The sequence below is a fragment of the Antechinus flavipes genome, chromosome 3, assembly GCF_016432865.1.
Source record: "Antechinus flavipes isolate AdamAnt ecotype Samford, QLD, Australia chromosome 3, AdamAnt_v2, whole genome shotgun sequence".
NCBI lineage: Eukaryota > Metazoa > Chordata > Mammalia > Dasyuromorphia > Dasyuridae > Antechinus > Antechinus flavipes.
This window is the reverse complement of record NC_067400.1, coordinates 325,577,479-325,721,657: the sequence shown is the minus strand read 5'-3', so window position 1 is coordinate 325,721,657 and position 144,179 is coordinate 325,577,479. Positions and strand designations below refer to the sequence as shown.

At 36.7% G+C, this 144,179-nt stretch overlaps 1 protein-coding gene across 1 annotated transcript; it reads left to right on the top strand.

The window, feature by feature from the left end:
• The first annotated feature begins 37,901 nt into the window (after positions 1-37,901).
• On the top strand, positions 37,902-133,231 carry KY (kyphoscoliosis peptidase). Its single transcript, XM_051985591.1, has 11 exons — positions 37,902-38,236; positions 43,959-44,021; positions 51,718-51,780; positions 71,697-71,771; positions 74,240-74,302; positions 83,822-83,904; positions 84,758-84,866; positions 88,606-88,723; positions 114,217-114,405; positions 119,189-119,379; positions 132,203-133,231. The coding sequence occupies exons 1-11, from the start codon at positions 38,113-38,115 to the stop codon at positions 133,093-133,095; spliced, it is 1,971 nt and encodes a 656-aa protein (XP_051841551.1). The 5' UTR covers positions 37,902-38,112; the 3' UTR covers positions 133,096-133,231.
• Positions 133,232-144,179: the final 10,948 nt, after the last annotated feature.

The window sequence follows — 144,179 nt, the reverse complement described above, 5'->3', positions numbered from 1 at the left end:
ACACAGGACACAATCAATCCTTCAAATGTACCTCCCCAGAAGCTCTGCCCAGAAACTGAACACCTTGGGAATGCATCCAGCTTGTGTGGGCAGAAGCTGTCCCACCCTCACCTTAGCTGCACTAACTAGGCTGATTTGATTTTCCATCTTGCCAGAGAACAGGCAGTCCTGTAGTCAGGGTGATATGGTGTCAGCTGTGGATTGGGTAGGGTGGCACTTTGGAGGTTAACTGCATGTACATTAATGAGCCTGACAGTGCCATGCAAATTACTCTGTGCCTAAGGCTTAGAGGAAATCCGGCAGTGAGCCTAAAAGAAATTGAGTCAGATTTGTCTCTTTCCTGTTTCCTTGGTTAGATTTTCAAGGGATTCTAACAAAGAAAGATCTCCTGGACTAGAAAAGACATGCTGAGAATGGAAATAATTATTAGACTATGAGAAAGACCAAGATCATAATACCTGATGTGCGCCTGTATTCCTGCATTCACATATGTTACCATACTTATGCATTGCAATATCCCTTAGAGTTTGAGAACATACAAGTTATATATTTTTTGGTAAGTATCCACAGCTTTTTTCCCCTCCCCTTAAGAAATGCACCCATTCGTGGATCGTCCTGAGGCAGCTGGATGACACAGTGAATAGCACTTTGAGTTTGGTGTATGGAAGATCTTAGTTCAAATTCCATTTCCAACACTAGAAATATATCATATTTTTTAAAGTGAGGAAGTCCACAAAGGAGGTCATAAGGACTCAGATTTTGTCAATTATCCCTGATATTTGGTTTACAAAATGCATTACTCCCACCCTCCCATTTCATACCCTCAACAACTCTGTGAGGTAGGTGCTACTGTTATTCCTATTTTACAGATGAGAAAACTGAGACTTAAAAAAGTCAGGTCATACAACTAGTATCTAAAGCAGGGGTTCAACCTTGGTTCTTTCTAATTCCAAGTGAGGGTTATTATTATTCATTATTCTCAAAGACAACCAATGATATTACAAGGGTAATATCTTAATTTGTACATAAATGCCAAGAATGGAAATAATTATTAGACTATGAGAAAGACTAAACAAATTACCATAATAATCATTGTGCCTATATTCCTTCATTCTCATGTGTTTTCTTATTCACCCACTGCAACATCCCTTAAAGACTGAGAAGAGAAGTTATACATTGTGAGGCTCATCAGCCTCACTATCTCTTTTAGTGTCATGGAAGTGGAGGTAAACTCCCTACACTTAAGGCAGACTTGCCTTCATTCAGTTCAGGCAGTTGCCACATTGGTGGCAGAGGAGGAACCTGTTTCTAACTCTGTCCTTCAGACCCCCAGAAGGATGACTAAGGTCAAATTGCCTTTCAGGCTGAGCATAGGCTAAATGAGGGACTAATTGTTCAAGGGATAAAACCCCCGTGTATGTACACACATGTATATGATACAAAACTGAGAGATTTGCCCTGAGCTGCCCCCATTTAATATCTAGGTAAAGATTTGAAGCATAATCTAATGTGAAAAGAGCACAAGATTTTAGGCACAACTGTGTGATCTTGAATAGATTTCCTTCTTTGGACTTTCATGTCCTTATCTTGAAAGTAAAGTGAAAGAAGGAAAGGGAGAAGAAATTCTAATTTCTGAGGTCTCTCTCAGCATCATAGTCTATGACTGAGGCAGTGCAGTAGAATATGCCCTTTGAGTTCAAAGTCAAAGAACCCAAGGTAAAATTTTAGCCCTGATTTTCTATGTGACCTCTCTCATCACTTAACTTTCCTGGTTCACTTTTCTCATCTGTAAGCTAACAAGGGTGAACTAAATGCCCTCTGAGATCCAAATCACAGAAAACTGTGATTCTCTAGTGTTTTTTTTTCCATCAGAGATCAGAACCTTGGTCATTTGACTCCAAGTATAACTTTCCCCACAGGAAACTGAGACTTGTTTGTTTTCATTTGCTATCAACAGAAAAAATCCTGAGATGGAAACTGCCACCTTCCTGCTTCTGGAGACCATCTTAGGTAGTGTGGTATCCAAGCCCCAAATACCATACCCACAAATTGGTTTCATGCAGAAAAGGAGCTGCTTTGGGGGGAGGGTAAATAGGACACACACTATCCCACCCAGCAATTGAAATGTGCTCTACTTACTAGTTTCTGTGTCCAGGTTTGTGTGTGTGAGTAACCATCTTGACCTCAATCTTTCTCCATGAATTATGGACAGTGAATATGAAGCATGTGGAAAAAAATGCCAATGTACTTCTCCTCTGCATTAATTTGGTCCTGGCAAGCTTAATCAGGACCCTTGCTTATTAACTGTTCTCCTGCTGATTTGTATAGATCTCTAACTGCAAATGTATGAATATAAATATCAATCTTTTCTATTAGAGACTTTTACCCTAGAGACAAAGAAACACCCAAATGAATTGGATGCAATACTATATCAGAATCATGGCTAGGTGTTATAAAATACTATGGGATTCAAGGCAGCTGGTTCATCCCCCTGCCTTAAGGCAGAACTGCATAAATATCATCCTGGACAAATGTGTGTCTAAAGACCTCTAAGAAAGAGGATTCTATAATCTCTGCCAAGAACCTTTCCCCACCATTAAACAACCCTGATTTCACATGCATTTGTATTTACAAAGAAGCTATTATTTAAAGATTTCACAATGTGTTAAGGCTTTTGCCTTATTATCTAATTAAAGGAATTCAGGCATTGTCTGAGGAAGACAGCTTGCACCAAGAGACCTGAATCTCCAAGAAACAGGTCTGGGATGTTGATAGCCTATATCCTTGAGAACAGAAAACATCTCTCATCTTACTCCTTTTAAAACAAATAAAAAGTGATACAGTTTCTTTTTAATAAAGCTTGCCAAAAGCATCACTGGTTCTTTCTCTACCAAGAACACTGAGCACATCACTTATCTTGTGGTTTAGTTGTTTCATCAACTGGAAAGTGTGGAAAATAATACTTCTATCTGCCACCCAGGGTTCTCATGATCACATAATTTCTGAGTTGGAAGGGACTTCAGCAGGCATTAAGTCCTACCTATATCCCCTACAATATACCTGATCAGCAAACCAGCTTCCACTTGAGTAGATAAACTAATGCCTGAATGAATGTATGAATGAAAAAGCAATTATGAAGCATTTATCACATGCTACCATTGGGTTACAAGATACAAATTTATAAAACAAGATGGTACCTAACCTCCAAGAGTTTATATTGTAATGAGTTAAGACAACACTTAATAGGGAATGGATCATTAGTCCAGAGAGGAATATTAGAAGTCACAGGAATGGTTAGTGGAGTCAAAGGGAAATCAGTTGATAAATTTTCTCCAGGAATGTTAATGATGGGATGATGAGTGCTTCTAGAATCAAGGGTAGAAAAAGAAGATCTCTGGCAAGGGGGAATGGCAATCTCCTCAGTCAGTCTTGTTCATCTATGGACAACTCCGATTGCAACTACCATCACCACCATTTTTTTTTTCTTTACATAAAGCCTAAACTTGCTTTCTTGCCAAGTCCATCCAATGCTCCTAGATCAGAGTAATCCTTCTTCCTGGAGCAAGTCTAATTCTACTTCCTATGACAATCTTTCAAGTTCCTGAAATGAGTTACCTTAGCCCCTCTTCCACCTTCTCCTGTCTTGTATCTGAAGCCCCTTATAGAGAGTATTGTGAGGTTCAAATGAAATAAAGATCTAAAGCACTTTGCAAACCTTAAACATATAGAAATGCTAGTTATTATGATTCTCAACCTAGAGTCATCAGGTCTCAACTTGGGGACGACTTGAGCCTTCTATTGCACTACTGCTGAGTGTAAGCAATGTTTATGGAGCAATACATGGGTGTGCTGACAAATGTTTAACAACCAGTCTCCCCAGAAAGAAAAATATATATACACATCTTTTAAATTTAATCTGTATTATTAATACTTTATTAAGTCTAGACAATCGTCAAAATAGTCAAAAGCATTGAATGCCAATTTCTAAACTATAAATGCTCATATCAACAATTTAACAGTGGTCTGTCTCATAAACTATTAGATCTGGCTCTAGCACAATCTTGCCTCTCCTCATCCTGGTCACCTCCATGAGACACCCTCCTTGTCCTTCCTAAAACATGGTGCTCAGAATTGAATAAAATGAAATCATTCTTAACAATGTGCTTTGCAAGGTGTTTATTATTCTTCAGTCATTTCAATCGTGTCCAACTCCTCATGATCCCATGTGGGGTTTTCTCAGCAAAGATACTGAAGTGCTTTGCCATTTGTTTCTTCAGCTTTATTTTACAGATGAGGAAACTGAAGTAAACAGGATTAAGTGACTTGCCCAGGGTAACACAGTTAGTGTTTGAGGCTAGATTTGAACTCAGTTTTTCCTGACTCCAGGTTGTAGAACCCATGACAACTCTGTCCAGCTGCCAACCACCTAGTTGCCCAGAATTCATCATACTGTGCTTCTTTTAAAAAATTATTTAAGCCATACATTTTTTTGAAGGCCTAGTTAAGAAGATAGGAAATTGTCCATTCTGCTTCCCTATTCAACTTTCCAGTTAGCCTTCTCTTGCAAAAATGAGCATACAACTATTAGATTCATATGAAACATGAATTTTAAATCAGTCTAATCTAATCTCTCCCTCTTTCTCTTCCTCCCCATATCATTTTCTTCCTCTCTCCCCCTCCATCAGTTACTTCATCTTCATCTTTCCTTACCTTATTAGCCTTCTGGCTCTTATCTTCCTGGGTGTAGGGGAAGCAATTACATATTTTGGCTTTAAAAGTCCTCTCAGCTTTGCTGTAGTGGAGTAAACAGATTTCGATTATCTCAAGAAGATTTAATAAAAATGAAATAAATGAGAGTATTTTTTAAGCCAACAACAATGACCTTACAACAAGATTTGTTATAGACAAACTCTGCAGTAAATAATTTGTTGACAATATTCATTAGTATAGAGAATTGTGGAATGACAAAGTTGGAAAGGACTTTCTTTTACTTGACTGATGAGGAAAGTGAGCCCCCGAATCAGAATTTTATTTAACTCAGGCCTCATGGACAGTTAGTATTGAGCCCAAACCATAGAGTCCAAGTCTCCTAAGACCCCAGTGTCCTTTCCACTATGCCACAGTGAATAATAATAGCTCTTCCCTTAAAATCAATCAGCTGTTTGTTAGATGCCTACTTCATATTTAATATTGTATTAGATGCTATGTGTTAGATACAAAGTCATAATTTCTACTTTTAAGTTGATTACAGTTCAGTTAAAAAGGAAAGACTCAAACAATGGATGGTGTAGAACTAAATATAATTGCAAGAAGAATTCATAAGCTTTAGAAATGGATAAGTCCTTGGAAGTCATCTTAAATATCCTTCTCATTTGACATTTGAAGAAACTGAAGCTAAAAGAAATTAAGTGACTTGCCTAAAGACATACAGGAAACAGATTAGAGCTGGAATCCAAACTCAAGTCCTCTGATGATAAATCCTTTATACTTTCCATTATAGCACATTGTCTTTCCAGAAGAGAAAGGCATCATGGAGGCTCAGAGTAAAGTCAGGCTTATTAATTTCATATTTACCCTGCATATAGTTCATATGTACTTGCCATCTCTACCCATCCACCAGTAAAATTTTAACTTAGGGGGAGCAAGGATTGTTTTATTCCTTGTACTTAAATTCTCTGACCCTAGCACAGTGCTTAGCATATAGAGGGTACTTAATAAAATGATTGAGTGAGATGTTATCTGAATCACGGATGAAGTAGATTGCTGTAAAGCAATAGTTTCCATTTAGTGACCAGCAAAATCCTTGGCAATGGTCCAAGATTTACACACTAAAAGTATATTAATGGTGCCTTAAGTGATAAATAATTGCAGAATGATTTGAATAGCACATTGAATTACCTTGAGAGGTCATAACATATTTTTTTCAAAAATCATTTGTGAAATAAAAAATGTGGAGAACCAGTGACATAGTGAATGAGTATAAGACTAGGAAGTGGGAAACCTGAGTTTAAGGAAGTAACTCTATCTCACTGTCTTCTTAGTTGCAAGTCACTTCATTTTCTCCAATCTTCACTCTTCTATACTATGAGAGATTAGAGAAGCTGATCCCAAATATCTCTTTTTGGTTCTAACATATAATGGTTTTTTATACTACAAATTTCAATAGCTGGAAAAGATATGGTCCTATGAAGGATCATACATGATATGGGCAGCACAAACCAAGACAAGGAAACTCAACTCAGAATGGGAAATGTACATAGGACACAAAGGTCCTTAGGTTGGGGTATACACATGTATAAGGGCAGTGGGCATCCATGAATAGAGTAAAGGAGCAATATGAGTAAGACATGAAGATCACAGTAATACGTGAGTATGGTGCTCTGCAGAAATTCACAAAAATTAAAATAAGCAAATGTGTATGTCCTCAAGACTTTGAATAGATGCCAAAGCAAAGTTTGAACCAACCCAACCCTAAGCTTCAAGAGTCAGGGATTTAAGTAAAGGATGACCATGGATCTGTAATGAAACTAAAGTTTAAAGATGAGCCAGACTATGAAGTCCCCAGAAGTCCTAGGTGGGGAAACCTGAACCATCACTATTTGCCATCATTATTATTAGAGAAATGCCATCCAAATTAACCTTAATCCATAGTGTTGGAGGTCAGGATCAGGAAAACATTTGAAGGACTCATCCCAAATTGCTGAGGAGTTTTGGAAGGAGGAATTTTAAGTTATCTACCCTCAAAGTACATAAATCAGGGTAGATTCCCATAAATACCAAAACAGTTCTGATCCAAGGGAACACTGCATTATTTTATGTTGGAGTAAGTGACAACCACGGCAACCCAGTGTGTGGGAGAGACTTGCACAGGGATGAATCCTCAACAAAGGACCATGATGTCTGTGGGCCATAGGGAAGATATCATTGAAAAGATTTTGCACATACTTCTGTGGATTCTTTGTGAGGATTAAAAGGGAATATGGTATAGGAAAAAGCATTCTTCAAGAACTGGGTCATTGAAATTATTGCTTTGGGTAAGCTACCTAAAACAGCATGTCCCCAATCAATCAATCCACAAGTATTTATTAAATACTTAGTTTATATGAAGAATTATGCTAAGCCTGGGGCCCAAAAACAGAAAGATCCTCAAATAAACCAGTTACTTGGAGATTGGTTACTAAATTCTTTACTTCTGGGCTGTACTTATTAAACAAGATTTTAAAAGACTGGAAAGATTAAGGAAGAAACTATGGGAAGAGCCATGAAAACATAAAAGAGAAGAGCTATTTTATTCTATCTGCAGGGGAATCCAGAGACCTTGTGAAGAGTAGCCCTATAGAGGCCAGAGCAAGGAAGAAGTACAGTTCCCAGGAGTGTGCTGATGTGAGACAGAAAAGAGCCCAATTTGAGAGTAGAGTTACTTTGTGGTCTGTGAACCCTATTCTGATATCAAACATCAGGGGAATAGATGCAAATTAAAAAAAAAAAAAAGAAGGAAAGAAAAATCAAATTCTATCTGTAAAGGATTTTGACCTCTTTATCCATAACTACTTAAGTAGTCTGAAGGTATAGATAAAGAATTCAAAGCATTTTGAAGACAGAACCTGATTTTTCTGTTTGTGATCTCAAGTGAAAAACAACATCTATGAGACTTAGAAAATAACCCAATGTAAAATGACTGGACCAAAAATACATAATAAAACATTATCAAAAATTGACTGGACAGGATGCCATCACTACTGTAGGTTTAAAAGAACTGAAGAAATCTGACAACAGAATGCACAGTTTTTCATTTTGGACATTTACATTTTACTCAACTAAATAAACTTTTAAGCCCCAGGAACCATTTCTGAGTCCATCAGGTACTTATGAACTTAAGAAAAGATTGGGACATACAAGATCTTCTCTAGTGAAGGTTCTTAACCTTTTTTTTTTCTTTTTTTCAAGCCATAGGCCTCTTTGGCAATCTGGCAAAGTCTATGGAACCCTCTTCAGAGTAATGTTTTTAAAACAGAATATACATAATTACAAAAGAAATCAGTTATGTTGAAATTTATATATTAAATATATGTTAAATATTTTAATATATATTGAGCTTCACAAATCTCAGGTTAAGAATCCTTGATCAACAAAATCAGAGTACCTGAGGTCAAGAATAGATCTCTAGAGGTCATCTGATGCCTCCCCCTGGCTCTAGGCAGGACCATCTCAAACTAATCTCTCCCTGAATGAGGATTTCATTTTGTAAAGAAAATTATACAAGCTTCCAAAATAACCCTTCTAATCTTTATTATGCATTATATCAGGCAGTTTTTCCTTCAGGCTAACCAAAATCAATCATTACCTTTTAATTTGGATTCATTGGAAATTGAAACCAAATGGTCACTAACTCTCTAGTGACCAGAGATCATTATTAAGCACACGTTCCCCCTCCCCCAAGTTTCATTGCTTAGGATGAAATTATATATTTAAGCTACTCTGGAAATATTTTTTGGTATCCTCAAAACAGAAGGATCGAGGAATATGCTGGGGCACTTCAATATAACTGTAATAAACACTTGGGAATCTAGGAGATGTAATATCTCCATGGGTTTTAATGTGCCACTGGATATCTCTCCTGGCTTTGCTTGAGATATTTTGGAAATGGTGGTGAGAGACAAATTGATTTTCATCATCTCTATCCACAGTGAAAGTCAGAGAATGCCACAGAGTACATTGTCTGCAAAATTAAACTACCTGAAATGAAACAAAATAGAATTCCCCACATACACAAACCAGTAAGTGCAAAGCAAGGGGGATTTAATGAGCTATTGATAGAAAAAGACAGAATACCAAATAAGATGGTGTTGACAGAAATACTATGGGAAAGGGGAGAAACTTGACAAGCCATGAGCCAACACACTGGAAAAGGGTAGAGGAAAGCAAATGTATTTAACAGAGAGAGTCAGAGGGGGTTACAGTCCCTACTGAGAAGAGACACGAGATATTTTCTGCATAATTATTCCTTACCCAAATATACATTGTCATTAGGAATTTGGGGAAGTTACCTTTAAGACCATTAATAAAGAAGGCTTCCTACTTGAACCCAATTTTCTCACTCCCTTCCTCTCCTACCACCTTTTTCTCCTACTTCCCATGATCTTGGACAAAAATGCTCAATGAGAATTATAATTGAGGAGTGGGAGTTATTAATGGTATCTCTGTGCATGCTTCTTCTAATGAATAGAATGTAAACTCCTAGAGAGCAAAGGCTATTTAATTTTTATCTTTGTATTCCTAACAAATAGTGCTGTGCCTGACACATAGAAGGCAATTAAAAATATTGATTGATTGGCTGATTGCCTCTCAATAGACCTACCTGCTTCCATTCTCTCCCATCTCTTGGAATGAAATGTCTTTGAGGGCAGGGACAATTTCTTTTTGATCTTTATATCCACAGTGCCTAGCATGGTGTCTTATGTGGGCAAGACCCTGGGCTTACACAGTGTCTTATTGTGCTGGCACAATAAAAGGTGCTTAATTAATTCTTGTTAAAACCTCCCCCCAAGTAAAATGTAATTCCCTTGAGAATGAAGCTATTTTATTTTCATTTTTGTATCCTCAGGATTGAGCATAGTACATAGCACAAAGTATGCACTTAATATTAACATTTCTCGATTTTAGATTAGTTAAATGGACTTTCTCTGGAAGAGGCAGATCTAATTAGTTTCTTGTTCTATCTGGATAAATTATATGTTACAGGGAATTTCTGGAACTGATTCAAACCAATGGAATACTATTTCTTCCCACATAGAATACCATAGCCATGCTTGACATTTAGCAAATAGAAAAGATCTGAGTTTGGGGTTATTGTTTTTTCTTGGCTAAGACAAAAAAATGCCTCTCCTTCTGAAGAGCCAGTAATTCCTCCCTAAGCTATTTCAAAGTAGTAAGACTCAATTGATTAGATCTAGGAACAGGAAGTATCGTGGGAGATCTAGTTTTTAGCCACTTAGTAAAATTTACCATCATGCCATTTGGTTTCATTACTTCTTATTCAAAGAGAGAGGAGAAAAAAATGTATCTAGTAAGTCAGAGAAACCTTTATGATTCAGTACACCAGAATGTAGCTGAGTTTACTGCTGTCATAAAACTGCAGGCCAAAATTCAAGATCCTAAAAAAATATCTTATCATATAGATTATCAATAATCAGGAAATTTAGAAAAATATTTGGTAATTGGGGTGTGAAATGATGCATCCTGAGGGCAAGCAAGAAGATAATTGAGAGAAATTCAAGGCAAGAGGGGTTAATGGAAGGGGGGTAGGTGGGTGAGAGAAAGAGAGAGAGGTAGGGAAGAGAAAAGTCAGGGTTAATTTTTAAATATTTTGAAGTGTAAATTTTGAAAAAAGTATACAATGTATACATATGTAACATAAGACAATTTGCTGATGATAAAAATTCTAACCCCTCAATTTTTTTGGTCAGCCTTCTGTTCGCAAAAGGAGAAAGATTAAGAATATCTCCCCTAGGTGTTATTTTTGTAGAAAGATTCTGAGACCTCATATATTTAAAAATAAATAAATAACAATACCCCATAAATTTGGTAATATGTGACCACCAGCAGGGGGCAGCAATGCATGCTGGGATGCTGAGTTCCCCCAATATCAAGGACCTCCCACCCATCCCACCCCCATTTAGAGGTGTTATCTTAGGATGGGAAAAGAAAATGCAAGCAAGAATCAGTGAGATACAAAGTTGGTTATATTTAATTTTTTTTTAATGCTCCCCTTTTTTTCTCAAATATTCTAGTAGATATCAGGGTCAGAGCAAACTAGACTGAACACTCTTACATTGCATTTTTCAAGGACTCATCAACTCTGTTTGATTAGGCTCTCCAATCCATCAGACAGAGCAAAGAAGAAACTTTTGAACTCTATCAAATGTCAAAAAAACACCATCCATTCACCAACTACTAAATGGTAATTTATTCAATCAAGTTTAGCAACCTCCTGCCCCAAAAAAGTATATAAACAGTTCTTTGGTGTCCCCCAGGTGCAAAGCACTGTCCATGTCCTAAAAGACATACAAGGAAAAGCCTAAGAGAGTCCCTTCTCTCAAGAAACTTATTGCCTAATATTCATAGCCTAAGTATTCTCATCCTTTATATGATTTATATAATTTAGATTAACTTTTTAAAAGCATAGCTCCTATGCTTGGCATAGCTTGGCTATTCAAATGGAAAGTGTTACATTAATCCAAAGCATTATGAATGTTGCATCTTATTTTTTAAGCTATAAACAGATAATTATGTTACACAAGCAACCATGACAACTAAGTTTATGGGAATCAATTTAGTGTTATCACTAAATAAAACTTACAAAAAAGTTAGTCTGTCACTTACTTGAAGTGATTTTCATAAACATCATCAAATTTCATGGCAATTAGGAACAAATGTAAGTGATTCACTTACTGTTGGTAATTAGTATTACTTTAACATAAACAAACCAAGGTACCTGGAATCCAAGGGAGGAAAGGGAGAAAAATTTGGGAAGACCAAGAAGTTGCTCTGAGACTTCACTGAATATTCTTAGATGGCAGAACTGATTTTCCTTTCCTTCTTCTACCCTCATTAAGAAGAAAAAGCAGATGCTAGAGACACAGGACATTATGGAATTTAGAATTGCAAGGAACCATAAATATTATCTGATCCACAGTTTTATTTTATAGATGAAGAAACTGAGACCTACAGAGTAGAAGACACTTCAGTGTTATAGAACTAGTAAGCAGCAGAGCCACAATTTGAACTCAAATTCTTTGGCTCCTAATACAAAATAGTTCATAGGAGAGGGAGGAGATAAGTTCTAGATTCCTAACTCTGGCAAGGAAACAAACCATGAATACATTTTACTCCTCCCCCTCCCCAAGGCTAAGATTAACCTAGGAGGAGTTTGATTTAAATCAGAACTTGATATTCCTAACATTTCACTGATATATATAAACTGAAGGAATTCAAGATTTGACGAAGAGGAGCTTCATCAAATCAGGTAATTTGGAGTTTAGGTACTTGAAGGAGAGAAGAACTATGCAAATATGTTGAGGTGAGTGTGTGGGTGTGTGTGGGTGTGTATGGCTGTGTTGGGAGAAGTGGTGTCAGTTTACCAGTTTTATAAAAACAGTGTGAAAGCATCTTATGGCATAGGGTATATTAGAATAGAAATGATGTTTCATCAGAGAGGTAAAGGTGGCAACTAATACCTAATGAAGATTATTTAGCATCTTAAGATATATGTTTGAAGTACTAAACTTCAGTCAGACTGAATGTATTCCTATAAAGCCATGAACCTCCAGTTCAACACATTCTACAAAACAGGGATAGGAACAAAATACACACACACACACACACACACACACACACACACACACACACTTTTTAATCAGAGAAAGTATCTGAGAAGAGCACAGAGATCATCCAGAAATTGCAGTCAGAGTAGGTACAGTAGAGCAGGGATTCCCAGTAACAAACTATCCTGCAGATCAGAAAAATATCTATATTCTGTCCTGAGGGCTGATGAACTTTCCATAGCCAGAATAGCAATTCTAGATAGCTTCTCTAGAGAAAAGAGAGCTAAGGGTGGAAAGAACAAGATACAGGGATATGGAAAAGGAAGAAGCAGCTTCTTAAATTCATAGGCATTGAAAAATAAAGTCTTTTTACTAGCAAGTGTTTTGCAGGCAAATAAACCCTTTGAAATTTCTGCTTGAGAATCTGTGGTCAACCAATCAAGAAAATTCTGATTGTAGTTGTTTCAAGAGGGGCCCAAGGGCTTCTGCTGCCTCTTAAAACTGATCATCTCAAGCCTACAAACTCTCCTCCCTAGTCTTCAAAAGTTAAAAGAATTAAAAGATCCTTTTCTCTCTATACAATACAATAAACATTTATGAGCATCTACTACATATTTATAAACAGCTACTACATGCCTCACTTTATAAAGAGCTCAGATTTCCCCTAAAAGTCTTCATTTCTCACCAGCTTTGAGCATGATGAAGTTTGAATTGAAACCTAGTATAACTGGTGAGAAATGAAAACTTGGAAGGGAAATCTGAGCTTTGAGCATGATGAAGGTTGAATTGAAACCTAGTATAACTGGTGAGAAATGAAGACTTGGGAGGGAAATCTGAGCCCTTTATAAAGGAAGGCTCTAAAGGGAGTTCTACCCTCCAATCAAAAGGGCAAATGTAGTAACTGAAAGCAGTGATGAGGTGTGAGCACCAAAGTTGAAGAAATCTCCCTGAGTTTCCTTATGATGAGCTTATGGGGGAAAAGAAGGAGAGAGACAGAGAAATAGAGGCAGAAGGTGAGAGAGACAGAGAGACAGAGACAGAGACAGTCACAGGGACAGAGACAGAGAGACAATGAAAGAGTCATGAGAAACAGACAGATAGACAAGGGGGAGACATAGACAAAAAGACAAGACAGAGAGAAAGGGGAGGGGGCATGATGATGGTGAAGTTTAAACCAAATAGAACAGCTGATGGGGGAAATGACAATATCTTCTGGCAAAAGAAGCTTCACTAGATAGATTGCAGATCTCACAGGAAATAAAATGCCTCAGGATTTCTGAACCTGACTTATGTCTTATCAACCACACTCTATCCTTTCTTAATCATTATCATCTCACTAGCATTCTTTTTAAACTTAACCCAAGATATCCTGTTAGAAATGAGTCTTTATCAGCACTTCTAATCTAAACTGATTCACATTTATTAAAACTTGGCCACTGATCATAATTACTAAACTTTCATATCTGAATGTCTGCTAGTCCAAGCTTAGCCCTACTCTTCTGATTGATAAATGACATTGTTTGTTTACATTTTCCCAGAAAAGCATTTCAGTTCATATCCCCTCAAACAAGCATTTACATAGTAAGCCTCTTTTCTCTCTTTGTGTAATGAAAATTTTGTTGTTTCTAAAAGGATTTTAAGGCACTTTTATTTTTTTTTTATTTAATGATTACTTTATAATGACAACATTATTCCTTGCACTCGTTTCTTTTCTGATTTTTTCCCCCTCCCTCCCTCCACCCCCTCCCCTAGATGGCAAGCAGTCCTTTATATGTTGGATATGTTGCAGTATATCCTAAATACAATATATGTTTGCAGAACCGAACAGTTCTCTTGTTGCATAGGGAGAATTGGATTCAGAAGGTATAAATAACCCGGGAAGAAAAACTAAAATGCAGATGGTTCACATTCGTTTCCCAGTGTTCGTTCTTTGGGTGTAGCTGCTTTTGTCCGTCATTTATCAATTGAAACTTAGTTAGGTCTCTTTGTCAAAGAAATCCACTTCCATCAAAATATGTCCTCATACAATATCGTTGTCGAAGTGTATAATGATCTCCTGGTTCTGCTCATTTCACTTAGCATCAGTTCATGTAAGTCTCACCAAGCCTCTCTGTATTCATCCTGCTGGTCATTTCTTACAGAACAATAATATTCCATAACATTCATATACCATAATTTACCCAGCCATTCTCCAATTGATGGGCATCCATTCAGTTTCCAATTTCTAGCCACTACAAATAGGGCTGCTACAAACATTTTGGCACATACAGGTCCCTTTCCCTTCTTTAGTATTTCTTTGGGATATAAGCCCAATAGAAACACTGCTGGATCAAAGGGTATGCACAATTTGATAATTTTTTGGGCATAATTCCAGATTGCTCTCCAGAATGGTTGGATTCATTCACAACTCCACCAGCAATGCATTAGTGTCCCAGTTTTCCCGCATCCCCTCCAACATTCATCATTATTTTTTCCTGTCATCTTAGCCAATCTGACAGGTGTGTAGTGGTATCTCAGAGTTGTCTTAATTTGCATTTCTCTGATCAATAATGATTTGGAATACTCTTTCATATGAGTGGTAATAGTTTCAATTTCATCCTCTGAAAATTGTCTGTTCATATCCTTTGACCATTTATCAATTGGAGAATGGCTTGATTTCTTATAAATTTGAGTCAGTTCTCTATATATTTTAGAAATGAGGCCTTTATCAGAACCTTTAACTGTGAAGATGTTTTCCCAGTTTGTTGCTTCCCTTCTAATCTTGTTTGCATTAGTTTTGTTTGTACAAAGGCTTTTTAATTTGATGTAATCAAAATTTTCTATTTTGTGATCAGTAATGGTCTCTAGTTCATCTTTGGTCACAAATTTCTTTCTCCTCCACAAGTCTGAGAGATAAACTATTCTATGTTCCTCTAATTTATTTATAATCTCGTTCTTTATGCCTAGGTCATGGACCCATTTTGATCTTATCTTGGTATATGGTGTTAGGTGTGGGTCCATGCCTAATTTCTGCCATACTAATTTCCAATTATCCCAGCAGTTTTTATCAAATAATGAATTCTTTTCCCAGAAGTTAGGGGCTTTGGGTTTGTCAAACACTAGATTGCTATAGTTGACTATTCTGTCTTGTGAACCTAACCTTTTCCACTGATCCACTAATCTATTTCTTAGCCAATACCAAATGGTTTTGGTGACTGCTGCTTTATAATATAATTTTAGATCAGGTACAGCTAGGCCACCTTCATTTGATTTTTTTTTCATTAATTCCCTTGAGATTCTCGACTTTTTATTGTTTCATATGAACTTTGTTGTTATTTTTTCTAGTTCATTAAAATATTTTCTTGGAAGTCTGATTGGTATAGCACTAAATAAATAGATTAGTTTAGGGAGTATTGTCATCTTTATTATGTTCGCTCGGCCGATCCAAGAGCACTTAATATTTTTCCAATTATTTAAGTCTGACTTTATTTGTGTGGAGACTTTTTTATAATTTGCTCATATAATTCCTGACTTTCCTTTGGTAGATAGATTCCCAAATATTTTATGGTATCAACAGTAATTCTGAATGGAATTTCTCTTTGTATCTCTTGCTGTTGAGTTTTGTTGGAGATATATAAAAATGCTGAGGATTTATGGGGATTTATTTTGTAGCCAGCTACTTTGCTAAAATTATGAATTATTTCTAATAGCTTTTTAGTAGAATCTCTGGGGTTCTCTAGGTATACCATCATATCATCTGCAAAGAGTGATAGTTTGGTTTCTTCATTGCCTACTCTAATTCCTTTAATATCTTTCTCGACTCTTATTGCCGAGGCTAGTGTTTCTAATACGATATTAAATAATAATGATGATAGAGGGCAACCTTGCTTCACTCCAGATTTAAGGCACTTTAAACAGCAGTTGGAACCCCTGAATCATGCAAGACTGAGAAAAACTTGTTCCCTTGTTTCAGTCAGGTCTGACTCTTCATGTCTCCATTTAGGATTTTATTGACAAAGATATTGGAATAATTTATCATTTTCTTCTCCAGTTCAATTTGTAGATAAGGAAACTGAGGCAATCAAGATTATGTCATTTGCCCAGAGATACAAATAGATTTGAACTCAAAAAGATGAGTCTTCTAACTCCAGAGCTGGTACTCTATCAATTGTACTGACACAGGTGACCTCTGTAAAAAAAAAAAAAAAATGTATCCCCTTTAATCTGTGAAATAAACATTGAAACTGTGTCCTCTTTGATCTGCAAAGAAAGACAGTTTGGGGGTCTCCCAGGTTCCAAAGAGTCTGGAAGAAGGCACATCCTCCAGACAGAGATAAGTAGTGTCATTCAAGGGCAAATCACCCCCCCACACACATTGATCTTTTGGGTAGCTGCAACCTCATTCAGGAAAACTCTAAAACTTTCAAAGTGATTTTCATTCAATTGGGAGATTCTGGTCTGATAATTAGTTCAAACTGCCTCCAGATTTGCTCATAAAATAAGTTTTTGGCGACCCATTCTTTGCAAATTTCTTCATTAAGAAATCTGCCCGCTAAGGGAAAGCCTCTTAGTGAAAAATAAAACTTCCCCATTTTTGTCACAAACTTTGGCGTTCCAGAATTCTTTCTCTTTTGAACCTGCATCTCTGAGCAGAGGGGACCTCTTTCTCTCTCATATTCCTACACATCATCAGTACAACCCAGCTGTCCCTAGTCCTTATAGATTTTAGTCCTTTTTTTGTATCATAGATCTTTTTGGCACTCTGATAAAACCAATGGACCCTGTCACCAGATAATGTTTGGTTGACTACATTCATAGTTTAAGAAAATGCTAAATCTCATTTGGAAGTTAATGAAAAGAAAGGTGATTTTTTTTTCCCATACAAGTGCGTGAATTGCCTGAAATGAACCCATGGACTTCTTGGCTCTCTGTGAATCCAAGATTAAGAACTCCTGGAATAGATGCTCTCTGAGCTCCTTTACAGCTTTGAATTCATCTCATGCAATCATGTACCTGAGGGGTACATAGTAAAGGTATTACTAAATTTAACAGATGAGAAAATGGAGACTTAACAATAGAAGGACCAGGTGGGTTAATTGACTTTGAAATAAAACTTATTTTGCTCTGGAATTAAAATTTGTATTCTATTATCTTCATTATCTTTGCCTTGTGGATTACAGAAATGTATTGCATTAATTGATTCAGTTTGGACCTTTTAGGTATTCTTAAATTCCTACCCTTCTTTCAAGTGGCAGAATTGTTCCATTAGCTAACAAACATTCATTAAGAAGGTACTATGTGCCTGGTACTTTGCTAATAGCTGAAGATACAAAAAGAAAAAAGAAAAAAAAAAAGTTCCTGCCCTCAAGGAACTTATAGCCTAATGGGGGAGAGAAGATTCAAACAGTTTTGTACAAACAAAATATGATATAGGATAAATTGGAAATAATCAAAAGAAAGGCATTAGAATTAAGAATTAAGAATTTCCTATACAGAGTGTTACTTTAGCTGGGACTTGAAGAAAGCCAGGGAAGCTAGAAAACAGATATAAATAAATAAATAAGTTTTCAAGATTGGGAGGTAGCCAGTAAAAGTGTCCAAAATCTAAATATGGAGTATCTTTTTTCAGAAACAGTAAAAGACTAATGTCATTGGAAAGGGTCAAAAACAGGTTCTAGACTCAGATGTTCTGACTCCAAATTCTCTTTTGACTTTACCATATCTTTACTGTTATCCCTATGTCTTTCTATCTCTAGTGATGATGTTTCTGAGAAATGCATTGTTGGACAATAATCTCTTTATCAATAGATGTATTACTGTTAAATGTGTAAGTCTGACCAACTATTCAACCTGAAATAGTACTCATCTCTCATCCTGCTTTCTCATCCATACTGGGAATGGAAAGCATCACTTCTCAGATGAAAGCAAATAACTTTTCTTAAGAAATCTCTTTCTAACTTGTTTCAAGCCTTCTTGGGAACAGAGAAAGGTTTGTTTTATTCTTTAAAGTTTATTCCAGTTCCTCCTGAGCTAGAGTAAACAAATATGTTGTTTATGTTAAAGGACTTAATTAAGCAGACTAAGTGACACTGTCATCCAGCGTTTTCAATTGAGCTTTTGGTTCTACAACCCACCCATGAGTAATTGAGAATTGGCTGAATCTTTCTATTTATTTTGCTATAAAATGGTACTTGCTGAATTTGAGTTAGTTTCCAAATGACTAGAATAATGGCTCAACCTTTCAGATAGCATGCTAAAGAACCAAAATAATTTTAGTCGTAATGATGACTATTATCTTCTTTTTTAAAAGTAATTTTTTGACATTTTTTGCTTTTACATCACCACATTTCCTAAGAAATTCCTTACTATTCCCCCTCCAGAGAGCTATCTTGCATAGTCACTAATGCAGGTAAGATACTACTTTAAGTGACCATTAAATATTATTTAAATATAAGCTAATACTATTATTGAGCATATTGTCTTTGACATCTTAGATGCCCAACAGATATGTGCTGGTTTATTGGATCTGGTCATACATAGGTATGTTAAATCATGCTAAAAAGAACAGGTTGATAAATATACTTTAAAAGGTCAGGAAAAAATTAGTCTCTGGTTCTAGTTGGAATATTTAGAACTGGTAGCCAGCTCTATCACTCTACATATTAAAGAAAATAAGAATTTTAGTGACATTCAAGAATTTAGTGACATTTAGTGACAAACTAACCTGTTTTTGTTATATCAAAGAATCTCTCTATCAATTTAGAGGGGAATAAACTAAACAAAATATGGTATATGAATGAAATTGAATATCATTGAGCTATAAGAAAAAAAGAACAAAAGAAATAAATTTAGAGAACAGGAAAAGTTACAATATGTAGTGCCAAGTGAAGTGAGAAGAACCAGGAAAATCATTTATACATGCAATATGTGTTTTTGTACATATATATAATACATGTCATATGTAAATAAATGTAATTTCCATTAAAATGTATGAATATACATAACATATGCATATATGTGTATTTATGTACATATATTGCTGAATTTCAATATCCATTGATATAGGATTCTTTCCTCAATGGAGAGAATCCCATACTTAATGGAGATCAGCACCTTCTGTAGGTGAGACAGAGTGAAAAAACTGAGAAAGAAAAGATTGGTTTCTTCAGTCTCTTTGGTCTGTCCATTTTCTTTGAATGTTTCTGGTTTTCAGATTCAAAAGAGAGTATATTCAATGTTATACTCTCTCTCCAAGTCATGAAGGGAGAAAAAGACTCTGAAAAAAAAAATGACATAGGAGGAACTATAATTGCCATCTCCTATTCTCAGTTTGCTTCACTAGAAACTTTGGGGAATTTCACTTCTGCATGATATCTGGGACTCTATTGATTGAACTGAGTTACCTCATTTCTGCTAGGTTGTTGTTCAATCATTCCAATCATTTCTGACTCTTCAGGATCCTATTTAAATGTTTTTTTGGCCAATATATTAGAGTGGTTTGCCATTTCTTTTTCTAGTTCATTTTATAGATAAGAAAACTAAAAAAAGAAAGTGAAGTGACTTTTCCAAGGTTGTATAAATTAGTAAGTGGTCAGATTTGAACTTGGAAAGATGAATGAGTCTTCCTGACTTCAGGCCCACATGAGTCTTCCTGACTTCAGGCCCAACGTTCTATCACCTCATTGCCCCCAGGGGAGAATGCCTGTATTTTGTATAATCTAGTGAATATGTGCTTTCTGTGACTTCTCTTTGGATTCCATTAAAATAAATGGTTCATTTTGGGGTTTTGGATTTTTTTTTTTTCGCTATTTGGTATTATGGGAGCAACATGCTAGTGGCTTCTGGGTGTTATGGGAGCACCTACTAGTGGCTGATAAGAGATCAAATTCTGATCAGCAGAATAGACCCCTTCAAGTGAGAAGATGATAACAATACAAGAAGACTAAGAAGCAGTTGCATTCTCTGACTTTTCTCCTCTTCCCTCTTGCCTCCAATTTATTTCATTCCCAATTCACAAGCAACATCTGTGTCAGTAAAGGCTTATTTGCAATTCCTTCAGGGGTGTTATGATTCACAGCTGTGGGGGCATTTGCAGAACCTACCTACCCCTTCACACTTAGGCGTGGTCCTTAACAATTTGTAGTATGTTTATTATGGAGCTAGTACTTGTTGGGAAGCTAGTCAAGCTTTGGATATTGAAACTCTCTTTCTCTGATATAGAACAATTATCAGGAATTTAATTTGAACTTTAAAACTATACCCCCTATACAAATACTTTTTAAAGGCTACAGATAGATATAATTTTGATCCTCTAGTCCCAACTTTATGTTTACCTTTCTGGCAGGAATTAAAATCTCCCCTAAAAAAGTGGCAGGGAGGGGAAGGAAGGGCAGAGATGCTAGAGATATGTCTATTCTACCCTTCCTGAAAGCCACACTGAGACAGACTCACTACATAAAGAAAAACACCTTTGAAAGACTTAAGAACTCTGATGAATTTAGTGATCAACCATGACTCCAGAAGATGGATGACAAAGCATACTACCTACCTCCTGACAGAAAGATGATGGAATGAATGAGACATACATTTTCAGACATGAACAAAATAGAAATTTGTTTTACTTGACTCTACACATTAGTTAGAATAGTTTTGTTTTTCTTTTCAATGCCAAAGTGGAGGAAGAGGATGAGCAAAACTGGTGAGCAGAAAGGTATGAGGAAGATGCTAAGTAGCAATAAGATTGCCCCCCCAAAAAAAGAAAAAAAAGAAAAGGAAAGAGGACCATTGCAGTATATTTTTAATGATCAGAAAAAGAAGAGAAGGAAGTCCAAAATGAAACTCAAAAAAGCAGAACTTTTTTGAAAGTTATATGCTGAATTTGTTCTCTACATGAAAAATAGGTAATAGAGATTTAGATAATAGAAATGTAGGTGATAAAGATTCACTATTTCATGTACAATGCTCTTTTTTGGTTTACTTTGTGTACAAAAATGCTAGTTTTATTTTGTGCTTAATTTTAAAATGAAATTAAATACCATTTTAAGATAATAATAATATCTGACATTATTATTTGCAAAGCATAGATTGTCTCATTTAGTCTTCATCAAAACCCTGTGAAATTTGTTCTTATTATATCTATTTTTCAGTAAAGAAAACTGAGGCTGAAAGAGGTCAAAGTCTTGTCTATGGTTACAAAGTTAATAAGTGCCCAAGACTTCCTAACTCCAAAGTCTAAAATCTAGTACAATATCTACTATATACTATCTCTTTAAAAAAAAGATCACACAGGGTAGTAAATATGCAGCATTCAAACCCTGGTCCTTTGATTTCAAAGTCAGTGTTCTTTTCACTATATTACATTGTTATGGATTAAACCTTGTGAAGGACAACCCAGTATTAGATACTTCAAGTCCTCATAGGAAAAGATCTCAAAAATTACTTAAAACACACACACACACACACACACACACACACACACACACACACACAACTCTAGTACCAAACTTGGTCCCTAGGATTAATATAGCTAGTTCTAAGCCTCCAAGTTCCCCCTTCCTGCTAGCTACATCTTTCCATTTCAACCTTTTCCATACTCTGATTCAAACTACTAGTATGGTGTCAACAGTCCTCTGGAGCCTAATTCCTGGAAGCTGCTCTATGGAGGCTTCAGTTCTCAGTAATTTTCCCTGTTCAACAGGTGTTGAATGACCCTGTATCAACTCTAGATTTCTATTACTTTTTTTAAATGAAGAATATCTATAATATTAAACATTGCCTGGGGATCATTTCTTTCAGCCTTTCATCACTAATCAAGCCAAACTTCAAAGCACATGTTTTGATTATCTCTATATAATTACCTTAACTTCCCTGGTGAAGAGTGTTGCCAATGATCTGCGGTCTGTAATGGAGGGTGTAATAGAAGAACTGATAAGATTTCATTATGCCTTTCATAATGCAACTGAGTCCTATTAATTATATTGCTGCCCAATATGAGAGTTAGAATGCATCATTTGTGCAGCTGATTATGCCTCAGACCTCCTTTTATTCCATTCTATTGCTGCAACATAAATGGTAGACTGACCACAGATAGAGTGGGGGGGAAAACCACCAGCTACACACATTCTACTAACTGCTTTCAGGTGGAAACACTTAGGCAGTCCTCCCTCTCCATATTTTGCTGATGCACTGATTTCTGACTTCTGACTGCCTTCAATTACTCAATCTGAGGGCCATTTTCAGTCATCTTAATCCCAATCTGGCCACTGGATCCAGATGGCTCTGGAGGGGAAACTGAGGCAGGAGACCTTGCATAGGTTACCTCCTTTAAATCTAATTCATCTGCATGTCATGGAATCACCCTGATGTCATGGTCCTCTTTGAGAATGAAGGACAAACCACCACAATAACAACAATTCATCCTACTTTCCAAAGATATCTGCAGCATGGCACTATGCAAAGAGCATTTGTTTGAGATTCAGAGGATTGGGGTTTAAATCTTGCCTCTGACACTTACAATGTGACCTATGTGACCCTGAATATGTCTCTTAGATTCCCTAGAGCCTAAGTTTTTTAATCTGTAAAATGAGAGGGTTGGATTCAGAGGTTCTTAACCTTGAGTCCATGAGTTTATTTGTAAAAATATTTTGCTGACTATATTTCAGTGTAATTGGTTTCCTTTGTAATTTTATGGATTTTATTTTATGAATTTTAAAAATGTTCTGAGAAGAAATCCATACACTTCACCAGACTGCCAGAGGGGTTCAGGATGCACAAAAATGTTAAGAATCCTTGGACTAAATGGTCTTGAAGGTCTTTCCTGGCTTTAGATGTATGCTCCTCTAAAAAGGCAATAAACAGCCCAAAGGCAGAATGGATTTTGCCTTAGAATCATAGAATATTAAAACTGGAAAGGGCCTCAGAGGTTATTTAGTCCAACCTTACCATTTTACAGATGAGGAAACTGAGGCCCAAACAAGTGGTTTGTGCATGGTCATGAAGAAGTAGTTGAGGCAGAATTAAAACTAATTAAATTTTTATCCAAGGCTCTTTCTCCTAAATTACTCTGACTTCCCAATGAAAAATGCTGCCTGCTTTTGAATGAATAAAGCATTTATTAAACCCTTGTTATATGTAAAATAAGGGCACCTAAGTGGCTCAGTAGATAGAGCATCAGATCTAGAGTTGAGAAGACCTGAGGTCAAATAGGACATCAGACACTTACTAACTGTGTGATATTAAGTTAACTTCACCCTATTTGCCTCAGTTTTCTCATCTGCAAAATAGGCTGGAGAAAGAAATAGCAAACTCCTCCAATATCTTTGCTAAGAAAGCCCCAAATGGAATTACAAAGAATTATGAACAAACAATAAAAATGTATAAAGAACCATGATAATAGCTGAAGAAACAGACAGAAAAATAAAATAGTTCCTTCTTTCAAGTAGCTCATCTTCTAATGGGAAAGAGGAGGGAAGACATAGGTGGAAGACTTTGACTGCATATCCACTGGAAAGGTCCCATGCTCTCTTAGAATACAGTAGCAAAGCAGGTATATAATAATACATCTTCTTGAAAAGAGATCCACTTTTAGTCTCTGTCTTTGGATTTTCAGTGTCAATAACCAGGGACTACTGAAGTCTGGAAGGAAGATCATATCAAAACCAATTGAGTTAATCATGACTCTTTCAGATTTATATCTTTATTTTGTTGTTGTCATGCTGCTATTTGGAGTTTTCTTGACAAAGACATGGGAGTAGTTTGCCATTTCCTTCTCCAACTCATTTATAGATAAGATAAACAAAATTATGTGACTTGTCTAGGATTACATAGCTAGTAAGTGTCTGAAGCAGATTTGAACTCGAGGATGATTTTTTTCTGACTTTAGGCCCAGCACTCTCTCCACTATAAAATCATTTAGCTACCCTCTATCTCTCTATAGACTTCATGAATAGTATCTTTTTATGGATTTCATGAAAAGTACTTTGTTTTTCACTTTTTAAATAAATTTATATAATATTATGAATTAGAGTTATCTGTATATATATCACATCTCATCCCCACTTCCATCCTGACATTCTTTCACTAGGTTTTAGTTCCATTAGAGCAGGAGCTTTCTCTGAGTTTATTTTTGTCCTTTCCCTGGTATCTTGCACAGTGCAATGTAGACAGCAGCTAATTAATAAATGTTTGTTCATGTTAATGTCTGACATTAAGACCACAGCTGCACAGCTCTGGAGATGGAAGTGGTCTTAAAAACTCTATCATGTCCTCCCACCCTTTTTGTAGAAGAAGAAACTGAAGGTCAAAGAGATAATGTTCGAAGTCCCATAGAGAGATGAGAATGGAGATCTCAGATTTCAAAATGCATTCTCTGATCCCAAATCCAATCTCTTTCCACTATGGCTATGCTTAGGGTTGTAATCCTCAGTAAGCTGCTTAACTTTTCTGGCTCTCAGTTTTCTCATCTATAAAAATGGGATAATAATATATATTAGGACTTTGTGAAGATAGCACTCCGAAAAATTTTTAAATATTACATAAATGCAAATTATTATTATTTGAATAAAATGTATTGATCAGGTTCAATGTTAAGTTAAATAGTGTTAGAGATGTATATTCCCTTTCCTTTACATGAAAATTTAGAGATTATATTCCCATTCTTTTACATAAGAGATCTGTTTCATTTGACTTTACTCAGATTACTCTGTGGTGAGGAGAGCACAGTCAGGCTACTGAGGTCTCTGGGAAACTGTCTCTTTATTTCTCTCCTTATTTATTCATTTATTTTTGCAGGTGGCTGGCTCACAGTAAGTTCTCCCACCTTCTCCTCAGGCAAAATGACATCTATGGGAGATTTCCCAGGCATAGGTACAAACAGAGATGAACAGAAGCATGACTTGTTAACACTGGAAGGGACCTTGCAGATCACCTGGGCTAACACTCTCATTTAACAGAAGAGCATGGTGATGATGGGGGAGGTGGCCCAACAGGCAGCAACTCAGGCAGTATAAAAGGCTCCAACTGGGTTTGTCACTGAGCTTTAGAAGCATGGCAATAAACAAGCCCCCTAATATGGAGGAGCCTGCTGGGGAGTTAAATACTGACTGCCAAGAGCTGCACACCTGTGAGGGAACCTTCTAACACAGGTTGAAGGGAAGTAAGAGGACAGTCCCTGAAGCTCTCACAGCCTTTCTACATAGAGAAGAGCATCAGGGGAAGTACTCTAGAATCAAAGTTAATGCTATAGTTAGATAATTACTAAGCCATGAATAGATAATAGAGGGAAGATTTGGGCAACAATATACAAAGTTTGACTTTTTTAAAAGATTCTGCTTTTCTCATCTGTTGGAATATAGAATAATTGAGTTTTATATGGCATTTTGGGGATGACTAGGTAACACTGTGGATAGAGTGTTGAGCCTGGAATTAAGAGGCCTTGAGTTCAAATTTGGTCTCAGACTTATTCTGGATATATTATCCTGGGCAAGTCAGAAAATGGCAAACCACTCCAGTATCTTTGCCAAGAAAATCCAGAATGAAGTCATGAGGAGTTAGATTAAACAACAACAACAAATATATCACTTTAAATTTTATAAAGGGTTTTGCATGGATTGCTTCATTTGAACCTCACACCAACCCTATCAGAAATGATTGCCTCTCTTTTGCAGGTGAAAAAAATGGAGGTCCAAATAAACTTCCTGTTGGTTACATCACATAGCTATTTAATGTCAAATGCAGGATCTGAATTTTTTTTCTTCCTGGTGACAATTCTAGCACTCTACCCAGTATGCAATATTGACTAGAAGACCCAAAAATGAATAACCAGAAATAGGAAATAAATATCTCCTTCAAAAATGTAGCCACATGGGAAATACTATGAGATTTCTAGTGATGTGAATGTGGTATAATAGAATTCACCTTGGCCCAAGAATTAGAAGAACCTAGATTCTAGTCCAGGCTTAGTCACTAACTAGCTATGTGACATGGTAAATGTATGAATTGCTCTGAATCTTGGTTTCATGTAATTATTGTTTTGTAAATTCCTTCCAGTTCTAAGTTTCCATGTTTTTATATCAAGAAGTTTCTTCATTCTTTCATCTATATTTCACTGAGGATGAACTTTCTTCCCCAAAGCAGATTTCACTACGTCTTATAGGAAGGTAGATAGCTCAGTAAATAGCATACTGACCCTGGAATCAAGAAAATCTGAATTCAAATCCACCCTCAAACACCTAATAATTGTATGACACTGGGCAAGTCACTTAGTTTCTATTGCCTCAACTGTCAGGAGATCATAATGTATCTACCTCCCTACATGAGGATAAGATAAGATAATATTTGTAAAGTGCTCAGTACAATATCTGGTACACAGCAGGTACTTAATAAATGTTTTCTTTCTTCCTTTCATCTAGTTTAAATGACTTTAGAGAGGTTAAATGACTTACCCAGCTATAAAATGGATTAGGGAAGGATAAAAAAAGGGAAGTAAAAATTTTAACATTCTGCACTTTTTGATGAGGTAGTTGGGGTTAAGTTACTTGCCCAGAGTCATACACATAGAAAGTATTAAGTGCCTAAGGCCAGATTTATACAGGTTCTCCTGACTTCTGGGCTAGTTGTCTATAAATGCAACATCAAGCTGCTGCTATATCCTGCACTTTCTAAGATTGTCACAAATGGATAAAGGTTCAATTCAAAACATGACCATGTACAAGGGGCACATAGACTATCTGATCTGGGAGAAACTTGACTAGTCCTTGATTTAATAATCTCATTATACATGTGGGGAAAAGTGAGACCTCCCCCCAAAAGGCAGTGTCCCCCCAAAATGGCCAGAGTCACCTAGCCATTTAGATGCTGACCAATGACTCACAGTAAGATCTTCTATCTTCAAGACCTGGGCTTGTTCCATTACACCATATTGTCAGTGTAAAGATGGTGAAGGGCCTGGTCATTAAACAGAGCACAAAGTCCAACAAGCAGATTATGCAAAAGTTGGGGGGTGTATAATATGGAGCCAGAGATAATTCCTGAGAAGCCATGTTGTTCTGACAGGAGCATGTAGCTGTCTGGGGTCCTTGATCTGGAGGATCTCATTAGTTATTGCAGATATGGTCACCCTTGTCTTCTTACATTTTCTGTTTTACATTTTTTTCTTTCTGTTACTTTCTTATACTTTACTCCTTTCTATGAGCTATATGATCCACTATACTGACCTACTTCTTGTTTCTCAGTAACATCTCTTTATTTCTGCCTTTGGGCTGGCTGTTCCCCAGAGCTAAAATGATCTCTCCTTATCCCTACTTTTTAGAATCCCTGGCATCCTTCAAAACCCAATTCTATCTTTTACAGGAAGTTTTTTCTTGTCCTCCCATTTGTCAGCATCTTCCCATGAAAGATTACTTTCCATCCATTTTATATGAACCTTGTATGTAGAAAGTACTGCCCCCATTTTGTATGTGAACAGGTTGGATATTCACAGAAGTAGAAAAGGACATTTGTGTAAGAAAAAATGATGAAATCAATTTGTGAAGAAGCATAATTTCCCAATTAAACTATTGAGGAGAGACAAAGAGTTTAGAGGATCAGACAAATCTAGATGAAGAACTGATCCCTAGATGAATTATTGAAAAAAACTGGTTTGAAGGCAATGTGAACAATGAGATAACAGGGGCTGCAGAGAATTAAGCTTCATTACTTCATTTGCATTTGATTGTTTTTTTTTAAAGAGATTTAAGGATTGTAATTGACAAAATTATTAATTAAATATTTCTTTGGTGTATATGTGAAAATTATGCTGAAATACCCAGAGCTCTGTCCTGGGCTCTCTTTTCCTTATATGCTATCTCACCTGGTGATCTCATCAACTCTCATGAGTTCAAATATCATCACAATGCAAATGATTAACAGATTTTTATATCTAGCCATAATCTCTCCCTTGAGCTTCAGTCTGGCATCACCAACAGCCTATTAGTTGTTTTGTATAAGATGTCCTTTAGATATTTAAAATTCAACATAGTAGCCTACTTGCTCTTCCTCAAATACAACACTCCTCCTATCTCTTTGTTTTGTATTGGCTGCCCTTCATTCCTGTAATGCTCCTAGTCCTCTCCTCCCTCTCCCATATCCACTGATTTCCTTCAAGACTCATGTCAAACCCCACGTTTGGCAGGATACTTTTCCTGTTCTCCAGCTACAAAAGCTTTTCCCTCCAGCTACAAAAGCTTTTCCCTCTAAAATTGTCTATCTGTTCTCTGTATGTCCTTTGTATGTCCCTATTTATATACCTGTTGTCTCTATATGATATTGCAAGATCATTGAAGATGAGGACTGTTTTTGAGTCTTCTTTGTATTCCCAATGCTTGGCATATAACAAAAGTTTTTAAAAATACTTGTTGAATGATTAATCACCAATCAAAAACTAATTAATCATTAAGTAATTATATTTCAGTTGACAATAATCCTACTGTATCCTTATTCCCTTTTTCATTGTTACCCAGCCTTAAGATCCTGTGTGGCTGAAATTAAATGTCTCCCTTTGTGACATGAAATATATCTTTAATAAACAGTCTGAAAGGTAGCATGCCATAAGTGATAGCTTCCTGACCTTGGAATCAGGATGCCCTGAATTCAAGTCCTTTTTCACATACAAACTGTGTGATCTAGACAAAGCAATTACTATCTCAGTGCCTCTAGGAAACTCTCTAAAACTTTAAGTTATTGCTGAGTTGACAATATTCACAGTATAGATATATGCTATTTTACCACATAAATATATTTTCTGGATCCTCTTAAAAGACCAGGATGGCAAAGTACCAAGAGCACTGGACCTAGAATTGGGAGAAATCTAAGTTTTAATCCTGACTGACACTTCCGAATTGTGTGACCTTTGGTATGTCACATTATGGCTACAAACTTCAGTTTACCCATCTGAAATATGGAGGTAATATTTAGACCAACTACACAAAAACTAGCTCACAGGATTGTTCTGAGAAAAGCATTTTGCAAATATTAAAGTTCTATACAAATTTGAGCTATTATTATTGTTTTTGAAGCATTAATATTACCTGAATCTCTCTTTGTATATCTATTCAATTCACAGAGCATAATAATGTCTGTGCTGTCTCCAGGACAAGGCTGCCCTCAGGCTAACAAGCGGCTGCTACCAAACCACCTGGCTCAATGGAAAAAAAAAAAAAAAACTGGATTTGAAGTGAGAAGAGAATTTCTAACAAGTCACTTAAGCTCTTTAAACCCCAATTTTTTCTTCTGTAAAGTGAAAGAGACAATTTAGATTGCCTCTGAGGTCCCTTCCACCTGTAAATCCAAGTTGCATGGGAATCCAAGGCATGGGAAAGGGTAGGGAAGAGGAAGCCTACATTTATCAAGCAGCCCTAAGCTATGAAGGGTAACAGTTTCCAGAATGACTGTGTCCAGAGTGCAAATATTCATTAGAAAGACAGGAAATCCAGTTCCTATAAAATATGCTTGTCAACAGCACTGAGTTGTTTGCATTGAGGGGACTGAATGGAGAGAACAAGATGGAGAAAATGGAAATGGATTTGTGATCCCTGAAATGTGGATAGTGGGGACAAGTTGTTGAGACCAAACAGTGTCAGTAGCAGGTTTTTCTATTTGTTTTACTATTAGATTCAACATAAAGCCTGACTGAGCAAAAGTTGGAAAATTGCAACCCTGACTGAGAACCACAAATAGTATCCGGGGTAAAGCAGTGCAGGAAGAAACTATACAAGAAATGTATCAGCCAGAAAGCTGATGATTAGCTAGAGAGAAAGTTGACCTTTCATTAAGGTCAAGACAAGTTACTATCTATCCTGCAGAACATCAGGCTGCTGAGACTACTTATGCTTTCACTAACAGATCTATGAGTTTGGGGCAAAGCTTAACTATTGATCCTCTAGGAAGAAAGTAGCATGAAACTATGTATCCAGGAACCTGCCTGAGATTATTTTCTGTTACTTTACTATTCATTTCTAATCTGATGAAATGGTTTACTATTTCAATGCTGTTCCTTGTCTGAATAGGTTAGGCTAGTGAGCAACTATATATCTAGAGAGGAGTTATTTTCAGAATTTCCAATTTTCTGAGTAAGAACAAAAGAAACCATGAATAAATTACCATTCAAAAGTCATCACAATTAGAACCCAATTCCATGATGGTCCAGAGATGAAAAGAGCACGGGTTACAAAAACCTTATAATGTATTTTATACCATCGTTTTCCTCAACTCTCCTTTTTTCCACTTCCTAAAATCTCAATATACATCCGGCCACTAGACCTAAATAGCTGTGGAGGGGAAAGTGAGGCAGATGACCTTGTACAACCCTCCCTCACTTAAATCCAATTCACTTGCATATCATGGCATCATCTCCCTAATGTCATGGTCCTCTCTGAAAATGAAAAACAAACAACAATATATCAATATTTCTATCAAGTTCTCCTGTCACATTTGCCCTCTCCATTGATAATGGAGTCTATCTTTACACACACTCTTCCCGACTATAACCAGTATTTTTTGCACTAGAGCATGATTTGGAAATAGATGCACAAGACTTAGGACAGCGATAGGATGTTTTGATTGAGTGTCTATTTTGGAGTAGCCCTAGAGGATAACACTTGGTACAGGTGAAAATAAAGACACAAGAAAATGATAATCTGCCAGATTTCTCCTGATAATGACTGTGAGTTTTGTTTCCTCATTGTAGATATTTGCCTTAAATGATTATTTTTCAGTGAGGTAATCCAAAGAAACAGATCATGTCAAGAGACTCTCTTTCATCACTTTTTCTCAGTTTTCTCTCTCCCTCCCTCTCTTTCTCTCTGTTGGCTTCCATCTCCTAGGACTCTTCAGTTTGTCACTTTTTTCTTACTTTTTTATCTGCTTTATGTCATCCTCTCATTTCTCTAGGGTCAGTCTTTGGGAATTTGGTTCTCTTGTAAAAGATTGCCTAGGAGTGACTGTGCTGTACTTTTCACACTTTTAGGAATCTGTATGAGGAAGAAAAAGAAATAACAACAAAAAAAAAAAAAAAACCCAGTGAAAATTCATTGCTCTATTCCTCATCCAGAGTCCTCAACTCCCCATTGACTATGGAGGAGACCCTGACCTTCTGAGTCTGGCTCATCAAATCAGTTTATGCTTGTTTGGAATTGGGACAGAGCAGAACTGAAAACACACTTCTGGGGTTGTATTCATGCTGTACACATAGAACATAACAATAACTGTTCATGTTCCCATGCCAGAGCTGCCCCCAGGCTAAGACAAATTTGTTACAGAACTGTCTGGCACAATGAAAACAGCAATGAATTTGGATTCAGAATATCCAGATTTAAATCCCAATTCTGTTTCCTGTGAGACTTTTGACAATCCGTTTAAACCCACTGGACGAGCCTGTTCCCCATCTATAAAATATTGAAGAGTCAAACTAGAAGATTTGTGGGATTCTTTTCATCTCTAAATCTAAATCTGTAAGACTTCTCTGAAATCACAGCCTTCTATATTGCCCTAGCCTGAGACAATGGGAAAACTCAATGGACCTGAAGTCAGTAGATAAAAATTCAAATTCTACTTTGCCACTTCTGGCTCCTTAGATAAGCCATTATAAAATGAAGGGATTGGATTGGGGTAGCTTGGTGGTGTTGTAGATAGAGTTCTAAGTCTAGAGTCTGAAAGCTCTGAGTTTAAATATAGTTTCAGACACTTACTAAGTGTGACCTTGGGCAAATCACTTAACTCCAATTGCCTCAACTCTATAAAAAGGGGATCAATTAGAGAAGAAAATGGTAAATCACTACAGTATCTTTCCTAAGAAAACATCATGTAGGGGGCAGCTAGATGGTACAGTGGATAGCATGCAGTCCCTGAAGTCAAGAGTATCGGAGTTCAAAAGCAATCTAAGGCTAGTGCTACAGAATTTCCCAATTTTCTGACTAAGAACAAAAGAAACTATGGATAAATTACCATTCCAAAATCATCAAATTAGAACCCAAATCCATAATTGTCCAGAAATGGATAGAACAAGGTTTACAAAACTCTTATAATTTCTTCTGTGCTATTTCTTGTCTCAATCTCTTCCTAACATCTTCTCCCTTCCTAACATCTCAATCTGTATCTAATCACTGGACCCAAATGGTTCTGGAGGAAAAAATAAAGGAAAAGTCTCTGTCTCAGACACTTGACTCTGGCCAAGTCATTTAACCCTAATTGCTTCCAAAACCAGAAAAAATGACCCCATGTACAAAAATCATGGAATCAAGCAGAGTAGGACACAACTGAGTAACAACAAGGTTCCTTTCTCGCTCTGAATATATGATTCAAATTATCAGAGCATTTATCTCTGCTTATTCAGTGGTAAATCTATTTCTGAATTTATAGCATAGTAGAATGCTAGAAAATTTGAGTAAAAAGGGACATTTGAAGTCACCTAGTCTAACCTCCTTACCTTATGAATTAGAGTAATGAGAAGTAAAGTGACCCATTCAAGGACACATGGAAAGCTGGCAGTGTCAGAACTGAGAATAGACTCAATATCTCCAAATTCTGAGCCTAGAACTTCTCTCAAGCACCCAGTCTCATTCCTGAAAATCCTACACTAATCACTCCTTGGTATTGACATTTAAGAAGCTGTTAAAATTGTCTCTCTTCTCCTTGAGGCCTCAGCTCAAATGCCACCAACTCCAAGAAACTTTCCATGATCTTTTCCAGCTGTGATTCCCTACCTCTGAAATGTTAAGGGTTGTTAAGGGGCCCCCTGAACTTGTCTTTTTAGTTGCTGTATTTTCCAGAAACTCTAGATTCAGAGCATGCAGGAAGCCCTGAATTTGTCAAGGGTGAAGTCCCATTCCCAGCTGACATAATTTGTAGTTTGTATTAAAGCTGGATTCCCTTTGATCCTTGGGAGGCAAGGCAGATACCAGCCAGTCTGTCAGACTGGAGAAAATGCTTGCACAGGTGGGATCCTTTGTAGATAAAGGGACTTTCCTATCTTCTTAGTCTAGAAGATCTGAAGGGAAAAGAATGTGACTCCTTTTTCTCACCTTTACTGTACGAGTCCCGTACCATACCCTTTTTCTTCTCCTTTTGTTGTATTGTCATAAATATATAGGATTATGGACTCTTTGAGTTCCACATGTGTGTTCATTTCTGCTTTTCACATAAGTCTCCAGTTGTTGTGGTTTTCTACTGATAGAACTAACATAGCACTTTGAACATCTCTTGTCTTACTTTATTGTTGTTTTTTTTTAGGTCATCTTCTATCATCCAGAAAGTACAGAGTCGATTCAGGGGCTCATTCCTACATCGATTGACATAAGAATTTTGACTTGCTCCATGTCTAACCTTATGCTTATGTACTTGCTAGTCTTGCCCTTCACCTTATCCCAAAGAGTTTACAAGCTCAGAACTCCAGGGTTCAAATGATCCAGTAGCCTCAGTCTCCCTGGTAGAAGGGACTAGCTCTTATTATACTTTTACACTAGTTTGATATTTCAAAATTGAGTCTTGTAGGAAGAAAGGAATACTAAAAGCTAGAAGCAAGGAGATAGACCATTCTGGGCATGGGGAGCAACCAGTACAAAAGTGTAACAATGGGAAATTGAGTGCTATGTGAGAAGAACAGCAAGAAAGCCAGTCTTTATGGAACATAAGAGTAATAGGGGGAAGGGAAGTAATAACATGTAATAAAGCTAGAAATATAGAACAGAGGCATGTTGTAAGATTTAAATGCCAAAATGAAGCTTTTATATTTGATTCTGGAGATTTGATAGCTATTTGTATATGTATATGTCTACTGGTCTGAGATCCATGAGAGCAGCTAAGTGTGCTATGGGTAGAATTCTTTTTTTCTCATCCTTTTTCTTTTTCCAGTAGCATTTTATTTTTCCAAATACATGTAAAGATAGTTTTCAGCATTCAATTTTATAAGATTTTGTGTTTCAAATTTTTCTCCTTTCTTCCTTTATCTCCCCCTTTCCCAAGCCAGCAAGCAAACTGATATAGGTTAAATATGTGAAATCCCTTTAAACATATTTCCAATTTTTTCATGTTGTGCAAGAAAATATGGATAGAATTCTAAGCCTGAAGTCAGGAAAACCTGAGTTCAAATCCAGCCTCAGACTCTTACTAGCAGTGTGAACCTGGGCAAATCATTTAACCCTATTTGCCTCAGTTTCCTCATCTATAAAATGAGTTGGAGAATGAAATAGCAAACCATTTATCTTTGCTAAGAAAATCTCAAATGAGATCATGAAGAGTCAGACAAAACTGAAAATGACTGAACAATATAGTACCAAAAACAGCTTCTTGTACAAAGTAGCTATATTGGAAGATATGGGAAGTTCTAGAAAAGTTAGGGGGGAAATTACTATTCATATTTATACAACACTATAAGATTTACAAGACACTTTGTTTATATTCTCTCCTTTGATCTATAAGGTATGAAGTCCAAGTATTATTTCCATTTTATGGGTGATGAAACTCATCCTTAGGCCACATAAATTACTCAAGGACACAGGCTTAAATAAGAGATGAGATCTGAATCATGTTCTCCAATCAAAAGTTCATTCTACTACATCACACTTCTTCTAAACTTAATCTGTTTGATTATTTTTGATGTTACTAATGTAATTATTTGGGGGAGCCACCAACCACTCCCATATAAGATGGTAAACTTAATCGATAAATACTGTGTATTTTGATTTCTCTCCCAACTGGCTGTTCTCCATCTCTCCCCTTCTCCTCAGACCTTCTATTCCCTGAAACACAATGTTAAAATTAGACCAATTAATTACCCTACAATAACCTCTATGTGTTCAGATGGAAGAGTCAAATGGGAAGTTCATTGTTGTCTTGTGTTTTTTTTTAATTGACATAGCTACCCCAATCTTTAGTTACCACTACCCTGATCAGGCAGCAACCATCAATGTAGAGGCAAGACCCTCCACTAGCATAAAGATTATGACTCACTGAAAGTTCAGATAATGGTTAGCATTTTATAGCAATAAGTTTTTTTTTTAATAAAGGTATGTACATTGCTTTTTTTAGACATGATATTATTATATACTTAATAGACTACGTTATAGTGTAAATGTAACTTTTATATGCACTGGGAAACCAAAAAATCCATGTGACTCTCTTTACTAAGATATTTGTTCTATTGTGATGCTCTAGAACTGAATCTTCAATGTTTACAAGGTATGCTTGTAAATGAGCTCAATTCTCTGTTTTCCAAATCCCTAGCCCAATAAGTCAAGTCCATGACCTGAACTACAATGATGGAGGTGGAGCCTTAGGATAAGAACAGAAGTCCAAGTGACAGGTAGAATCCAAAGGTCTAAGTCAGTCTGACAGCAATGATCAAATATCTTTCGCTGACTTGTATCAAGTGTGGGTGGAGGGGAGGGAAAGAAAGAAGAGGAGTAGTTAGATATGTGTTAGATATTATTATTTCATTCTTCTCTGAATTTGATACCAATGAGACCTTACTGTGTGTGACCTGTTCTAAATTAGAGGATCATGAGACTCACATACATTGGCCCATTGAAGTGGCTGCTCTCCTTTGTAGGAAATATATCTTGAAATATTGGAAGCTTTTGCAAGAGTGTATGGATAGAGTTCAGATAGTAGTCCTGAGAAAGGTTCCTATCCTGTATAATCTTTTTATGTTTTATAAACTCTATCACATGAATGGATAAAATGACTACTTTTGCAATTCAATAAAAATATGGAGATATAAACTCATCTTTATTTATACATCTATAATTAGAATTAGGATTATTTGAAATGGAAGAAGCAGGATACCATAAAAAATAGAAAGCCTCAGAGCCAAGAAGACCTAGGTGGAAGCCCTATTTCTAACACATGATAATGTGTGATAAAGACCTAGGTTGAAGTCTTATTTCTAACACATGATAATAGTGATCTTGGGCATGTTACTGAACCTCAAATCTCAAGGCAACTCTCTAAAACTAAGTTGCAAGAAAAGTTGTTAATCTATATTACTAGGAGTTTTCTCTCTTGGGAGTTCTTTACACCATTTCGAACTTAGTTTCAATCCCTGTCCCTATTAGAGAGAGTATGGCACTCCCTTACTTTCCCAACTTTCTCCAGGCCTTCCAAAGAAAGCTGCCCAAGGCTTGCCCTGGACCCCATGTTGTCAAAGGTCAGTTTTAGAGGTTAACAATCCACAGGACATCCTGAAGCTATGAAAGGTGGAGAGGAATCTTCAGTTGCAAAATGAGGGTGAGCTGACAGGCCCGAAAGGAAACTAATGTCTCTTGAGGAGTTAGCTAGTTAGTTCTATTGACTGTGTGATCCAAAACAAGGACTTGGACCCTAGGTTGAGATGGCATACATCCTATGCATGACGAATAAGTTTTCTAAGCATCTAGAATCATAGAATAGAATTGCCAAGGCCTGTCACCCACAGGTGTTAACATTCCCCCAGAGACCACCAGCCAAGTGCCTTGCAGCTACCAGCTAGGTGACAGGATAGGAGCCCAAGATAAAATTAGAAAGGATTTCTCAGCTCAAGCCTTCTCCAAATCTCAGTGGCCAGCTAAATAGGGTCCCTCCTAATTGCTAAATCATACTGTTCCCTCTCTGTCTCTTGGCTAGCCTATTTGAAAGGCAAGAGAAAGTGAGAAAAGATGGGGAAGGGAATCAGTATGAGGAATGAAGGAAAGATCAGACTTTTAACTGAGAAAGAATTTTCAAGACTTTCACTCTGTATTACTGTGGGCTGCCAGTTAAACACTCAGGAGATCCTATTACCCAATCTGATTAGTGTGAGGATCAATTGCCTACAGAGATCTCTCTTCTCTCTCAGTCTCTCAATCTCTTACTCCTCCTTATTCCCTACCCCCTACAAACTATTTTATTTACCCTTCTTCTCCAGTAGATTAATGCATGTATGTAGATATGTATGCAAATACAGTCGGATCCTTTACTATGTGTGTGTATATGTATGTATGTATGTATGTATTGGGGTACATATACATGTATATATAGATATCCATATATATTTAGATCCATACATATGTATCCAAATATATATATATGTATGCATATATAATTCATTTCATATATATAGTATAGATACATGTATATTTGGATATATATGAGAGAGGCTGGCTATCTGAAGATGCAAAAGGGAAACACTATCCCATTTCTCACAGCTATTCAGATTCAAGCTCTCCTGTTCCTCATTTTTTGTCTTTTTCTTTAATTAAAAAGTTTTTGCCTAAATTGTAAATTTTCCACATGGGGAGCCAGAGGGAAGAAAACCCCCCTTTTCTCTGCAATAAGGAAACTCCGAAGCTTCCAAAGAGAACCCAGCCAAGCGTAAACTAGTTCTGAGAAAAGTATTAATACAGAAGGCAAGTGGTCAAAATGAAAAGGGCAGGAAGGCAAAGAGAACATGGGGAAAGAGAGAGGGAAAGAGGAGGGGGTGAGAGTAGAGGGAGAGGTCCTTGTGAAACCAGAACTGTTCTCTCCTTAGCGCTCTCCTTCCTCCACTGTGGGTAATGGATCCGCACCGGGATTTCCTTTCAAAGGTGACTTATAACCTCTTCATTAGGGTAGATCTCTCCTGGGCACTAATGGCGTGTTTGGCAGAGTCAGCGAAATGCTGTTTGTGTGTTCGTTTTGAGTGAGGGGGAGCTCTCAGCTCAAAGGGAAGAAAATAAACAGTGTCATTCGCCGCAAGACGCCGCATCGGGGACGACAGCCGGCCGCTGCTGCTGCAGCTGCGTGTGGGGCGGGCAGTGAGGGCCAATGCGCACAGCTAACAGGTGCCATGGAGTTGAAAAAAGAAAACTGTGAAATAACCATAGATATGCTCCTTATAGTTCACCCTGAGAAGAGACGGACTGTGCAGAGGGACAGACAGACGGATACTGCTTCTTCGCTGCAATGCCGAGGTAACAAACAAACAAGCAAGCATTGCTAGTCCCGGAGTCCGGAAAGGGGCGGGGAAGGTGCCCCTAAGATCGGTCTCTCTGGGGTGCCCTGTCCCAGTGTGGGTGCCCGATCCTGCAGGACGCGGAGCAATTGCACCGCTCGAAGAGCACAGGCGCTGGGAGACAGGACTCGGGCAGGAGTCCGAAACAGGGTCCGCTCCCTGTTCCCGGCCAGCAGTGAGGGGGAAGCCCCTTCGTAGACGCTCCCCACCACAGGATTCCCCGGCCTCCTAAAATCGTTACTTTATTTCCCACCCGTGTTTTGATAGATTTCTGCAAACCCAAGCGCCCCTGAGATAGCAAATCTCCATTTGCCAGATATAAGATCGGTCTTTCAACCAGACGCTGCTCCCCAGTGGGAAATCAGTGGGAAAGAACGTTATTCAGTGTCATGCTAAAAGCTGTTTGAACTTTGCCTACTCTCAAAGAAGCTAGCTAAGAAAGAAACCCCGGGGACCTTGAAGTGCTGCAACCACTGGAGGGTTTGAACCGAAGAGGGATTTGGAGAGATCTCTCCATTTTCCTGGCCCTGTCTCTGTTCATCACCTCTGTCAACAAGAACAATAATACAATCTCCCCGCTAAGTACTCTTATCAAGCTTGCAGATCAGTGGCAGGTTAGAGATGCTGATGTTAAAGGCAGTCTGGGTTTTCATTTGCCTGGTTCCCCAGCTCAGCAAAGTTCACAAGAACCCAGAAAGCAGCTTTGTGTAGTTCTGGGCCCAGTTTTCCACACTGGGCAGAAATTTAAATTTCAAGACTACAAGCTTGCTAAAGATTGACTTTGTGGCTGAAGGGAATGACCTTCCTGGGGTCTCAGTTTCCTTAAAGATGAAATTTCCTGAGGATATTTCTTTGGGGGGGGGGAGATAAAGAAATGAAAGTTGAGAAATTGATTTAATCTCTAGAAGGAGGGTGCTTACCATGTCATTATATTATGAGAGGAATAAAGTCAGAAAAAAAAAAAAAACAGAGAAGATTGAAGTTGGAGGAAACTCTGGGAATTACCTAATTAAATCCTTTTATTGTACAGATGAGGAAACTGAGTCCCAGAGAAGGAAGTGGCTAAGCCAAGGCTAGAGTTTAGGACTCCTGATTCCCAAATATAATGACCTAATTTGCTTTCAATCCTGATGGCTTTCTTAGGCAGGTGGCAAACAAAGACTTGGGACTACTTTCAAAACTATTCTATTTTTTTAAAGGTTAGAGATGTTTTCTTTGGTTTTGACAGGATGAATTATATAATATATTAACATATGTGGGTTTTTTACAAATATGTGTGCATTCATTAATGATGGTGAAGCTTCATATTCCAGCCCTTAAAATAGTGAATGTATGATATATTAAGAGTTTAATAATGCTTGTTATTTACTTGAAGATGTTGATTTTTTTTTTACTTGAAGAGTTAATTTTTAAGGATTTGAGAGCCATTAGTTATCAGTAAATAGTCTATTTCATTAACAAGAGAAGCTAAATATGCACTGCATTAATGATAAGTAGGCACACACCTTACTAAGCTTTCTTTCTTTGAAAACAAGGTCTAATGAAAGTTCTGTGAAATGCACTGTGTAACTTCTTTTTAGCTTCCTACACTAAAGCTGTTTATATTTTTTGCTGCTACTTTCTGCCTCTGGCTCCAATTCTATCCCCAGAGCTCTTGAACCCATTTAATTTCCACCTCCTACCTGCCTACCTGAAGTGGTGGTGCTGAAGATGTCTTTGTCCCTGTCAATTACAGCTGGAGAGGCTCTGAAAGCCTCCTGGGAGCTAACCTAGACACCGCACACAAGCAAGGAAAATAAATAGATTCAGGAGTTCTGGGAATACCGACAGGTGTCCTGGACTCAGAAGGGACATGGGGGCCAAAGGCAATTCTCTGAGATTCTCTAGGTGGGAGGGACAGCACTAAACTAGTGAGAGAGCTTGGAAGCTTTGGGTTAAAATAATTAGGCAATTAGCAGAGGTAATAGGATACTGATTAAGAAATTATACTTTGTCCATTCTGTCTCTCAATTCTGTTATTGAGATGTGCTATATAATCCCCTTATAACATAGGGTTCTCCAAAAAGCATTTCAGAATCTGAGAGGCTAGATCAAGATTTTGATGGGTTTTAGTGATTTTCTACCTACATTATCTTATTTATTCCCTGGTATCGTGCTATATATTTCTGCCTTGAGAGATTTGGTGCTACTGAAAGTGGGTGAAAGAAAGAATAAAGAAAAACCCCAAAATGATTATCAGAATCAGAAAAGAAGTAATAGTAGTTTAACTTTATAATAGACTGAATAGACAATTCATAAATCCACCTAGGTTTCTTCCAAATTATAATTCATGCACCTGAATATGACCTTGGAGAAATCCTAGTAGAGACTAAACACCCAAAATATTCTTTCTCCTTAAACTTCTTTTAGAATTAATTTTTTTTCTTCAAATGTTTTACTGGTGAATTCTAAAATCATCTTGTGACCTAAAAGAAGAATAGCAATTATTTTCCAATGAAATGCTTCCCTTGACTATATCAGAAATAAGTGGCTACTGGCATTTCAAACAAATACTCAGTTCGGGTGTGTATGTGGGGATGGGAGGGGAATTGGTCAGGCCCATCATTTAATTAAACAGGTGGATCAGCTTAGTCAAAATGATTGAGCAGTAGTTCTATCCAGGGAGCCCAATTCCTTCATGGAGACAAAACATTGAACAGCCCTAACATGTTAAAAGAAGGAATTATGTAGCCTAAATGAATATAGGAAGATCATAAAGAAACAAAAATTCTTCCTATCTACCTTTAGCTCTTTGGTAGAGATAGTGACACCAATGTTAGAAAATCCCTCCTTTGATGTGCATCCTCTTCCCAAGATCCAGAATAAGAAAGTAGACCCTCATTCTGACCTGCTAAGATATGAGTAGACTCTATAGCCATGAACATCAAATTGTTTTTTTCTATCCAAATGTCAGAGGATTGAGGGAAATTTGTTAATGATAGAACAGTTTTTTCCAAAGGGTTCAGGAAAAATATATCTGAGGTGGGTGAAGTTGAGAGAGCAGAAGATAGTGTAACAATGGAAGAGAATTTTTACTCAAGTAGCCCATTACTCTGAATCACAGAAATTTGGAAAGAGTGAAGCAGAAATTTGCTATGCATAATACTGGGTTATACCATTTGATTGCATCTCTGACTCTCAGGGATCTGGTATTAATGAAGGCAGAAATCATTTGTTTTCTTTCAAATACCAGATAAGAAGGGAGATCAGATCAGGCATCTGGGTTAGTAAATATCTGGTGAGTGAATCTGGCCCAATTTAAAGATATCTTGCATACAGGATAGAGCATGTTCTTGGAGGCTAGTGTGGTTAGGTGTCTGACTGAGGTAGTAGTCCTAGAGAGGGTGATATGGATGAAAGGCCTGAGGTTTTGATGAAAGTCTATCTAAAAGGCCTTCTCAAGTTAATTCCTGATCAGAGGCAATCAGGAAACACCTCAGAGAGCATCTAATTTAGAGATAGGGAGTTGAAGCTGCCACTTCCTCAATATAGGGAATGTCCAGAAGAAAAAGCTTCCAATTGCCTCCTCTGCAATTGTGGTCCATGATATTGAGAGCACTGAGAGGTTAATGACTGGCCAGTATATATAAGAGATAGGATATGAATTTAGGTCTTTGTTTTCAGGCCAGTTCTCTATCCACTCTGCTGGTTGTCATATATCTAAACCCTTATTTAATCTCCTAATTTGACAAAAGAGGAACACATATATACTCACATACATACACACACCAAATATATATATATATATACCCAGCTAGGTACTATAGTGGTTAGAGCGCTGGATCTGGAGTCAGGGAGACCTGAGTTCATTATGTGCTAGGACATTGGCCAGTTGTGTAATCTTGAGCAAGTCACTTAACTCCTGCCTTCTCAGTTTTCTCAACTATTAAATAGGGATAGTAATAGTATTTACCTCCCAGGATTATTGTGATGGTCAAGTGAGGTAATGCATGTAAAATACCTAGCACAGTGCATGACATATAGTAAGTATTTAATAAATAATTGTTTCTTTCCTTTTCTTCCCCTCCAATAAGGTCCATAAACTCATAAGACTTCAGATGACCCATCGAGGCCATCTCTCTCCCCTTTTTACAAGTGATCAAACTGAATTCTAATGAAGACAAGTGGCTTTGGCCAATGTTCATTTAATAAGCATCAGAAGTGAGAAGGCAGAGTCCTTTGTCCTGCAATTTGCCTAAAGGATTGGATCAGGAGATCTTTAGGGTCCTCCCCACCACAAAAAGAAAAGCCCCAAACTTAATAATCCTAAGATTCCTACCCTAATATTTTTTCTACCATAAGATATTTTCACTCAACCAAAATGTCTCCAAAAATAAAGGGAAGAAAGAACTGTTAGTTAAATTAAGGAATCTATCACAAAAGTGCTTCTTATTTGCAGTCTGGTCTATGCTTACTTCTTTAAGAAGTAATAAAATATCGATACGAACTAGCATGACAATAAAACATAGATAACAATGCATTTTAAAACTAAGTCAATATGCAAGGATCTCTATATTTAAAGTTCCCCCACTCTTTGGATTTAATTCAACTGCCCTAGATAAATCGTCAAGTAGAAAATTGCTGAAGGTACACAGTGGGAAAAGAAGTGTAGCAAGCATTTATTAAGTGCCTGCTAAATGCTATTCACAGTATTTGGTACTAGGGATACAAATATAAGCTACTAAAAGATAATAGCCCCTGCTCTCAAGGAGATAACATTCTAATGAGAAGTCAACACATAATAGGAAGCTGAAAAAGATAGAGGTTGGAGACATGTCAGCTACAAGGTATCTAGGTCTGGGAGAAACTCACCAGTGGGAAAAGGGGCCCAGTATGATGACTTTAGAGTCAGGAAACTTGAGTTTAAATCCCACCTCAGACACTTATTACCTGTGAAACTTTGGAAAAATTATTTAACCTCTATGGATCTCAGTTTTTCCATGTGTAAAATGTGTGAGTAGAAATAAGTGGCCTCTGAGGTTCTAACTCTAAATCTATGATCTTTAGGATTATTCTCCATTCCTGGAATATTTTTTCTCTCTCTCCTCTACTCTGACTACTGATCTCTCTGATTTCCATTAAGACCCAGCTAAAATCCTATCTTCTACAGGAAGCCTTTCTTAACCACTGTTATGTCTTATTTATTTTGCATACAGCTTATTTTGAATGTATTTGTTTGCATATTGTCTTACTCATTAGATTGCAAGTTCCTTGAACTCTTTTGCCTCTTTTTGTATCACCAGTGCTTTGCCCCATGTCTGGCACTTGATTGACAATTAATAAATATTTGGTGAATGAATGAAAGAAAAAATTCACGAACTAGCATGACAAAAAAATGCCAGAATTAAATAGCATACATATCTACTATGATAGGAGATGAGGAAAATATACAAATACTGTTACTGGACAAAAAAAAAAAAAAGGCAATGGAAAGGAATATAGCTGACAAATATAGCATATATGTTAGAGATCCCTGGTAGATTTTAAATCTTTTATAAACTTAGCTGTAATTGTAAACTTACTTGTATTTGTTATTCTTTAAAGTTAAGTTCACAATAAAGTTTTTATTCAAAGCTTTTAAAATGTCTTAACTAAATGTCTAACCACTCTGACATGTCTCATGCCAACTCATTGTTTCACAGGCTTCCAGGGAATCGGAAATGGAAACCGAAGAAGGCAGAAATTTGAAGGAAATGACCTTCGAGGTAAATGTCTGGGAAGAGGTCATGGGGGGTGATGGAATGTTAGAGCTGGAAGAAACCTGAGCAATAGATTAACTTAGTCTATTTTATATATAAGGAAACTGAAACTCCAATCTCATTCACCTCTTTTATTTTCTTACTTCCTTTTAAATCTCAGATAATTCAGCATTCCTGAAAAGGAATGACAACAACTAAAGTTGGATCAAGCTTGTAGACTGGTTCTGAAATACTTATTAGCCCCAAATGTTGTTCTATCTGTCATACAAGGTCATGGTGACATTATTCCTCTTGAAGCCTGGAGTGTCCAAAAACTGAACTAAATGATCTTGGAGGTCTTTTTCAGCTACTTGAAGCTAAAGAAATCAGGCTGAATATATTGGACTACCAGGAAGGATTTTTTGCTTTAAAATGGTCTCCTCTCTGAAACCTGATTACATTTAGATTTTAAACAAAATTACTAGCAGAGATAGGCCAAGAATTCTGTGATTCCATAATGATCTAGGAGCAAAGAATATGATAACATGTTAGTCTGGGAAAGACTCTGAAGCTTTCTGTTCTGTGATTTAATACATGTAATCATTCAATCCACATGCATCCCACTACTTCCTTCTCTTCCAGTCCAAAGATAAGCTCTCTGAGGATGGGATCTATAAGCCAATTCAAAGAGGCCAGATCCTGTGCTGCTTTGGTAACTGTTGCTAACAACCCATTTGTGTGTGTGTGTGTGTGTGTGTTATTTTTTTGAAGACTGGTTTTTTAAAGCCCCTTCAAACTCTAAGAATTTGTGTCTCTCCTAACCTTTCTAACCTTGCAAGAGAAATGATGGATTATAGGTACAGAATGAGGCACAGATTTTTAGATATAGGCTAGTGTGCTGCTTTTATTTTGCTTAGCTGTTTGCTACAAGGGAGGGTCCTTATTGAGATGGGAAAGGTGGTGAAAAAGTAAAAATCAATAGAGATTGGGGGAAAAAAAGAACATTAATAAAATATAAATTATGTTTTATTAGATAGCTAGGAGGCATCATGGTTAGAATATTAAGTGACTTGAAATCAAGATGACCTGAATTTAAATCCTGCCTCAGATACTTAATTAGTTGCATGATCCAGGGAAAGTCACTCTCTCCTGGCCTTGATTTTCTCATCTGTAAAAAATGGAGATATCAATAGACCCTAAGATATAGACAGATAGATAGACAGATATTTATACACACACATACATTCACATATATCCATATATACACTTCTAGGTATACTTACACATATATGTATATATACATTATATATTATAAACTTTAAAAGTTCATATAAATGTGAAGTATTATTGTATGATGACAATTATCATTATCCCAAGTCCTCTGTCCTTTCAGAGACCCACTTAATGCCACTAACAGAGGTTAAAAACTATTCAGCCAACACTCCCATTAAAACAGCTTTGAACCACAGAATCAAACTCTGAGAAATCAGGCTAATCTTAAAAGAAATTTGACTGTGAACTAGAAAAATCTGATTTAGGGGCTGGATAAAAGCTGGCCTCAAAGGTGCTTCTGTTTCTTTATGGGATTCATCAAGAAGAGAGTTATGGAAGGATGCTGAAAAGGACAGTGGGAAAAAGCATTGAAGAAAAGCCAGTAGGATGAAGAGAAACTCAGCTGCTTTGGGGTCACAGTCTGGGTTCAAGACCTTCCTCCTATATGTACTAGCTATGTGAGCTTTGGCAAGTCACCCATTGTCTCCTTGCTCCCAGCCAAATCTCTGAATCCAGAACAATTGAGGATTTACATTGGTGCTTTTTTTTTTTTTTTTTAACTTGGAGTTCTCTAAACTGATGAAATCAGAGGTCCTAATTCCTCTCTTATACTTCCCTGGCCTTCCCTTCTCCTCCTGTGCCTCCCTCTCCCCCCCCCCCCGCAATACCCAGAAAGAACCCTGAATTGGGAGCTGGAAAATGTAAGTTGAATCCTGCTTTGCCACTGCAGAATTGTATGATTTTGGGCAAGCAACTGTGTCCTTATGATCTTCGATTCGTAAAGAGAAGGGGCCGGATTAGATTTTATCTGAGGTTGCTTTGAGCTGCAGTGATCTCTGTATCTCCAAATCCCATGATATCTTTTAAACAAAGAATCAGGATTAGTAAATAGCAATAAATAGAGCACTAGCCCTGAAGTTAGGAGAACCAGAGTTCAAATCCTGCCTCAGACATTTAATATTCACTAACTGTGTGACCCTGGGCAAGTCAAGTCACTTAACTTCAATTGCCTCAGCAAAACCCTTCCCTGAAAATTTTAAAAAGAAAAATCAGGACTAGCCAATGGATACGGACCCGATTTTCCTCTCCCCAGTCCATAGTAACAGCAATTCTTCGGGTGAGCCAAAGGTCCTTGTTGATGCTAGTATAGCAGTTTCTCTGTTATCACTCACAGGATACCTTTTTCATACAGGTTCCAAAGTGCTGTTATGTGTGGAAAGATTTACTGTCTTCTACAACAGCATTCCTAAGTCTTTTCCATCTAACCAAAGCCCAAAACAAATATTCAGAAATAGTAAAAGCCAGTGCCAGCCCAGGGCCAGCCCTGATGGAACATTGTCCAACTTTAAAATTCCAATTCTATATTTATTGCCAAAAGATCCAGTGGAAAGAGTGCTGGATCTGGAGTCAGCTTCTTCATACCTGTGTGACCTTTGTAGTTACTTCTCTGGGCTCCGGTTTCCTTCTCTAGAAAATGAAAGACTTGGTCTCCATGACCTTTAGATTCCTTCCAACTCTAAATCTATGAGCCTGTGCCTGACTTCTCTCAGGTTAATCTAATGGCTTTCTAGCCAAGTCATGACTAGAAGCTAGGTGAAATCTGCTGACTTCTGCTTTTACTCCATGTATGTCCTGGGGAGACTCTGAGCTGGGAAAGCAGTAAGTTAGTCTCTTCAATAGTGTACTTATTTGGAAATATGGACTGTCTGTCATTCCTTTCCCTTTTCACTTATTTAACATTTATTTATTGAATACACAGCCCATCATTTCTAGAATGAATTTTATTTTTTTAAAGATCTTTCAGGTCTTGTGGTTCATTTTTATCCCCACAACAATCTTGAGAGATCCCCTTAGATAGATGAGAAAAACGAGGGACACAAAACTGAAGTAAGTTTTAGAAAGAAGTTCCCATCACTCCAGTATTTTATAATTCTTAACACTTTCTTTACACCAACCTTGTGAGGCATTTAATTCAAGCTTTATTCTTCCCATTTTATACACTAGAAAACTAAGATCCAGAATAATCATGACCTGCCATAATAACATGCTTGACAAACAGTCAATATGGGATTCTAATTCAGGTCTCTTGATTTCTTTAACCAGATCAATTTTGTGAAACCTCAAGTACAGTCTCTAGATCAGTATTCTCAAACTTTTTGGCATCAAGACTTCTTGACAGTTTTAAAATATTAAGGCTTCCAAACAGTTTTGTTTCTGTGGGTTATATATATTAATATTTATTGCATTGAAAATTAAAACTGATAAAATTTTAAATTATTTATTCTTTTAAAATAACTAATAAATCCATTACCTGTTGTCATAAATAACATCTTATGAAAAATAACTATTGTCCAAAGCAAAATAATATTGCAAGAAGAGGGAATTGTTTCACATATTTTTTTACAAAACTCTTTCATATCTGTCTTAATAAAAGACAATTTGGTTGTCATTTTTTCTGCTGTTTTATTTGAAGTTTTTGAAGAAAATCTGGCCTCACACATAAGTAAATGGAAAAGGGAGGAATATTTTAATGAGTGTCTTAATATTATTTTAAATTAAGTTTTTATTTATTAAATTAAACAAAAATTTAAATTTAACATTATTTTAAAATATTTTTATGAAAAAGAACTCTTTGAAATGGTTTTAGGAGTGCCTAAGGTTTACAGATCACATTTTGAGAACCATTACTCTAGAGTCAGACAATAGTTTGAGGTGTGTTAAGGTTTATCTAATAATAGGGTGCTTACTCCAGTGGCCAGAATTGGGGACAGAGGAAAATAAGCCAACTACATTAGATATAAGTTTTTAAGCTAGGATTTTTTTCCAAATTTTTGAATTGATATTTATGAATGGTATTAGCCTCTATTTTCTATTCTTTACTTTATGCTCCTTACATTTCAGTTCTAGGACTGTATTTGTCTCATAAAAGGAATTTGGCAAAATCGGTCTTTTTTCCTAATTCTTTGGGAACAATTTGCATAATAAAGGTATTAATGGTTCTTTAAAAGTAATGGAATTCTCTTTTAATTCAAACTGAAGCAGGGTATTTTCCCTCTTGGTAGTTTCTTTCCAACCACTTCAATTTCTTTTTCTAAAATTGAATTATTTAACATCTTTATTTGGTGTTCTGTTCATACAGGTCTTTTATAATTTTGTAGATAATTCTTTGATTCCTTTAAAATTTTAGGTTTTACTGACATAGCATTGGATATAGGTTCTGGCCATTTAAAATATTTCCTCCTCTCGTTATGATTTCACTTTATAACCCATATAATTTCTAAAAGCAGAGCAAATATACCAAATTGTTGAGAAATCCAGCCTGGCAACACTGCCACCCAACCAGCTGTGCTCAGAATGGAGCAGTGCCCGCTTTCCTGGCTATGTGTTACCCTGTGTTTCTATTCGCTGTTTCCTAGTCCTTTGGTGAACTCTACCTAGCAGCACTGTACAGCTCTGTAGTTACATATGGAAATCAACTGTACAGTCATGTCTATAAATATCAATCGTCCACTGGTGCCAGCCAATCCTCCTCCTCGAGGATTCCCTTCCCTAGGATCTGGTTTCCTCATCCCCCCCACCCTTGAGGTGGGGTGAGAGGAGGAGGGGGAAACTGCCAGCTGTCCTATGCAGAAACTCAGCCTTCCTATCTTCAGGCATAAGTTGAAGGGCCAGAAATTCCCACTGAGCACAGGTTTTATTGAATTTCTGGGAGACTTAGGGACAATTGTCAGTCTTAAAGAGAGTTTGGGTAAGAGGCCAGGAGATCCATTAGAAGAAAGCTGCTGCATGCCCACAAGAGGCTGCTTTGAGGCCACTTCTCTGCTCTGGGCTTGGTTTTGGCCCTAAATGAAGAGAAATAATGAGATGCACTAGAAGATGCTAAATCTCTAAGTCCAAGGAATCAGCCTGGTGTAGTAAAAAGAGAAGTAGAAATAATCACAAAACATGCAAAAATGAATGTTACAAAAGGACAAGCTTGACACCAAAGAAGAGAGATGAATAGAAACTTCACCTCATTCCTTTGCAGAAGTGGAGAGGGATTGAAGGGAGGATTGTCCATAAATGGGAAATGTTTTGTGTATTGACAAATTTTTTCAACATATTAATTAATTTTGCAGATTTTTATTTCTCTTCTTACTCTTTTATTAATATTTTTAATATGGGGTAGCTGTTTGGAAGAGGGAAAGAGAAAGGATACAGGAGAAAAATGTGAGATAAAAAGAAAAAGATGTCAAAAATGTTTAAAGAAAATAAAGAGAAAGAAATTAGGAATTAAAGTACATTCAGAGGACTTTGAATACTAGCTCTGCTACTTACTATCTGGGTGACCTTGAGAAATGAAAAAAAAAAGTATTTATTAAGTGGTTAATATGCACCAAACACTGATAACTCAGAATAAAAATGCAAAACAAGACAATCTCTGCCCTCAAAGAGTTTACAGAGAAACAGACAGACAGACAGAAGAGAGATAGAGATAGAGAGAGACAGAGACAGAGAGACAGAAAGACAGAGACAGAGATAGAATACACAGTATTGTGGGCAAGGAAATATGGATTGGTCTGGGAAATGGGGATTTTACTGGGATGGTGAGAGGGTCACTTAATATTGACAAGCCATTCCCAGGGGCAATGTTAATGGTAATTTGATTATAGTTCTCACAGCTAAAAATGGAAAAAAAGGGATAGGGAGAAACACTGATGGGAGGAATCACTGCTGAGGGAGAAGTAGAAAGTGGCCAGGGTAAAGAAGCATGATCCCAGGAAATTCAGAATAGTTTGGTTCCTCCCTTAGTAGTGTAGCCTCTGGAGATAGTTTATAAGATACGACACTCTCTTTCTGCATCTTTGGGACTAGATTTCTATAAAGTGAGGAAGTTAGACTAATTAGTCCCTGGCATCTCTATATTCTTTGATTCTATGACAAAGGAAAAAGAAGAAAGGAAAAGCTTAGACCTCCTTTTGTGGTAGGGTCAGAAAGAGGAATTAGGGAACATACAGAAGTCACCCAAATCATTTCAGAGACAAAAATAAGTCAGAATTTAGGTAAAACAAAAGAAGGAAAAATTAAAAGTAGGCTCCTTACTACTATTGTCTACAGTTTGAATAGGACACTGGGAAAGTGGGTTTGTAAAAATCAAATCTATCTCCAAGAATATATTGTATATGAAGAAGCATCTTTGATGTGTGTGTTTTGGGGATGAGGAAAAGGAATGAACATTGACCTTGGAGTCAAAAGATTTGTGTGGGAATGTGAGTGACCCTGTTTAGCCCTCTGTGCCTCCATTTTCTCATCCATAAAATAGGTATGCTATTATTTGCACTACCCTATCTCATAAGTTTATTGTAAAATATATTTGTGTGTAAGTGAGTACTTATTATTATCCACCTGATCCCATCATTCCCTACTCTTTTAAAAAAGTTTTTCTTTACCTCACAAGGATTTAAGATTATAAGGATGATGCAGAAAAGTAATACAGAAAGGTAGATAGAGGGAGAAAGTAGGAGGAAAGGCTGATGGGTTCAGTCTCTTAGTGTCAGTGCCCCCTGCTGCCAGAACCCTAATTCCCCTCTTCCCCCAAATTCCTCACTCAGTTAACCAAAACAGAGCATGAGAGATTCCAAATCAAAGAATACTAGAAAGGGGAGGAACCATAGAAATTATTTAGTCCACTCTCAGAATTTTACAGATTTATTTTGGTTGGGATTCATTTCATGTTTGATTTGGGGAGATGCCCACTAAAACCCCTTCCAATTCTCACATTCAGTGATTCTGTAAATCTGGGACTCAGAGAAAGGCAATGGATTGCCCAAAGTCATTCATAGTAGCGTTCAGTGGCAGGATTAGGATGACTACTTTCCTTTTCTAGATTCCCTCCTTGGAGAGGGAAACCAAGGGGACCAGAATGGGACAGAATTGTTATCCAAAGCATAGACAGGTAAGTAGATAAAAATTGTAGCATCATATTTTACATAATCATATAAGTTCCCGCTAAGAGGTACTAAAACTTTTGGTTCCTTTGAAAGTTAGAAATTTGACATTTGAAAAAGACATTTTAATTTTTGAATGCAACAGAATCAAAGCTCAGATAATAATCATGGGACAGGGCTAAGGTGGGGCTGGGAGGATGATTTTCCAGGGCAGTGATTTACAAGGGACAAGAGCCTCGTTTGTGGTCACAAAGGCTACTTGACTCCGTGCCATTCCTTCTAAGCTTCGGATCAGCTCACTGGTAATGAAGGAAACTCAATCTGTTTCGGGACACTGATGAAAGGTCTCCCTGCTGAGTTGGACCCTGATGTGGGAGGGAGAAGGAAGGAGAGGGGGGAAATGTTGGCAGCCTTTGGATAACCTGCCTCTCCTAAAGGCACACATATCTTCTTGCTCTGCCTTGAGGGAAATTCCACCCCAATCCCAATGGTCACTGCAGTTTTTTTTTCTCTTACTTAAATAGGAAACGTGGCCCAGACACAGCACCATCAGCAGACACAAGTCATCACATCTTATGACAACCAAGGTATGTTATTAGAGGGTCCATGCTGGTTTTCTCTTAGCAGTATCCTGTATCCCCTGCTCAGGAGCTAGCAGACAACACGAGTTCCCTCTGCCTCAGAAGGGCCAGAGATCATTCATTTCAACAAAAAGTCTGGAGTGTGCAAAGACTATGTTAAGCCCTGCAGGGAGACAGAAAGACATAGTCTTTGCTCTCATGGAGTTTATAGCATACCAGGGGATAAAATATAGCCAGTCTTAAAGAATCAATGATCTTGTCAGGGAGGGGGATCCTTTGCCAGTGTAGATCACAAACCTTCTATTACTTAATAGTTGGTCCATGTGAAATAGTACAGATGAAAAATTCATCCACGTTGAAGCTAATCTGGTGATGAGACTCTGAAGTTACTGCAAGTAGGCTATTTCTTAAAAAAGAAGAAGATAGAGAGAAAGAAAGAGAGAGGAAGGAAGAAAGGAAGGAAGGAAGGAAGGAAGGAAGGAAGGAAGGAAGGACGGAAGGAAGAAAGGAAGGAAGGAAGGAAGGAAGAAAAAGAAAGGAAGAAGAGGAGGAGAAAGAGAAAAGGAGGAGGAGGAATTGTCAAGCAATGGACATATTAATAAATAAGAATGATAACATTTATACAATAATAACAATAATAATAGCATTTTATACAGTTTCACGTTTATGAAACATTTTACAAATATGAAATAAGTATAATAATAAAATCTCATTCTTGGGACTGTTGTGAGGATCAAACAAGATAATTTCTATATATATACACATACATATGCACATATAACTTTGCATACATATATACATATACATTTATATGCATATATATTTAAAGGTGTGCATATATATACCTATATAAAATATATATACAAATATGTATATATATATATAGAATATATGGATTTATACATATATACATATATTCCACACATATATAGATACACATATATACCTATGCATACACATATAGACACACACATATATCTATATACCTATACATATATATACACAAACATATATACCTATGCATATATATAGACACACACACACATATATATATACCTATATGCCTATACATATATATGCTCAATACATTTATACACACATACATATATACCTATGCATACACATATGGATACACATGTATACCTATACATATACACTACATAATTTATACACTTATTCATATATATCTATGAATACATATATACACACAAATATACATATACACACATATACCTATAACTGCCTGTCTCCCACACATACATATACACATACACACACAAATATATGTATACCTATACAAACATTTATAGACACACATATTTAAATGTACATATGCTTATATACATATAGAGATACATACATACACCCAAACCCATCCATGCATACATGTGTGCGCACACATATGTCTGTGTACCCTTGCATGCACATGTGTGTGCAGACTGTGTGTGTGTGCACGCTCAGAGCCACATACCTAGGACACATATAAGGATTTGAACTTGAGTTTTCCTTACTCAGATACAGCATGCTGAGGTGTGCCATCTAGTGGTACCTAAAAGGCATGTTCTAAATGACACAAAGATTATAGGTTCCATTTTAATAGACAGTAAATGATTTGGTATTATGATTTTATAATTTAGAATGAGGGAGGGAAAACACACCAGAGGTGTAAGTGGGCAACTATCTTTACTGTCTATACTTAATATCTGTATCACATATATCATAACGCCATGGACTTGGAAACATTTTCTTGGAGCACTTTCTGGTTTTTTGGCTGCATAAGTCACTTAATCTCTCTTGGACTCATTTCCTCATTGGTAAAAAGTAGAAGATTAGTCTAGATGACCTCAATTCATGTTACTGTGACTAGGGGATATAAGCAAAGGCTTCATGGAGAAGATGGCATTTAAATTGGGATTTAGATAATCAGAGGGAGGAAGAATACTCCAGGCATAGGAAATATGGAGACAGGAAAGTTCAGAGTTTGTTTAGAGATGGAGAGTAGTTTGGTTTGGCTACAGTATGTGATAGAATGTAGCACAAGATAAGGAAGGTTGGGGAAAAAATAGGATAGTGCTAGACTTTGGAGAGAATTAAATGCCACGCAAAAGATTTTAAACTTCATTCAGTAGATAACAGGTAACCTCTGTCTTTGTTCCCTATTTTTTCCATATTGAAATTTCAAATTAATATTTTTCCTCCCTCTTTCTATTGAGGTTTTTTTCCCATTATTTAAAACTCCAATTTTTGAGCAGAGAAGAAGCGTAGTTAAATGTATGGTCCTATGATGAGAATACTAGATTTGAAGTCAAAAACCTTAAATTCAAATCCTGTCTTCAATTTTAATTACCTTTGTAACCTGAAGTACATTACCAATCATCCCTCAATTTCTTGAAGTTTCTTGAAGAAACTCAATTGCTTCACCTTTCCATTCTAAATCTATGATCCAAGGTATGAGGAAGATTTCAGTATAGGGTTGATATGAAGTTGTGAAGGGTCACAAAAATGAGACAGAAGACTTATTGGAAGATTGTTGGAATAATTCAAGAAAATAATGAAACTCTTCTTTTTAGGTAATACCAGTGGAGGTAGAGAGAAAAAAAATAGTATTATGGATTAATACCAAATGGGATTAGTCTATTGTTCCTACATTCTCATTTCTCATCACCTTACCTTGTACTGGCTATTCCTTATGCCTGAAATACTCTGCTTATCTCTCCTCCCATCTCCATGCTTCCATCATTTAGCTTCTGTGGTGCTTCCTTCAAGACCCAGTTCAAATCTCACCTCCTACAAGAAACCTTTCCCAGTTCCCCTGGCTGTTAGTGCCCTCTTCTTTTTGAATCATTTGTCTTTATGAAAGCAAACTAGGCCATCTTTTGCCTCCATTGTTACCACCGAACAGGTGTTGCCTCAGACAAACAGAGATCTGGGGAAGACTTTAGTTTAAAAAGGCCAGGAGAGGGCCACCACCAATTTCCTGACCTATGTTTTGCTGATGACTCTGAAGAAGAGAATAAGGCTGGTGGCTTTGAACAGCTTTGACTTTGAACAGCTTTGCATCACTTAAGTCAAGTTCACTTGCAAATCAAGATACCACCATCCTGATGTCATTGATCCTCTTCAAGAATGAAGGATGAAACAACAACAAAAAACATTCTTTCTACTCCCATCTACTTCTTGTCTGCACCACATTTTTTTAAATGTTGCCTTTGACTAGAATATAAACTCATTGATGGCAGGGATGGTCTTTCCCCCATTCTTTGTATCCCAGAAATTAGAATGAATCATATTGTTGTTCAGTTGTTTTTCAGTCATGTGGTAAGCTCATTTGATGGGGTTTTATGGTCAAAGATATTGGAGTGATTTGCCATTTTCTTTTCTAGCTCATTTTACAGATGAGGAAATTGAGGCAAACAGAGTTAAGTGACTTTTTCAGGGTCATACAGCTAGTAAATGTCTAAGGTCAGATTTGAACTTGGGTTTTCCTAACTCCAGACCCAGTACTCTGTCCATTGCTCCCCCTAGTTGACTAACTGCTAAGGTAAATTATTAGATATGGGAAAAGTGTCAACCATAACATCCAAGTTTTCACTTAAAAAGCTACACTATTGAGAAAATAACTAAGGCAAGAGGAGAAGAAAAAGGAGCTCTCAGGGAAAGATAATAAGCTTGGGTGTGGCCATGCTGTATTAAATAGAAAAGAGTCTTGTAGAAAAACTGAGGGAGATGTGTATTTGGAGATTAAAACAAAAAGGTCAAGATTAGAGATACAGACTTGGGAGTCATTGGTTTAGAGGTGATAGTTGAAGTCATGAAAATGAGTGAGATGCCAAGGGAGAGAGTGTAGAGAGAAGAGACAAGAGGTCAGTGTCAAATTCTCCTTGAAAAACACACTTACCCTTGAAGTGTTAGAAAGAGTGTAAATAGCCAGGAAAGAAGACAGAAGCAATGTTGAAAGAAATAGAACAACTGTCATTACATGGTGTGTCTGAAGCCAAAGGAAGAGAGAATGTTCAGAAAGAAAGAGGGGGCAACCATATTGGGAGCTATGGAAAAACCAACAAGGATGAGAACTGAACATGTTAACTGCATATGGTCATTAGAAGGTCATAAAAGACTTCTGGGGGAATAAGTTTTAATGTAATGGTAGAAGAGGAAGTCAGTCTCCAAAAAGTTGAGAAAAGAATGAATAAGGTAAGCTCCATGGGAAATTCTGAGCATAGACAACTTTTTTAAGAAGTTTGGCAATAAAGGATATGACAAATTGGCCACCGGATCAAATGTAAGAGTTAGGAAACTTTTTACTTTATTTTGTTTAGGATTGGAGAGACTTGAATATGATGGAAAGAAAATGAGAAAGAGTTCATGAAAAATCAGAGGTTAAAACTACATGAGAAACAAAGAAATTTGTTGAAGAACAGGAGAAAGGAAATGACACTGTAGCAAAGACACTGTTTAGCCTTAGTAAGGAGTAAGGATACTCAGTCCTCTGTGACCAAAGAAAAGGAAGGGGAAAGTGGTTAATGAATCAGATTTGGGGGACTTTGTAGAAAGGATCTCACTCAAGTTGAAGGGAGATAGAAAGACACAGTCCCTGCTCTCATGAAGTTTATACTCTACTGGGGATCCATGACAAAGCTTTGACAGGCTTTGGTCAGGCTTTTTTGTTCCTTTATCTTCCATGCATTATTTATTTATTTTTATTTGCTTATTTGTTTACTTATTTACTTGCTATTTTGTTTATTTATCTTTTACATAAAATCTCTAGGCTGGAACAGCCAACTAGGAGTCACATTGCCTAGCCCTTTAACTTTAGGTAGGAGTGCTCTGGAGCAATTTTGTAATATATAGTGGATTTCTATTTCATTTTAAAGATCTAAACAACTTGTTCTCATAACCACTTTTTGTCAGAAAGTTCCTTTCTTATAAATAGCATGCAGTAGATCTGTAGTACGGTGGATGAAGTGCTAGGCTTGGAAGAAGACCTATGTTCAAAATATATCTCTGAAATTGCTGTGTGATTCTGAACAAGTCATTTTTAGTTGATCTGAATCTCAGTTTCTTCATAATGATAATGACAATAATCATTTAAACCTTTTGATCAACAAGCATTTATTAAGTTCCCAGTATGTGTTAGGGGCAGAGTAGGGGGCAGCTAGTTCAAATCTAGTCTCAGACACTCACTAGCTGTGTAACCCTAACCAAATCATTTACTCTGCCTCAATTTTTTCATCTGTATAATGAGCTGGAGAAAGAAGTGGCAGACCACTCCAGTATCTTTGCCAAGAAAAACCCCAAATGGGATCATGAAAAGTTAGACACAACTGAACAGAAATAACAACCTGTTTGCAAGAGTCAGTGGTGAAAAATTATCCTTGCTTATATTTTGAAAACAAAAAGCTTCAATTAAAAATTTTGAAATAAAATTTTAAAAGAAAGAAAGAAAAAAAATAACAACCTGTGCCAGGAACTGTTTTAGGTGTTAGAGCTACAAGTGTAAAGAATGAAATAATCTGTACTCATTAATCTCTACTTGCAAGGAATTTGCATTGTAAAATGGGAGGAGAGGAAGAAAAAACAGCACCTATAAATATGTGTGTTTAAATATAAAGATGGTAACTACAAATATATACAAAATAGTTAAATACTAATAAAAAACAAGCAAACTAATCCTGGATAAAGATGTTACAAAGAAAAAAAAAACAGAAAATTTAGGGAATAATTTAAAACAAAATAAAATTATGGAATAATTTAAAATAAATAAAATTTATGGAATAATTACTTAGGGAAAAAAGGAAATTATATATGTATGTGTTTATTTTTCCCAAGAATTATTCATTTCTAAAGCAAGGAAACCAATTCACTTGCCAAATTCAGTTGTTAGAGTATTAGGCCTGTTGTTAAGAAAACTTGCGTTTTAGTCATGTTTCAGATTCTTCCCAACTATGAAATCCTAAGGACAAAAGTCTTAGCCTCAGTTTCCCTCAGTCTCTTGCCCTATAAAATGGGGATAATAACCACACTTACTCACAGGATTATAGTGAAGATAGAATGAAATCACTGCTTTATAAACCTTAAAGGAACATATATATAAAATTTATTCTTTTTACATACCTCAGGATTATTGTGAAATACAGAAGGGGATAATGTATGTAAAGTAATTTATTTACCTAAGTGCTTCATAAACAATATCCTCATCATGTTCTAATTGTCCCTCCCCCCTTTCAAGATACAAAGGACCCTGAAAGAAGTTGCTATCTTGTGATTTTTTTCTTTTTCACTTACTGTTCCATCACTTTCTCATTTATAATTCTATTGACCAGACTTGGGATTTCATTAGTGTAAGGAAGTCACAGAAAGGAAGCTTCCTCTACAAATCCGGGTCGGCAACTGTTCTGCAACTTAGAGACTTAAATCTTATCATTAAATTTCTCATTCTCTTTCTGTTCTGTCCTCAATAGAAATGGAGTGTCTACTAAACCTCTGTGAGCCTCAAGAGAGTTAAGTCACTCTCTCCTCAGCCAGCCATATCTTCTCCAGTACAAGCAATCCTTCATGCATTCTGCCTGAGATGAAGGGCTTTGCAGCTTCAGCTGACGCTGAATTAAAACACACAAACATACAAACCCACAACAACCCAATCCTGTTTTCTATTCTGGTCTGCACTTAATAGTTCACAGCTTGCCAGAGCCCATTTTGGAAGCTTGTGGGTAAAAATGAGGTCTTTAACACCAGTCTCTTGTGTGCCTCTTTGACCCTTTCTCTAGAAAAACTAGACAGTCCTTTCAGAAAATAACAGGGTAGGGAATGGGGGTTTCACAATGAATCTTTTCAAAGCTGTAGCTGAAGAATAGGCTTAGGTTAAATTCATTTCATTTTACTTGTAGCCTATTCTTCTTTAAAGAATAATAACATTGATGGCTAAAAGCTTTCCCAGCACTTGATATGATTAGGCTGTTGGGCTCAACTAGATGACCCTCTAACCTTTATACTCAGAATTGATTTTCTAATACATTAAGGAGATTAGTCATCCAGGAGAGGCCTGGAAGATGCTACTGAAGTTGAAGGCTTCCGACAACCTTTGAAGGAATTCAGTGCCCCTCAGAAAAGTTCTGAAGATTAGATGAGACACTTCTTAATTAAGTTGCTCTCGTATATGAATCTGTCTTTCTTCTCCTCTGTAGTGAGAGCATTCAGCATCTCCTGCAGATCTGTATCCATCCCCAAAGTTGGATCACTGGACAGTGGGATGGGAAGCATGGTACTTCTCAAACCTAATTGCCTGATTCAAGAGCAAGGTTCCCAGTCCTCTCGCTCATGTCCACTTCTCATGGTATTTGAATTCTGTCTGGGACAAGACCATTGACAGTTCCATGCAGGGTGAAGTATTCAAGTGAAGGATTAGCAGTTAGAGAGTCTTTGCAGTTCTGTTCCCATCTCTCTTGTGGTATAACACCTGGAAACTCATGTGGATATTCTAAGTTTCTTCATTTGTGAAATAATTAAAGTGGCAACACACCTGAATAATAATAATAATATGATACCCCTGGCTTTCTGAGAAATAATTAGAAATGTATGGGAAAGATAAACTTGTTCAGACCACTGGAGTAATACACAGCCAGTGGCTTTCCCAATGTACCAAGTGGTAACCTCTTGACTTACCATTAAAAGCAGTATCTTTGGCAAAGATGAGAAGGTTACCTTATACCGCCTTCTCACCTCAGTTTCTGAACATTTGGATGTTAGAGGATTGCTAAATAAACATAAGGAAAAAGAAGGAAGAAGAGAGAAACATAGGAGAACCCATTATAGTGTTGGTGTCCAGGCATGAGAATAATAGGCACATTGCAAGATTTTCGGGTTATGAGAACAAGGAAGATCCCCAACAAAAGTCAGCAAAGTACAGGGTGAGAACCTAAAGGTAAAAGCTATAGAATAAATAGCAGATCACATCAGAAAACCCAAGGGAACCAAGACACACACATAAAAAGTTAGGAATTCTTAGCCTATGGTTAATGAAGAGAAGAAATAGCTAGGATTCTAGGCCTGGAGTCAGAAAGTTCAAATCCAGCCTCAGATATTATCTGTAAAATGGGGATAATATTAGCACTTACCTCCCAGGATTGATTTGAAGATCAAATAAGATAACATTTGTTAAGTCCTTAGCATCTAATAAATGATCTTTTCCTTCCTTCCTAGATGATCTCTAAGCCATCTTTCTGTTCTTATATGTATCTGACATTGATAAGTCAACAATCATAAGAATATGGTTCTAGAACTAGAAAGGATAGCAGAAGCTATTGACTCTAACCTCCTGATATTACATATGAGGAAACAGAGGTAGTCAGAAGTTATGAGACTTGTCCAGAGTGACAGAGCTAATAAATGTCTAAGGCTAAATATGAACTCAGATCTATCCCTTCTGCTAGATCCAGTGCTCTACCTACTACACTAGTTAGCTGCCTCAAGTGGTAAGTGTCAGAGCTGCCATTCTCACCCAGACCTCTGACTCTAAATTAAATGCTTCTCCCCCTAAACTACATTACTATATATGTGCCTTCTCTCATCATGAGAGCATCTTGAGTATTTCTTGAGTTTATTCTATATCTCCCATGAAAGCAAGCACAAATGTTTGCTAGTAGGTACCTCACACTTGCCTGATTGAGTGATAAATACAAAGAAACATGAAATTTGGGAAGTAAGCCTATAATCCTTCCATTGGCTATGATGGGTTCTGGTTTAAATTCAAGGATTTGGATTGAGATTAAAAGATGGATAAGATTAAACCAGAGGTGAATGGGAAAGGCACGATCAAAGGTGGAAATAAGAGTCCTTTCTAGTGTGTTTAAGAACCATAACATAATTATTTTGATTAAAGAATGGGATATACATAGAAGAGAATTAGGACATAGGGTTAATAGGATACATAAAGGCTAGAGTCCTGGGTTAAAGAGGCTAGATTTTATGCATAGTCATTGTTATTCAGTCTTTTTGACTCTTTATGACCCCATTTGGGGTTTTTGTGGCAGAGATACCAGAGTAGTTTATCATTTCTTTCTCCAGCTTATTTGACAGATTGAGGAAAATAAGGCAAAATGGATTAAATGACTTCCTCAGGGTTAGCTATGTAATGTTTGAAGCCAGATTTTAGCTCAGGAAGATGAGTTTTTCTGATTTCAGGTCTGGTCCTCTATGCCACCTAGCTGTTCATAGGCAGTGGAGAATTATTGAAAAATTTTGAGAAGAGGATTATTTTTAAAAGATTAATCAAGTAGCAGTCTGTAAAATGGATTGGAGCAGGTAAAAAGAATAGGAGATCACTCTCTTGTACAGGGTCAAGGACTCTTATAAACAACTTTTATCTGTAATTGATGTCCCAAAAGCACATTATTAAATAGTCATTTTCTTGTTTGGGCTCTCATCTTTCAACTGTCATTATGCTTCATTATATGAACATTAGTGAGAAACTTTCTCTAATATTCCTGCCTTTAAGTACAAAGTTTTCCTATCTCTAGTGCAGTCACTCTCAAAGTGATATCTAAAGATCCCATTCTTGATGGGACAACCCCAAGGTTAAAACTTTTTCTAAAATAATGCTGTTTTACTTTCATTCAATATCAATAAATATAATCCACAAAACAAAAGCTCTTGTGGAGCAGCCTACTATAATTTTTAAAAGTGTAAAGGGTTTTGTCTTGAGACTATGTTAAAAACTGCTGTTGTAGCTCATTATTGAAAAAAGTAGAAAGGTAGTTAACTCCATTTTACATAAGTGGAAAATGAAATATTTCCCCAAAATCCTAAAGTGAACACTGGAATGGTTCATCTTAAGTCTTTCTATTATTATAGAGCAGATCCCACTCTTTTATTTTGGGGATTTATTGGGATAGGAACCCCCCACTCAGTGTGCATAAGCTCATGCCCTGCAGTTTATATTCTTATAGGATCTCATGTGCTTTACCTCCCTTTCTGACTTGTATTTAAGTTCAGTAAGATAACGAATACAAAGGATGATCTTGCTGTCACAAAGTTAATATGTAACCATGGGTAAATTTGAACTCAGATTTCCTGATTCCAAAACCAGCTATCCCTCTGCCTCTCAGACTAATAAGTCCTATAGGGTCACATATCAGTCAGTCAAAAGCATATATTAAATATCTACTGTGTTCAAAACACTGTTCAAAGTACAGGGGATATAGAAACAAAAAGGGAAATAATTCCTTCCCTCAATGAACTCACACTCTCTCAATAGGAACAGTACATATATCTATCAGTATATATAAGATAAACATATACAGAATAAATGTAGTGTAATTGTGGGGAAAGATGTTAGCAATTGAGGGCAACAGAATAGGATTGGGGGTACTGGATCTAGATGTCCTTAACTGAAGTTTAATTGCCAGAGTTGCTGACCTGACAATGTATAGGTGGGTTTTATATAACATAGCTTTGCAGTATACCTGGCTACCATAGGAATATGTACCAGCTATGTTGCTACAGTTATCAATGCTAAAGGAGTATGGAAGAATGTAGTAAGTTCAAAAGCTCTGCCTTGTATGTTTTTGGTGGCTTGGCCCAGTATTGGACTGGGAGCCAGAATGGCTCGACTATAATCTTGCTCTGCCATTTATGAATGGCAGCTTGTTTCTTTCCACTCTGGATCTTAATTTCTGTATATGAGATCTTCATTTGATCTCATGTGTCTTACCTGCCTGATAAACTTGTCTTGAAATTCAGTAAGATATTTAGTAAGTAAGATAATGCAAGAATCCTTATATTTAACATTTAAAGTCCTTCACAATCTGCCTCCACCTAGTTTTCCAGACTGACAACTTCCCCTCAACTCACTATAAAACACTGGCCACCATTCCTGAACATTCCATCTCCTGCCCTTCATCCTTCCTGAAGCTGCCTCTGATGCCCGCCATGTGCTCCCTCTGCACTTCTACTTCTTGGAGCCCCTTATTCCTTTCAAAGCTCAGCCCAAAGAACATCTCCAACATGAGATTTTTATTGATTTCTCCCAGTGTTTTATTTCTCCCTTCCTCTTCCTTCTCTCTCCATTATGTTGTTTTTATTTTTAAATTTTGAATATATTTTTATTTACCTATCTTATGGATTCTGTTTCCCCTCAGTAGAATAAGTTCCATGGGGTCAGATTTTATTTTGTTTTCTTCTTTATATTTCCAGCACTTAATGTAGAGTCTTATAAATTGTGAAAAAAATTGGGCCATGACCTGCAAGACAGGAGATTTAAGTTTGAATTTTAATGTAAGCCCTGTCACTAACTGACTCTGTGACCTTAAACAAGTTACTTCCCTATTCTGGATATGCTTCTTCATACATTAAATATAAGGGAATAGTTTCAAAAAATCTTGGCAAAAGTAAATGCATAAAACTTGATAATAAAGACAAAGATAGGAATTAGCTTTCAGAATTGTATGTTGGTAACACTGATAGGAATAATGAAGTCAGAATGAAGGGCAGGTTTAGAGGAAAGGAGACAGGACTAGATACTTGTTAAGGTTCCACTTAGTTTTAGATGTTATGAAGAAATGATTCTGTGAAGAACTTGTAGGAAATCTAAACCAAGTAGGATTTGTCCATTCTAAGAGAAGCAGAAGATGGTTCCTATCTAGATTTTTTTATGTATCATTTGTTAAGAATTTGGAAAACAAATTGTTATGCAAGTCTAGGAGAAGAAAGGAAATCAGAAAGGCTTTGTGCAAGAGATAGCACTTGAGTTTGGTTCTAAGAAAAAGGTTGGAATAAGGCAAGGCAGAGAGGTTATTGGGCACAGAGAATATAACAATGTGAGGAAAAGTATGGAAGATGGATAATGCAGGATATGTTTGGGGAACAAGAGGTAATCTAATTTGTCTGGAGCTAAAAGTAAATTGAGGGCTTGAAAGGAGGCACCAAGTGACAGAATACTATGAGTGCACAACAGAAAAAGAAAAAAAAAAGAGCTTTACTTAGAAGGCAATAATCACTAAAGATTCTGAAAGAGAAGCAACTTGATATATGTATTAGAAAAGCAATCTGACAAAGGTATGAAGAATAGATTGGAAGAGAGAAGAAAATAAAGTTGAAAAGACCAATTAAGGGGCTTTTGCTTTGATGTGGACAAGAGGAATTAAGGATGTATCAAAATGGAGGCAGTAGAAATAGAGAGAAAAGAACAGATTTGATATATTTCAGTAAAATTAAATGCACATGACTTAGTAATTAAGTCAAAGATAGCAATTAGTTTCAAAATTGGGTGACCAAATGATGGTGACAATGACGGAAATTTTGAAGTTAGAATGAGGAGCAGGTTTGGGGAAATTTTACTAAATTCAAGATTGGGGGCTTAAGATGGGAGTGAATGAATGGCTATTGTTTATCCTTCTCAAAAAGGACCAATGATATTAAGGTGATCTCATGTCTTGCAAGTGAATTGGATTGAAGTGAGGGAAGGCTATGCAAGGTCATCTCACTTTTTCCTTCAGAGTCATCTGGGTTCAGTGGCAAGTTATATATCAGGACAACTGGAGATGGCACTGGATTCAGTGGGAGATTGTGGCCTTTTTAAGCTAAGGTCTTTAACAGGTCTAAGTTTGACTAAGGCAACAATCATTCAATTATTAAGGCTAGGAAAGAAAAAAATCACAAAGAAAGGGTCAAGATCAGAACCTTGGAGAGGACTCAGCTTAGAACATCTGGAGATGAACAGAAAAGGGAGTGAAGGAAATAGAGAAACAATCATTAAAGAAGCAGATGGGCAACCCAGAATGTGCAGGGTCTCATAAGGAGAGAGTATTTAGTAGAAGAAGGTGAAAGATCGTGTCTAATGCTATAAAGTGATCAAGAAAGAAAAAGACTAAAGAAAACATCAATTGAGTTTAATAATTTGGAGCTTGTTATTGACTTTTTAAGAGATCAGTTTCAGTAGAATTGGGGCATGAGGTGATGGAAATAAATTACCCGAGTTTTAGGCAAGAGTGAATTGCAAGGAATGTGGTTTACTATAGACAATTTGTTCAAGAAGCTGGACAGTAAATGTACAAAGAGAGATCATAACAACTGTATAAGGATAAAAAGGACCAAGAAAAACTGTTTGGGGGGACCTGGAGGACTTAGTTTTATTTGTGAAAGAAGTGGCACTATTACTATCTTTTATCATAAGTAAGTCTTTAATTTATCTGAGACTCAGTTTTCACATCTGCAATATCAGACCCCTAAGTTCTTTCTAGCTCTAAATAATCCTACAAATTCAATAGTGAAGAAGCAATTGAAGATATGTGAGCCTGAATGATTGCCAAACTCAATATGTTGGAGAAGGTGGGAGAGAATAGGGTCAAGGGTGCAAAGAAAGCTAATCTCTTCTCATACTAGCTCAGACAATGGGGAGAAATATAATCATTGGCTATGACAGAAGAACTTCTGCAAAGGCATGTGTGAGGTTGTGAGCATAATCTGGATCCAGCATTCCTACTGAGTTATATTCTTGATAACTGCCCTAATAATTTCCGTAATGGTAATGGCTCCCCAACCCAGTGCCACCAGAGGTAAAAGGGAAATCAACTTCATGGTTACTATTTAGACTGTCTAGTTCCAGTAACCCCTCACAGAGTTATATCCTTGGGGCAAAAGAATGTTTCTGAGGAATCATTCTCATACGCTTCAAATATGTCCATATCTTGGGTCTTGACTACATTAGCAATGTTCATGTAAATATGTAATAATAAAGGCATTGCATATATGCACCTTCCTTTTCTTAAAATTCAATTTGGGAATAATGTCTGCAACAAGGAAGCACAATTTGCAGCTTGATTAATTAGGGCCTGCTAAAATTTCTAATTACTTGTTTGTTTTAAATGAGGTGTTTTGTTCTCATTAAAATCATTAATGCTAGTGAGAGAATGATAATGTGTTTTTAATATGTATGTTTGAATTTGAACCCCTTCGTTTTATAAACAGGAACCTAGGCTTAATCAATATGTTCACACACTGACAACTGCATTTGTTGGATAAGAATGTACTTAAGTCATCAAACAGTGCTCACTTATTATGTCAAACCAAAACAGAAAGATCTGTTCCCAACTGTAGTTGAAAAATGTTAACATTAGCCAAGTGTCTGATTACATCATCAGCTGATTAAACAGAAAACTGCTTACTTACTGAACACATATAATCAGTGAATATGTCTGATGTCAGCATTAAACAGCCAGATAATGTTAATACCAACTAACCATCATTCAGACATTAGTCATACTATGGAAACTCAGTTGTCTTCCTTGCAAAAGATGCTGCTATTAATGTATTGCTACCCACATAATTGAAAGGCAATAGGGAGAAGAGGACTGGATTTTAAATCAGTTGAGATCTGGGTTCAAGGGTATGCTGGAGTTGGCTCAAACTGCCTCTCAAGAAGCAATAGTCAAAATTTTCAGAATTAACATTTAGAAATGTATTTTCCACATTAACTTTGGAAATGAACAAATGCTACAATTTAGGGCATGATATCTTGTTTTGTTAGTTGTCTAGATTTTAAAATGTGACAGAGAAAATGTTATGATTCAGATTAAACTTAAAAGTATGTAGCTTTTTAGAATGACTTATTAAACATTTATTAGCATATTATTAACTGGGCTCAAATCTTGACTCTATTCCTTACATTTTTTAATCTTGGGTAGGTTACATCTTTTCTTTTCAATGTAAATGAAAGATTTGAACTAAATGGCCTCCAAGATTCTTTTTCCCTCTAATGTCTGTGGTCTTTTTAGTATTCTCAAAGACAGAGCATTTACCTACAAGAGCTCCTACAAGGTCCAAGGCAATACACTATTCTTCTGCAAGCTTTACTTGGCAACCATGGGATAAAGGAGGTATAATTCTCTCTTGTGCAGTAGGTGGTCCCATTTGTTATCTTCACTTTTTGTAGCTATATGAGTCTTCTTTCTCATATAGAGAGCAAGCTATCTGCCATTTAGTAGGAAGCCAGGAGAGAAACCAATATGCAAGAAGTATGGGATAATATAGGTACAAATATCAAGGCAGAGATCAAGGCATATCTAATCAACAGTCAGAAATATAGGAAAGAAGGAAGAAATCAAGAGTCATGACAAGAGTGAACAAGCAGGAACCAAAGAACCAAGGAGGTGTTCAGGAAATTCAGAAAAAGGAGATAGGTTGCTACACAATGGACATGTATCTCTGCTCAATTCCTTCAAATATGACATTAAAAATAATATCAACAATTAACATTTGTGGAGCACTTACTATTTGCCAGGCACTATGTTAAGCACTTTACAATCATTACATTTGATTCTCACAACAATTCTAAGAGATAGATGCTATTGGTATCCTTATTTTATAGATGAGGAAACTGAGGCAAACAGAAATTAAATGACAGGTTAAGTGAATACACAGTTAGCTAGTGTCTGAGGCCAGATTTGAATTCAGGACTTCCTAATCCAGGTCCACTGCTCTAACTACTTTGCCACCTACCTAACAGATATTACAAATTAGAAATCAGTCTTGTGAAAAGTAGAAACTGTATTTACCTCACTATCCATTGCCAAAGAAATCCTTGGTCATTGAATTTCTGCCTATCTAAATTATTATAATAGCTTCCCAAAAAGTCTTTTCACCTCCATTCTCTTCTGCCTGTTCCAGCCTTCATCCATTTCTCAGACTAATCTTAGTCATGGCTCACACTACTCAAAGATCTTCAATGGCTCCCAGTTTTCTACTAAGATCAAACTCTTTTGCCTGAAATTTAGGTCTCTATAGCATCTTGTACCATTTGACTTTTTCAACATTATCTCACATTATTCTCCTTCATATGCTCTTTCCTCTGTCCAAAAAGAAGACTGCCCTTTTTCCTCAAAACGTGCCCTTAACTATCTCACTTTCTCATCTTTGTTCACTCTACCCCCAATGCCTAATGCTTTTTCTTTTCCTCTTCCCTTATTAAATTCCTACCCTCCATTTAAAACTCAGATCAAATGGCATTTCCTTCATAAAGCCTTCCTTGTTTCCCCTTGTTAGTAGCATTTTCAACCTCTTGAATCTTCCATGATACTTTCTTCTTCATTCATTTAATATAATTATAATTGGATTGTTGCATATTCTAAGTATCAATGTTTATGTTTTGGTTTCCTAAGATCAGATACTATGTCCTATTTCAATTTTTTACTTCTCACAGCACAGTGTTTTGCAAAGAACAGATAATTAATAAATATTTGTGGGAATCTAATTTTAAAAGCTTCTTTCAGTAGGGCAATTAAACCTACAAAAAGAGAAAGGCTGCAGGAGCAATATCCAATGGAATGAACTGTGGAGGCTCCCTTGGAACTGCAGAAAAACCAGACAAGCAAAGACAGACCCCCAAATGAGTTAAATCTCCTCAGGCTTGGGATATGACAGTGACAACATTTAGCCTTGAACATTAATTGTTAAGAGTGAGAAAGGTATCTGTGATTGCACTTCGATGTTTCTGTTTCTTGCTGAGTTCCTTAAATCGTATTCTAAATAACATTTTTTTAAAAATGTGGTTATTAGGGTAGTAATCATAATATTCAGATTTAAAGTGGAGTCCTATTTTAATTGAATTCTATAATTAAATCGGGAAACATGCTAAGTTCTTTTAGATATGCAGACTGAGGGAAAATCTTTCTGTTCAGATTCTGTGGTCACCATATCCCATGTCATATCTGCCTGGCTTTTAAAACTCTTTACAACCTGGTCCCTTTCTTGGTTTTATACACTTTACTCTCCTCCATGAACTCTCTAATCCAGAGATGCTGGCTTTTTTATTATTCCTAACACATAATACTTCACCCCCTATATCCATGCAATTTAATTGGCTATACCCATGATTATAATTCTCTTCCTCCTCATTTTCACCTCCTGGCTTCCTTCAAGACTGAGCACAAATCTCAGTCTTTTGCAAGAAGCCTTTTTGTGCCTCCCTCCATTTCCTCACTTCCCACCAATCCACCCAGTGTCTTTTATACCACATTGTTCTTGTATTTTGTCCTTCCTTTTCAAAGAGGACCACTGACGTCAGAAGGATGATGTCTTGACTTGCTCATAGAATTGGTTTTAGGTGAGATAAAACTGTGCAAAGTCCTTAGCCCCACTCTGTTCTTTTATACTGTATACATCTTGTATGTACATAGCTGTTTGCTTATTGTCTCTCCCATTAGAATATGAGCTCCTTAAAAAGAGGGACATATTGTTTTTTATTTCTTTTTGCAACCCCTGTGCTTAATACAGTATCTAGTATATAGTAAATACTTTATTTGACTACTATCATACCACCCACCCACTACTTAGTAGCTATTTATCTGAAATAAAGGAACATTGCACAAGAAGAAATAAACTATAAAGATAGCTTTGAAAAATAAAATCCATAAAATAAAGTTTAATTCATAATATGTTACAGTTTTAGTAAAGCTAGGAAAATGCAGGTTATCATTTCTTTGGACAACTCAGATTCTGAGATGGAATTGGAAACCTAAGGTCTAAAGGGTAACAAGACTAGAGACTGAGGAAGAGACTCTGCAGAATCATAAGGTGGCCATAGCAACACTCTCGGAGTACATGACTCCTGGGTGTATTGCAGTACAGTACAGAGGTTGAATCATTCATCCCTATTATCACTTCTGTGCTACAGAGAGAGGAGTCAAGATTGAAGTGATTAGGAACTCTTGGACTTCCACATAGGGTTAGTTTGAGAGAAATCTTGGGACTAGAACCAAGGATATTAAATTTACCAGTGCTACCTTGGTGCTTGGCGGTTCATCTTGTTAAGGGTTGACAACCAATATGACCCTTATTGACCTATGCAAAATAGAAAAGACAGGAGAGAGCAAACAAAACAATGTTCAAGTGCCATCTGGCTTAGGAGATCCCTTCTAGACTCTTAAGAGTCTATGAATGTGATCTTTATGGTTTGGTAAGAATTCATAGGAAAGGCACAAAAGAGAAATTGTTCCTGACTATATAACTAAGTTCTAATATCATTCCAAGTGTGGCCTTAGAGAGAGGAAATAATAATTTCTTTAAATAATGGGAATCTGATGTGCTAGAGAAAGCATTTAATCAGCAAGAGTCAGAATAGCATAATGGAAAGTAATGTGGCCTTAGAGTTAGGAAGACCCGAGTTCAGTTCTTCCTCAGAAACTTATCAGATATGTGACCTTAGGCATTTAATTCCTTAGTGCTACTAGGAAGTCTTTTAAGATTGTAGACTCAGAACATTTGCTGATTTGTATTGATAATGGAAGTTTCTTTCTTTCTTTTTTACTTAAGTGACTTGCCCAGGGTCACACAGCTAGGAAGTGTTAAGTGTAGAAGGTCAGATTTGAGCTCAGGTCCTCCTGATTTCAGGGCTGGTGCTCTATCCACTGTGCCACCAAGCTGCCCCGATAATGGAATTTTCTTAAATAGGATTTCTCTATAGCAGTGAAAACATAAAACCATGAAAATAAGGTAGATAGAGAGAAGGGAGGAGAGAGAGGGATAGAAAGGGGGAAGAACACAGAGAGAGACAGAGACATAGACAGAGAGAAAGACATACTTATATGCATGTAAATATATATATACACACACATGCATACTGTACACATTAATACCATTAATTACCTTGTTTTATGCACAAAGTGATTATTTCTTAGAATGGCAGTTGAGCACTTCTCTGATTTGCCAAATTTAGCCCAAAATTATTTTAACTACCTTTTTCATAAATCTAATCCTCACCAAAAAAAAAAAATAGAAATTTGATACTTTTGAGGACACAATGATGTGAGCAGCATCACTGGAACAAATGTTCTAGGATCTGATATTTGGAACTAGATGGACTTCTGAGGCTATCAATTCACCTTCATTATTTCAAAGGAAAGAAGGTAAAGATCTACAGAGTTATAAAGTGGCTTACTCTAAGCCAAACCCAGGGATGGGTAAAAAATAAAGCATGGATATGAACTCATATTCTTAATATCAACTGCAGTATTCTTTCTATTCTCCTATGCTTTGCTTCCCAAAGGATTCATGTGGAACCTAATTATCACTAATCTCTTATTTCCAGCTGTCTTACCCCTAGCACATTACTACTTTCAGTGCATGGTAAAGTTCTTTGTTCATATGAGGTTATTATTAAATATTTGTTGAATCAATGATTTCTCAAATACCTATTAAAAATATTATATTCCTTATTATTGGAATGTAAGCTCCTTAAAGGCAGGAACTATTTCATTTTCTTGTCTTTGTAGCCCTATAACACCAGGTATAGAGTTGGCACTTAATAAATGCTTTTTCATTGATACCTTATATTTGATAGATTCTATTCTCTAGTTCAAAGCTTCTTAAACTTTTTTTCCATTCGCAACCCCTTTTAGTCCAAAAAATTTTTATATGACCCTGGATATAGAGATATCATATAAATATATAAATCAATCATTTACTGGTGATAAATCATAAATAAATTTATGTTAATTAATTACTAATTGATTTAATGATTAATTTAAAACAATTTTGGTATATATAATTTTGCTATTAAAGACAAAAGCAAATTTGTACACTAGTGCGATGATATGTTTGTTTATTTTTACATAAAGAATTAAATCTTAGGGGCAACTATTTGGTATAGTGGATAGAGTACCACCTCTAAAGTCAGCAGGACTGGAGTTCGAATGTGACCTCAGACTTAACACTTCTTGCTGAGTGACCCTGGGCAAGTCACTTAACCCCAATTGCCTCAGGAAAAACAAAAGGAATTAAACCTTGGTGGAATATTTGATACCTTTTACAGTTCCCCAATTTTTTTGTGACCTTCCCCCACAATCAGTTACATAATCCCCATATTGGAATTGTGACCCATAATTTAAGAAGTTTTACTCTAATTAGTTACAGTTTTGACATCTTTTTGCCAGGAACTCATCTAACTGTGGAGATACACCCTGGGAACAAAACACCACAACTACTTAAGAAATTCTCCTTTGACAAACGTAAGTATCCATTTGCATATGTTACTGAACCTCCAGAGGTACTGACTCTATCTGTCTGATGTGTTCAGGAATGATATGGAGACTCAAGAGAAAGGAAAGTAGACCTAGAGCCCAGGAGGTCCCATTCCAGGTCCTTGGAATCTATACTCAGTCAGAAGACTATATAGAGCATCTTCACCTGAGCTAAGCTGCATCCAAAAACCCTTGCTTTGGAAAAGGCCTGGTCTCCAGAATGCTTTCCTTCTCAGTAGCTAATTGCTTGGAACTGTTTCCCATACTTACTATACCTGATCCTTCTAATTTTCTATATATTTGTGGGAAATTCATACCATGTAGGTGGGAAGAATGTATTACATCCCAAAATCTATTTCATAGACTAGTGAGTGGGTGTCTCATCTGGCAGCATCATTTGTCTGGTTTCTTTCTGCACAAATGTATTTGGTGCTCAGAGAGGGGTTACTCCAGTCTGAGAGGGAGCTGCCATTCGGGAAATAGCTGAATTTCTCAGTGCTCTCTGGATTGACATAGCTCTTTCCCTGAAGTTCTGAGAAAGGAGTGAAAACAATTACATGATAAACTTGAAATCAAGAGCTAATGCTTGAATCTTCCATTATCTTCTTTCCAAAAGAAAAAAAAATATCTAAAGTCATGTAGTTCATTCCTCTGCCTTCTGTCAGTATCCCACCTAAAAATGAAGACTGTTTTTCTTCATTTCCTATCCCCCAATAAAAAGGGGGAAAACTCACAATTCTTATAACAAATAAGCAGAGCCAAGCAAACCAAATTAACTTATATACCATGTCCAAAAATACATATCTCATTTGACATCTAGGGTCCATACCCTCTATGTCAGGAAGCAGGTAGTGGATAATATTATTTCACCCTTGGTCCTCTAAAACCAAGATTGGTTATTACTTTCATTTAAATTTTTTTAGCATGTTGCTGTTACTGGTTAAACTATTCCCCCTAGTTCTGCTCACTTCACTCATTTCATATGTCTTTCCATATTGTTCTGAAACTATCTACTTTCCTATATTTTAACAGAGCCTTTTAAAAAATTGTAGCATTCATTTTTAAATTTCTAAGTTCCAGATTTTCTCCTATCCACCTCTCCTCTCCTATCCATAGAGAAGCAATATAACTATTATACATCTCTTATTTTTTCATAGCAGAACTCTCCAGTGGATGAATACTTTTGTTTCTTTGTTTCCAGTTCTTTGCTTTAACAATAAAATTGTTACAAATATGTTTGCACATATAGGTCTTTTGCTTTTGCTTTTTTTTTCTAAATCTTCTGGGACATAGGCCTAGTAGTGATATCAAAGGAGGGAGGGAGTCGAGTATAGTTCTAAACTGATTTCCAGAATAGATGAATCAATTCACAGCTCCACCAACAGTGTATCAGTCTGTTTTTGTCTTCCTACAGTATCTCTAACAATTGTCATTTTCCTTTTTAGTCATCTTTACTAATCTGATACATAGGAGTTGGAACCTCAGAGTTGCTTCAATTTGCTTTTCCCAAACTACTATTTTGGAATATTTTGAAGCTAGGATTCCTTTCTTTGAGAAATTCCTATTCATATCCTTTAATCTTTTATCTATAGGGATATGATTGTCATTCTTATATATTTGAATCAGTTTCTTATGTGTTTTAGGTATGAGACCATTATCAGAGAAATTTGTTATAAAGATTTTTCTTCTACCAATAATCTGCTTTCCTGCTAAATTTGTTTATCCTATTTTAAAGTTTAGCAGAAAAGATTCTATAAACTCCTTTAATATCCCTTCCAATAATTGTGAGAAACCTGCCAAAAGTTTTTGCATCTAACTTAAATCACTTATGTTGCTCCTTAAACATCTTCTGCCTTCTTTAGTCCTTCAGTAAGGTGAGGAACAGCTGCTCATTTCCATTAGTGCCAAAACTTTAAATATATAATATTTGAAAAAATTCTTAGGTATTATTTGATTTTAATATTTTCATCTTTTCCTTTTCTTGACTTTCCTTTTCTGTTTTTTATTCCCTTTCTCTGTCCTCTTTATTTTTCTTCAATCAATTTTTAGAGCACCTATTCAATGCAATAAAAATTGCTGGGTACCTACTAAGAGCAAGACAATATGCTAAACCCTATTTGGAATATAGAGGTACTATTTCTATCATCAGGGTTCCTGGAGTTTAGTTGATAATATGGAATGCTAAAAACAAATCCTTTGATCACAAATAATCTGTAATCACCCATTGGATAAATGCTTCTCTCTTCTTTATCAATCATTCGTTTTCCCTCCACCCAAGAGGAGTTAACAAGCAGGGAATTGACTGGTGCCAATTTCAATTTTTTCCCTTGTTTTTTACTAATGAGAAAATTAAGGCTATGGGGAAAAGCTTATAAAGAAACTTGAGCAAGGATATGTGTTAACAGAATAGTTGAGAACTGTCTATATATGACTCACTGACATTTGGAATTTTTTAGGTTTTCAGGGTGATCGGAATGGAAACACAAGACCACAGCAACCAGGAGGAAAAGATGCCCATGGTAAATATTGGTCAAATTATACAGCATTCATTCATTATGTTCAATTTGCCAAGCATTTAGTAAGTTTATGACAAACTATGTGATCTAAGTTCTGGAGAGAAATAGAAGCATAAAGAAGATATGACACTTTTCTTTAAGAAGCCTATAGTCTAGTAGGGTTGATAAGTCATGTCCAAAAAGTGAATGAATTAATGAAGTAAATAGGTGAAACACAGTCAGATAAAGGAAGCTCCGTATTTGATTAGGGCACCAGGAAAAGTTTATGGAAGCACCGGTATTTGAGCTGGACTTTATAGCATAAGTAGTATTTCAAAAGGTAGAGAAAGATATAATATATAATGATATATAATAGGATAGGTGGTAGGCAGTCAAGATATAGGGGAAAAAAACTATAGAAATGCCCCAGAATTGGAAAAACAAAATGATTGTAATTGTTGTTTTCTTGTTGTTCAGTCATTTCAGTCATGTCTGATTCTTCTGGATCCCATTTGGGATTTTCTTGGCAAAAATATGGGAGTGTTTTGCCACTTTCTTCTTCACCTCATTTTACAGATAAGGAAACTGAGATAAACAGGGTTAAGTGACTTTCTCAGGGTCATGAAGCTAGTAAGTATCTGAGGACAGAGTTGTATTGGGGAGAAGGACTTCTCCTGACTTCAGGCCCAATACTCTCTCCATTGTTCCACCTATCTGCCAGTTCTGTTTAATTGTAGAAATAAGGCTGGAAAGGTCAGTTGGCATTTCTGTGTGGAAGGCCTTTAGTGCCAAAGGCTAAACAAGTTGTACTTCATTCTGAAGTGATGAGAGACCATTAAAGGCTTTTGAGCATCAAAGTGACACAATGGTATCTGCAAATTAGGAAGGTTAACCCAACAATTAAGTAATGTATGAGATGATTTGGAGGAAAGACTAAACCAAATGAGAACTAATGAATTCCTAATCTAGGTAGAGTCTCATTGTAGAAAATAAATTGAAACTATAGCTACATAAAAATGTCTGATTTCTGATGCCATACTAATATGGCATGAAAAAAAATTAATTCTAAAGGCATTATTAAATACTGATTATATAAATATACCATGGTTTAATAAACAAGCTAATAAAATAAGGTTGTCTTGTGGAAAAAAAAGTCAGACTGAGGCAGAAGGGCTAAGCTGATACTTATGCTCTCCCATTAGTCCATTGGGCAATTCCCATTTTCTTTATAAATCTCAGTTTCCTCATCTGTAAAGTGAGGGAATTCAGCTCTCTTAGAAGTTCTCTAAGTCCCTTTCCAGTGTTAGCATTTTATGATTCTCTGTATTAAATATAGTTAGCTTTATTCCATGCATTTTCTATGATTTGAAATCAGATCAACTTGGTTAATGCCACAGATATTTTAAATGTATTTATGCACAACATATTTGGGTAGGGGTGCTATGCCTCTGAGCCTTATATAATCTGTACAGAGGGGAGATTTAATGAGGCATAAATCATTATAGGGTTTTAAAATATGCAGATATTATGAAATGGAATGGAGAAAGAGTGAAGCTAGTAACTGTTTTCAACCTCATTTTAGAAATGTCATCCTTCTTCCAAATAGAAGGAGAAAAATCCCTCATTTTCAGAGCTATATTGAGCAGAAACCTGTTAAATGTGTAAATCCACTTTCCATCCATTTAGGTCAAGGCAATAGTCCTTGTCAGAGAAAACCTGAAAGATGTCGACTATAGATATAAAAAGCTGTTAAAGAGGGAAGGGGTGAGGGGAAGGTAAGCAGGTAGGTTTCATTTCCCTGGGGTTTCCAGGATAATATGTGACTTCAGCTATTCTGAATATCTTGCAGGTATTGCCAATATTGTGATTGGCCAACTCCCTATTTGAGGATAATAATAATAATACAATTATTATTATTAATAGTAATAGCTCGCTAATGCAGCAGTTGAGGAAAGAGAAAACTGAAATTCACCAAAATTAATTGAGTTAATCAAGATTAAGGCATATGGCACTATCCCCATTGAACATATGGAGAAACTGAGTCCATGGTTTGAATTTCTGACTTTTAAATTCAATGTTTTTTTTCTATACTGTATTTCCTTTCCCTTCCATTGTATACAACATTACTTTACAATGTTACTTTCACATCCAATATCCAAACAATCAATCAACAAACATTTATGAAGTATTTACTATGTGCCAAACTCTTCTTGCTTTCAGGAAACTTAGTTCTCAGGAAATCTAGCCAATGGAGACAACATATACATATGTAGTTTCCTACAAAATATAAATAAGATGATTTTGAGCAGAAGACACTAGCCCTGAGAAAATTGTGACATTGATCTTCCTGCAGAAAGTGGCACTTCAACTGAGCAAGGTGGACAACTGAGGGAAAAGAATAGAGACATGAGGAGAGAAGGACCAAAATAGGGGATCAATTATTCTAGTTGATTTTTACCTTATTAGATAAACAAGACTGGTAGTAGTATTAATTTTTTACAGATGAGAAAATCAAGACAGAGAGGTCACATAGCTAATGATTGGGCTAACCCTAAGTCTCCTTGATTTCCAATTCATGCCCTTTCCACTCCTTCAGACTTTTATGCCTCTTTTATAATGAAGACCTGGAGAGAGTTCCCAGGCTAGGCTTTTGAGAATTACATCCACCTTCTTAGACAACTGAGAATTGAAACTGCTGAAGTCAAAAGGGCAAGTGTGTCACTGGTAATACCTTAAATAATGTGTGTGAGACTCCTTCCACCATTTCAAAGGGAAAAACAATATATACCAAAAAAGAGTATTATATAAGATTGCTTCTCTCATCTGTGATGTTTCATTTCATTGTCATGAAATGTAGACAACTTAGATTTTACTTGTATTTTTTTAAGCCATGGAGCTTGACCTTGTTCTAGCCCATGTTAATTATCTACAACCCTTCACTGGAAAAAGGCTTTCTCTCCTTTCTCCCCTTCCACTGCTTCAACAAAAGAAGATGGTCCTAGGCAATAGTCAGAAAGAGCAAAGTATACCTTACAGATACCATATCTTAGAGATACTAAAGAGCAGTTAGTTGATTACTGAATCCTCAGTTTTGTGCTCAATGTCTGTCTCATTATGGAAGAATATTTCCTGCTGGCTTACATATCTCCAAATGACTCAGGTTCAGAACTTGGCCAGAATCTATTCCAGGGAATGTTTCTAAATGAAGTTTCTGGAAAACAAGCACTAGCCATAAGAGAAAGAGGCCCATTCTCTAAGAATTTGGACATTTCATCTAGAAGCAAAAGTTTAGAGCAGGGGTCCTCAAACTTTTTAAATAGGAGGCCAGTTCACTGTCCCTCAGAATGTTGGAGGGCCGGACTATAGTAAAAACAAAAACTTTGTTTTGTGGCCTTTAGATGTGCCCTGGGTGAGGGGGATAATCGTCTTCAGCTGCCGCATCTGGCCCGTGGCTGTAGTTTAAGGTCCAGGGGACTTTAGAGCATCAAAAAAATTCAGAATTAAGTAGGAAGATGAAAATTGGTTCTTTTCTAAATGGCTGGAATTTATGGGACAACTGGAATAGGAATTAATCAAGGAAATCCTAATGGCTGGAATTTATTTGTCCATTTTTTGGTCCACATGTGATTTCATGTATGAAAAGAGCACCCCTATAACAGAAATTTCTACCAATGTAAATCAGCAACATAAGGCCTTAAGAGAGATTTTTAATCTTCTTTTGTGTCATGGAAGCTTTGGTAGTTTAGTGAAACATAGAATAATATTTTTACATGCATAAAATTAAATATATAGATTCCAAATGAAACTAATTATATTGACATTCTGTTATCTTAAACAAAAACAAATTTTTGGACCTTGAGTTACGAACTCTTGCCTTAGAGAGTTCCTGGAGATACTTAGAGCTAAGTACTTGCCTTGAATGTCCGAGGTGGTAGGGCTTCCTGAATCTAAGGTCCTTTTGTCAACCACATCATCTGTAACTACAGCATATTTGTCATTCACACACCATGACTAATATACCTGGATATCAAACCATGTACAAAGGCAACTAGATGGTCTGGATTTGGAGTAGTTCTATTTTTAAAAATGGATCATTAATCTCACTACTATCCATTTCCATCAAAGAGAGAAGTACTTTATCCCAAAGTCCCCATTGCCATGCGTCATTTCTGATATAATCACAGTGATTCCAGAAATGAAAAGTATCAGAAGATGCACAGGCATTTTCAGATTTTATAGTGTGTGGAAACTATGTCACACTACCCCCACCCTCATTCATGCACTCAGAAAATACTAAGCACCTGTTAAATTCACACAGAGCACTGGGGACTTGGGTTCTAGTTCAGGCTCATCTACCATCTATGTGACTATGGATAAATCATCTCATCACTCTGAAACTCAACTTCCTGACTTCTGTAAAATGAGGGGGCTGGCCCAGAGGATCTCTGGCCTCTAACAATCTATGACTTTATGATTGATTCTATCATTCAGTCAGTAGACATTCCATAAATATATGCTGACTGATCTGTCTGGAATAGTGTAGGGGCTGACCTACCTGGAAACAGGGAGATAAATGGTATAATCCCTCAATCTCCTGCTCCCTTTCTACAACCCTCCCACATCCAACCCTCCAAAAGAAATAATAAATCTAGAAAGAAAATGCTTTGTATTCCTATGCAGCCTGGTATCCAGGGACTTCAAATAATCTTCACAAACATTAATTAGATTTTCTCCATGTCTCTATGAAATATGATCATCTTCTCTTCTCCATTTTTGAAATGGATGAACTAAGATCTAAAAAAAAGAAGTAAAATCCCTTGCTTACTATGGATGGATAGATAGTGAAGGAAAGAAGAGAGCCCACATCTTTCTGCAACCATGTAATTACTCAGTTGCCCATGTATCTTAAGAACTAGTGATTAAAAAAAAAAAAACTGGTTCCCCACCCTATACCCTAAAGCACTTGGCTCATTTTTTGAATACTTTTGGAGCAGTAGTCATAGACCTCAATAATTCCAGTATCTCTTTGTGACTGTGCAGTTGTGTTTGCCCCACTTGACAATCTCCCAAGCAAATGGTTGGGGGTAAGAAGAAAGAGAGGTATTATTTGACTCATTGCTACCTTCTCTCACCATCTTCAAGAGTCTGGAGCATGAGAGTAATGGAAAGGTTAAAAAAAGAGAGAACAACCACCACTACCATTACTTCCTTTTATCTCTACTCTGTGAAGTAGTCTCAGGAGGCAGTCACTTGCCCAAGGTCACAGTTGCTGAGTGATGGAGCCAGGAAAATAGCCTTGTTTTCTGGAATCCCATCCAAATTTTCTCTTCACTAGATTCCTCTGTCTCAGTAGAATGCAACGATCTGTGATGGTATCATGGATCAAAAAATTTCTAAAGTCTATACTTTATTCAGGATCCTGTGTCTGGGGCTAGTAATTCTTGAAATGGAGGATATGTGAGATATGAGGTGGGCAGTCCTGCTCTAGAGATCAGATGAAAGTCACAGCTTTCCATTCCCAGGACTGAGCCCTTCAAAAGAAGCCTTTTGGAGAGGCTTCTTGGCAATGGCATTCTTAGCACTGGAGTTTTTCTACCTTATCACCAGGTAATCACACAATGTCACAGTTGATTGCAATAACATCCTCCCTTCTCTCTGTTGTCCATTAAGCTAATCAGAAGTAACTAAAGATCTTTATTCAATGACAATTCCTAGAGTATTTGCTGATGTTTATGATTTAAGCAAAAAAGAACAAAATCTAATATACTTTGTTTTTTCCCATGCCTTTCCAACCTGTCCTCCTGACTTGGCTGGTATCTCTGTTCTCCTGAACACTTTGTGCTGATCACAGCATTAAATGGCATCCTCAAAGAGGCCTTTTCTCTGAAACATAAGGACAAAGCACTTCTGGGGTCAGAGCTCTCTGTCAGTGGCCATTCTAAAATGCTTGGTAGTGATAAATTAAAATGCCCAGGTTCTTCTTAAACACCAAATTATTTTTTTCATAGTGGTAAGAAGTTCAGCTTGCAACAATAGAGAATATTTTTGATGGAACAAAAACAGTTCATTTCAGTGTAGTAATCATTTACAAAGCACTCTAGCCCCAAAGAGACATCCAATTAAGATCTAAGAGGTATTCATTGCCCTTGTGGAGCTTACCATCAAATAGGAGATATTTTTCAAATCTCCAGTTCACATTAGTAATATTCTTCAGCTTATTGCCATCATTTTGAAAACTAGATAAAGAAATTTTATGGATAACAAAATTTCCATTATTCAAGAGTTCATTACTTAATTGGTCAATTATCTAGGACTCCTTTGACTTATAACCTCTTTGGGCTTCCCACTTTCTGACCTTTTTCTGCATCATTAAGAGTTCAAAGTCACTTCACTATACTCATATTTAAATGGTTCCATCCCACCCACCTTCCCTCCCTCTATCTATCCACTGAACATTAATTGAGCACCTGCCATGAGAAACACAGAATAAAAAATTTAATAGGATACAAAAGTAATTCTGGATAAAATTATGAAATAAGGCTTTTTTTCTCCTGTATCCTACCATATCCTTACCAAAGCTTTGGTCTTCTTTTATACTGTTTCCCTCCAGACACTTTCCACAACAATTCCTCACCCACCCAATTCTAGCCACGTGCCAATGTTACTCCCAAAGCCCTGGACTTTTTTTCTCTCCTCCATTAAGGAAACATTTTTGGTATTTCATTATCTTAAAGTTAGTCCAGAAGATCAATCAGTTTGGAAATAAATCGATTCATGTTGTTGTTATTCAGTTGCTTTCAATCATGGCCAATTCTTGATGGTCCATTTCAAGTTTTCTTGGCAAAGATACTGGAGTGGTTTGTCATCTCCTTCTCCAAGAAGATAACTCCAGGAGATAACTGAGCCAAACAAGGTTAAATGACTTTCCCAGGATCACACAGTGTCTGAGGTTGGATTTGAACTCAGGAAGATGAGGCTTCCTGATTCCAGGTCCATCACTCTTACCCACTGCACTACCTAGCTGCCCCTAAGGTAATTGGTATTGATTCATTTTAACGTGCTTATAGTTCATTAGCTTGATGAATTACAGAATCAAGAAGCCAGAAGAGACCTCAAAGACCAACTAGAGATATCTGTACCCACAAAAAGTCTTTGCAAAAAATTCTTAGAAATAGTTTCTTAGCCTTTACTGGAAAGACCTCCGATGATTGGAAACTTCCTACCTTCTAAGACAAATCATTTCTCTTTTGGATAGTATAAATATTTAATAAATTTTATTTACCTTAAACCAAAACATGCCTCTGTGATTTCTAACCCTTTCCTCCTAATTCTACATTTTGGAATCAGAAATAATAAGCACAAGCCCTCTTCCCTAAAACAGTCTTCCAAATACTTGAAGACAATTGTTGAACTCTTTTTAAATTTTCTCTCTAAGCTAAACATCCACAATTCCGTTAAATGATTGTTTTCTGGCATTACCTTACTATCCAGATCATCCTCTTTTGGAAGCCCTCCATATGTGTTAAAATATGATGTCCAGAACAAAAACATAATACTTAAGATATGTGCTGGCTCTATCTAGGTCCAGCTCTCTATCCATTGTGTAACTTAGCTGCCTTAGAGTGAAATAAAGCACAACTATTCTATCCCTTATTCAGAACATTATAACTATCTTAATGTAAACTAGCATAACAGTAACTTTTTTGGCTACTATGTCATACTGTTGAATAATATTGGATTTTAGTCTATCATCTTCCACCACCATTGCCCATCTTTTTCACAGGAAGCACTGTCTAGACACACTAAGTCTATCCTAAATTTGTGATTTAGATTTTTTTTACCCAAATGTAGAATTTACATTTATCTTTATTAAATTCTTTCTTATCTTATTCCTAAAAATGTAGATGTATTTATATGCATATATATGCAAATATCACATATACCTATGTATATGTTGCATGTATACATTACGTGGCAGCTAGGTGGTGGAGTGGATAGAGTATCAGGCCTGATTCATTTTTGTGAGTTCAAATTTGACCTCAGATGCTTCCTAGCTGTGTGACCCTGAGCAACTCACTTCACTCTGTTTTCCTCAGTTTCCTCAATTGTAAAATGAGCTAGAGAAGGAAATATCAAATCACTCTGATATTTTTGCCATGAAAACCCCAAGTAGAGTCATAAACAGGACACAACTGAAATTACTGAATAGCAACAACAAATACATTTCTGTCTCAGGAATAAGTGTGTGTTTATGTTCGTACACAAATTGAATTGTGTGTGTGTGTGTTGTTCCAGACTTGTGGTTTCACTAATATAATAAATTCCATATAAGAAAACTTCCTCTACCAGTGTAGATAATGACAGTTATAAAACTTAATCTTCAAGGATTTACTAAAGTATTGAAAAGGTTAAATGACTTACCCAGGGTCACATAGCAGGTGTGTGCCAGAAAAAGAACTTGGATTCAGGCATTCCTGCTACTAAGGTTTACAGTCTTATCTATATGCCATTATACTTCTATATATTCCCTTCTGTAAAATTTCATCTTTCAGTCCCTGAAGGAAAGTTATAATTTTAATAAGTGACAATGCCAATAATAAGTGATAAGCTAAGATAATGAATCTGTAAATAGTACTAGGTTTTAAAAAATAATTTGTTGAGAAAAGAGGATGTTTTGGATCAGTAGAGAATTCCCAAAATAGCTTCCAAATTGTGCCTCTTGGGTACCCATATATTTTTCCTACACATGAGGTTTATCTGTGACCAGGAGTGAGGATGCGGAGCTTAAAATAACTGGATGCTATAAGATAATGAATAATGTGTAGATTTTAGTTAGTGCCTCACCTCATCTCCTTTAATTATATAGATAACTGAGAGTTAAGTGTATCCTATGTCTCTGGTGACATTGTTATTGTAGAGAAACTGAAGGAAACAATCTAAATGATATCCATATTTACAAAAATCCACTTGACTGTCAGATTGATTTATGTTAATAATAATAAATATTGTTGATTTTATCTTATTCAGATTCATATTAGATTTAGAAGGATATTTATCGTAATCTATGCTCTCTCCCCATCTCTGTCTATCTCTGTCTGTCTCTCTCTCCCTGTCCCTCTCCCTCTCTCTCTCTCTCTCTCTCTCTCTCTCTCTCTCTCTCTCTCTCTCTCTCTCTCTCTCTCTCTCTCTCTCTCTCTCTCTTTCTCACACACACACACACACACACAATTTTAAGGTGAGGAAACTGAGGTCCAGAGACTTATCCAGTTAAATGACAGAACCAGGAATAATACTCAATTCTCTTGAGAGAGTATCTCGGAGGAAGGAAGAGAAAAAACATTTTCTAGTACATGGATACTTTCTTACCTGAAATATTAAAAAACTGTCTGAATTAGCCTGTGCTAAGAGCCCACTTTGGGTAGAAATCCCCTATTTCTCCATTTGTTTGACCTTAGCTCACTAGACATTATTATTGTCTAGAATGAACAACACTATTAAGAGTTACCTTCACAATTGAGAAAATTTTCCTATTATGTTTTCCAGCCTATCCATGGGATCGGTCTAGTCTGAAATCCATGCCATTAGACCTAAGGCAGTTTGAAAAATTGGATGAGTATGCCTCCAAGGTAAGAGATCCACCATGTGCTGTGCTTGCTTCTGATCCTCAGATAGGAAGATCCTCTCAGGGCATAGTAGAACTAAAATCCAGCTTCACAGAGCTCCTCCAGAATACCGAAAACACACCAAGCTCATACAAATTTCTTCAAAGGTGGGCTGCATCCACATCTGTTGATGCCAACAGTTGCCAGCATCTCTTCCCTTCTATTCTTATGTATCCTTTCTGACTAAAATGAACTCTAATGAGCCTTATTCCAGAAAACATAGAGAGCAGCTAATCTTGGAGCTGGGATGAGTTAGTTCATCACTCTTTTTTACTTTTATTGTTCTTTGTGACCACCTTGACCACCCTTAGATTATGGACCCCTCTTGCAGAGACTTTCCTGCTACAACCATTCTTAGCTAATTTCCTCAGACCTGATCTCTTGTTGTGTAGAAATTCTGTTATCTATTAAATTATCCCAGTGAGCTATTTTTCTGATCCTGGAGCCTGTTGACCATCACTGATGTCAACCCTAACATTACAATTGCCCCTAACAACAAAACAACTTGGTTTCAATTATAAAACTCACAGGAGACTGGGGGAAGAAAAAGTAAGAGGAACAGTAATTATATTCTGAGAATGATAAGTAAAAGAAAAGAGAGACCACAAACTGAGGGTAAAAAAGTTCCACAAGAGGGGGTTATGGTCACATCAATGCTGGCCAATTCAGTTTTTGCCATGAATCATACTTAAGTATTGCATTGCTCTCTTCTAACCCCCATACCTCAATCAATAGCCAATTTTTTTCCCAAACTAAACAATATGGGGAAATAATAGTTCATCTTATTCCACAATTGTCCTGTTTCCAACCCAAACAGGTGAAGGTCAAGTCTAGTTTGGAAGAACTGGTGAAAGTCTTGCTCCAGGAGGCTCATACAGACCTGGAGAAAGTCAGAGCCATTTGGGTGTGGATTTGCCATCACATAGGTAGGTCACACAATATGGTATACAGTCAGCTCTGACTAGTGGTAATAATACAATTAATAAAATAATTATGACAACTAGCATTCTATAACTCTTTAAGGCTTGTCAAGCTCTATACATGTTATTTCCCTTTATCCTTTTAACTCTGTGAGGTAGGTGCTCTTATTTTTCTAATTTTGCAGATGAGGAAACTGAGAGTGAGGGAGTCAAATATCTTGCCCAGAGCCCAGATCTAGTATGTGTTTGAAGACAGATTTGAATGCTGGTCACCTTAACTCCAAGTCCAGATCTCTCACCCATTGAACCACTTTGTGGACTTCAATTTACTGTACAATCCATAGAATCCATAGCTTGTTACCTCTCTTCAGAAGAGAGACAGATTATAGGAGATAAATCTCAAATTGGTTCATTTTATTCCTTGTTGGTACCTTAAGTAAAGCATTTATATGGAAGAGATTAAATAGATCCCACCCCCTGGGCAACACCTATTCTTGGGCAATCTTCCCCAGTGGTGGGGGATTGAGACATCATGGAAGATTTGATTTTTGATTCTTAAACTGAAGCTGCAGGTCACATCATTAGACCCTTTCTTATATGAGCTCTGTTCTATCTCCAGACCATCATGGGAACCAATCATAGATATCCAGGGAAGACAAGACCATTACATAAGTTTTTTACTTTGTTTCCTTGAAATACAGCCCCCCACCACTAAAGGAGATGGGAAGGAAAATGTAGAAGGCCTCCGCCAAACCACTGCCAGCTTCTCAGAGCACTTCCTTGATTTCTTACATACCTCACTATAAAAGTTGAACTAGTCTAAGTGGGACAGCTAGATGGCACTGTGGATAAAATGACAGGTGTGAAGTCAAAAAGACTCACCCTCATGAGTTCGTCTGGCCTCAGACACTTACTTGCCTTAGTTTCTTTATCTGTAAAATGCCACACTCATTTGTTTCACTCTATCCAGTTCTAGCATTCTTCATATGATCCCAGTTAGCCATTTTCTTGGCAGAAGCAACTCAGAGTAGTGTTATTTATTTATACAATAACATTAATTATATTGAACATTTTTATTGACTTCAATATCATTGGTCTTTTTACTTAAACCAGGGATTAAGGATTCAAATGATGCCAAATAGTGTTATTTGGATTAGTAGGCTAATCCAAATAATGTTAAATAGAAATGGACTGCTCACCCGGTACAGGCACAAGGTTAAAACCCAAAATACTATCTACTTCCACAAACTCCTACTATCCTCCCCCATTCCCTTGCCCTACTTTTAGGCTATGATCTTCTCAAGAAAAGGATCTATTTTGCCATTCTTTGTATTCCCATCATTTATCAGTGTCTGGCATATAGTAGGTAATTAATAAGTGTTTACTGTCTGATGGCCAGATCAATCCAATGGGAGCTAGTTAACATATAATGCTAAAAGGTAGATATTATATCACGCCAGGAAGCAAAATCTCCTTTCTCCTATCCTCACATACAGAAATTCTCTCCCTCCTTCTCTCTTTCTCTTTCTTTCTTTCTTTCTTTCTTTCTTTCTTTCTTTCTTTCTCTCTCTCTCTCTCTCTCTCTCTCTCTCTCTTCTCTCTCTCTCTCTCTCTCTCTCTCTCTCTCTCTCTCTCTCTCTCTCTCTCTCTCTCTCTCTTTGTCTCTTTGTCCCTATCTATCTAGAAACATATAGATAGTGATATACAATATAGAGATAGGGACTGGAGCTGTGATTTGTTTTATATGTGTGTGTTTATTGTTTACACATACATAATACATATACACATATGTATAAATAAATACCCTTTATCAGTACCTGTCGGGTATTTCTCTGCAACTTAGAGTCTTAAGGAATTGGAGTTGTGTAGAGTGAATACTAATATATGAATTTATTCATGAATAATAGTAAAAAAAATAGCTGTTGTTTATTGTAATTTGTTATTTGCAAAATATAGTTTACAACTATTCTTTCATTTGAGGCTCACAAAAACCCATGAGGGAAGCTTTAAGAATGCTCATCTAGGAGATGAGATTAAGTGTTTTGCCCTAGTTAATCAGCACATATGTGTATGCACACACATATAAAGCATATGTGTGTACATATATAGACACACACATAAACATATATAGATACATACATGGTTGCAGTCATTCAAATATGCATGCATATAAATTCATACTTATTCGTGTTCTTGTGCATATATTTCACCTGTCACAGCAGACCTACTTCCCAGTAATTCCTTCTACACATCCCTTAATTGCAGTGTCTCCTGGAGGATAGACTTTGCCCTCATGATGAAAGCGTCACTTTTAAAAACAGATCACCAGGACCTCTGGTCTTGGCACAGGACCAGTGCTATAAGCCATTCATCCGATAAAAGCATTTCCTGGCACACTGAACTATGTTCCAAAGAGGCCCTGATCACTGAGATATTCCATTCAAGGGCAGATTTCTCTCTCCATTTGGAAATTATGAGGATTCAACTATTCAACTGCCCTCATGGCAGCGAGCGTAGAATGGTAGGAATCAATCTCTCGGTCTGGCGGTTAATGACAAAGCAGCAACACTTTGGTCCCCAGGCTTAAGCTTTCATAGCTTGATTTGCATTGCCTGGGAGTCTATTTTTCCTTTCCCTGACATGCTCTCAGAAACCTTCAGCTGAAGTCAGTGGGCACAGACCTCAGGAACCAAGGATAGTTCCTGTATGCAACGCCACCCATCCAGCCCAGAAAACCCTCCCTCTCCTTTTTTTTCAATCTAATAAATAGATATGTGAGTCTTATTACAGACTTTATCATCCACAGTAGGCCTGGCCTCTTGATAACTGTTCATAGGAACTGATTTTCTGGTTTGTTGTCAATGTTCAGTCAATTCAATCACATCTGACTCTTTGTGACCCCATTTGGGGTTTTCTTGGCAAAGATATTAGAGTGGTTTGCCATTTCCTTCTCCAGATCATTTTTTAGATAAGGAAATTGATGCAAACAGGGTTAAGTGACTTGCAGAGGGTCATACTAAGTGTCTTAGGCCACATGTGAACTTAGATCTTCCTGACTCCAGGCCCAGAAATCTATCAACAGCATCCTCTAGCTTCTCCTGGATGACCAGTTTCAAATTTTATATGCCTTGGGAGAGCAAGCAGATATAACAAATCTACAGCTTCTAAATTCTATTTTAACCTCCTTCCCCCTCCAAACTTTTAACAAAAGACTGTGCCAAATTGCCTTTACCTCTTTTATATCTGTCCCCATTCTGGTGAATGTGCTAATCAGTCTAGTGGCCTCCCAGATCCAAGTTCCTGTGGAAACCAATCCAAATGGAAACAGAAAGAAAAGGAGTTTATGAAATATATTTTAGGACTAGTACCCCATTTTCATTTTTTAATACAAAACTATTTATGAGCCATGATAATGATGATGAGGAGAAATCTTATGGATAGAGTCAGCATGACCTGCATTTAAGTCCCATTCCAGTTACAAACTGTCTTACAAGCACATCACTCACAGCTCTCAGTGTACCAGCTATCCCTCTAAGATTATAAAGTGCCTAGTAGATGATAATCTACATTGGAAGGAGGGGGGGGCTTTCATTAGGAGTTCCCTAAAGAAATCATACATTTGAGACCTAACCAATTATCAGTTTATCTGATAAAAACATTGTCTTTCTGTTCTGCCATTTTCCTTTTTGGGGAGGAACCTTCCTTCTATCTTCTTATGCTTTTTTCTCCACCTTTGTTCTTCCAGAGTACGATATTGTGGCTGCCCAAGAAAAGGACCGCCGGTCCTACAAACCCACTGACATTCTGCAGAGCCAGAAGAGTAACTGTGATGGGTACGCCGAGCTCTTTGAGAAAATGTGCAGGTAAGTGAAAAGCGAAGCAAAACCCAGGTCCCAGGAGAGGCCTCTGGAAGCTACTAACCCTATCCTCAGCTGCCTCTTGTAAATCATTGTCTGCATTGGTGCCAGGCTTGAAACTTTAGTTTGCAAACTCGGCTTTGGAATCTGAACGAGTCCTGGAAAGGTCAATTTCTATCTCTTTCTCTCTCTCTCTCTTTCTCTCTTTTTTTTCCTACCAGCATAATTTACTTTGTGCCATCTGCTGAGCTTCACATTGCATTAACATAATGGCAGATGAATACACAGAGATAATTTGGTTATAAAAGGCTTTTTTTCCCCCTCCTTCTCTGGGCCTCTATGGAGCTGAAGGTTAAAAGAATGGCAGGTCTGGGAATGAGAGAGCTGGTATATCTGCAGACAGCCAAGGCCTAGTATGAAAAGCTGTCCTCAGTTCTGGCCCACTGGCCCTCCTGGGGAAACAAAAGGTCTCCTACCTGGAAAGCTTTGGCAGTGGGGAAAGGTGAATAATTTAGAAATAGAGCTCTCTTCAAAGCCTCTTTGGTTTTGTTTTTAAAAGCCCTGGAAAGAGCCCTCTGCACCTTTGCCTGGAGTACAAACAAGGAAGGGGAAATAAATGAGGTGTCATATACCTCACCCCCCATGAGGTTGATTCAACCTGGTTAAAGTGAGCAAGAATCCATGCTTAGAATGGTAAATCTTGGTACTTTATTTATAATATAGGTTTGAAAGAAAACTGTTTCTAGCCAATGTGATCTAAATAAATCTAAGTGATTTAAATAAGTTTCTTACTAAGTAAAACTGTGGACCCCCACTTTTGCCACTATTGCTATTGCTGCAGTCTTTGGCAAGTCATTACCCTTCATTAGACCTCATTTGCTTCATCTGTAGGATGCGAGTGTTAACCCTCTAAGGCCCTCCCAATTGCCCCAAACCTCTCTCTATTATTTGTTGTTGTTGAGTTAAATTAATTGTATTGAACTGTGACCCCATTTGGCCTTTTCTTGGTAAAGACACTGGTGTGGTTTACCATTTCCTTTTCTGACTCATTTTACAGAGGAGGAAACTGAGACAATTAAGGTTAAGTGACTTGTCCAGGGTCACTATGTGATATAAAATTTTCCATACCACACTGATCTTTCTTGACTGTGAAATTACAAAGATTTTAATTCCTTTTCCACTTATTTGTCACTTATTACTGTCCTGGGTGGCTAGATGGTGCAGTGGATGGAGCACCAAGTCTGGAATCAGAAAGACTCCTTTTCCTGAATTCAAATCCAACCTCAGGTACTTATTAGCTCTGTGACCCTGGGCAAATGACTTTACTCTCTCTGCCCCGGTTTCCTTATCTGTATGAGCTGAAGAAGGAAATGGCAAACCACTCCAATATCTTTGCTAAGAAAACCCTAAATGGTGTCATAGGGAGTTGAAAACGACTGAACAACAACAACTCACTGTCTTGTGTTGTTATTTGACTGAGTTTATTAGTCTTAGCTCCTCATCTGGACTAGAAGCTCAAGAGCAGTATGTTATATTTGCCTTTTATCTTCCAAAGCACGTAGAAGTGGCTAACATGTAGTATCCACAAGTATTATTTGATGAGTAATTTTAAATACTACAGTATATTTCTGTTTATCCTCTCTACAGCCATGTCATCTTATTTGATCAAATAGTATGTACTGATCTGTTTTTTGTACTCCTCAGCCTGTGTTGCGTGCCATGTAACACAGTGTACCAGAACTGTGACTTTTCATTGAAGCTTGCTTATTTGAAAACACTGTTTTAATAAACAGTCTTAGAAGATAACCCTCCTTATCTAATATTGACTTTCTACCTTTCTATCCTAGATTATATCCTAGATTCTAGATATATTTGTTCTGGCTACTTAGGCCTTTTCTATAAGATTGCATAAAAACCAATAGAGATTAAATGCTTATCTCCCTAGTACTTTCATCTGCTGTTGATTACCCCTCACCAGCTAATAAAAAGGGGAATTTTTATCTTGGACTTTTTGACATATGGATTTAGAGAATGCTTCTGTTTGTCTTTAAGGTTCTAAGAGGATATACTTTGGAGCAGGGGGCTTTATATTTCCTAATTATATCTCTATAAACCTTTTTGACATATATATTGAAAGAATGCTTCTGGTTGTCTTTTAGAGTGCTAGAATGGACTTCCATAAGGACTTGGGGAGAGGACTTTAGAAATATATATACACATAGAGATACATATGTACACATCATGTAAGTACATATAGCCATGTGTATGTGAGTGTGTGTATATATAAAATCTCATATGATTTCTTAGAACTCATGAATGGCAGCCTTTAAGAATTTACGGAAAGGACCTCAAAGGTTTTGAGACTAGCTCCTACCTAGTGCCGGCTACCTTAGCAATTACATCAAGACTAATTTATTCAACATCTGTTTGAACATCCTTCTCCCTCCCTAAAGATGGGGCATTTGCTACCTTCCCAAGGCATATCAATCCATTGTTCAACAGTTTAATTGACTCAAAAGTTTTTCCCTTTGTCCAGCCAAAATCCTCTTCTCTACAACAGGCATCCTTCTCCTAATTCTATTCTGCAGAACCACACAGAACATGTATGATCTAACATCCATGTGAGAGTCCCTCACATACCTGAAGACTATGGGTGGTAATATTCCAATTTCTCACACCCAAATTCTCTCTTCTCCAAACTAATTTCCACATTTTAGACGACTCCAATTTGAACCTTAAACATTCTTTATGTGGTTTTCTTAATCAACCTGGCTCTTAAATACCTTGCATATTCTTATTGGGAATTTGGTTATATTTTGCTTAATAATTCTTCAGGGCTCAAAAAATAGATAACTATTCCAAAGGAATGGATAATTTTAACTTTCTTGCCTCTACTTGACCAACTATAGTAGCCTCCTATTGTCTCTATGGTTAAATATAAATCCCTCTCTTTAGCTTTTAAAGCCCCATCTCATCTTTCTAGCCTCATTGTATATTATTCCCCCTCCTGCTCTCTGTGATCCAGTCAATCGGGTTTTTACCTTGTCCCTTGTACAAAGAACTCCATTTCCCTAAACTTATGGCTGTATGCTAGTTATCCCCATTGCCTTGAACATTCCCTATTCTGGCCTCTTCCTCGTAGTTTCTCTTTTCCTTTAAGATGCAGCTCAGAACCATTTTCTGCTTGAAATCTGTTTTAATTCTAGGAATTGCTAATGTCCTCTTTCATTTAACTTTTTTGTACATATTGTATTAATTAATTAATTAACTTTGGGGGTGGGAAACTAGCATATTGCCACCACATATATGTGGTATGTTTTATATGTACTTCTTAAATCCCCCATTAGAGTATAAACTCTAGAAATGGAGGGTTCATTCTTTCTATTTGTATCTAGCACCTAGCACAAGGCCTGTTGAGAGCAAATGCTTAATAAATTCTTGTTTGTTGATTGATTTATTGATTGACTTCCTGGCCCAAAGATTTGACAATGGAATAATTTTTATCAATTTTGTTGTTGTTCTTGAAGAGGACCATGACATCAGGGAGGTGATGGCACAACATACAAATGAATGAGGGAAGGCTGTGCAAAGTCCCCTGCCTCACTTTCCCCTCCAGAGCTATCTGGGTTCAGTGGCAAGATACAGATCAGGACGACTGAAAATGTTCCTAGATGCAGTGGAAGACCTTGGCCCTTTTAAACTAAGCTCTTTCCCAGATTGCAGTTTGAAGAGGCAACATTTTATTCAGTGATTAAGGTTAGGTAAAGAAATTAAACAGAGAATGGCCTCTTTTACCTAGTCAAAAGAAAAAATATCAATCTGGGAAGGGAACACTTGTAATGTTCTCGTTGGGTTTTCTGGAGGTCTTGGAGCAGTCTTCTTTTCAGTATATTAATCACCACAAGAATCACCAGGTGTTAAAGTCCAAAAGTCTTTATTGTCTCCCTCAAAGTCTTGTCTCCCTGCCTGGCCCTGGTTCAGCTTTCTGGAGAGTCTTTCAGTCCGGCCTTGGTCTTAGTAGGGAAAGTGCAGGAGGTCAGCCACCAGGAGCCTGACCGAAGAGGGAATGCATCTCTCTCTCCTTGATTCTGAGAGCTTGAGCTCCTGCCTCCAGTCCTCTGTCTTCTCTGGCTCTCAGTGAATCTGGCTCTGTGTCACAGCTTATATGCTTTCTTATAATTTCATCATCATAGGTGTGAATCTTGTAGAAATATATTAAGCACTAAGTACATGTACTGAACTAGAGAACTATTAAGCACCATGCTAAACTAGATAACCATTGTCTTATCAATTCCACTGATTTAATACCTTGTAAAAATCCTTGTTTCAAGTTCTGAGTTCTGGCCCATAACAAACACTCTCGGGATTTCTGGCCAAAAAAGCAACAAATGCTATTTACATTCACTCTAAGGCCATCAGGGCAAGACCAATTAGGCAATAAATTGTTCAAAGAAAGGGAAAGGAAAGAAGATGTATTTAATATAGCAACTACTGTGTTCCAGGCACTGTGCTAAGGGCTTTTTACAAATATTATCTGATCATAAAACATTCCATTATTTTTCATCTTTTAAATTAAATTTTCTGCTTAGTAGTTACAATACATACAATAAATCTCAGGTTCAGAGCTGGAAGGACAGATCTCATAGACTATTGAATCCAAACCTTTGTATGACTGTTGAGAAAAGAGATGCAAGTCAAAGTCACACAAGTAGTAAGGGTCAGAGAAAGAAAGTGAATTCAGGTCCATCTGACTCCAGAACATTGAAAACTCTTTCCACCGCCACCCCTATAGAAAATTATAAGCATTATTCTTGCTTGTCTTAAGGTCAGCACATAGTTACCAGTCTCCCTCCTTTGTTTTATAGCTCAATACCACTTGTCCTTTTCTTTCCATATTTATTTATCACCTTCTTCATTCTTTTTTACTTTAAAATAACTGCCAGAGGTTTGGCAAATTCATTAGCTAATCCCTTAATAACCTGAGATACATACATAATCCTGATCAACTGATTTATCTCCCCTCAACTGCCAAAGTAGCCTTTTAGCAGGAGTTGTATTTACAAGGCCATCATTACTTCTTAATGGTCCTACCTGCATTTTTCTCATTAAAAGCCGACTTAATGAAGCACTTCAGTGGAGAATTCAGATATTCCAGCAGCATCATTCATTTCCTCATCTTTCTTTTCAAATAATAAATGTGTTTTCTGTTAGTTCTTTTGTCTTAAACTGCTGGACCAAATTTGTTCATATTCTCAGCTGTCAAGTTTTAATTCCTTCCATTTTGCCTCTGTTGCCTACAGTCGTAATTGATTCTGTCTAGTTCCCTGTCTAGAGCCTCACTTAATTCCCTCCAGTCTCCTGTCGTTTTGATTCAGTTTTCACAGCATTCTCTTCACCTCTTAATGTTTCTCTAGCTCCATGAGCTATGGAGATTTTCCAACATAACTTTCCATAAATCCATGATGTTTACTACTAATAGACCAAGTTCTATGTGTTTCCTGGGAGTTCTTGTTACCACAGATCAGATTCTGGTCCCATTATTCCATGAGCTTAAAGCTGTTTACATGGCTAATATTATAAACAGCCACAATATTAAGGAGCTAGGATTTCTTCATTGTGGTTCTTCCTTCCACTTGTACTAAACACTGCTTAGGTGACAATCATTATAAGCTGCCAATGGGATAAAACAATCACCTGGTAGCCAGTCCTGTGGGGATAACCTTCTCCAACTGAGCCAGACCAACATCAAGTCCATTTCCAGTGAGCAATATATATGTTTAAAATCTTTCCAGCTTCAGAGTTTGTGCAGGAAGACCTCTATTCAAGAATGATTTTAGTGGAGGACTGTTTCCTTAAATGGAGCATATGCAAACCTTAGTGGATAAAGCAGTGCTTTATCCACTGGGTCTGGAATCAGGAAGACCTGAGTTCAAAATCTGGCCTACCCAGGGTAAAATCACTTAATTCTATTTGCCTTAGTTTCCTCATCTGTAAAATGAGCTGTAAAAGGAAATGGCAATCCTTTTAGCAATAATAGTAGTAGTAGTAGTAGTCACAGTTGTAGTAGCAGTAATTGTAGTAGTAGTAGTAGTAATAATAGTAGTAGAATTAGCTATAGTAATAGTCATAGTACTAGTATTAATAGTAATAGTACTAGTAATAGTAGAATTAGTAGTACTAATAGTTGCAGTCATAGTAGTAGTTATAGTCATAATCATCGTAATAGTAATAGTAGTAGTAGTTGTTATAGTAATAGTAATAGTAATAGTTGTTATAGTAATAGTAGTGGTGCTGATTGTAATAATAATAGTAGTTGTAATAGTCATAGTCATAGATTACTACATAGTCGTAGTTGTAATAGCAGTAATAGTAGTAGTAGTAGTGGTTGTAATAATAATAGTTGTAATGTAATATTTAAAATCAGCCGGAGTCAGGAATTCAGGTTAAGGGAAAATCTTCAATATTTATTGAAGTGAAGAGGTGAATAAAGATTGCGATAGCAAATATAGGCAAGAAAGGTTGCGATAGCAATATGGACAGTTGCGACAGGAAGCCAGCTAACAGAGAGAGATGTGAGCTGAGCAAACCGTGGCAAGGCAATCCCAAAAGTCCCTCCTTCCCCTTCCTTTTCCACTCCCCTGCCTCACCCACCAAAATCATCATTTCCTATACAACACATCAGGACTTGCACAAAGAGTGGGCGGGGGCCATTCTTTCTCCAAGCTTATATATTAATAGAGTATGGTCCAATTACTATTTAGCCTCATGTGCTTGGGACCTCAGTACATCAATTCAAGCCGCAGCCCATTACAAATAGTAGTAGTTGTTGTTGTAATAATAGTAGTAGTCATAGTAGCAGTAGTAGTAGTTGCAGTCATAGTAGTAGTAGTGGTGGTGGTTGTAATAATAGTAATAGTCATAGTAGTAGAAGTAGTAATGATTGTAATGATAGTAGTAGTAGTAGTCATAGTAATAGTAGTAGTAGTAGTAGTAGTAATGGTTGTAATAGTAGTAATAGTAGTAGTGGTTGTAATAGTAGTAATAACTAATAGGCATAGTAATAGTAGTAGTAATTGTAGTAGTCATAGTAGTAATAGTAGTCGTAGTAGTAATAGTGGTTGTAATAATAGTAATAGTTGTTGTTGTATTATTCATAGTAATAGTAGTCCTCATAGTAGTAATAGTAGTAGTAGTAGTAGTAGTCATAATCATGGTAATAGTAATAGTAATAGTAGTAGTAGTGGTGGTTGTAGTTATAGTAGTGGTAGTGGTGGTGGTTGTAGTAATAATAGTATTAGTGGTAGTCACAGTTGTAGTCATAGTAGTAGTAGTTGTAGTAGTAGTAATAGTAGTAGTAGTGGTTGTAGTAATAGTAATAGTTGTAGTAGTAGTGGTTGTAGTAATAATAGTAATTGTAATAGTAATAGTAATAGCATTTGTAGTAATCATAATCATAGTAATAGTAATAGTAGTAGTGGCTGTAGTAATAGTCATAGTCATAGTAGTAGTAGTTGTAGTAATAGTAATAGAGTAGTAGAAATAGTAGTAGTAATACTCTCAGTATAGTAGTAGTTGTTGTCGTAGTCATAGTAGCAGTAATAATAGTAATAGTCATAGTTGTAGTAATAGTAATTATAGTAGTAGTACTAGTAGTAGTAGTAGTAATCACAATATAGTAGTAGTTGTTGTCATAGTCGTAGTAGCAGTAATAGTAGTAGTAGTAGTAATAGTAGTAGTAGTAATAATGGTGGCAATGGTAATAATAGTAGTAGTAATAATTGTGTCAATCATCATCATCATCACTTAAATTCAATAAGCATTTATTAAGGATCTACTCTGTAACCAGGCAACACCCTAAGTGTTGAGAGATTCAAAGACAAAAATGAAACCATTTCTACACTTGAGGAGCTTATATTCTGGTAGAGGAAAGGACAAGTAAATACATTTAGGCTAAATTAGGGGACACAAGGAAGAATGAGCCAGAGAAGGATTAAGAAAGACCTTATCTCAGGACAGGATACTTGAGCTCAGCCCTGTAGGGAAGTAGAGATTCCAAGAAGTACAAGTGAAAAAGGAAGACATTCCAGGAATTAGGAGACAACCTGTTCAAAGCCACAAAATGGGAATATAGAATGATGTACACAGAAAGCAGTGGGTAGGGCAGTTTGACTGAAATATAGAAGCAATAAGAGAAAATAATGTGAAATAATTCTTTAAAAATAAGCTGGAGCCATATTATGAAATATCAAACAGAAGAGTTTGTAAAGTCATCAACAAAGTACAGAGGAAAGAGTGACTGATGGGGAGTCAGAAAACCTGAGCTTCATCCCCACTTACTACCTATGTTTCCTTAAGCCAATTACAATACCTCTCCTGACCTTAGTTTCCTCATCTACAAAATGTGGAGTTAAACTAGATGGCCTCCAAGGTTACCTCCAGCTGTACAGTTAGAATTTTTAAAATCTTCTTTATCTTAAAATTAATTTGTAGCCACTATAGCCTCATGAATGGGAGAATGGCATAGTCATACCTCTCTTTAATAATAATGCCCAGTAACTTCAATAGACACCTTAGTTTTAAAGGCACTGAATTTAAATTTTAATTCTTTCCTCCTGAGATGATTCAAAATTAATAGCAAGATTCCAATCCTAAAATCTTATTGTCAACCAACAACATCTATAAAAAGGAGTCTACAATTGTCACTATTCCCAACATGGGGATTATATTGACATCATTCCAATTTAGCTTTTTCTTTACCATAACCACTAATCAGTTTGATGTTTTAACTTGCTTAGCCATAATTTTAACTTCTTAACATTGCAATGGCAATGACCACTGCATTATTCATGCAAAAGCTCCATAAGAACAGGGACAGTTTATGGGCTTTATTACTTCACTCAGGTGCTTAGTCATTACTCTGCTCAGTAAATACTTGATGACAAATAGTACAGAATTATAGCTACACTCATAAACAGATTTTTTTTCTGAGACTAATATTCATATAATAGCTTCATCTAAAAAATGGAGATTCAATTCAAGTCAACAATTATTAAATTCCTGTTATATGTAAGTCACTGAGGATACAAAGATGATTTAAAACATAGCTTTTGCTCTCAGGAAGCTTATAATCTTTAGATGGTGGAGTTAATCCATGCTCACAAATAACTATAATATAGGCAGAATACAAAAGAGAGTTTGAAGAGGGAGAAGTCGTTTTCAGTTGGAAGGATAGGAAGAAGAGGTTAGATACTTCATAGATAAAGAGGGGGTTAGAGAAAGTTTCATAGGTTAGCCAGACCAATCCTTCAAATAGACAAGGGATGGGCATAATGGGAGAGGGTGAAAGGCAAAAAGTTAGGAAAATAGGAGAGGATGCAAAGGGGAAGAGATTGAAGAAAGGTAGAATGGAAGTGTTAGCAGAACAAGAAATTCATATTTTATTTGTCTGGCAAAAAGGAACCATTGGTTTTTTTTTAAATCAAAAAGTAACACAACCAGAATATTGCTTTAAGATTACTCAACTCAATTCAATTCAACAATTAAATTAATTGGCCATTATTTGTCAGGCATTATGCTTGATATTGGGGATACAAAGACTAATATGAAGTAGTTCCTGCCCTCGGGGTACTTACATTCTCCAAAAGGTATATTCCACACACACAAAGAAGTAAATGTAAGAAAACTTGAGGAACAAGAGAACTCCTCCCTTCCCTGCTGATTTAGGTCATTTATTAATGGCCTTCTTCCCAATAAGGTAGGAAGATGAAAGAAAAATTCCAGAGGAAAAAATGCCTAGTCTGAACCTTGAAAGAAGATGAAGAATGAATAAATTCAAAATCCATCAGGGAGAGAGGAGTGGAAAAAATTGTAAAAAAAAAAAAATGCACTGAGGCAAGAGATAAAGTATTAAGTTTGGTGAATTAATATTAGTATAGTTTGGCTGGAATCTAGAGTGTATAAAAGGAAGTAATGTAAAATATAGCTTAGTTCCAATTAATATGAATAATGAATATTGTGAAGTGGCCACATTATTCACATTTTCATTGCATATTTTCATTGGTCTGGAACCATTTACCATATTTTAAGATAATTATACTTCAAATAACACGATCAGTAGTATTCTCACTAATTGGAACTTGGCTACAGAAGTTGGTTGGAATCAGATTTTAGAGGAATTTTCCTAGCTTTGTGACCCTAGGCAAGTCATAAAACTTTTCCTCATTTTCCTCATCTGTAAAATAAGCTGGAGAAGGAAATGACAAATCATTCCAGTATTTCTGCTAAGAAAAAGGGGTCATGGAAAATTGAACATGACTAAAAAATAATAAACATACCAGGCTGAGGAACTTTATTTTATCCTTGAGTCAATAGACAATCAGTAGGCAGAATGGCACACTGGACCTTAATATAAACTATATTTTTGGCAAGAAAAACTTAAATATAGTCACTAAGAATTGGGCATGACTGAAATGTCTACAATTGAACAACAACATCTGTGTGTGTGTATATGTGTATGTGTTGTGGGTATAGGTTTATTTATCTCATTTATCTCATTTGACAATGAGATAGGACAAATGAAGACTTGGGTTCAAATCCAGCCAAAGACACTTAGCTTTGTGGCTCTGAGCAGGTCATTTAATTTCTGTTTATCTCAGTTTTCTCATCTGTAAAATAAAGATAATAATAGCACCTACTTCTCAGCAAAAGCCTGGCACACAGTAAGTGCTATGTAGATAGAGCCAAATGTTAGTTAATATATTTATATATAAAATATAGTTATTATTATATATCTCAAAGCTTTTTAAATTGTGGGTCATGATCCCATATGGAGTCACATAACTGAATGTGGAGATCATAAAAAATTGGCAACAGCAAAAGTTTTCTGAATGCAACAACCAAAAATTAATTCAAAATCAAATGTATAATGAATCCAAGGTATTTCTGGCCGTGCTTCTCTGTGTTGTATCAGGTAACTTCACTTCAACCTTGGGTCTGAACATACATGTGCACTTTGCACTACATATGCACAAATGATGCCAGAAATATCTCAACTCAGATTTAAGATGGAGTCACATGAAAAATTTCTCAGGCAAAAAAAGATCACAAGTGGAAAAAGTTTAACAAGCCCTGATAAATATCATTATTGTTATCATTTTAGATAGATATGTCTATATGCATACAGGTATATATATACCAATATACACATGTGTGTATATACTCATACATATATGTATGTATATGTAGATCTTTGTTCTTGTTATATAATATGTCATTCAATCATGTCTTACTATTAGTGACCCTATTTGGGGGTTTTCTTGACAAAGATACTGGAGCAATTTTGCCATTTCCTTCTCTATCTCATTTTAAAGATGAAGAAACTGAGGCAAACAAGGGTAAATGACTTGCTTGGGGTCATAGCTAGTATGTGTCTGAGGTCAAATTTGAATTCAAGAGGCCCTGATTCCTGATCTGGCACTCTATCTACCATATCATGTAGCAGTAAAGTTTTCTGAGCCAAAGTTTATTTTGGTAGCTCTGTAGACCATGGGTTGGAGAGAAGAGAAGCTATAAAGATGGGGACGAAGTAGGAGTCTATTACCATAATCCAAATGAGAGGTGGTATGGTGGTTATGTAAATCAAAAGGAGAAAACAAATATTAGATGTTTTGAAAATTAAATAATCAATACTTGGCAACTGATTGAATATGGGGGAACAAAGGGAAAAGTCCTACGGTTAACTGGGAGCATGGCATAGGAGTATGGACATAGAGTCAAAAAACCTTGGGTCAGACTTCACATTTGATACTAGCTGTGTGACCATTAACAAGTTAATTTTTGAGTCTCACTTTTCTTATCTTAAATAAGAATATTATCACCTGTGGTATGTACCTTGTAGAGCTGTTATAATCTCAAATTACAAAAAATATCTAAAGTGCTTTGCAAATATTGATTCAGTAGTACCATCTGCAGAAATAGAAAACTTAGTGGGAGGAATTCTTACAGAATATGTAGATGATAATACCCAGCAAGCACTTAGAAATATAGGACCAAAGCTTTGGGGGAAAGTTGGGGATGGAGTAGAATGTAAATTCCTTGAGGGCAAAGACTATTTCATTTTTATCTTCTTATGCCTTATAATTGTAAGACCTTGACACATACTAAATGCTTAATCAATGCTTATTTAATTAAAATTAGATATAAATCTCAGTCACACACTTATATCTAATCTGTGATTAGATGATAGTGAAAACCATTGAAGTAGGTAAGATCATCAGCATGTGCAAATTATCTTGGTCTATATTGAGAAATGTTCAAAATACAAAAGATCAGTATAAGGAAACATGATGTACACAAGACAGTAAAATAAGCTAGTTTTATTAAAGGGACATTTATAAATGATGAGAAATCAAAGAGGATGATAGAAGCAAGTCAGGTTCACTGACTCAGGCCTGACTGGAATTGGGAACCCTAATGCGGCCCTGGATAGAATGGGATACTCCCACCAGCAAAATCTGATATGGTGGTAGAGGGTTCTTGTCTGGGTTTAGAAGAACCAGACATTAAGGGAAGGCAGCAAGAAGCCTGGACTTTTGGGTGATGCTGACTCATCGTAGGATCAGGGGAAAACTTTTAGGGAATTGGCATTTAATTGATATTCAGATTTCCTCCTACAGGTATGAAATTCTGGCCATTACCTGAGACAGGGTGTCTCGGGGGTTTTGGAATTTCATGGGGCTTCTCCATTTAGCAGAGTGGGGAACCTACCACCAGGGTCATTACACAAATATAGCCAGAGAAGGAGAGACAGATAGTGACAGAACAATTAGGGGTCACCCAAGCACTGTTTACAACTTTCTTCCCTAACTCCTAGAGTGGTTATGAAGCACAATGTGACAGCAGACATGTTTTCACTAAATAAATGTGAGCAATTATTAGTTTCTAAAGTTATCATTTTACACTAAGTGTTTAAACCAGCTAATTATATCTGAAGTGCCCCTTCATGTTTATAAATCAGATGTTGAACAGTAAATGTGTTTCATGATTGCTTTTAGTCAACCACAGTCAAAATGCTAGAGAATTTCTTTTTAATTTTCCACTTGTGAACCAGTGACCTACATCAATCAAACATTGTTCTCCATTAATATTCCAGAAACTCAAAACCAAAACATTTGTCATCTCATTTCTTTCTTGAAGTCTCATGAGCTGTTCAGCTTCTTCAAGGGTGAGGTTGCAATGTCAATGCAAGATTAGGAAGGCAGCATGGGACAGTGGAAAGGTCACTGAAGTGAAGTTAAGGAGGTAGATTCAATCCTACCTGTGACACTACCTTGGATAGATCATAACCTCCTTGGGTTTCCATTTCTTCACATGTAAAATGAGAGTTACATTAGATGGTCTCCAAGATCCCTTCCAAATTTATATATTTGATCCTATAATCCTATAAAATGGTGAACTTTAAATAGTAGAATTGGTTAAGTGAGCCATCAACTCAGTGACTAACCTATAACAGTAACCCTAAATATATGCATCTTCTGAGATGATATTACCTTATAGCTATGCTGTCATGACTAATGGGCTTAGTAGCAAAAATAATACTTTAGAATATCTAAAGTATGTGATTTATTATTTGATGTAATACTTCCAATAATGCAGATCACAGTCCTTTCCTTTATATCTTTAATAAACTGTCTCTATAAGTTACTGTATCTGAAAAAAAAATCCATCACTTGTAGCCAACCTTCTGATTCTGAAGTGAATTAGCTTGGTTTTCAGACACCAAATACATCATCCATTGTTGAGCTTATATTTAAAGTCTTTCCCACTTTAATGGAATCTAGCAGAAATGGGGTTCTTTGGACTTAGGTTTCTAGAACTCTAGATTTTCTCCATGTCTCCACAATTAGATTTTATAGTAAGACTTTAATGGAATAAAAGCCATTATGCCACTATGAATAATATTTGGAATGAAGATTTCTTGAATTTAGTTCTTATCATAAAACATGACAGATCAAATGTTCCAAACTAGAACTTTTAAGTAATATGGAACACGAAAGAACATCTCCTGCAACTTTGTCCCTGTACCATAACTGTAAGTAATTGCTTTGTAATCTATCACTTCTGGTGATTGATAGCTCACCATATCACAGAAACATCTATTTTTTATGCTATATCTAAGATCTTGTTGATATAGGAAATTGCTTTTGAAAAAATTCCCTCTACCAATATAGATCAGCAAAAGCTCTGCAAATTATAATCTTGGAGCCGGCTAGGTGACACAATAGCTAGAGTACTGGACTTGTAACTGGGAAAACCTGAGTTTAAATCGTGCCTCAAAGGAATGCTAGCTGTGTGATCCTAGGCAAGTCAATTAATCTATCTCAAACTCAATGAGGATAATGATAGCCTCAACCTGAAAGGATGTTGTGAGAATTAGGTGAGATGATTTATGTAAAGTGCTTTTTAAACCTTAAAATACTATATACTTTATAGATATCATTATTATATTGTTATAATTATTATTGCATCTTCTCTAGGCTAAATCTTCATCATTCCTTCTTCCTTTCCTCATATGACATGATATTCAGACATCTTGTCATCTCAATTTCTTTCCTCTGGATAGTTCCAAAATGAAACATAGTATTCCAGATGTGTTCTCTTCCAATTGTTCTGTGTGATTATTGCCTCTTTTCATCCGGACACTGCACTTATATTAAAACAACCTAACAATGCAATATCTTCTATTGGGTCGTGAGTTCCTTGAGAGCAAGAACTATCTTATGTCTTTCTGTGTATCCCCAGTGTTTAGCACAGTGTCTGCTACTTAATACATGCTTGTTGCCTGACTGTCTGAAGTCAAACTCTAGTATTACATCATTGTCAGGAGGTAATTCTGGGTTCCTGAAATCTCCAATGGAGCCAAAGTTCTGTCAAACTCTATCAAGATATGTGTACAACCCCAGGAACAAGTGTATCTCTCTTTCTGGGACCAGATAGCTGAATTTGAAGAAGTTATTACTAATGGATTGGCCACTAAGTGATAAATATTTTCCATCATTATTTATAAAAACTGTTTATTAAGGCATAGAAAGGCATCAGTTTATTCTAATGGAAAGAATAATCATACTGATGAAGCCCTGGATTCTTGAAGAAGCTGAGTATAAACCAAAAGTAAGACTGTTAGTTATTCAAGGAGTATTCTTACAGCACTGACTGTGAAGGAAGGGGGGGATGGGGAAACCCTTCTAATAAACTCTTTGTTCCTGATACAAGCATTTATTCTTGTGATGTAGAAAATACAATCATCTATTCCACATTGTGGGTGCTTCCCATCATTTTACACCAAATTCACATAAAATCGTTTGGCGCTCTCTCTTTGTACCAGAGAAGAAATCTGAATTTTTTTCTATTTTTCTTTTAGGGGGTATTTATAGTACCCTGTTGTAAAATCTGGGTTAATTATTTGGTCATAGGCTCTGTGTCATCTACTGACCTTCACATGTCATCTGAAACTTCCACAAAACTCCCCCAAAAATTCCCATTTAATTTCTTATGCAGACCTGCAAGATATTGAAATCACAATGGGGAAAGTTATGATGGGGAAAGGATAACTGTATTATGAAGTCGAAAGAGAGACTAAAACAGAATATGGGAAAGTAACGTTCAAGCAACACAGGTCATTTCTACCATCCTTATTAAAATGGAAAAAAGAACAGTGCATTATATATCCACCACCTGACTCTTCCATCTTGTCCCCCAGTGATATCATAGGATGTTAAGGTGAGAGACCTTAGAAAACACTTGGCCCACTCATTTTATAGATGAAGAAACAGATCCACAAAAGTGAAATTTCTTGCCCAAGGTCTCACATAGCAGCAGAACCCAGACTAAACACTTAATTCCATAGTCCAAGGCTCACTCCGTTACACTGCAATCTCTCTCACACTCAGAATACTGATTTCCTTGATATGATGTTTCTGTCACTTGACTCCATCATCTTCTTACCATCTCACTATGGAGGCTCCTGGACATCTCTTGTCCTGGTTCTTTTGTTTTCAGCCACCCTGATTAGCATAATCTGAATTTATCATCTGGAACTAATTCCCAATAGATACTGACTGCTTTCCTCCACTCTCAGATACAACCTAACTTCATGCTGCTCAGTGGAATTGTAAATTCAGACAGAATCTGGGCCAGCTGTTGCTGCCAAAGCAAGTGTGAGCTGTGTTGTTCCTATGTGCCTGGAAATCTCTTAATCCTTTCATGAGAAAAATAAATATAGTTTCACCTTCCTTCCTTGAGACTAAGTGGCCCCTGTGCAGAGATACCATCTTAGATTGCCTCGATGGGCAAGCTCATCTTGGTGTTGAAACTGGTTGTTTACCATCATTGTTCTTAATTCTGTTATCATCACTCAACATCATATTTGAAGTTGATATGTTCAGAAATCAAAGATGACCTGAGGATTCAAAACAGGATTGATGGCACTATTCTCAACAGAAACAAGGAAGCCAGGAGGTAGAATTGATTTAGGGAAAGGTTTGAGTTTGATTTTATGTAAGATGGTTTGAAATAATGATGAGATGTCTGACTGTGGCCATCTAGAAAACAGTTGTAATTCTCAGGAGACAATATGACAATGTACTAACTCTGAAGCCTTGGGTTCTAATATTGCCTAGACACTTATTGACTTTCTGAGTAAGTCATTTAATTTTCTTACTTCAGTTTCCTTATCTATAAAACGAAGGTATTGAACCATTTGGTTTCTGAAATCCCTCCTAACTCTAACCCTTCTATCCTACTTAGTTATCTAATTTGTGGATTGTGTGTGAGAATGTTTAAATGCCAGGATGGTATCCCCTGTCTCTCAGCACACTCCCTGGATGCTTTCTTAGACTTCCATCTGGTGTGTCCTTATGGAGTAAGTGAGGAAACTTCTGTGACTAAAAAGGAAGCACTACCCTGAATGTCAGCAGCCTCAAAATAGGGTACTAGAATATTTGGCTGGAATTGGACAGAGCATGGAATTGGACAGCAATTGAATATAGTAGAATAGGCAGCCAGGTAGTATACTGGATAAAGTCAGGGAAACCTGAATTCAAACCTAGTCTCAGATCCCTACCAGCTGTGTGACCCTGGGTAAGCTTCTTAACCACTATCTACCTCAGTTTCCTTAACTATAAAATGGGGATAACAATAGCCCTACTCATAGAGTTATTGTGAGAATCAAATTGTGAGAAAATATTGTTTTAAAAAAGTGGTTAGTACAGTGCTTAGAAAGCACCATATAAATGGCTATTCCCATCACTTTTCAGTGGGGTAGAGAATGTCTAGAGTTCATGATGGAGGACTCATCAGAAAGGATGCTGGTAATTTTGAAACAAGTCCATAATCATGCTATAGCAGCAGCAACAGGGGAGCTGAATATTTGGAGCCCAAGAGTTGGGGTCAGGGAGGAGTCAGGTATGATTTAGTGACTCTTTCATACCATATGCCACTATAATCTTCATACTCATAAAAGATTTTATTCCTCTTCCTTTTATCTGTAATGAATTGAGTGGACTCAACTAGACACTAAGAAGTCATGTTAGGCATGTTATTTAACCTCTTTGTGCCTCAGTTTCTTCATCTGTAAAAGTCAGGAGTAGTGGGAGAAAGTGACTAAGTGATGAGATGATTAGAATACTGGTCCTCAAATCAGGAAGATTCATCTTTATAAATTCAAATCCAGCCTCAGACATTCACAAGCTGTGTGACCCTGGATAAGTCAGTTAATCCTATTTGTCTCAGTTTCTCAATCTGTAAAATGATCTGGAGAAGGAAATGGCAAACCACTGCAGTAACTTTGCCAAGGAAACCCAAATGGGATTATGAAGAGTTAGACATGACTAAAAATTACTCAACAACAACAAAAAAGGGAGAGATTGGATTCAAAATCTCTAAGGTTCTTCTCAGTTCTAAATCTGTAATCCCATCATTCTCTGTTCCTGCTCCCATTCCCTGGGAAAAACTGATTCTTTGAGGTGACACTATATCCCTCCAGAGAGGGAAAAAAATAGTTGGCACAAAGAACATGGAGGTTAATATCCCCAGGTGACTATGACATTGATTAAAAGTAATTGGTATAAAGGAAAGAGGGCTATATCTTGAATCAAAAGTTTAATTTTGAATAATAGCTCTGTCACTCACTGTGACTTTGGGCAAGTGACTTCATTGGGCCTCGGTTTCCTTAATTGAAATATAACAATATTTTAACTTCATATTTCAAAAAGTTATTATAAAGAAAACACTTTTTAAACCTGTAAGAGCTATATAAATGTAAGTTGGCTCAGACCTATAATTTCACTGATGTGGTAGATTACCAGGGGGGAAACTCCTTCTCTCTCCCAATGGAAATCAGCAACTGTTTTGCAGATTAGAATCTCAGCTTTAAGAATTGGCTAGGGGCACTGAACAGTTCAGTGATGTGCTCTGAGTCAAATTTACTATTCTATGCTGATTTAATAGGATGATGGTGGTGGTAGTGGTGAGGATGGTGATGATGGTGGTGGTGGGGGTGATTACATCATGGTCGGTTTAGAGAGCCAAACTGATAAGGATAGATAGTAGAGAGACAAAACGAGCCTTAGAATCAGGAAGACCTGGGTGCAAGCCCTCTCTCTTATATTAGCTATGAGATGCTGAATAAGTTATTTTACCTCTTCATGCCTCAAGGGACTCTAAGATATAGGTTACAAAGAAGATGCTAGCATAAATTGGTAGATCATTTCATCATCTAGTATTTCCCCTATCTCAATGAAGTTACAGATCCAGTTCTTATTTCTACCATTACTATTGTCAAATATTGTCTTTAACTAAAGAGATAACCCTTGCAGATTAGCCCTCAGCACATTCTTAAACTTGGACTTGAAACTTTTCCATCTCTTTCAGTGTTTTTGCTCCCACATCCATGTCATTCAGGAACTCAGTCACCTCCACATCATGGTGATTGGGCTAGTAGAGGAGGAGAGTGATATTCACATTTATCAGAGGCATATATTCACTTAAGCAAAACATAATCAGAAAGAAAAATGGTTTCTTGATGTCATCATTTACTGTGTCCTGAAGATAAGCACATGACTTTTCATGCTCTCTGCCCAGTATGAGCTGGAGCTGATGGGCGGGACAAGTCTGCAGGTGCTACTGATTGCAGTTCCACAGCAGGACATCCTCCATGGCAGAAGCAGGCAGATGACATGGTGGCTCATAATTAGAGGGCTTGGTGATGACTTGATTGAAACCAGGAGAGGAGATAAAGCTACAATCTGAAAAACATGTCAGAATCAGATAAGCCAGGAAACTGCGAAGTTATGGCAATGGGCATGGCTTATCTTACTACAAAACAAATCGGAGTTGGAAACAATATCCAAACTTAGGGGAACAGAGATGAATTGTGTTGATGGCATCTACTTTAAGAGTTCAAATATTTGACAGGGTGGCTGGACACTAGCCAGCCCATCCTAAGCCTGCCTTCTAGAGCTTCTAGTTTTACTAGAATGAGGTCTTCACCTAAATACTTCCTGATTAATGACTGGGTGACTTATCTAGGTCTGAAGCTCCCCAAGAGAGACAAAACTAAGAGTAGATAAAATAGATCTAGTTTGCAATATGATGAAAGTGGTAAAAGGCCAGTTTTTAACATGGTTTTGTGAACATGCATGTGTTTTCAAGCCCCAAAATTCTAGGTTTCTTTTGGGCATATAATTATTTCAAATCATATGTAGAGGGACAGGAGGGAAAGAGAGACTAGGGATATGGTAGTTAAAAATAAAAATAAAAAAGGCCATTGATGCATGTTTAATTGTAGGAAAGAATGAAAGTTGGATAGTCTACATCACACTGCTTTCCATTTTGGGGAAGTGAGAGGGGAGGGGAGAAGAAAATTTAGAAACTCAAAATCTTTTTTAAAAATCAATGTTGAAAATTGTATTTACATGTAATGGGGAAAAGTAAAATGCTATAAAAAATTTAAAAGAAAAGAATGGATCTCATCCAAGAAAGAATCATAGATAATCTGGATGGTTTTAAAGTTATATGTTGAATTTTTTAACTATTTAAAAAGAAAAATGAGTTGTGCATAATAGAAATTCACAATTTCATGTTCAATCCTTTTTCTGTTCTACTGTTTCTGAAAATCTCATGTTATTTAAATCATATGTGTCAACAAAAGTTCAAAGTTCCCAGTGCACAGAAACATAAAAAGGATGCAATTTTCAAATACAGAAAATGCCAGCCACAATTTTTAAACTTTGCCTTGCATTCACTATACCTTAAACTGATTGCTATCCAGGCCATGAAGAAAGTAACCCTTTCTATACTCAGTCTTTGTTGTATATTTTGGCATTCAGTAGACACTTTGATGAGGAAAGAGAACCCCAGTCTTGATAATATCCATTGTTTTGTCATGTCATAAGAACGTAATAAAATGCTGTTAACTAAATGAGTTTGGATCATCCATGTTATTGTATTCTAGTGATATGGGGTATATCCTCTCACAAGTTTGATTCTAATGCTTCACTGGACCTTGGTGTGACCATGGATTCTCAAAGACAGATACTGGCAGATTGATTATATCACTTTGGAAAGGCTTTTAAGTATGCTCTTAACAGACTGTGTTTGCTTTCTGAGGACCAGGATAGCTAAATGCAGAGTCTAATCATGAGGAGACTAAGTAAGCATTTGGTGATGAATGATTTGGCCATGAAAAAAAAGATTGCCCTCGATTTTGAGTGACCTCCTTACATTTCTGCAGTGACTGTGGCAGAAACACAGAAGGAGGCAGCACGGGTGATTTTGAAAATCATATTGTTTTTGGACAGTTTATAAACATTAACTGCTGGTACTCTAAATGTAAGATCTTTCTGAGACCAACAAATAGACATATTACTAGGCAAAAATAAAAATTCATGTTAATCTTATAATTCTTGCTATAAATTAAGTGAGAAGACAAAAGAAATTTTGGCTAACTAGAAGAATGGTTCTCAAGATCTCTGTAGAGAGACAAGCAAAGATATTGACCAACTTGGTTTCTTCTTGGACTCTAGGGGAGAAGAAAATCATCACTTCATGATATACTTAGCCCAATAGCTTTAATACTTAATTTGAATATAAACAAAAAAGATAGTCATGATGATATTTGCAATTTATGCACTATCTTCTGTGAAAGATGGGGGAGTAGAATAGAAAAATTCTATGAAGAATTTGACAAGATACACCAAATCAAAGCAAATCTGTACTTTGATAGTTACTAAGTTTAATGTGGTGGTGGACAGTGTTTAAGGTTTCATAAACAAGGAATCGAGTGTTTATAGACTATTCAGAAGTCTTATGTCTTTATATCATGAATTCTTCCATAAACAATAAAATCAAAAACACTGGACAATGGTAAACACTGAACAATAGCACAAAGAATGAAAATGATTATATTGGAATAAGCAAAACAACCAAACAAAAAAAGATTGGGCTGCTTATGGGAGTAGAGAAGGATCCATATCAAACCTGTTGATTTCTGTATTCTGATTATTAGCTAGCTATGGTAAAAGTCTAAATTGGCATAAAATTAAAAGAAAAGTTAAAAATGAGATAACACTAAAAAAACTGCAATAGCTTTAGCCTGACCTATTCGAATAAACCATTGATATCAAAAAAAAAAAAAAAAAAGAAAGAAAGAAAATGGAAAGGTACAAAGATATTGACTTTGATCATCAATATTTTGGGGGGGAAATTTATAATGTAAAACAGTTTCTATAATGAAGACAAAGGAACCAAGAAACTGTCTTACTCAGCAAACATTTGAGAGAAATGAAAGCTGAAAGCATACCAGTAAGGAATATAAATTTATTTATAAAATGCTACAGACGAAAATGATCTATAGAAGTCTGGGTCTGATAGCTTTATCAGCCCATTGCAGGAAACAATATGATTTCCCAGAATTTTCCTTCCAAGCTAATACTGGGGGTTGCCCCACTGATCTGCTCTACTACTGAATCAGGACTAAGAGTCTCAGTTACTGATCCACTGTTTAAGACCCTCTCACTATCTTCCCTAGACTCTATCTAAGAAGGGCTGAACATCCCTTTCACTCCAGTGAATGTAACCTTTCTTGAAGTTCTTCCAATCTATCTTGAGCTGGAGAGTGGTTTCATTTCAGACGCTCTTCAGAGACTTGGTTTCATGTGGTTTTCAAGGGAAACTGGGAGAGCTCAAGCAGTTTCCTGGCTTTACTCTGCCATCTTGTCTCTGCCTCTGGAACTGTTAAGAACTCAATATTTCTAGAAGGAATACAATATTGAATACTTTTTGATGAATTCATGAGAAGACCTAATCATAAAATGATCAGGCATGGATGAATTGTGATATCCACCATTGGAAAGAACATCCAAATTATGAGAGCATAAAGTCATTACAGTGTATACCAGACACTGTACTAGCCACCAGGAATACAAATATGAAAATGTTGGTGAGCTTATATTCTACAATATGTATACCCGATAGAAAGAATATATACTTATGCAAGTACAAATGAAAGGTATGAGGCATGACTTTGCCTTAGAAATGATAATATTTTTAAGCCATTATATTCATCAGCTTAGGGTTTGTTTATCAGACCAAAATTTATGAAACTTAAGACCACCATTTAAGATTTAAAACTTAAAACCAAAATTTATTTCCCAAGGCAAATAGAGTCTTGGCTACACCCATAATTCATAAGTAACTAACTTTTCTCTTTTTGAGATATTTGAGGTGAATGAATTTATATTGTGTGAGCTAATGGAACAGTGTTATGTAAAAGGACAAATATATTAAAAGTAACATCAAAATGCATAGACTGGACAGTTCCTATTTTATGCAGCTTCTCTAACTTTGTCCCTATAATAAATTCCACTTGGTTACCTAGTTCTGCAGCTCTGATTCTCTGTAGGGTGAAAGAAACAGAGAGAAAGTCATACACATACAGAGAGAGAGAGAGAAAGAGAGAGAGGGAGGAAGAAGAAGAAGAAGAAGAAGAAGAAGAAGAAGAAGAAGAAGAAGAAGAAGAAGAAGAAGAAGAAGAAGAAGAAGAAGAAGAAGAAGAAGAAGAAGAAGAAGAAGAGAGACACAGAGAGAAGAGAATTCATCAAAAAAGGACAGGAGAGGAGAGGGGGGAGGGAGGGAGAGAGAGAGAGAGAGAGAGAGAGAGAGAGAGAGAGAGAGAGAGAGAGAGAGAGAGAGAGAGAGAAAGGTCACCTCTTAGCATATTTGCTACTAATCGTTTTCGAACCAGTCAATTTTGCATCTGGAGAGACAGCAGACTCCCAGATCTGGACTCTCTATCATCAGAAAACCACAAATTTAAGAAAACCCTAATTCCTTGTATTTATAATTACAATTTCAAAGTACTTTAGTTAGATTCTATTATTTGATGATAATTGTAGCAAACAGTTGTCTAGAGCTTTAAAATTTATAAAGTACTTTATATTCATTATCTTATTTGGTCCTTATAACCACATGAAGAAATTTAATGGGAAGTATATGATATAGTGGGATAGATTAACTTGAAATCAGAAAGAGACTTGGGTTTAAATCTCACTTCCAACATTTTTAGTCACATGATTCTGTCCAGGTCATTTAGCTAATCAGAACCTCAGTTTCCTCATCTATAAAACAAGATAAATAATAGCAACTAATTGTCAAGGTTGAGGTGATGATCAAATGAAAGAATGCATATAACGTGCTTTTCAAACTTTAAAGTGCTCTATGAATTAGCTATTTTTATTATTAGGTAATTACTTTGGACAAGTATTATCATCCCCATTTTATAGGCAGAGAAGCTGTGGCTTTAAAAAAAATTTAGCTATCTTATCCTGTGTCATACAGATCTAAATACCAGACCATTGTGCTTATAATTATAGGGTTTAAAGTTGAAAAGGACCTTAGCTGGAAGGAAATGTCTCATTCAGTGCTGTCATTTAACAAATGATGAAATTGGAGTCCAGAAACAGGAAGAGATTTCTCCAGAATCACATAGGTAACAATATAGTGTGGATTCAAACCCAACTCTTTTTAATTCTGATTCTACCACTCTTTTGCAGTGCATCCCATGTGATCCTCATAACAACTTTCCAATCTACACAGGTTCTTAATCTAGGGCATGTGAACTTTAAAAAATTGATAAACAAATTTCAATAGAATTAATTTCCTTAGTATCCAATGTATTTTATTTTATGCATTTAAAAGTATTTTTCTGTAATGGAGTCCTTGGGCTTTGCCAGATAGCCAGATGACATTATGATACAAGAACCTTTATTGTAAGACTAATAGGAAGAAGTACCACTTAACTCTATTTGGCAGGTGAAAGAACAGAGACAAGAAAAAGTTATGACTTCCCTAATATCACATATTTAGTTAGTAACAGCCACGCCTAGATCCTGAATCTCTAACATACTCCAGAGCTTTTTCCACTGTAGCAGGCAGAATGCCTCAGTCAACCCAACCAGTGATGTCTAGGAGAAAAGGATCTTGGGATTATCAACATAGAGCTGTGAGGAGACAGCATATACATAGAACCTCAGATCTAGAAAGAACCTAGATTCCATCAAGTCTAATTCATTCATCTTGAAGAGGAGAAAACTGAAAATTAGAGAGCTCCAATGACTTTGTCTAAGCTAAGGTCAAACACAATAACTTGTTAGTAACCAACTATCTTTGCTATAACATATGGTAGAGGCCAACACAAAGCTAAACAAAGAGAATTCGAGAGAAAAGAAGGAACAAAGAAATGAAAAACCAATGAGAGACCAAAGACAAAAGAAAGGGGGAGAGAAGGAGGCTCAGAGAGGGGTAAAAAATAGATAGTGAACTAACGAATGTAAAAGAAAGAGAAAGCAGAAAAATCTCACTGAAAATTCTGAAGGACTCATGATGAAAAATGCTATTCGCCTTCAGAAAATGAACTGATGAAGTCTGATTGCAGATTGAAATATTCTTTTTTTAAACTTTCTTTATTGTTATTGGGGGTTTTTTTTTGGTCTGCATTTTCTTTTGCAACATGGCTAAAATGGAAGTGTTTTGCATGACTGCACATGTATAATCTCTATCAAATCACTTGCCTTCTCAAGAAGGGAGAAAAAAGAGAAGAAGGGAGAGTATTTGAAAATCAAATTTTTAAAAAATAATGTTAAAATTTTTGCTTCCATGTAATTGAGCAAAAATAAAATTAAATGTTGATGCAAATATAAAAAAAATTGAAAAACCAAATATAAAATGATACGGAACTTTCCTGGAGAAATGAATGATAGTAATAATAAGCATGAGATAATGATATAGCAGCTAGAGGACAACTCAGTCTATTTCAATCTTGCATCTTCTGCTGCTCCTGACACCTCAGGCATCACAGGTTATATCCCCTTGAAAGCATCAGAGTAGATGAGAGACAATCTTTCTGCACAGGAGGTGCTGCTCATTAATTCTCTCCTTCCCCATAGGATTGCAGGAGTGCATTGTGTGACAGTGGCTGGATACTCCAAAGGCTATGGCTACCAAACTGGACAGAGTTTTTCAGGGGAATATGACCATGCCTGGAATGCTGTTTACTTGGAAGGAAGATGGCATCTATTGGACAGCACTTGGGGAAGTGGCCTGGTAGATCGTGCCACCACCAAATTCACTTTCATGTAGGTATCCTTCCTTGTTTCCATTGAATTCAGAGAAATGGGAGACAAAGGGAGAAGAAGGCTCTTTGGATTTTTTGGAGCTTCTTTCTCATTTGCACACTCTTACAAAAGATGACTGTCATAAATTTCCTTGCAGATAGGTTCATAAAGGTATCAAAATTATAGTGATGCTCCTATAAAGTGACCAGAACCACCTCCTACCCCTTAATTAAATCCTATAGCTTCCCCATCACTAACCTAGGAAAGCACTGGGCTACAGCAAACATATTCAGTTTCCCTTTCCCAGACTCCACATCTCATCCTTTGGCCTTGTCCCTTTACCCCAAACATAACTTTTCATTAAAAAAAAAAAAGGTGAAATCAGATTAGCAAAGAGGAATCAAGTTTATTCTGTTTCTTTTGATTTATCTTAGGACTTGGGAATATAAATACAGATTCTGACTAAAATCCAAACAATAACTCAGTGAAATTCAAAGTAGCTTCAGATAAGTGATTAAGGTTAATCTTCCCAATTCTTAGAATTGGGAAGACTCAGGAGCAAATAATGTTTCATACACTTATCTTTCTGTGTGGTCAAATCATTTACTGTCTCTCTATCTCAGTTTACTTATCTGTAAAATAAGAGGATTGGAGTGAATGACCTCTAAGGTCACCTATAAATCTATGACCCTATAGTGCTCTGAAGTCACAGGGTCTATCTAGATAGAGCCTACTTGAGTGGACGATTAATGCTGCCCTACTTTATACTGTTTAGGATCATATCCCTGAAGCTATATATACATAGTCTTTCATTCAGGAGTGGAGGGAGACTCTGAGGAACTGGCTGCAGGCAGACACATTCACTCTTGTCTGTTGAGAGGAAGAACAATGAGAAAAATACTGTTTGTTAGAAACAATAAGCTGTATTTCTAATCATGTGTGTTTCTGAGGGAGACACATTCCACAGGGAAAGTAATGTCAGTAGAACGAACAGGATCCATATACTATCATATATAACTTTCTAATCCTCTTGGCCCTTGACCAAACACTAGTCCTTTTCTTCTAATGTCATCCTTTACATATCCAATGAAATCACTATCCTTGGTCACCCAAATCCAGCCTGGTAGCCACACATGTCTAGCCTAAACAAAGACTTTCTAACAGAGGAGCTACCCTGTCACAGAAAATCGAAGTTCCCACTCCTTTGCAAATACGATTTGTGACCCTTACCATCAGGTTGGAGCAGCTAGCTGGGCCTGGAATCAAGACTTGAATTCAAATCTGGCTTCAGGCACTTACTAGGTGACCCTGGGCACTTAACCCTGTTTATCTCAGTTTTCTCATGTGTAAAATGAGCTGAAGAAGGAAAGAACTAACCACTCCAGTGTCTTTGCCAAGAAAGAATAGGATACAACTTAAATAACTCGACAACAATAACAATTACCATCAGGCTCTATGGGATCCACTGAACTGCACAACATAGGTCCAACATTAAAATTCTAGAACACAATTGCAGAATTGAAAGGGACCTCTGCATTCACCCATTTCACTCTATTGTCTAGAAGGAATCCTTTCTACAATATTTTCTTTAGGGAAATATCGTGGAGAGGAGCTTCAAGTGATAGGGAGCTCCTTACCTCCCAAGACAGCTCATTCCATTTTGAGGCAGCATTAATTGGAAGGTTTTTTTCCCCATGAATTAAGCCAAAATCTATGTCACTCTAACTCCCACCCATTATATCTAGTTCTGCCCTCTGGGACTGATTAAAACTAGTTTAATCTCTCTTCTATATGGCAGTCAAGGAGGTTTAGGATCATAGGTTTAGAGTTGCAAAGGAGCTTAGAAGTCATTTCAGACAATCCCTTATTTTAAAGATGAGGGAACTGAGACCCTCTGAAGTTAAACGACTTGTCCAAAGTTAAATAGCCAGTCAACAATACAGCCAGGATTCAAACTCAGGTCTGCTAACTCCCTTCAAGCACAATACTCTCTCCATTGTACTTTACATTCCTAATTAAAAGAAGGGATTATATCCCTCTCTATCTCTACTCTACTCTAGGCTGAGCATTCCCAATCCCTTTAATCATCCTCATTTTCCAGTATCTTTATACCCCTGATAACTTTCTTCTGGACATGTTCCAGTTGTCAATGTCCTTCCTAAATTGGGACACCCAAAACTCACTATCAATATGACAAAATATAACAAACCTTTCATCTCTATCATTCTGATATTCCATCATGCACCCTAAACTCTGATCTCTGGGACACTCCTTGGACTCTCTCCAGCATAAAATCAATCTTCTGATCATCATTTGTTGTATCTAGATACTGAAGCAGTTCTAAATCCATCTAACTCTACAGATGCAGTGTACATCTTTCCATCTATCCACAAGAATATGATAAGAATTCTTTGTTAAATTACTGCTGAAGTCCAGGTATATCTAAGACATTTTCCTAATCTGCCAACATTATCACTTTGTCAAGAAAGAACATAATATTAGTCTGGCATTGTTATTCATCATGAGCTTATCCTAGCTCAGAAAGATCCCTGTTTTCTTTTCTATATGCTCACAAACCACCCCTTTAATGAAGGGTTGTTCCAATTCTGTTATTTTGTGAGAAATAAAAGTTTAGCTTACTAGGCCATAGTTTGAAAAGTTTACCTTCTCCCACTTTTCAAAGCTCAGGCTATTTGCCTTTCTCCAGTCTTTAGCTTCTATCCTTTTCTTATAGTTGTTTTTTCCCCCAAGATCAGTAACACACTCATGAATTCTTTTATCATCATGGAATGTAGTTAATGCAAACATGGTAGAATAAATTTATTGAGATGATCTGTTAGAACCTCCTTATCTTGGCTTTCAATTGCATTTTTGTCCTATATATTCCAGTCCAAAAACTGTGACTTCTACGTAATGTGACTGGAGACAGCAGAAACTGGGATGGTGAATGAAAGTTTTCACTGGCTATAAGTCAGTCTATGGCATTTACTGAACTTTGTGCAGAGTTTTCTAAGTGCTACATTCAACCCTTTTCCTAATATTGCTATTACCTTCCTTCTTTCAGTCACCTAAGCTCAAAACTATAGACTCAGATTCTGTAATTTTTTCAGATGTATCATTTCTTGTTTTGTGTAGCCATTAAGAGATACTGTGTCTGGTCATCAAGCATGAAAGCTCTTTATAAGCATAAATAGCTCCATCCATGTTTGAATTCTCCACATTAACTAGCAGAGATCTGGGGCTCTCCTATAAGGTCACAAGAATTTCATCTCTCCCCTTTTGTTTCTGCAAAACTCTTGGAACAAAAGCAGAATATTAGGCTAGGAGGCCGTCGATATGCTAATAGACTAGAATAGAGCATATCTTTCCTTCATCAGATCCAATCTCAAAGGTCTCATTATTCACCCAGTGTACTGGCCCAGGGCAAGGAGCCTACATAATGATCTATAAGATATGTTTCCAACTCTCATTCCTTTTTTTTATTTAATAGAGGGAAAAAACCGTCTGCTTTTAAAAATTGAAATCTTAACAAACCTGTCTCCTTCCCAATATATTACCCTTCAACTTCTACTTTATAATTATAGTTGTATATATCACTTGCCCTTTATTTGAGTGAGCAAACATTTTCTTCTCGATACTACATTTGGTCCCCATGAGCCAGCCCTTAATTGTCCTAAAATTCTAAAACAATTCTAAACAAGGATAATCCAGTATTGAACCATCCTTTTGGTGCCTTTCAGGCTATAAAATCACAAATTCGAGTTTAAATGAACCTTAGAGGTCATCTGGTCTAAATCCTTAATTTATAGATTAGGAAATATAACATCCCAGAGAAGTTAAGTAACTTTCCTGCAATCACACTGGAATTGAACCAAGATCTTCTTCTTCCACTTCAACTCTGTGTCCTTAGTACTGCATCCAATTCCCACAAATGATGGTGTGTCTGTGTGCAGTGGTGGCTTTCTTATTAATGTTGTGCCCTAGAAAGCCTGCAGGGATGAAGCGCTGATAATAAATGTATTTTTTTTAGCATGTCACTGCAAGGCTGAGTTAAATAGCCCCATAATGAAGCAACTAAAAAACAATTTAGGAGAACAAGGGTATTGTCCATTTCCAGTCACTCCCTATCCTAACACACTCCACCTCACCCCCACTTCCCACCTTGCCTGATTGTTTGAGGTCTAGACTGAGTTTTGCACCTTTGCTCTTTTTGGTCTTAAAAACAAAACTCTTAAATAACTATCTGTCTAATGGATGCCCTAAGCCTGACAAATCCACAAATAAATACAGGTCATATCCATTGTGTCAAAGGAATAACACATCAAAGGCATATGATAAAATATGCATTAGGATTTATGAAATAATCTCTACTGTGAAATTAGTGGATGCCAACAAAAGGATACTAAAATTTGCTTTTTCCAGGTTAGAATGATTTCTGTACCAGTCATACCCTCCATCCTAGTATGTGTAGAAAGAACTATGGCTTAGGAGTCACAAGATTGGATTTAAATCTTATCTCTATTATTTAATTCTTATGTGATCTTAAGCAAATCACTTCTCATTTCTAGGTCTCAGTTTCCTCATCTCTAACATGAGGGATTTAAACTAACTGGTTTCTAAAGTTCCTTTTTGCTCTAATTTTATGTTCCCATAATCTTCTACTTCAGAAAACATGATTAAACCAAGAAAATAGAGTATTGTAAATATCTTCAAAGTGACCCTGGATGCTGATGGAAACACAGCTTCTTTTTAGGCTGATCTCTGTGCAGGGCTGCCCATGACTCTGTCTTTCCCTTTGCTGCAGATACAATGAATTCTATTTCCTCACCCACCCTGCCCTGTTCATTGAGGACCACTTCCCAGACAATAAGAACTGGCAACTGCTGAAACCTGTCCAGTCTCTAAGACAATTTGAGACCAATATGTATCACAAGAGTGAATTTTACAACAAAGGGATGCTGGCAGCACACCCAGAGACATCAGTCATCAAAACAGGTAAATGAAGACCCTAAGCCATTTGAACAAACAATGAATGGTTCTTTTGCACAGCATGTTCTGTTCTCTGAAAGGAACCTGTTTTCATCATGTAGGTTAGCTGTTTCTCAATGGGTTAAGAAAGTTTCTCCTCCACAAGGGCCTCAGAGTATAAAAATTCAGGTTAGATAGCAAGACTTTCTGAATTACTGTCATGACATATGAAAGAACAAAGATAGATTTCTAGGTCAGTCGGCAACACTTACTATATATACATAATATGCAAAATATTGTCCAGGGCATTAATTCTTTAATGGGTCATATCCTCATTGGTTTGGACATAGGACATGTGGCACTTTTGAGTCAACCCATTCAATTAGCCCGTATTTATTGAGTATTTGCTGTCTGTTAGTTGCTGTAGTCATAGAGATTATAATAGATTTAGAATCATACAGTCCTTGAATTTAAGGTTTTTTTAACTAGCTACCAAGGACAGCCAAGTGGTTCAGTGATAGAGCCTGGAGTCAGGAAGGCCTGAGTTCAAATGTTGCCTCAGACACTTGCTAGCTATGAAACCCTGTTTTGCCTCAGTGTTTTTATCAATAAAATGAGCTAGAGAAGAAAATGGCAAATTGCTTCCATTATCTTTGCCAAGAAAACCCCAAATAGGGTCATGGAGAGTCAGACATGACTGAAATAGCTGAACAGCAACAACAAATTAAGGATAAATATACAGATAATTTTAAATCCATTTAAAATATGGCAAGGGCATCAAAGCGGTACAAGATGCCACAAGGAGAGAAAATCTAGTAGATTCAAGACATGCTTCATGAGGATGATTAATTTACTGAGGCAGATAAGATTTTAATAGCAGACTTAAATGAGAACATTGCAGATAGATAAAATGTCATGTACAAAAGTGGAGAAGTAAGAAAGCTTCAAAAAATGTTTGGGAGATATCAAGGAATTTGGACTATATTCAGGAGGCAGAGGGGAACTTCTAAAGGTTTTGAGCTGGGACATGGCATGATTAGCATGCTTAGAATATAGTAGAGAGGAGAAATGTGGGGCAGGGAAATCAATCAAGAAGTTGCTGCAATAGTAGAGGCAAGGAATAATGCGGGCTTTGAAAAAAATTGTAACAGTAGAAAGGGAGAAATGGGAACTAGAGGCATTGTGAAGGTAGTCTTTATATTCTCATTACTATTTCTTTGGCAGTTAGGGAATTTAGATCATCAGAGTCTCTTGGGAGATATGGAAAACAAGTCATAGTAGACATATGTGACCTATATTACATCACACAACAAAGAAGATACATACAGATCTAGGATTTCCAGAATAACAATAAATTGCATATGTATAACTACCTTCCAAATTACAGGCTAAAGAGTATAGTATGTATTTCATCTTACAGTAGGGAACCACAGAGGGTTTTTGAGTAGGAAAATTAAATGATCGTGTAGATTTTTTATGGATTAATTTGGCAGTTTTGTGAAGGATTTCTCAGAGAGAAAAGGTATCAAGGGCAAGCAGATCATCTAAGAGTCTATTACAGTCTTCCAGGTGAGGGATGCTGAGGACTCAAAGAAGGGTGATGGCAATGGAGATGTGTTTGAAGAGCCAGAATTTAGCAATGAGGGGTTAAGGAGAGGAAGGAGCCAGAGAAAATTCTTAGGTTTAAAGCTGAGGTGACTCAGGGGACTCTGTTGCCTTTGGAAGAAATAAGGATATTGAGAAGAAGGGCAAGATTTGGATTAAAGAAGATGAATTCAGTTTTAAAATGCTGAGTTTGAGATGCTGTTGAGGAATTCAGGTAAAGGGACCTTGAAGAGAATTCTAAAAGTGAGAGTAGAGCTCAGAGGAGAAATAGAGATTGGAAATGTAAATTTGTGAGTCATCTGCATAGAATATGATGGCTTTAGGCAGAACTTCACCTAATTAATCCTAGGCAGATGGATATATTTCTTATACTTATTCTTCTTTTTCATATTTTTTCTCAATAAATCTGAAAAAAATTTTCTAAATCTATATAGCTAATACTTAGGGCCAATTTTTCCTTTTTCTACTCTTAGTAGTAATGGAGAATATTCGATCACCTTGTCTACTTGAAGATTATTAATGATAATAATTAGCATTATATAGGATATACTTTAGGTTTACATAACACTTTACAAATATTTCCCTTTATCCTTATAACAACGTTGGGAGGTAGAAACTATCATTATCCTTACTTTACAGGGGAGGAAACTGAGGCAGAAATTCAATAACTTGCCCAGGTTCACACACTAGAAAGTGACTGAGGCAAGATTTTAATTTAGGTCTTCTGATACCAACTCCAGCACTCTAGCCTCACCTAGGTGCCTCCTGCTAAACTCAAATACTACCTTCCTCATCACCAACAAAAGCTAGAGCCTCCCTGCTAAACTACTTTGTATTTGTTTATGTGCATATACTTATGTAAGTATATCTTCCTGTCCCCTCCACTTTCTAGATAGAAATTAAACTTCCTGAAAATAGAGATTGTTTCATTTTATAACCCCCAGCATCTAGCAAAGTACTTTGTATACAGTAAGCAATTAATTAATGTTGATTGGTTATAATACAGCCCTGAATCTGAAACGGGCATCTTTTTGCCAGAATATGACTTTATTTGAAATTGAAGTTGTAGAAATGGTCCATCCATCCATATATCCATGTATAAGCCTACTTGTGGGCCTTCTCCAGAGATAGAGAGGATTTCATATGTCAATGATACAGTAACAAAATCACAAGTTTAGAGACAGAGCAGGATAGTAGAGAGAATTCAGGAAATAATCTTTCCAACCAGTGCAATCCATATCAAAGATAGGAATTTTAAAAATAATTATATATAAGTGGCTGTCTTTTGCTGGAAGAACTCCAGATATCTAGCTCCCAGAAAAGTGGTAATAGGAATAGAAAGAATACCTTCACAACATCTCTTATATTCCTATATCTGTTTCTTACTACTTCCACAGCCCTTTCTAAGCCCCATGACTTCTTACCTATATAGACTCTTACAATAACTTTAACTGGACTCCCTGTTTCAAATCTTTCTTCTTTCCATTCTATCCATTCCACATTCAAACAGTTCTTCAGAAGCAATTTTTATTTGTTTCTTTTTTAATGAAGCTGAAATGGGCACTTCTTATGACTTATATGCATTGGTTCTAGTTTTGCCCATCATGGGCAGTAATCTCCATTTGCAAAAGTTCCACATTGATAGGAATGCATTCTCCATACCCACACCAATGAAACAGCCTCTTTGGAAAGTTCCACCATGCTAGAAAGATTCTCATTTTGTGCCTAATTAGAGACAAGATTTAGACCTGGAAAGAACTTAAGAAATAATCAAGTCCAAGAGTTATTAATGTGGGAACCCTTGAACTTAAAGTACTTCAATAACTTTATTTTAACCTAATTGATTTCCTTTATAATGCTATATATTTAATGCATTTTAAAATGTTATTCTGAAGAGAAGTCCATATGCTTCACCAGACTGCTAGAGAAATCCATGAAACAAAAAAAAAATTAGACTGAAAACCTCTGATCTAATCCAGAACTTTAGCTGGCTTGACCAAAGCCAACAACGTGTTGTACTTCAAGTAGTCTTGCTCTTAAAGAAAACAAACCTTGGTTTGACAACTAACTCCATATTAACTCATTTTATGACTGGGCAAGTGACATCACTGCCTCAGGATTAAAACTCCATACCTCAAAAAGCATGTTATTTATAAATTGTAAAGTATCATAAATATAAGCTATTATTGTTACATACAATGACATTATATAAATACAAGTAACAGTATAGGGATTTAGGATCCAGGTCTCCTGCCTACTAAATCTTTGGTTCTACAACACCAAGACTACGTAACCACAACCATCTGTGTATTGCTCAGAAAACCCAAATCACCCTGACCCTGTAAAGATTCTCTTAAGTCAAAGTGTAAATGGTTTATGCTTGAAGAGAAGAAGATCCTGAGTCCCACCTCTCAAGCACAATAACTGGCAACTGTGAATTGTCTGTAGCACCTACATTTGTTCCAGGTGACATGTCCTTTTCAGCTGATGTTAGTTTCTTTAAACAGGTTGTGCTGCTCTCACTTACTTTTTAAAAAGCTATAAATATCTGACAACTCCAGCTGCTAAAATAACAGGGTAAGATTACTTGCTTTTGCATGCTATATGAGGTATAGGGAGCTTTTTTTTTCTATTGAGAACTATTGACACTTAAGAGAAAAAATCAATTGAGGGTCACAAAGACATAAAAAGCAATTTGATTTAATTAAGGTTTGTCTATAGAACCTCTGAGTTTAAAAAGTAGAAAGAATACTTCATTGGGAGTCACAGAATCTGAATTCAAATCCTGGTTCTATTGCCCACTAGCTATTCAATTTTGGAGAAGTCACTTAATGTCTTTCAGCTTCAATTTCCTAATCCTGTGTTGAGGAAATTGTGCTAGATTATCTACAGGGTTCTTTTCAGTCATTGAGCATTTGCAATTGTCATTGATGCTCTTCATCATCCCCTTTGGGATTTTCTTGGTAGGGATACAGGAGTGGTTTGCCATTTCCTTCTCTATCTCATTTTACAGATAAAGAAACTGAGACAAACAGGGTTAACTGACTTTCCCAGGGTCACACAGATAGTAAGTGTCTGAGACCAGATTTGAACTCATCTTCCTGAGTCCAGGCTGAGTGCGCTATTTACTGTGCAACCTAGCTGCCCAATATTTTTGCCAGTTCTAATCTCAATCTTAGTCTGCAGTTCTAGAACATCTAATTCAACCTCTTGTCTGATTCAGACTCTCTTTTCAACATCTCAGTGATGGCTTATAGCTCTAATGAAGAGATTCATTTTGCATATCATGGGCCCTGTCTGACCATCTGGTAAAATCTATTGACTCCTTTTCAGAATAATGATTTTTTTAATGCATAAAATAATATTATAGGGAAAACTGATTATATAGAATAGTTATCAAATATACATATTTAAAATTTAAAATAATAATATAGGGAAAACTGATTATATAGAGTAGTTATCAAATATACATATTTTTTTTAATGGATTAAGAACCCCTGAAGGATTCCAAAAGCCATATAGTACAGTTGCTTCATTTTACAGTTACAAGTTATAGGCCCAGGAAGGCCATGACTTATCCATGGCCACAGAGGTAATAAGTATTGGGATAGAATTCAAATCTAGGCCACCCACCTACAGGCAAAATCTTTTTAATTGCATCATGATAAAGGCATTGCCTTCTCAGGAAGCCCTATCCACCTTCAGATAGCTCTAATTGTTAAGAAATGTTTCCTCCTTTAGAGCTGAAATCACTTAGTTGGCAAGTCATACTCACTGTTCTTAATTCTCCTATGGTACCAAGAAAAACAAGAATGACCCTTCTTTCTCATGATAGCCAATCATTGAAAACAACTAGTGGATTGCTTCTAATTTTCTCAGATAATCACAACCTCATAACCAGCATTTACATAGCACTTTAAGGTTTGCAGAAGATTTTTACAAATATTATTTCATTTTATTCTCATCTGTCCTAGGAGATTGGGTTCTACTATTATCCCCATTTAAAAATGAGGAAATTGAAGTGGATGGAGGTCAAATGATATTGTTCTTTCCATAGTCACACTGCTAGTACATTTCTTAGACCTCCCTATCTTCAGGTCCAGCACTCAATCTGCTATCCCACTTAGCCACCCACTGACTTAATTGCCTCGTGACATAAGGGAGGGCATGTATTATTATCCATTTTTTAAAACAGATGATAAGTTAGTCATAGAATTCCTGAATTGAATGGGACCTCGGAGATATCCTATACCTGAAGCATTAATTCACTTCTACCATCCCCTTCCATATGAAGACCTCCATCCCTTAAAGAAGCCTCTTCTATTCGAGACTGCTTCAAACTTTATCCCTTTATTCAAATGTGGAAGGACCTATGACTTCTTCCATGTAAGGAATTCCTGGGTGGATAATCTTCCATTGAAAGATTACAAAGCATCCATGACTTAGAACAGGGGTCCTCAAACTTCGACCCGCAGGCCAGATGCGACAGCTGAGGACGATTATCCCCCTCACCCAGGGCTATGAAGTTTCTTTATTTTAAAGGCCCACAAAACAAAGTTTTTGTTTTTACTATAGTCCTGCCCTCCAACAGTCTAAGGGACAGTGAACTGGCCCCCTATTTTAAAAGTTTGAGGTGAAGGTAAGTTTTTTAAGGCAGAGGAAGAATTCAGGTCTAAAGCTGGAAAACATTAACTCACTTGTCCCAAGATCACAGTTACTAAGTGTCAAATAATATTTTTAAGCAGTATTTTAATCCAAGTCTTTCCAGCTCTAAATCTAGTACTTACCTGATCTGGCATGCTACATTTTTTTCCTTAGAGAAAGTTGAAATTTTTCTCCCCATACATCCAACCTTTTAAGGAATCTGGTGAATTAGTCTTGTATTTGCTTCTTTCTTAAAAAGCAGAATGGATGGTAATTACAGGTTGTTGTAATCTCTCTGGACCAAAACAAACCTTGGGTACAGTGTTTTGTTCAGTTCAGTACAACTAACAATGTCTATGTGCCTCCTATTTTTGAAGTGATATGTCACACTTTTGGCCAGAGATTAAAAAACCACAAAGTGTCCAAAGAAAGGAAAAAGAGATGTTTAACCAGGAGGATAAAAGGACTGGGAGACAGGGTGGATAGAATTACTGGATCTTTCATTTAAAGCTAGATATCTCATCTATTTCATCCAGTCATTTTAAAGATGAGACAGCTGAGGCCAGTGAAGTTAAATTAATTTTGCCAGGACACAAGGTAATAAGTAGCATGGCCAAGACTGAACTCAGAACCTCTGAATTCAGAGTCATCGCTCCTGCACTGGGGAAAGGGGATAAAGCTTCATGCAAAATAATAATAATTAATATTATTATCAATTGAATATTATTATCAATGAGGATTTGGGGTGAGGTTAGGAAAAAGAAATGAAGATGGGGAAAGAAAAGCAAACAGTCAAAGACTGAAAAAAGACAGTCTGATAAAGAAGGGAAGGTAGAAAGACAATTTAGATATAAAGAGTGAGAGAAATAAAGGAAATAATAAGGGGCCAGTAAAAAGGTAGAAAGGAGTAGAGAGACTGGGGCAGAGGGGGAGAAATAAAAAAGGACTGGAGCTGAGGAAATGGAAGAGGAGGAATGCTCATTAGATTCTTCCTTGCCCATCAAACTGCCCACCCTACAGTTCTTATGAGTTCTGAGCTCTACCCTTTGAAATGCTTATTAACTGATTAACCACCCTCATAATTCTTCCATCCAGAAAGTTAAGTCAAGAGCCAGAGTCCCCATTCAGCCACCCATCCTCATTCCTGCTTTTACACTACTGTTTTTTCTGAAACATTTAAGTGCTCACAGTGTATAAGGCACACAATTTCAGATGAATTGCTTTTCCTTTTCTCATTTCCCTCCATTCTCCCACCCCTGCTAAGGCAAGATTTCTTTGAGTTTTATTGTTATTATTTTCCCTTCTGTGACTTGCATTTCTATAATTCTATGCCACAAGAGGAATCAAATTATTCCAACATAAACTCTAGAAAGACTTGAAAAGTCATCTCTTCATTTTCTTCATTTTAAAATTAAATAAAATAGCTGGTCCAACTTCATACAGGGAACTTCTGGTGAAGCTGGAACTAGAACCCTGGTCTCCTAATTTAAAAATCTTTGGTATCTCTCAAATCATCTTCTAGAAGACTTTATAGAATTGTAGAGTTGGAAAGAAACTCCAAGAATCATCTGCTATGGCCCAAGCATATCAGAACTCCTCCAAAAAATCATACTATACACAACAGACATTTATTAAACATCTGCTTGAAGACCTCTAATGTCAGGGAACTTATTACTCCCAAAGAGTCACAATCCATTTCTAATTTTAGGAATTATTTTCTTATATACAACCAAAATATGTCTCTCTTGGACTTCTGTCCTTTGCTCATACTAGGACTAAACAGACTAAGCCTAGTTCCTCTTTCATGTGACAAGTGTTGATATACCTGAAGATAGCTGTCGTGTGTCCCCTCTATTTTTGTTTTTCCAAGCTAATCATCCTTAGCTGCTTTAACCAATCCTCATAAAGCATGATTTTGAGACTTCTGATCAACTTGTCTTTGGATCTGCTTCAGTTTATCAATATTGTTCCTGAAAGATGGCATGGTAAATCAGATGCAATATTCTAGATGTGGCAGCTAGGTAACCCAATGGATAAAGCAACAGGCCTAAAATCTGAAGGATCTGAATTCAAATGTGACCTCAGACATTTACTAGATCCTAGGCAAGTCACTTAACCCTATTTACCCTGGTTTCCTCATTTGTAAAATGAGCAAGGGCAGGAAATGGCAAGCCACTCCAACATTTTTGCCAAGAAAACCCCAAACGGGACCACAGAAAGTTGAACATGATTAATCAATAAAAACAACAACAATTCCAGATATGGTCTGGCTATACCAGTTTTAATCCTAATTTATGAGGTCAAGTGAAAGACAAGTGGCCCTCACTAATGAAGATATTAAAGTTCAAATTGTATCTTGTTCAGATACAACAAAACACAGGTGTCACTGGGAATAAGATCCATGAATCCTAATTCTTAGGTCAGAGGCTGCCCGTTCAACCATCTGCTTCCCAGAAGGTACCAATGAATATATCTAAGTTTTAAGTTATTGAGCTTATAACATTTTCCTCTGATCTCCCCTGGAAGTGATAGGGAGCCATTGGAGTTTATTAAATAGGGGATGATACAGTCAGAACTTCTCTTTAGGAAGATAAATTTAATAGGTTAGCAGTGGATGGGGTTTAAGGCATGGGAGACCAACCAGAAGGCTATTGAAACATTCCAAAAGTGAGAAGGACTGTTGCAGTGTCAGAGGAAAGAAGAGGACATATACCAGAGATATTATTTTGGTAAAATCAGTAGGCCTTAGCAATTGATTGAATAGGAGGGATGGGAGGGGGAGGTTAAGAGACAGTAAGGAATAAAGAATGACACCCAGGTTGTGAGTCTCAATGACTAGAATGATGATACCCTTCATAGTACTAGGGAAGTTTGGAAGAGAAAAGGTTTGGAGTGGGAGCAAAGAAAATAATAAATTGAGTTTTGTAGATACTAATTTTGAAATTTCTAATAGACAATTGTAGATGTAATACTGGAGATTAGAAGAAAGATTATGACTAAATAGATCTATAAATCATCAGCTTAGTTGTGATAATTAAATCTATGGGAGTTGATCAGGTCACCAAGTGAAATAGTACAAATGAGAACAGAAGAGGGCCCAGGATGGAACTCTGAGGGATACCCACAATTATTAGGTATGACTTAGATGAAGATACAGCAAAGGATATTGCAAAGTGGTTGAACAAGTACGAAGGTAAGTAGGATATCATAGAAGTCTAGTATCAAAAAGATGGTTATTGACAGTATCTAAGAGAAGAGTCAAGAAGGAAGAAAACTGAGAAAATCTCATTAAATATGGCAATTGGGAAATCACTGGTAACACTGGAGAATGTTGAATAAATAGAAAATTGAGAAGAGAGTGAAAGGAAAAAAAGTGGAAAACATCTCTTGTAGACATCCTTCTGTAGGAGTGTAGCCATAAAAGAGAATAGTTATAAGAGGATAATGGGCAAGGATGGGTGGATCAAATGAAAATTTATTGAAGATGGAAGAGACATGGGTTTGTTTGTGGGTAGTGGGTAGTGGAAGCACTAGTAGACAAAGAAAGATTGAATATAAGATTGAATGGAGTGGGGGTAATAGAAGGAGCAATCTGCTAGAAAACTTGGGATCACTTGTATAGGTGGAGGCTTTTACCTTAGCATGGACTCTCAGACTAATACCTTTCTGCTTTTCTTTTCCAAGGATGCCTTAAATGTTTGGTTTCCAGCTTGCTAACTATGAAATAACAATCCAAGTGGACGTATCTAGCAAGGAACTAGAGATAGAACTGAAACTCATGGGAGAGGTTCTGCCAAAATTTGGGACTCATTAGCAGAATGGTGGTATTGAAGCCATAAGGGTGAATAAGATCTCCAAAGAGTAAGGCTAGAGACAACCTTAGAGAATGCCCACTAATGAAAGTGAAAAGGAAAGCAAAAAAGCAGAAAGGTATTAATCTGAGAGGTAAACTCCCAACCAAAACAGTGCAATGCAGCAGAAGCGTGGAGAAGAAATGCCCAATGGAAGGGGGAGGGTTCAGAGGCTGCAGTGAGATTTAGAAGGATGTGGTCTAAGAAAATGTCATTGGATCTGATGATTAAAAGATGATCTTTGATAGAGGACTGGAGGCTGAATCTGTATTACAAGATATCAATGAATACAATAGATTTTGTACATTTATTTGAATAGTTGGGGAGTAAAAAAAGAAGAGAAATAGGTCAGGGTTATCTGGAGCCAACAAATGGATCCAGCGAGAATTATTGGATTTGGATTATGTGAGTGTGTTTTAAATTGAGGGATTATCTGCCTGTGTTAAAAAGAGAGAGGGGAACAAGGCTGAAAATGTGTGTTTTCTATAACAATGTTTTCCACTTTGACCCTTCCCCTGAAGTTTGCTTTGCCCTGAAATTACAGAGAATAGTCCAAAGTCAAGGGACCTATATGGTCCCTTCCAACTCTTAACATTCTATGATTCATTTCCTACTCAGATTTAAGAAATCCATTGATAAGAAGAAAGGAAATGTACGATTCTTGCAAAGGTCATGAAACTACCTTTTTATCATATTTTAAATACATCAGTAAAAGGAGCTAATAAGGTTGATTCAGATCAAAAAAAAAATGGTAAGCATATGTAAAAGATAAAGACTCAGTATAGCAACACTGAGTTCACCTGAGAGTCTCAGCCTAAAGTAAGAAAAAGGGATGGATGGAAGTAAGAGGACTTGAGAGCAAGTCCCTCATCTGATACTATCTATGTGACCTTGGACAAGCCTCTTGGACCAATAAAGCTCCTTCTCACTCTAAATCTGTGATCCTTCATGTGTATAGGATTTTGAGGTTTATAAACCACAAAAAGCAAGTTCTCAATTTATCTTTTGCTGTTGGGAGAGACAGAAAAAACTGGATAAATAAAGTTCCTTTATCTCACTTTTGCCAGTAGTTTCAATCTCCTCTTCCTCTAAGACTCTGAAAAGAGCTAAAATGTACTAGCTTGAATTCCTCTGATTGCTAGGGAAATGAATTCAAAAAAGAAAAATGAATACACAGAGAGGAAGAACAAAAAAGCCCAATGAAACATTTGCTGCTGACAGATTAAGACTATAGGCTTTAGATCTGGAAAGGACTATACAAATAATCCACTCTATCCTCCATGTTTTACAGTTGAGGAAACTGAGGCCTGGAGAAAAAATACATTGATTTATCCAAGGTCAAGTAGATTATTAAAAAAAAAACTTGGGATCTTTAATCTTGCTTTTCTGACTCCAAATTCAATGACATTTTCCCTATACTTTGCTGATTTGCAGAGACCACATCGCCAGTCTCTAAATCAAGGATTCTCTACCTTTTTGTGACCCTTTAGAAACTAGTAAAGCCTATAGACTCCTCCAAATAATGTTTTTGTTTTCATCATTTTCAAAAGACATGCTAAATTTTAATTAAAGAGGAGTAAAAAAGAAAAATATATTTTTAATCCAAATTCACAGACATCTTAAAATGCATCCAAAGATTTCTTTGGGATCCATGGACCTCATGTTAAGAACTCTTGTCACAGTAACAGAAGTGCTTGATGAAGTTAATGAATGAAATCTTCCAGCACAGTACTTTGAACTCAATAGAAATTTTATAAATTGATATTGAAAGAATGGATGAATGGTCAGTATGTTATCATATATAGGAGAAGTTCAACTTCACATATAAACTTCTTCCTATTTTCTAGGTCAATCCAGAGAAGCATTTTGTTCTCAGTCAGTTCAGGTGGACAAATAATGATTTATTTATGAAATGCCTATTGTGTGGCAGGTACTGTGCTAGGTGATATGATTCCAAAAAAAAATAAATAATTGGAGGCCTTCAGGAAGCCTGAATTTATTGATGAACATAAGGGAAGCTTCTTTTTTTATTATTATAGCTTTTTATTTACAAGATATATGCATAAGTAATTTTTCAGCATTGACAGTTACAAATCCTTTTGTTCCAACTTTTCCCCTTTTTCCCCTCCCCCAGATGGCAGGTTGATCAATAAATGTTAAATATGTTAAAGTATATATTAAATACAATATATGTATACATGTCCATACAGTTTATTTTGCTGTGTAAAAAGAGTCGGACTTTGAAATAATGTACAATTAGCCTATGAAGGAAATCAAAAATGCAGATGGGCAAAAATAGAGGGATTGGGAATTCTAGGTAGTGGTTCACACTCATCTCCCAGAGTTCTTTCACTAGGTGTCGCTGGTTCAGTTCATTACTGCTCCATTGGAACTGATTTGGTTCATCTCATTGGTGAAGATGGCCACATCCATCAGAATTGATCATCATATAGTATTGTTGTTGAAGTATATAATGATCTCCTGGCCCTGCTCGTTTCACTCAGCATCAGTTCATATAAGTCTCTCCAGACCTTTCTGAAATCCTCCTGTTGGTCATTTCGTACCGAACAATAATATTCCATAACATTCATATACCACAATTTGTTCAGCCATTCTCCAATTAATGGGCATCCACTCTGTTTCCAGTTTCTGGCCACTACAAAGAGACCTGCCACAAACATTCTTACATATACAGGTTTCTTTCCATAAGGGAAGCTTCTAACAGGGTTTTTGTCTTTCTTTCCCTACAGTAAAAGGAAAAGCCACCATTTCCATTGAGAGCTGCTCTCCAACCCTCTTCATGTTCATGCTCAATGGAAAGCAGGAAAATGGCATAATGACTTTCAAGAAGAATGGGATGAAGCTGGAGGTATACCCTCAGACCACTGGCTCCCACAAATTACAGATCTTTGCTAAAGGCAACTCAGACCTCTACAGCTCTGTGCTGGAATATACTGTGGAATGCAACTCGGTGGACAGAAGCATCCAGCTTCCTTCGGAGCTCCACCAGCCGGTGGGTCCCAGCTGGTTCTCGGAGCAAGCAGGCATCCTGAAGCCCTCACACCCTGATCCCATCATCCACACCAAGGATGGGCGCTGCTCCATCAGCTTCGGAGTGGAGGAAGGCATCAGTATTTTAGCCTCATTACACGGAGATGAGAAAATAACCGAGGAGATGCAGCGACGTTACATCTTCCAGGTCCACGGGGAAAAGAGAACAGAGCTGAAAGTTCAGCTCCCCTATGCAGGGAAGTTTGCCCTGAAAATCTTTGCCAAGAAGAGGTTGGATCCAGGCAACTATGTCTTCATCTTCAATTACCTCCTCTGTTGCTCTAACACTAAAGTGAAATGGCCCGTGTTCCCAGAAAGTTTTGGCAACTGGGGTCAGGACAATGAGCTGCTAGAACCTCTGTCCGGGGTGCTGCCGGCCAACCGGAATATCCCATTTAAGCTTAAGCTCCATGGGGTAGCAGAAGCACTAGTGAAAGGGCAGGACACGTGGCCCCTGACGCTGAGCCAAGATGGCTACTGGGAGGGCACCTGTAATACAGCCGGTTGCCGAGAGGTTTACGTCATGGTCTTGGAGAATGCCAACCACAACTTCTACTCCTACATCCTGAAATACAAAGTGACAGCCCAATAACAATCCTTGACCTCCCTCTACTCCATCTTTCTGGATGGACATTTCTCATTTTTCTAGCTCAGTAAAGTTAGAATAATAGACAGAGAGAGAGGGGAAGGGAGAGAAAGGAGAGGAGAGGAGAAAGAGAGAGAGAGAGAGAGAGAGAGAGAGAGAGAGAGAGAGAAAGAGAGAGAGAGAGAGAGAGAGAGAGAGAGAGAGAGAGAGAGAGAGAGAGAGAGAAGGAAAGAATTAACCTATAAGATAGCATCATCCCAGAAATAGAAAGGGCCTGAAAAAAGCTAGTTGCTAGTCATTGTACGGCCTCCTGCTAACTCACTGAGTGATCTTCATGAAGTCACTTATCTACTCAGTAATTCAGTTTTCCTTTTTGCAGAGAGTATAATGATACTTATCCCCTTTTCATTTTGCAAGGAAGTTGTGAGAATAAGATGATAGATGTGAAGGTACTTTGGAAGAAAAGGTGCTATATCCATCCAAGGTTTTGTGATCATAATAAAACCCTGTTATAATGTTGATGTGGGGGAACAAGGATACTGACCATATTATAGGGTTTCCTCATTGTAAAGAGAGAATTGCCCTCAGTGTTCAGGGTCCATGAAATGATCACAGAGGAGAAATCAAATCCATTCAATACTAAAGGGTAGAATTGTATAGTATTTAATGTAAAGAGAATCTAGACTCACTGAAAAGAAACACACATACATACACATACACAAACACACACACACATACACACCCCTTCTCCCAAGTCCATCTGGAAATGATAGTGTTCAAAGCTTTCAGACAGTGTTCCTTCTACCCCATTTTCTCTCCCTTCTGTTTCCTTTTGTTGACAGTCAGACAATCCATGTCAGGATCAAAAAAGCCCACATGAGAATCCATCATCCTCATTGCCCTCTCAAGGTCCCACACAGCCAAAAGACATAGTCCTTGACCTCTTGAATCTTGGGTTCCATCTAATGCATTAAAAATGACAACCTGAGAGGTGGACTGGCAAAAGCCAAAATAGAGGATGTGTCAGAGTACACAGAGAATTTAAAAACAAAAACAGTGTTCATTTCTTCCTTATTCCAACTCTTATTTTAAAGGGAGCCTGAAATTAGTTTTACAAACACACACAGAGAGACACGCGTACACACAAAGCCTCTCTGAACAGTAAAATAGTAAGCATTTTATCTTATATATGTAATTATATATAATCATATATAATAGTAAGTGTATTATCAACACAGCTACTCTCCTCTCCATCTTTGTTCAGTTATTTCATTGCACAAAAACTCTAGAGTATGATAATTAGAAATCAGTCAATGATTTATTGGATGTCTTTTATATGCCAAACACTGTGGCATTTATTGTTTGCTATATACCAAACACTGTGCTAGGGAAGACAAAAATGAGACACTCCCTGTTCTCAAGGAACTTATATTCTTCATAAGTTAAAAAGGTAAAACTCAAGTCAGTCCTTTGTTCCTTTCTTATAACCTAAATAAAAGATTTGAGGGGATGGGAAGGTAAGACTGACACATCTTCTAAGCTACTATCTCAAAAACGGGGAGTGAGACTAGATTTTAGTTTCATGAGATTCTCCTCTTTTCACTAGCATAACTAATCATGGGATGCTTGTTTTAGAAACAGAATAATGCTCCAGACTTTCTTTGCCTACCCTGTCAGTCCAGAGGGAGAGTGAATACAGTCATCTTTACCCCCTCATCTGGCACCAAGAACTATCCACCTAAGATAAGTGATGAGGAAATGACTGTTTTCAACCTTTATCTTTTAGCTTGTCCCTTATTTATTTTAGTCTTTATAAAGGGAGCCTCCTCTTTATCTCCTGATTTTCATGAATGAATTTTTAAGCTGAAAATAAAAAAAAAATGTATCACTTAACATATCCATTCATCTGGTAGGAAAAAATTTCATTTTCTCTGAATCTCAGTCTCCTTCTCTCCTCCTGCCCCACATCCCCTCAGGACGATTCACTCCCTATTTGAGATTAGACCTAGGAAAGGAAATTAGCAGCCTAGCCCTGCTTCTCCTCCTATCCCCTCCCCTCAGCCCAGCTGTCCAGTGAAGGGTAGGCAGCCCCTCCCAGAGGGCTCTCTATCTCCATGGCAACAGAGAAAAGGCTGCATCCATACTGGACAGGGAGGGGCCTGGAGTTAAAGAGATCCCATCTACTTCTGTAGGAAGGGTATTTCTTCCCCTGGAGGCTGAAGATGCCAGAAAGGGAAGTTCGTCACTATCCAATCTGACCCTCATAGAAAGACCCTATCTTTTAGCCTTTATTCCAATGCATCCGGGAGCTGCTTGTCTGGCCAAGAGTTACACACACACACACACACACACACACACACACACACACACACACACAATTATTTCTTCTGCCTCAGTATCCATTTCTTGCCCAAAACTGCAATAACCCATTCAAGATTTAATTTGATGATGAAGGAGCTGGTTGGGATCCCTTGAATCCTAGCTGACTCAAACATAGACACCATCTCCCCAAGCTGCCTAACTCACAGGATGGTAGAGAGCTGGCTATAGAACAGGAAAAATCCTGCCATCCCAGGACCACCAAATCCCCTCAAGGCACAGCAGATGATCTTGCTTATAGTCACATGCTCAACAGAGTGCTGAGAATTTAGCTTCTCTTAACAAAGCAGCAGTGATGTCGACTGATTAGAATATGAGCAGCTGTGGAAAGAATTTTGGTTCTCCAACCCTAAATAACCCCCATTTTTGTGTCAGACATCATACACAAACATATACACACATTTATTCACACTTACTTAACATTTTCCCTCCAAATTGCCCCACCACATTCCCAATCCCTTCTGTTCCCTCTCTGCTTCTCATCCCACACAGTGGCCCGCCTGAGAAAGGGGCAGAATTTACCATGAGGGCAGAGAAGAAGGCTTGTAAATGAGGCTCCACTGAACAATTTTGCATGGGGCTAAGAATGCATCAGTGAGACATCTGTCTCTGCTGGTGTGGGTCTCAGGGGCTGCTAACAAACCAAACCCTTGAGAAGCAGCAAGATTTCAGGAGAGATGTGCTTTTCTGCAGTCTCTGATTATATTTTAAAAAGCACAACTCCTCTCCTGAGGCCAATTTCACTTTCACCACCACTCAAGACAAAATGGCATTTATAGATCATTATCACAGTCTTTTCTTACAAGTTTGCTTGTGTGGAATGGGGAGGGGGGAAGAGCTTTATGCACCATCAAAAGACTAACAAAATCCAACCTTGTGAATTTTGTAACTAAATGAATAGCTAAGCCAGAAAGACACTGCAAATGTAGGGACTTGGGTAGCTTAAAGCTATCTAAAAGGGGGGAGGGGGGAAATCAGCATTTTGCAAAGTGCAGAGTACCAAAAAATGTAGAACATGGGCCCCTGTCCTGATAATAGCAAGAATGAGAGTCATACTTTTGTTAGCCAAATGGTTCTGCCAGCCCTGCAACCCTTTCCTCTGGCTGCCCCCCAAAAGCATTCATTCAACCAGGTGCCCCCTTTGTCAAGACAGCTTTGGGCCTTGTCAGAAAATTTCATTCTCTCTCTCTCTCTCTCTCTCTCTCTCTCTCTCTCTCTCTCTCTCTCTCGTTGAAGCAAAAATACATGAACTGAAATCAGATGAAATTGTAAATGCATGTTGCTCTTGGTAAGAATGCAGGATTGAATTTTGAAGTCTTTTATTCAAATCCCATTCTCTTTTTGTTCTTTTTTTGGTGGGTTTCTGTTGTGCTGTGGAATGGCATGGGTGCCCTCTGGTGTCTGTGAATTGATATTGCTCACTTGTCTTCCAACAACAAATAAGAATGATTGTTGGGGAAAAAAATATCCAGATTTATATATGGATTTTTTTTCCAAAATCCTATTTATTAGGGTTTTATATTATGTTCACTTTTGGGGTTTCTTATGGTCACACTGATTACTGTGTTTTCAGCATTTATTTATCTTTATGCTTTGAAGCATCTCCAAGCAAGCCAGAGGCAGCAAGCATGGCACTGGAGAGACGTGGAATGTAATAAGAAATGAGGGTGCCTAGCATTAAAATCCTTTCTTGAAACAGAAATGTTTGATATATTGGCTCTGGCAGCACATGTCTGACTTGCTGTGCCAATAAAGTTATTGAAATTGATCGAATTCCTTTTGTTCAAGTGGAAAAATTGGGCAGAAAGCTAGAATGCCCCAGAATGACAGCTAAATGAGGCAGCTAGGTGAACAGTCTATAGGAAGTGATGGGCGGGGGGAAACCAAGTCGGAGTAGGGTGCTTTAGGGGAGGAAAGCAGAGAAGGGGAGGTTGCCAGAAAAGTCATGCACTCATAAATGGCTTCCTTTTAACTTGTTTTAGGCTCCACAATTATAACTGGACTTTATTTTCATTCTGTGATCACTGTGAGCAGCTTAGAAGGCTCTTAGTCATTTTGGGGGGCCATGGACCCCTTTGCCATCTGTTAAAACCTATGGACTCTATCTCAAAATCATATTTCTGAATGCATAAAGTAAAATACTTAGGATTGAAAAGGAAACCAATTTTACCAAAATATCATAATCCAAAAAAATTTTTTTAAGTTAAAGGATCTCAGGTTAAGAACCCCTCCTTTAATGCTATAAGGAAAAACATTCCTTGCAGCTTCATAAGTATATGAGGAAATGATCACCAGTTGAGCATAAAGGATTTGGTATTAGATGTAAGGAAATACATCCTATTAAAAAGCAAGACAAAGGGTGCTAAGGAAAATTTTTTTTGTATTTCTTTCTCTAAAATATATTGAAAAAGTTTCTCATGCTATTTGCCTGTGATTTTAGAAGCAGTTCAAATGGACTAGCTAGGCTCTTCTGTTTCTTGAAAGGTAGTCCCACAGTAGTCAGAGGATTAACCCCATTTGCCATATAGTGGTACTGGGAAAGCTTTCAAAAACTGTTCTGCATCTATGTCCCACATCAGTATATCAGAGTACATTTGAATTCTATAATTTCTTTTCATTTTGTATGAGTAGTCGAAAATGTTAAAAATGTGATTACTTTTCATAATCCTTGTATTGAGCTGAAAAGGCTGACGGCTGTTTGATCTGTGTGCTTTCCCACATTGTTGCTAGTGTTGTTTTTCAATAAAATTTATATTCATTTTTATCCAACAATGTAATTATCGATCCGTTCTTATCACTGCTCTCAAGGAAAAAAAAGTCAAAAACATTTCCATGTTTAAAGGAGCTGGAGAAGAAAAATCAATAGTCTGACCATTTGAATGTGACAGTATGATGCAAATGGGCTGTCAGAAAAAAGAGCTGTATCTTCCATTAAAGAAAACACAATTAGGTGAGCTCAGTCTTCTTCTGTGGCTCATCAGTCCTTTGAAGACAGACAAAGGACAAGTTTCTTTCATTGCAGTTTATTAAACCTGAAACTTTTAAAACAAAATAACTTCCTTTCCCAACCCCCTTTCTTCCCTCCTTTCCTTGTTAATTTGCTCAGAACTGGAATATGATTGGTTTGGAGAACTATCAATATGAAAACCCTATTCACTCATACAAATTGGTAACTCATCTATAAATTAGTCTTTTATGTCTTATCTTATGATAGCTTGCAGTACTGAGAGTTTAAGAGACTTTCTTGTTCAAGCTCACACAACCAGTATTTGTCAGAAAGAGGACTTGAATTCCAGTTATCCTAACTCCAAAGCCTAATTTCTATCTCCTTTGCCATGCTGTCTTACCAGTATTTGTTATTATACTGGGGAAAAATCAACTTCATTTGGATCACTATAGTTTTTGTTGGTTATTTTTTATGATGGTAATGGTTTGGTTATTTGTATTTTAAACTTAATTAATGTAGAAATGTTAAGATTGATGGTGGATCACAGGTTAAGAAAGTGTTTATTACCTCCAATGATTATTTGTAATTTAGATATTAGAGAGATTATTGAAAATAAGTTTAAGTTAAACTTCTGACACATACTGGACAAGTCACTTAACTTTTCAATGTTCCAGGTAACTTTCAAAAAATGTTACAAAATAGTTGTTAGTCTACATTGGTAGAATTAACTTTCTTACTGAAGATGCCCTGTTATCAATCAAATGAAAGGTCTAAAGAGAAGGAAGGAAGAAAGGAAAAAAGGAAGGACCCCCTCATTGAAGATTATCAAATCCTATAATTATAGTTGAGGTGTTTGTGTCACAGGAGTTTCAGGGTATACATACAGGATGATACAAAAATAGATATTACATGTTTTAAAATCAGAAAGTAGAGTTTGTACAGAATTCCCAAAGTTAATATTCAAATTAAATTCAAAGAAGGAAATATAGTGAAGTAGAGCCAAAATCACAGAGCAATGAAAAATAGTACAGTGAGCTTTCTCCCTCTCCCAGTTCTTCACAATTCCTTTAAAAAGATTTTGAAAATGTACTAGATTCAATCTCAATCTGGAAATGCAAGGAAAAACACCACAGTGAGCCATGTTCTTCCAGCCCATGTCTGGAGTCTGGCCAGTATCTCATGCAGAACATTCAAGTACAGAAAAAGGCCAATCACCAATGCAAGAAGAATATCCAGCTGAGGTGTACTTAAATTTTAATAGAGTATAAGAATAGTAACCACTTGGAAGTTCTGTTGCTTTCTAACCAGTGGTCATAAATCCAAAGTGGACTAAGAAGGGGACTTGTACCAAGGGATGGCATTCCAAAGCAAGGAGCCCCTGTGGTCCTAGGCTATATACCAAGCAAGGAACAAATTCAAAAGCAAATAGCAAATATGTGGCTGATTATCTTCTTGGTTCTAATTTTAACTTCCAACCCAATCTGGAACCTGAAAAGGAATAACTAGGACAGAAATCCCAGATCACATGAAGTCTATGGCTCTGTCACTCTAAACCAATAAAGCTTTCTAACTGTCAAATAGTAACTGAATCCAGCAGCAGCAGTTTATTCAAAAATCTAAATAAGAGAAGGTCAAAGTTTTGTTGTTCAGACCCAAACCTAGATCAAGAGTTGGCAGAACTCATACTAAGAGGACAGTGGCCAGATTTTTCCTTGGATAAGATCATTTGGGGAGCAATGAAAACTCCCTGCCTCATATTCCTAGCCTGAGATGCTGTGAGATCATGGAAAAACCCCACATTTAGTAATTCCAAAAAAGCAACAGCAGGACCAAGTCAGAAGTTCCCCCAGAAGAACAAGGAACTTGGCCCTAACATAAAGTTTGAAGTTAAGAAGTAAGCTAAAAGATGAGCAACTAAGCAAAAAAGAATACCACCATTAAAAGCTGTTATGATGATAGAGTTGCTCAGGGCACAACCAAAAAGAAGAGAATGACTCAAAAACATGTACAAGAAAACTTCAAAAGAAAACACATTTGGACCTAGAAAAAATAACAAAATTCATCTGGAAGAACAAAAGGTCAAGAATTGCAAAGGAATTAATGAAAAGAAAAACAAATGAAGGTGGCCTATTTGTACCAGATTTAAAACTATATTATAAAGCAGAAGTCATCAAAACCAGTTGGTACTGGCTAAGAAATAGAGAAGTTAATCAGTGGAACAGGTTAGGTTAACAAAACAAAATAATAAATGATTATAGCAATCTAATATTTGACAAATCCAAAGACTCCAGTTTTGGGGATAAGAATTCACTATTTGACAAAAACGGCTGGGAAAATTGGAAACTAGTATGTCAGAATATAGGCACAGACCCACACCTAACACTGTATACCAAGATAAGGTCCAAATGGGTTCATAATCTAGACATAAAGAATGAATTATTCTTTGTTATTATAAACAAATTAGAAGAACATAGGATAGTTTTCCTCTCAGACCTGTGGAGGAGAAAGGAATTTGTGACCAAAGAAGAACTAGAGATCGTTATTGATCACAAAATAGAAAATTTTGATTATATTAAGTTAAAAAGTTTTTGTACAAACAAAACTAATGCAGACAACATTGGAGGGGAAGCAATAAAATGGGAAAACATTTTTAGATCCAAAGGATCTGATAAAGGCTTCATCTCTGAAATATATAGAGAATTGACTCAAATTTTAATAATTCAAGCCATTCTCCAATTGATAAATGGTCAAAGAATATGAACAGACAATTACCAGATGAAGAAATGGAAACTATATGTAGTCACATGAAAAGGTGCTCCAAATCACTATTGATCAGAGAAATGCAAATTAAGATAACTCTGTGATACTACTACACACCTGTCAGATTGGCTAGAATGAAAGAGAAAGATGACAAATGTTGGCGGGGATGTGGGAAAACTGGGACACTGATACATTGTTGATGGAGTTGTGAACAGATCCACCCATTCTGGGGAGCAATCTGGAACTATGCTCAAAAAGTTATCAAACTGTGCATACCCTTTGATCCAACAGTGTTTCTATTGAGCTTATATCCCAAAGAGATCTTAAAGGAGGCAAAGTGATCCACATGTGCAAAAACGTTTGTAGAAATCCTTTTTGGAGTGGCAAGAAACTGGAATCTGAGGGGATGACCATCAATTGGAGAATGGCTGAATAAATGATAGTACATGAATGCCATTGAATTTTATTATTTTGTAAGAAAAGATCAGCACGATGATTTCAGAGAGGCCTGGAGAGACCTCCATGAACTAATGCTAAGTGAAATGAGCCAAACCAGGTATACATTATACACAGCAACAACAAGACTATACAACAATCAATTCTGATGGATGTGGTTCTCTTCAACAATGAGATGATTCAAACTAGTTCCACTTGTTCCGTGATAAAGAGAGCCATCTACACCCAGAGAGAGAACCATAGGAACAGAGTGTGGAACACAACATAGCATTCTCTCTCTGTGTGTTGTTATTTGCTTGCATTTTGTTTCTTTCTCAGTTTTTTTTTTCTTTCTTCTTGATCTGATTTTTCTTGTGCAGCAAGATAACTGTATAACTATGCATACATATAGTGGATTTAACATGTATTTTAACATATTTAACATATATTGGACAACCTGCCAGCTAGGGGAAAGGGTAGGGGGAAGGAGGGAAAAATTTGGAACAAAAGGTTTTGCAAGGGTCAATGTTGGAAAAATTACCCGTGCATATGTTTTGTAAATAAAAAGCTTTAATTAAAAAGGAAAAGAAAAGAAAAACACATTTGAGGCACAAATTCAACTAGAATTCCTGGAAGAGATGAAAGAAAAATTGAAGGAAAAGGTTTTTTTTTTAATTTTGTAAATGAAAGGAGAGTTCCAGAGCCAAAAAAAAAAAAAAAAGAAAAGAAAAAAAAAAGAAAGAAAGAAAAGAGAGCTATAGATGGAAGAATCATCTTGAAGAAACCAACTCTTTAAAAAGTAAAATGGACCAAATAGAAACTGTCTCCTTTGGCAATGGGAAATATTAAAAACAAATTCAAAAGACTGGAAAATAAAAGAAAATGTAAATTATCACCTGCTTTTAAAAAACAAGAACTAACCTAGAAAACAATCAAAAAGAAATAATTTAAGAATAATCAGACTACTACCATGATAAAAGAGTGGAATCTAGAAAGCAAAGGAATTTAGAATTAGAACCAAGAAAGAATTGACACACCAAAATTGAGAATAATCTTTTGGGGGGAGGAGGAGAAAGGAATGGATATTTAATGAAACTTTCAACATTCCTAATGAAAAGATCAGAATTGAATAGAAAATTTAACATTCAAATATAAGACTGAAGAGAAGCATCAAAAGGTACAATTCGATTTGCAACATTGTTAAAGCTTCAAGTTTCATGTGAATGAAAAAGTGCTGTTCACTTCCTTGAAAGTTAAGACAGCCACAACTACATCTTTTGCTCAAGGAACCCTCCTCAGAAGGCTCAGTGACAACTCAATATCATGTCACCTATGTTCAGACTACCCCAGAGCAGCCCAGCCCAGAAGCAGCTCAGTAATCTCGTAAATGATATCAATATCAGAAATTTAAAAGCCACCCAAATAACTTTTGGATCTGAGCTAGGATTTAGAAGTCGCCTAACTGACTAATACGTGCCCTAAAGAAACTGAACTCAAGGGATGCTGTATTTAATTGTGGAGGCACCTTCTGAAGTCTCTCAGTTCATTTTGTAGTAGTAAGCATACAGCATTTGGAGTCAGAAAATTTTTGGTTGGTTTTGATACTACCTATATGACAATTAATGAGTCACTTTCACATTTCTGAACCTCAGTTTCCTCAGCCTTTAAAAATAATCACAATTATAATACAGCATGTTAGGCTTTACAAAGTCTTTTATATATGTTATCACAATACCTATGTGGGTAAATGCTATATCCATTTTATAAATAACTTAGGATGAAAGAGATTAAGTGATTTGCCAAGGATCACACAGCTATCATCATCATCATCATCAGGGGTATAGAGGAAGTCTAATTAGAAGACCTAAGGGTGATTCTGTCATATCTTGATGATCATAAGAGTAGAAAGGGAGGGGAAGGAGAACACACTAGAAAGGGAAAGGAAAAGATGGTAAGGGGAAATTATTTCACATAGGCAGGGTACACAAGTAGAAATCTATACAAACAAGGGGGAGAGGAAGGAGCAGCTGACATTCAAACTTCACTTTCATCTGAATTTATCAAATATAGAAAGAATACATACACACACAAACATACACACATACATATACAGTTGGGCACAAAAATACATTTCATTCAACAGGATAATAGAAAGAAAAGGAAGGAGGATGTATATTAGATGATAGTTTATGGAAGATTTTAGTCCTAAGCAAAACAATCTCTAAGGATGTACCAAAAATATTTACAATTCTTTCTGTGGATTGGATCATAAGGGGATTACCATCAACTGGGATATATCTGAACAAGTAATGGTATATAAATGTAATGGAATATACTGCTGTGCTATAAGAAATGATAAAGGAGATCATTTCTTTTTTTAAAAAAAAATTTATTATAGCTTTTTATATACAAAGCATATGCATGGGTAATTTTTCAACACTGACCCTTGCAAAAATGTCTGTTTCAACTTTTCCATGGACAGACCCTAGAGAACAATTTGTACAGAGACAACAATATTGAAAAGTCAAACAGCTTTGAAAGACTTAGGAACTCTGATCAGTGTAATGAC

Bases quoted from the DNA above. Each gene is read 5' to 3' on its own strand.
- KY (XM_051985591.1), top strand. From the start codon at position 38,113: ATGGAGTTGAAAAAAGAAAACTGTGAAATAACCATAGATATGCTCCTT. The intron at 74,303-83,821 runs GTAAATATTGGT...TATGTTTTCCAG, and splicing joins AGGAGGAAAAGATGCCCATG to CCTATCCATGGGATCGGTCT. The intron at 114,406-119,188 runs GTAGGTATCCTT...CCTTTGCTGCAG, and splicing joins ACCACCAAATTCACTTTCAT to ATACAATGAATTCTATTTCC.